The sequence below is a fragment of the Sparus aurata genome, chromosome 7 (genome assembly GCF_900880675.1).
Source record: "Sparus aurata chromosome 7, fSpaAur1.1, whole genome shotgun sequence".
Taxonomy (NCBI): domain Eukaryota; kingdom Metazoa; phylum Chordata; class Actinopteri; order Spariformes; family Sparidae; genus Sparus; species Sparus aurata.
The window spans coordinates 11,375,321-11,495,550 of record NC_044193.1 but is presented as its reverse complement, the minus strand read 5'-3'; the positions used below and the strand labels follow the sequence as shown (position 1 = coordinate 11,495,550).

Sequence of the window (120,230 nt, the reverse complement as noted above, 5' to 3'; positions counted from 1 at the left end):
ATCACAAACAATTTTTTGAGCCTGTCCTGCAGATGTAAGTACAACTAATCTGCCGAATCCAGTTTATACCTGTAGGTTATCAGTATACTGTGTTTGGGCTTTAAACATTGCATTTGCATTGTTTTATCCTATTTGTTACTTTGGACGGCTACGATTCAACCACATGTGTTACCATTGTAATTGTGCAACAAGTAAAAGTAAAGAGATTAGCTAGTTAATTCTTGGAAGGTTATTCTGCTGCCTTTTTAAAGGCACTCTTAGTCCTGAGCTGTCTTTTGCCCTATACCAAGAGTTGACCCTTAGATATTTAGCCCCTATTCACTCACACATTGTTAACCCAGGGTTGACCTGCACTTTCACTAGAATGTCTACTTTGTTTATTTCAGCCCCAGTTTGAGTAGATTTTCAAGGGTTAACCCTTATCCAGAGCAGGCCACTAAACCTTTGGCTAAAATAGGAGTTAGCCTTCTTTCCTTAGCCCAGGGCCTAATAAGGTCCCTGGGCTAAGGACAGTTTGAAAAACCCCTTGATGTGTTTGGTTTGCAAACACTTTATCCTCATGCATTTGCTCTTTTGTGAATTTTGTCCCCTTCTATTTATGTGTGCAACCACCCTTTGTTTAAAAAAAAAAAAAGGGTGTTGGTTAAAACTGGGAATGGAGATATGGAGATTGATCCTCCTGTGAGAGAAAGTGTCGGGTTTCCTGTCCTCGCGGCACATTTAGCCGCCCTGAAGCACATCCAGGACACGAGGGCAGCCCGCTGCGTGTCACACCAGCGGCTCGACCAAACTGGTTTTGCGCCCTGAAGGTAAAATGGAGAAGGTGCGTCGGGATCCATGTTGTGCGCCATGCTGCAAATAAACCGCCAACCATGACGCATATATAGATCAATACAGCGGTGATCACATACACTCACAGGGCAGATGAGTGTGAAGGAGACGGTGATGTGGGCGCTTTTTTTGTGTGCGCGCGCGTGCCGCTCCGATCCGCGGAGGAGCTCGTGCGCACCAGTGTCTCGCGAAGCTCCACCTCGGTGTCTAAAATGGCAGCGGGGGTTGCTGCTGCGGCGGTGCAGATGCGGCTCCTCCGGCTCCTTCCGGCTGAGCTGCGGCTCGGAGACCCTCCTACTCCTCATATGTCGTCATCGGGTCTCGCCCAGTCAAATCATACGCGAGAAAACATCTGAGGAAGAGAAGAAAAAAAAAAAACCCCACACAAGCCGATCACCAGGCAAAGCGCGGCCGGAGCGAGCCGGCTTCAGGCTTCGTGCGGGCTCCATTTGCTTTCTCTTCTTTCTTTCTTTTTCTTTTTCTGTTACCGTAAATAAGATGAGGGGACTCCTGTCGTTTTACCGGGGCCTGCACACCCTGAGTAACCGTCAAGCCAGACGAAAAGCTGGGACTGTCGGTTCTCGGTGCGGGTTTTGCGGAACTCATTCTAATAGCAAGGTACGGTCCGAGCTGTTGCTGCTGCTGCGCCCTGCCTGGGCTCAGGCGGATACACTGTCGACAGAGGCGATACTTTGTAGTGAACTGTGTCCGGAGTGTTAACAAATAATGTGTCGGATCGACGTTGCAGACAGTGTTGCATGCAACTTTCTCAGATGTGGAGGAGGAAACTGCAGCAGCAGCAGGGGGGGAGCTGGCATCAGGGAGAACAGCAGCAGATTTAGCTTATACTGTGTTTAACCCCTCGTGAGATAAACAATAGCTGAGACAGTATGTTCCCGGTTTGCTCTCTGGGCCCCAGCAACAGAAGAAAAACAAGCAGCCTAAAGGAGCTTATGTACATGTGTGGGTAGATGTTGTGATAACAGGATGTGAATGCAGCCAAACACCCCCAATGTACTGCTGCTGCTGTGTCACCATGGCTTCTCTATGGCAGCCCTGTGTGTTGTAGACATAATAAAGGGCCCATGTGATGATGTCATGATGTAGAGTCAGCCCCTGTCAATGTGTGGAAGCAATATGAACAGACACAAGACAATCAGAAAGTACATTTAAGTCACTCAGTATTCTGATTGTCCCTCTCTATGTGAAGCCGATCTGTCATTAAAGCCCCTGTAGGTGTTCAGCGAATCCCCATTTCACCCCAGTTCTGATCATTCTTTGCAAAGCCTCCCTTTTCTTCTTGTTGTGCTGTTTGTTTTTTTCTCCACATTGTCTGATGATATCTTGCCTTCAGTTTGGCTGACAAACCTGCACTTGTCCCACAGCCGCAGCCACGCTTCGGGCTGCTGTTCGACATCGATGGCGTGCTCGTCCGTGGCAGGATGCCAATCCCCGCCGCAAAAAAGTCATTTGAGAAGCTGGTCGACTCTCAGGGACAGTTTTTGGTGCCGGTTGTTTTTGTCACAAACGCAGGGAATTGCCTCCGGCAGACGAAGGCAGACCAGCTGTCTCACATCCTGGGAGTGCCTGTGAGTTATCAGAGAAATTGTTAAAGAGGCTTTGTGAATGTGTCATTTTGGATGGGGTCCCTTCTCACTTGTGCTATTAACATGTCCTGAACACTTGATCTGTTTCCAGATTACACAGGATCAGGTCATCATGTCCCACAGTCCCCTGAGGATGCTTAAGAAGTTTCATGACAAGTGTGTGCTGGTGTCCGGACAGGGACCGGTCCTGGAAATTGCAAAAAAGTATCCTTGAGGCTTTGCCTTGTTATGTTGTCTGTTTGTGACCCATTTAAACATACATGCTGCTCTTCATTTGTCCTTAACACGCTGTCTCTAGTGTGGGCTTCAAAAACGTTGTCAGTATTGACATGCTGAGGGAATCGTTCCCGTTGCTGGACATGGTGGATCACAACCGGAGACCCAAACTGCCGGTGAGATTCTGAAATCTGGTGCAGAAATGTGTGTTTGTTTTTCAGTTTGATGCAACAGCACGTGTTTAGTGTCTCTTCTTTTATTTCAGTCCAATCCTATTGGCAACCTTCCCAAGGTAGAAGGTAAGAGCACTCTCCTCTGGTTACACATCAAAGGTTCCTCAGTTGTGCGTTGAGTTGTTGATATCTACAAGATTTTGTGTCAATCTTTGACCTCCACATACAGCTGTGGTTCTGTTCGGGGAACCGATTCGATGGGAGACCAACCTGCAGCTGATAGTGGACGTTTTGCTGACCAACGGTAACCTCGGCAGTGTTCACAACACCCAAAACAATCCTCACCTCCCCCTGCTGGCCTGCAACATGGACCTCATGTGGATGGCCGAGGCACATTCTCCACGGTAACCTTTGAAAATCAGCACCGTCACAGAAGATTTAAAAGAGGGATTTCATTTATTTACATCAGCGGCTAAAGCACAGTGTCCTTTTGTCTTCCACTGTTTGTCTCAGGTTTGGCCACGGGACATTTCTCGTGTGCCTCGAGAACATCTTCAAGAAGATAACCGGCAAAGACCTGAAGTACGACGCTCTCATGGGGAAACCCAGCGAGCTGACCTACCACTTTGCAGAGTACCTCATCAGAAGCCAGGCCATGCAGAGGCAGTGGAAACTTCCCATCACTTCCCTTTATGCGATAGGGTAAGACACCACGGCTGTTGTCGGGCAACTTTCTCACCTTTTAGTCTTCCAAGCGGTGTTAATGTTTCCACCGCTGCTGGAAAGACGACTAGATTGTTTGCGTTACTTCTCAGAGTCGCAAAGAAAAACAACACGGGACAAAACATGTTTTTTCGATCATGAAGTCTATGATAGGGACGTGAACGCAGACAGAAATGTCGCCAGGCTGCCAACCTGACTGGATCACTTTTTCCCTCCTATTCTCATGTGCGACAGAACTGCATAGTGAAAGCGAGGTTTGTGGGAAACCAATCCAAATGCAGATGGTTTAATTATTCTACAGCCATTACATTGTGCAATCAGCATTCTCTTCATAATGATACGTTAAAGTAAAAAAACCTGTCTGTTGCCAGTTTAATATAAAATGAAAATGAAAGGAGGCGGAGAGCAGGAGCTGTAAATTTAACCGAGTAATAGGCGAGTTAACCTCACTTGTTTTTTCCAGTTTATGGAAAGTGTTTTTGCTCACATTTAAATTAAGGTTTGCAGTGAGTGTCCAGTTGAGTGCCTGAGGTGTTGCTCAGTAATCTGGTGACAAGCATCATATGAAAGTACAGAACTCCTCCGTGTCAGTTTCCCACAAGCATGTCGGTGAACATGTCACACGTTCCCTCCACAGCTTGCATGTTTCACTTCAGTTTTTTTCATCACGAGTGTTGCTGCTGTCGTGCTAGTGCGGCTGCGTTTGTGTGTCAGCACTGTGTGATCGCTTCCGTTGCTCCTTGAACACAGCAGAAAATGAACACGTTCGTGCACATACAGGTACTAGTTTTGTGCGTACGCTGAGCAATCTCTTCCCCCCCTCTGCACTCTCAGAGACAACCTTATGACGGACATCTACGGCGCCAACCTGTACAACCGCTACCTGGAGGAGAGGGTGGCCAGGAAGAACCCCAAAGCCATTGCTAAGATGGTGGCCGCCACAGGGTCCTCCACCGCCGTACCCCAGGAGGAGGAGATGGACAATTTGCTGGAGAGCGAGCTGGCGCTGCCCTCTGCCACCTCCTGCAAGTCTGTCCTGGTCTGCACCGGGGTGTACAACCCCAACGCAGCGGTGCCGTCTGACGCAAACGACTGCATCAAAGAGACCGTGTTCCACGGGCACCGGGACTTCAGATTCGACCCCGCGCTGGTGGAGCCGGGCTTCATTGTGCACGACGTGGCCGATGCCGTCGACCTCATCTTCGAGCAGGAGAAGTTTGTGCCTCAGTAGAGTTTTGAGCCAACAGGTTTTGTGCGGGTCCTTGCAGAGGTAGGGAGTGGAAGCACTAAACTGTGTATACCGCTTAATGCATAAACCTGTAGGAGCCTAACACTGTGGACATCGTTTAACCACCTGACAGGGCATTAACGACACATGGGTCATGTTTTAAACTTTCAAAACATTCAGACAAACTTTAGAGAAGATGAATCATGTAACCGTTACTGTCAACCGCTCTTTTTTTATATTGTTTTTTTTGTGATAGTCTTCAATTACCTGTTTTTCACTAAGGAGAAGTGTCAGAACGGCCTTATTTGACCCTATTACTCAGTATCTTTTTAGACAATAGTAATGTTTTAGATAATTACAAATCCTGAAATCATCCTATATTTATTACAGATATTGAAGAAGTGTTTTTAAGAAGCATCAGATAACGTTTTGACCTTTTATTCTCGAGGTGACTTTTATTATTGCATTTGTAGTCATTTGTTTACCCGTTTATCCTGGAAAATCTATGCATGAATATAAGAGTAATACTTGTACTGTCAAAAAAAAAGAAAGAAAAAGAAACAGTAACTGTTCGATGTGCAATATTGTCCTCTAATAGTCTGTCCGTCTGCATTTTGTCTAGTGGTGAGAGCCTCGACCAGTATTTGCACAGATCAGAAACTTTCATCTCTGTTAAATGTTACAATACCTTCCTGCCATAACCTGTTTATTAAGATGTAGAAAACTCATTTTTATGCTTTTAAGATTTTAACTGCGGAGGTGAAAAGCTAAACGAGACATTTATTTAGATACTAAGTACAACGCCAATCCAGTGCTTTTACGGCACTACGTTTGATCATTTGTAGTAATGTACTCCTTGTAAATACTGTGACTGAAGGAAATATAAGAGTCGCACATTTGGAAAGTTTTGTCTTTTTTCCATCAAAAATGAGCCACAGCGTTGGATAATTAAAGGTGCATTATGTTGTTTTGGGGAAAACATTTATCAGAGGAGAGGAGTTTTCTTTTTTTATGCCCTAAAAGAACTGAATAAACAAACTGACCTAATTTCGTACTGTTTTACTTTGTTCATATGTGGCGGACCCTGCCACCTTTCTAGCTTCAAACAGTGTTCAGGGGCCCCTTATTTTCTTCTGAGAACAGCCCGTTTGTTCAATTAAGGGAAAAAAATAAATATTTCTGAGGTTGTATTAGTACCTCATTATATTATAAATACTCAAAATCTGAATTTCTTCTCCTAAATGACACATTGCCCCTTTCAGCATCTGTGACAGACAGCAGAGTGCAGATTTGTCTTTGTGTTATTACCGCCTCATCAGCTGCAAGACATATATGTCACACGTGTAGACTGATGAGTATCTAGGCATTTTCAATTGGATCAATTTCAATGCCATAAGAAGCCAAAATAATTCTCAAAACTCAAATGTCCTAATGTAAGTGTATGAGCACATTATTAAAATGTTATTTCTTGCTACATTATAGCTCGTTATGGCATGCCGTGGACAGCAAACCGCACTTTTCAATTAGATTTTCCTTCATCATTTAATCTGGTGCATTCCACGCCTGAATGAGGAACAATTTCCTGAATATAATGAGGTATACAATAAAAAGGTATAAATGAGGTATAAATGAGGTATAATAATGAGGTATAAAAAGAAAAAGATTAAAAAAAAACAAAACAAAAAAAAACAGTTACCCAAAAAAAGCCTGAAAGAGACGTGGAGAGTGAAAAACAACTTTATTGGAAGAAAAAAAACACAAAGAAATCTGTTGAGCTGCCTTTCACTGACCTCAACTCTGTTTGTCACTTGTAGTATATTTGCTATTCCTCTGTAGTAGAGAAAGACGTCGCCCAGGTAGGTTTATCTTTATATCGTGCTTCTTGTGCAGCACATCCAGTACCTGCGGCAGTAACTCCATGTTTAAGAGTGGCTTTTCTAATTCCTCTGGACAAGTGAGAGAGTCAGAGACCTCTGACAGCCCGGTGTGCAGCCTTCTCCTGCGTTTGGGCCTCTGTAAGCGCAGAGAGCCAGCCTCCACACCTGATTGTATCTTGTCTATATACAAGGTGATGGTGGATGTTTTGGCCAGTCTCAAACTCCACAGAAGCAGAACAATGATGCAGCAGAGCAACACTCCTACCGTGGTGTTATAAATCCCATTGGTGCAGCCTGTGAGGGCACAGGAAGAAAAGAAGTCGTCACTCAGTTCAGTGATGGCTCTCAGAGCCACGGAGCCCGGGCTGGCACAGGTGGGCTCCCTGGAGACGATGGCCCGGTTCTTTAGCAACCAGTTCCTCAGGTATTGGATCTTGCAGTCACAGTGGAAGGGATTCCCGTACAGGGAGACCTTTTTCAGGGCAGTGAGTGGGTCAAACAGGCCCGGGGTCACGGAGGTGAGCCGGTTGTCCTGCACATGGAGCTCCACGGTGTCTGAGGGCAGATGAGTCAGCTCCATGAGGCTTACAGAGCTGCAGTTCACTTTAAGGCCAGCAGGCAGGAGGGCTGAGCACAGGCAGGGCTGACCAGGAGAGAGTGCGCTCGATGTGGCCACGAAAAGCAGAGCAGCCAAGCTTATACAGGAGAGCATCCTGCGGGTAGAAGTAAAAGATTATTCCCTCTTTACGCTGTTTATTTGCAGCTTACGTAATCGTAGGAACAGAGAGGATGTTTTATAAGATGCCTTCAGTGCTGCATTGTAAATCAAGACATAGTCCACAAAGCTGTGTATCAGGACGTTTAACACTAATAAAGGTCCCCTGAAAAGGAAAATGCTGTTGATATCTACTCACCCTCATGCCTACGGAAATTTGGAAATAATTTCTGGCGTTTCACTGCAAAAACTACAATGCAGTATTCTCCTAAACCATTTAAGTTGATGGGGACAGAACAAAACAAGAGGGCAGAAAACATAAAATGAATTCATACAGCTTGGCCCTCGTAATGAAGCTCTCCAGAAGCCCAAAGATCCCACTAAAAAGATGTTATTTACGACCTTTTCAAAAGTGTGTAACAGTGCTGTGTGTGACATGGAGCTTCAATTTCCTTGAGGGAACCTCCCAAAAGGATTAATAAAGTTGTCTAAGTCCGAGTCTAAAACCAAAATCTTCACTGTAGCCTATTCCAAGTTGTTTCCAAGTCCCCATCTACTTCAATTGTTTAGTAGAATGCTGCGTCACTGTTTTGCTGCGAAGTACAGATAATGACTGAACTTTCATTTTTGGGTGAACTTGTCCTTGAAGTTTTTATGCCAAAAGAAATACATGTGACGCAGATATTAGATGTCCCTGTGCATGCTTTAGCTGGAATAAATAAAAAAAGATATTCAGATTGAGCTAACTGACAGAGTGGATGTCAAACTGCTCTCTTTTTTAAAGAAAAACGACTACAAACCTTTTGAAGTCATCCAACTTGGGAGTCACTTCTTGTGTTGCCGGTCATCCTTGACATGTCATTATTTATCCACTGTGCAAATCCAATGTTGCATTCGAGCATTGAGAGCATTTCAAAAGATCCACTGAGCCCACAGTGTCCTAGTTTTATAACTGACGTGTTGAATAATCACACACCCAAAACAGAGCGACGTCAGTGAGAGGAGCGCACCAATGACACTGCATGCTTTTGGTGCATTTCACATGAAGGGAATCCATCTGCTTAAAGGAGATAAGAGTTAATCTATTAGGAAGAGCGAAGGGGGGCTATCTGAAGCTCTCCCACACAGTGTTCATTACTGACATCCACTGTGGCGCTGGGAGCACGGGGGGCACTTTAGTGCAAAGATAGAGCTGGGGGCAAGAGCAGCTTTATGAAAATTTGGAATTTATCTGTGATATATTCTCAAAGGCAAATTCTGAATGAGCTGGAGGCTCAAAGAGAAAACCCTGAGCTGCAAAGATGGTTGGACATAACCAGTGATCCAAGAAAATCTACAAAGAATTTACAAGATTTTTAAGCTGAGAGGTGAGAGTGCCAACAATCATTTGCACTCAAGAATCCCTATGAGGACAGCTGTGTAGCAGCTACACTTTTCACCCATAGGTGGTGTCACAGCACAGATTTCTCTTTTTATTTCATAGCACTTTGATGCATGCCCTCTAGTGGAAATTCTGCTGCACTAGTGGCAAGTCATGTAGGAGCCTGGAAGGGGAAGATACGAGAGCCTAGAGATAAGGCACTAATGTGAAATGCATCATATAAAAAAAAAAAAAAAAAACATGGAAAAGAAAAGGGTTTTGTTTGATTCACACTGACGGACATCATGTTGCGCAGGAGAGCAGAAACAACACATGCGTACCATAAGTCATATATTTGTTTATTTTGCGTTCTCAACATTGTCACAGTTGAAGTTTTACAATAACTGGGGTCTTACTGACTCACTACTCACTGTACAAACAGAATGCACATATAAATGAGGCCATTCTTGTCTTTTTCCTTTTTTAAAATGTGTCTCGCGCCAGACTGAACAGCTTGCAGCTGGATGTGTGTGTGTGCATGTGTGTGTTTGTGTGCATGTGTGTGTGTCTGTATGGTAGGGGAGGTGCATGTATGAAAAGAGAGCTGGGTGTAAATGGCAGCGGACTTTCTAACAGTCTGTTTTTGATTTTCTACAGCAAATGTCAGTTCAAGACAGCCGGAGGCAGAGACAATCGATATGTTCATAAATCACCCCTCTGATCCATCTACGAGGCGGCGATGTATATACATCCTGATCTTGACTGCAGATATCAGAATAGAGTACTGATCATATACACATTATGTACAGTTCTTTTAACCCCCGTCTTGGTCCCTTTTACAGCTTCAAAATGACAAAGTCTCCTTTCCAAGCAGTTCATCAGCTCGCACATCAAAATCCCGTATTTACACGATGAAAGCCCTCAGCAACAGAAGTGCAATGTTCTTTATGTTTCGTAATTTACAACAATGGCTTTGTTAATGAAATGCATGCTGAGCTGCGACAACTACCAGCCAAACATGGAAACAACAAGAACACATCAACATCAGGGAAAAATCCCCCAATTGATCAAAAAAAAAAATAAAGAAAACCAAAACGAGAAGTCAAAATTTATAGGCTGATTTTTTTTCTCCCCCTCCCCCCCATCAGCTCACAGTGAATAGGACACATGATGATCCATGCAGTGCATCGTTGGGGTACCTTCTCACAAAGAATGACTGAAGACATTAGAAGCACTACAACACACACACCAGAACAAAAACAGATTCTTCGGTTTTTACATCATCCCAAAGATTCCAGAATTATAGCAAAGATAAATCCATGGAAAGACACATTCAGTTGATCATTGACGTCCCAAATGTGATATGTCTGTCGTCCAAACGTCCTTTTTGTTCATTCACATGAGGAGAGATGTGTGAGCGTAAGCCTGACTTATGGCGATGGGTTGTTTTTTTTTTTGTTTTTTTTTTATTTTATCTGTGAATGTTAAAATACATTTACAACCTGAATATTGGGACAAACAGTTTACTGTCACTAATTTACACACTAGAATAGACTCTTATTTGTAGAACGTAGAAAGTTATTCTTTACATATACCCAGTTCCTTTGTTCAGTTTGCATTTTGTTGAATATATTTGCATTTCCTGAAAAAAATGAAAGTGTTCTTCCATATGTGCTTATCCAGCAAAATATTTCTGTTCAGCCCAAAGAGAAGCATATTCCTTTTATTAAAATATATACACACATTCCTCTTTCCACTGTGAACTGTGTAAGTAAGTATTTATATATTCTTAAATGGAAAAAAAACAAAAAAACAAGAGTTATTTTTTCACCTGAATCTCATCCTGGACAAAAAAAAAGGAAAAGAAAACAGACTCTCACTCTCAGTACAAGTCTGCATTTTTCTGAACATGATTGCACTTAAACTTGCTATGGTAACACTGATTCGTTATACAATGTGCAGAGGATAGCCTCACATTAATAACATTACATGCAAAAAATCACTCACTAGACATTCCACTGAACTCCGGAGTCTGTACCTCTCATAAGACCACGAGGACAGCCACACATTAAATTTACAGAGAAAAAAACGACTCTGACAGGGGTTGAAAACAAAAAAAAAGAATATAAATAAATAATGATGCAACATGGAGGGGGAAAAAAAAGGAGGGAAAAAAGCACAAATTTGAGGGACACCTTGCTCTTGATGTACAAAATCAGTACAACGATATTGCACATATAATAGAAAAAAGATGAAAAAAATACTTTAAGATCTGATTTTTTCATTAACTCGCCGAACCTCTTCGGCGACTTAAACAAAAAAAAAAAAACGTACTAAACAAGGCAAAAGAAGAAGATTTTTAAAATTGTATATGTTTTTAATTTGAGGAGTCGCGACGTGCAGCTGTCACATACGCTAAAGGCAACAGACTTGACATGTTCAACGCCTTCTGAGGGGTCCGTTTAATGTCCTTTTTTACTCTTAATCCACATTACTTTTTTTTTTTTTTTTTTTTACAGTTTAAAGCAGCCACAGTATGAGTAGTAAACTGAGTTTAAAACAACCGACCAGCAAGGTTTAACGTTCCAGAGTGTTGACAGGAAAAGTCTGCTTTGAGGCTTCAGCCGCGACACACAGCACAGCGTTTTGAGGCCCATATGCAACAGCTGCCATCCATCCTCCTGATCCATCCGAAAAAGGCAAAAATAGATTATAGGCCGGACTGAATGGGAATTCACTCCTTTCAGATCTACATCCTGTTACCACAGAGTCAGAATAATACTGATAGAATTCATTTTTGCTGATAATAATAATTGTAAGTATAATCTTACAGATTACTTTACGCACAATATACTGTACATGAAGTCTTGACTAAATAGATTATGCATTAATAATTGGCACATTTATTTATGAGAGCTAGGAGACAACACATATAGCTGTCATCTACAGTAAATACAGCACTAGAACTACAATGACTGAGACGGTCGCCTCAGTTGTTTAACCTCTCCCTTGATTCGAGTTAGTGTGAAATGATTATATCTTCACTACGTATGAGCTTCTACGGGAGGCGACGACAAAATTGCATTCATATGATGGTAAGGGTCTGCAAAACCAAAGAGTTGTAAGTTGAATTCCGGAGGGGGGGGGGGGTGTGCGCGAGAAAACGACGGCAATCGCTGCGACGGAGAAAAACAGTCAGCCGTGTTCTCGTCTCGGGCCGTCGTCCCTCCTGATTATGTGAAGGTAAGACAGGTTTATTGAGGGAATGGAGGAGTAGGGAGCGGCTCGATGAGAAAAGAAACACATTTTCTCTGCAGCCGTCGCGGCCAAATGGTGTGTGTGTGTGTGTGGAAAACATAGAGCATCTTCCTGTACAGAACCCCCCCCCCCCCCCCCACGAAACCCTGACGGGGCCAGGCCCATGATCAGGCAAACTAGTAAAAGGCCCCTGGTGGAAGATTTGTGTCCGATTTCCATCCTGCATATTAGTTGGACCTGGAGGTGAAAAAGGTGGCTGCGTGTGTTTCCATCACAGCAGCAGTAAAACACAGTGGACAGGCCATAGAGCTATGCTGTCAGTCCCTTTGGTGTAAGCAATTGTCCCTCCTTCATCAAGTCCCCTCCTTGCTTCTCCTCTCTGCGATAGGAGCATCACACTACGGTGCTGATGCCACTGTGTTTGGGTTTGGGTCCGCCAGGTACCGAACCCGCTTGCTGACTGTGGTGGTGGGGGGCATGCTGGGAGTGTGAGGCGTGATGGGAATGCTGGCTGTAATGGCTGTGCTGCGAGTGGCCGTGTTGGTGTGCGTGCGAGGAGTAGGCCGGGTGCTGGTGGTACTGCGTGTGGGGAGGGGGGTGGTAGTGGTGGTGGTGGTGGTAAGGCGGCGGGTTCTGTGGGACTTGGCAGTAGTGGGAGTGGTGGCCGTGGTGCTGGGCCTGCGCTGGGTGTGCTACCTGTGCTGTGTGGTGCAGGTTGGTCGGGTGGGGCTTGTGGGATATGAGTGTGGGCTGACCGGGCGGAGGGAAAGGAGGGTGGCCCTGGGATGACGGTTTGCCTCGCTTGCTGCCAAAGAGCGACCCAAGGATGGAGGTCGATGCTGAGTTAGGGATTGAGGGATGGCCGCGTGGTGCGCCCTCACGTGGCGTGGTGGCTCTCCGACGCGTGTGCGGACTGCTAATGATGGACCCCTGCAGGCGGGAAAAAGAGGCGACAGCACGTCTGTGAGACACTGTGCACAACAGCTACCAAACTGCAGCTACAAGGCACCAGCAGGATGAACTCACAGTTTTCTTATTTCAGATAAACAAGTAGCAAAATGTTATAGGGCATGCAAATGAGAAACTAAAAATGTTTTCATGGTGGGCAGCAGCGACGCTAGGAATATTTCATCTTCAAGATGAAGGGAGCCTCTGTTCAAAGGAGCTAACTGGCTTGAAACCGTAAATCTGCAACAAGAGTAATTATATAAAAACACCATTAAGAGCATCAATAATGACATTAACAGGGGAAGAAAAAAAGACAACATTTCATCTTCATTGCAGTCAGTGTGCCAAACCCTCTAAAGAGTCACACATGCAACTTGTTATAATCAATGGAGGCATAGTTTCCACATGCAGAGGATGTGACAGGCAAACTCGTCATCCACACATTCAACTACAAGTCAGAAGGCAGGAGGAACTAAGCTCTTTTGTGCAGACTCCACAACAGGCCTGGACACTTTCCCCCTCTTTTTTTTTCCTGGGGTCCGACACTGCTCACTACATCCAGGTACGAATTCTCCTAATAAAGCGTTTTTTTTTCCCTTTGGCACATGCTTTCATCTAAGACTGGAGAGAGACCGTGTGACGTCTTTGACAGCAGAATGAAATTTTCAGGGTCCCAGACTTCAACCCAACACATGGACTCATGGACACATGGAATGAGGGAAAAGATGAATGAATGAAATCCACATCTTTAGAAGTCCTTGTGAAGCCCACCGGCAGACCTCTGACTGTGAAGGCTACGTTCCTCCCTGAACCTTACAACATTAAAGAGAAGTTGTGGATAAGGGTGGGGGAAAAGAAAAAGACCCGGACAGAAGGAGGGGCTGCAGGAGATGTACAGTTTTCCTAGTGTCTCACAGAGCTACGACCCTGCCACAGAGAGGAAGAACCAAATGAAAAACCGCTTGGATGTGGTTGAATGAAAAGACAGAGACAGGCGACAAGTGGGAGGGGGGGGATCAGAGGAGGGGATTAGTAGAGTCATGCTTGTTTGAAGGTAAAAGTGTGTATTGGTCATATAACATGACCAAAAAAAAAACAGGAGATCTCTGGCTTCCACAAAGGGGCAGGATCAGAGGCAGGCAACCCATGCATGCACACTAACTGAGGCAAGCAGGTTATAAGGCATCCCAGGAAGGAAAAATAAATGATCCAAACAAATGGACTGAGTCTATGAAGCAAAGGAGGTGTAAGACCAAAAAATAAATGGTGTGTTTTCACAGTGCACATCATCACATAGAGAGTAGCTTGGATACCAGCTGCTTCCAACTTACTTCCATATTGCTGTCTAGTGATCCTGCACTGCTGCGACGCCCCCGCTTGCCTGCCCGAGACATGCAATACCACAGATTAGAGATCGACAGCACTCCTGGATAGACTACAGACGTTTAGGCCGCCCGCCAGTCCCGCAGGGGGGCAGTGCAGTGCATTGTGACTGTGAGTAAGGTCCAAATATAGGGCGGGGAAAGGGAGAGCGCGTTCAGGTCTGGGAGGGTGGTGGGTGATAGGTGGGTGTGTGGCTAACTGTAGTGAAGTCTGTTACTCTTGAAAAAACTGAGGCTGCAGTGGAATTACAGTGATTTTAAGTTTTTTTTTTCAAACGCACTTGTTCAAAATGTCCAAAGGGAAGTTTTTACCAAAAGATTGCGAGCTATGTCTTTAAAAAAAGGGCCGATGCCGGAGAAAATTTGTCCAATTTTTGGTTTGTTTTTAGTTGTTTAATGCGTGACAACTCCTTCTTAATGTTGTCACAAGATGTAGATTTGCAAAAAAAATTTAAAAAAAAGGGTCAAGGTTGGTGAAAAAAAGCCGGTCTCAGTGACAGTCACAAAGGAGGAGGACACATCAAAAGCAATACAGTGGTCGTTGCACATGGGATGTACAGGCATATACAGGTCTGAGGGCGAACAGAGCACTCTTGCCGTTGTTAGGCACACTCAGCCAATGATACATGACCAATAATCACACATATACAGGAGAATACCTGATGTGTATGGAAAGAACACAGTAAATACACATGGAATGGAGTATGGCAGGAAAGGAAAAAGAAAACACTTAACAAAAATGACCCCACTAACATGCCACATCCTGCAATCGGAGGAACACGGGAGACAGGAGGGACGTCTACAGACTTCTTCGCTGGCTGACCTATCGTTTCCCCACTGAGGAAGTGATCACAGGAGCAGAGCGTATCGGATTACCAACACTGAGGCAGACCCCCTGACTGGATTTCATTTCGTTATCAAGTTAATCACCCGATAACTTCACATAGCTGTTATCTGTAATGAATGAGATGTACTCCTGCTTCAGAGACGGAGCGGCCGTGTTAAACACTGATATTCATGGATGTGAGATGACTGTTAACACCAAGTCTGAGGCTAAAAAAAAAATCTTGGATCTTTTTGTCACTGGCGCACATCAGCACCGATTTTGTTTGGTTCACAAATACACGTGAGAGGAAATGGCACATGACGTTTGAAGAAAACTTAACGTGAAATGTCTCTGGATAAAAAACAAACTTAAGAGTGCTAAAAAAAAAAAAAAAAAAAAAAAGTGACGATAAAAAACATGAATGGAAATGTTTGAGAAAGAATCCGGATGATCGGGGGTGAGAACTGCCTGTCAATTTCATTCATCACTGAGAAGACAAATCTGGATAAAAACTGCATTTCTGAAACAATTTCTTCTCAAATAAGGTCCGTATTCAGTCTTTGGATCGGAAAAAAAGGTCTTGCTAAAACAAAGTATGCAGGGTACAGGAGAAGTTAAGCATTGAAGGACACATCGTCCAGACCAACGATCCAGTCACGGGTGAGTTACAAAGTGGATTTAACTTCTAAAATCAAAACAGTGCGGTGCAGTGAAACAACATTTTGCTATTTTTATCCCCTTCATATCGTCACAGGCAGGTGCGTGACACCTGGCTGGTAAAAAGCAGGGGCTGTACCTGCTTCGGAGAGGTCTCGCAGGGAGCTGCTGAGGGCGCTCCTCTTCAGGCCCTCTCCCATGGCGTAGGTGTCGTCCAGACTGGCGCGGTTCATGCTTCCATTCCCGGCCTCCTTCTTCAGGCCGGAGCTCTGCGACATGCTGGGCCTCACCACCCCCTTCTGCTTCTCCAGCTCAGCTGTGGAGAGGAGAGCCAAGGAAAGACTGAGGTAAGTGGCGGTGGTTTTAACATCGCGCCCGGGCCAGGGAACTTCTCTGTAATGCCCTCGGCCACCTTTTTTTACACTGTCTGAAACTCGTTATTGATCTTCATAATTTCCAACATCCTGCTCTCGTATGTCTTAACGGAATTGCCTTTTAAATGTCCAGAAAATAAATGCGCTAGCCATCCTGTGAACTCCTGTAAAAACTCTCCCTCGTTAAGTGCCACAGCTGAGTAATGAGGACCATGCCCTGTTTCTACTTTACACAGCCTGAGGTAGACTAGAGGAGAGGGAGAGGGGGATGGGAGACGGAAAAAAAGAGGGCAGCTCACACTCTATTCTGTATTTCTCCATTTCCTGGACCTCGGCGATGGACTCTCGTAGGTCGTCTGTGAACTTCTTGCGGTCCTGGGGGTTGGGCGCGTTGAAGTTGATGAGGACTTTGATGTCCGCACCTGGTATCGCTGATGTAAGCCTGATTCCATTTGGGTAATCTGGGGCAAAGGCAAACAGAGGAGGGAGAGGACATTTACACAAGGGCCATTGATCAAAACCGAAGTTAAAACACATTGGGGCAAATCCGTCTGAAGTCCGGGGTTTAAACAATGTCACAGCCCATTGGTTTGACTCCCCGCTCCTGCTGGATGTGTTCCTGCGCTAAATCAAACCCCGTGATGTAAACACTGTCAGCTAACACGCCACGGAGACAAAGACCGAGCGAGGAGAAAAAGCCACTTACACTGGTTTTCAAACAGCATGACTTGCATCCCGTACAGAGAGAAAGACTGTCTGAAGCTGTACGTCACCGAGTTCTTCTTTTTCTGGAAGATCTTGGTTACCTGAAATCATGAAAACAATGATGTTTTAGGAGAGGAGAGGAGAGGAGAGGAGAGGAGAGGAGAGGAGAGGAGAGGAGAGGAGAGGAGAGGAGAAGGGCTTTTACCACTAGGAGGTCATTGAACAGGAAGATCTCCCGCTGATGAAGGCCGAGCTTCTGCAGCTTGTTGGGATCTGGCACTTCAAACAGGCGGCAGTAGCACACCAGCCGGCGATGGGGCAGCGACAGCACCTACAAGGTGAAAAGAAAAGAGCACAGACGCTTTTCACACTTCAGAGGTCATTGTTGCCTCTGTGTTAGAGGTAAAAACTTTGAGCAGAATTTTTTGCATTCTTAGCAGCATTCAAAGTGACACATGAAGAGATGTTGCAACGTATTGGATACTTCTGTTTATGGCTGCCACTAAAGATTTAATCCTTGGTTGGTTAGAAAATAGGGACTAATGTCAGTTAAAATGATCTGAGGTTAATGTCTTAGTGTTCAAAATAAGTATTTACCACAGCAGATGTACTGTGAAATTGGCATTAATGAATTACAAAACATTTTAGTGCTACTAGTGCAAAGTCAGTGCCTCGCTCCTCCCATAAAAATGATCAGAACTCATTATCTCCTTAAAATTGGGGGCTCTGCAGTGTAATCTGTGACCGAGAGGCATCTGCATGGCACCCACCCAGCAGTGATGTACACCCTGCTGAGCACAGACTCTGTAAACACTCTGCAGCTCAGCGCCACCCAAGAATTTATGTGTGTCGATTCTGTCTGGCCCTCGGGGTTAAGCAATGACTGCTCATCGCTCGGTGGCAGATGCGACGCTTTAGGGGGCAAAAGTTCCCGATGCCTCCTGCCTCTGAAACTACCTGTGTGAATTGCTGTAACTGTGATGTTCTCAGACGGGAAGCTGTGCTCATGCATGAAATTATGAATGAAACATGTTTTATGGATACTTACACATCCAAGGCCGTGGTGGAGAGATCCGATCTAAAAAAGACAAAGAAGTTATATGTTAAATGCAGTTTTTTTTTTGTTTTTTTTTTTAAATCTCTCTTGCTTATGAAAAACTAACATAAGGATCTTCCCGTGCAGGCTGTGCGCCTACAGCCTATTTAAATTGCCATGAAGACATACAGGGTGGTGGTCTGTATATGCTGCCGGACTCGAGGGAGTCTGTAATGATGTTGGAATGAAAACAGATCCTCCCTTTAGAAGGCCACTCCGTGCACCACCAGTGGACCCCATCGTTACGGAGAGGGATTCCTGCGTGGTTTTCACACTGGAGCATTTTTTACCGCGATTCCCCCAGAGCTTTTAATTCTGTGACGAGGGATCATTTTTCAATACGCTAAATTGTTACTGGCAGAGGAACCCGTCCATCCCACAGGAAACCGACTGAAACAAAGTCCTCCATGCACGACAAGCCTCTTTCCCGAGGCTGCATAGGGTAATCTAACTTGTAACCTTCACATCATGAAAGAGACATCATCGCATGCAGAATAATGCAGAAATGCTGTCCCGGCCTGCTCCTGAGGGGCTGGAGCACATGCACAACTAAATGAGATAATAGCTCTTGGTCAGTATTCATGCACAGAAATTAACTGACTTAATGATTAGTGAAACAATCAAACTCATGCTAGCGGTTAATTAACTTTGCTTTAAAACACTTCCCCTCTAAAACTAAGAAAGAGCTATAATGTGCTAAGGCAGCAGAAGGTGCCCATTTTTCATCGGACTGCGGCATTAGGTGACACCTCTCAAGGGCTCCGGGTTTGTTAAAACCAGCAGCGTGAAGGTCTAAGCCCCGGCATGTGTCCACTCTCACACAACAGCACCCAAAGGTACACTTAGCTTTTTTCGGAATCTCTTCATGACTCAAACTTGTCAGTAAATCAAGAGGAAGGTTTTTTTTTTATTTAAGAGAAAAGGAATCAAGCAAAAGATGCTTCAGAGATTAATGTCACACCTTGAAAACCGTAATAACTTTTAGTGAACTTTGTGGAGTAGATACTCACCGGTTTCTTTCCCACAATGAGCTTCTCGACCTTCTGCACCTGTGAGACGTGGTCTTCGTTGGTCTTCAGCTCTCGCTTGCGGATCCTCTCGTAGATGCCGACCAGAGTCTCCCGGGGGATGTCCTCCCCGTCATCCACACCTGGCACACGGGGGAGAACTGAGTTAGGGCCGTCCACAACGAGTTCATCATAACAATAGCAACGTAAGCCCCCGTACTGATGAACAACAACCTTCTGTCACGCACATTAATTACCCTGAGCGCCTCTTTCTCTCTAAAAATAAGAGTTTTCATACAAGTGCATGTTGGCCAGTTTATGCGTTGATATGATGCATCTGTGATAAGCCAATATCAGCCAACCAATATATCGTTCGGGCTTTACTTTTTATATAACAGCACTAGAGGGATTCTTCAAGAAGGGACACTAGTGGGCTAACGAGAGCCACTGATCAGGCTGCTGGGAGTGGGAACGGGCTGTGCAGGTCAACCATTCTGTATGTAGCTAGTATACAACTAGTGTAAAGAAGCATAGAGGTAGCATGAATGGATTGTGGATGTGCATTGTCAGCATGTCTGCATGCCTATATACATCATATGCAGTGTGTGGGATTTTTATTGACAAGACTATTGACACATTTTGCACACCAAGCAGGATTTATATTGAGCGACGGTGCACGGTGATGTGTATATGTGTGTCTACAGGGATGCTGATCAATGTGCATTGTCCCTGGAAATAAAAATAAAACAATAACACTAAAAAAATAAATAAAAATTGACCAAAGATATTGTTCACCGCTGTCGCTGTTGTCCTCCCAGCGTTGTGGGCTAAAAAGGTGCAATATGTCAGAATTGGCCACCTGTCAAATTCAAACTCAAGACAAAAAGGAGGATATCCCCAGGGTAACCACTAACTGCTTCTCACTAGGGCTAACGTTATCTCGTTAGCTCAGTGAGCCGTGAATCTAGTGGTCCTACTAGGAGCGCCAGGGGAGTGTTGGTGATTTACACCGCCAGCACAGGAAGTTTGGACGGGGACAGGCCAGGGCGAGCTGGTTACCATGCTAGCTCTGTAATGCAACACAGACTTAAGAAGGTAAAAACTTATTTTCTTCACATTCTCTTGATAATTTCAATGCTGTCAACTTAAATTCTTATATACTGCATCTTTAAGTTAGGACAATATATGAATAGCTATTGTTATCATTGTGGTTGTTTGGTGTGGACAGCTCTTTATTTTATGATATAGAGTAAAAGTCAATGGTTCTATTAAAATCTACCTGTCAGAATATCAGTATTTGAAAAAACAGGGGTTAATTAAAGAAATCAAGAATAGTCATCACTCATCTACAAGTGGTCTGATACAAGAACATAATACACACTGTTCATTATGTCCTCAGGCGTGTCATTCATTTGCATCATGTGCATTTTCTACCTCTCAAGTTCTTGATGAAGTCCTCCAGCTTCATCTTCCTCTCGGGCTTGACGTTGGGGCTGTACATGTCGGTGTTGAGGAGGATGATGGCGAACGCCAGGATGAAGATGGTGTCGGGGTTTCTGAACTGCCGCACCACCGTGGGGTTGCAGATGCAGTAGCGCTGGCTGTGGACGTGAGACAAGAGAGAAGGCACAGTGTGACCCATCTCGAAAACCTCGGATTACAAAACGCGCACAAACTCATGAATCATGCCTATTGTGAAGGAACATTTTCAACACTTCCAGGAGAAAACAGAAGTGAGGCGAGCACACAGCTGTGAGGAAACTCAGCAGCAATGACTTTTCAAAAATAAGAGTTTACATAAAATGTTTCCAGTGTCATGAGCACAAAGCATTATTATACACGCATGCAACAGACATATTGTGATTTTATGATTGTATAAGTATGAACACACACACCGTTTTCCCTCCAGTCTCTCTTCAAACACATGCATTCATTGTGATCATCGCTGGCTGAGGATTGCTTCTTTCCTCTGTCTTCCCTCTGCAGTCATTGGCCTGCTTTTTCCATGTATGTTTTAATGCTCTGTGTCTGCGTGGGATCTAACCTGAAGGCCTCGATGAGCCGCTCCACCTTCTGGGCCTCGCCCTGAACACGGATGTGGTTCTGAAATTTCCTGAGAGCCTCGTCCAGCTCCATGCCCTGGAAGTCCATTTCGTCCACCACACAGCTGGAACATAAGGGGACAGATGGAGGGGGAAAATGAAACACAAACAACACCAATCGGCAAATTTCTTAGAGGGCTGAGTTGGCCTAGATTTTATCACGGAGGATACCTCAGTATTTAAAAAAGATTTCTGGCCACATTGTTGCCATGAGTCGATCTTATCACGGAGGACCATGTTTGAGGGAGTTTTTGTGCCATGTCTGTTACTCTTTCTCCTTTCCTTTTATTACATTATGTATAACAATGGCCCCGGTGTTTTGATGTATTCTGTCTTTTATTATTGTTGTGCATGCAGACAGGGATTCTGGACACATTTGAAACTTGAAAACAAGTAATATCATTTCATATGAGCATATTCCATGTTGTTATTTTAAGTATGTTTTTGGCATTTGTAAGGCTTTATTGATAGTACAGCTGAAGACTAGACAGGAAACAGGATGAGAGAGAGGGGCAGTGACACTGTACATGGGACACCCTCTCTACCAACTGAGCTAAACGACACCCCATATTCCATGTTTTTAATGTAACAAGCAAGTGTACAATGTTTGTCTGTGAGTTGTAATGGAGTACAAGTATAATTGGGTATAATATGGAAGTACAGCACTTCAGTAAATGCACATTTCAGCATGAGGTTTAGGGAGGACAAAGGGGAAAGTGATCATACTCACTCCAAGACATCTCTGTTGAACTGTTTCTGTCGATTGCCTAGAAACTCTCCGATCATCTGCCGGCTCAGGCCCTTCCTCTGCAGCAGGAAGTGAGCCACACCGACCGGTGTGTCGGGGATGAATCCCCTCTCAGTCAGGTACTGGATGCCCTTCTCTGGCTTCCTGATGAATCCGACATTACCATGCAGGTCAATTAAAGAAGCAGTGAAAAAAAATCTTATAAGGTTTAATCTTGAATTCTGAGAATGTGAAAGAGAAAACTCTTTGAGGTAAATTAAGAGCAGTGACGTTTTCCCTAATGATCCATCAGCTCCTGATTATCCCTGTATTAAACTCTAGGTAAACATCTGGGCATAATCCAAACAGACTGAAAGAATAAAATATGTGATCAGGGATCCGGGGGGTTGATTTTAACTGTGTCAAAATGTGACCACAGCTCTAACACAGACACAGCTGCCACAGATCTTGCTTATGTAGTTGTGTCTTGTACAATTGAGGAAAAGACGTTTCTCTGACACCTACTGAACAAATGGGGCATCAATTCAGCTTGTCAAAGAATCACAGAGGAATATTGTCACACCCAAAATACTTTTGAATTTGATATTAATGCAACTGCTTACAGTTTAAAGGGCAACACACAGTAAGATAATGAGTTTCCAAGAGGCTTCTAAGGCCCTTGACCGCTGTAAACACGGGTCAAGTGCCCTGCTCCTTCAGAGCTGAGTACCTACTTGTTGAAGAGATTCAGGCCGATGCGGTAGTGTCTCTTGCGGATCACATCGTTGCTGAAGATGGGCGAGTCCCAGCTGTTGCGAGTCTCCTTGTGGTAAGTCTGCTTGCTGAGCGTCTGCTCTCGTAGGCTGTCTCTCGAGGAGGACTCGGAGCTGCAGTTGATGGTGTCGTTGGAGTTGGATGTGCTATTGATGCTGTCGTTGTCGCCATCGGAGAAGTCCGATTCGGACTTGCTCTGTCTGTTGGCGGAGCCGTTGATGGCTAAGTGGCTTTCCAGCTGGCGGTGGCGGTGGCGCAGGGGTGCATCGTCGTCACGGGAGGAAGCTCGCGGCGGGGGTCCGTGGGAAATGTGTTTGGGGCTCGCCTGGGACGACGTTACGATGTGGCCGTGCGGTTCGTACACAGGCGGCCGTTTGACAGAGCTGCGGTCCGACCGGTCGCTGAGCTCTGCTGAGCTGTCACTAGGAGGTTCTATGGTCAACAAAGGTAGATGGTCCATTCTAAGACGCTGCTCTTGGCACTCCAGAGAAGGAGTGCTGCGGCAGCTCGTGTCTGTGTCACGACCCTCATCTTTGGGGTCAATGGGCCAGTACTCCTGGGAGGAGTTGACTGACCGCAACCGCAAGTCTGACTCTGTGCTGGAGGGCTGGTCCCCTGACCTCGACAGAGCAATAGAAGGGGACATGTCCTCCTCGTCAATGAACAGAGTCACATCACTATAGGATGCCATTGTTTCATCGTGCAAGCGTCCAGCTGCCCTGCGGTGGGACTTCACCTGATAGGGCACCTCCCTCTCCACCTTAGAGCAGCCCATAGCCTCCGGGTCAGGACCCTCATCCCCCTGAAGGCTGCGACAGTTCAGTGCATCATCTATCGACTCGGCCAGAGACTTGACCTGCCTGGAGAAGGCGTCCTCCAGCTCTGTGATGGCATCCGACAGGTCACCCTGCTGGGCCTGGTGAGATGCCATGTTGGCCTGCTGGTGGACCTCGATATCTCCACATTCAGACTGCACCATGGACAGCGGGCTGCCGTCCTCTGTCATGGACACCTGCCTCCCCTCAAAGTAGGAGCTGTGCACCTTCTCAGGGCCCTCAAACGAGAGCTGCATCCTCATGTTGGAGAGAACGATGCGTCTGGACATGCGGTTCTCAGACATAGAGCTCCTGAGACGTTCAAAGTTTTTGTTCATCTGATACTGGCGGAAGGCTGTCTGGATGGTGCGCGCTGCATGCCGAGTTATGAATCGTCCACCATATTTACGCTCCAGCATCTCCACCTGGAGAGAAGACGAAGAAAATTAATTGTGAAACTGTGCCACCCAGGGAATATTTAATTGGATTTCTTAACTAGTTTATACATTCTTCCTCCTGGATGTCACGGATAATTCACTTCTTCAAGTTATCAGTGGCCCTGTGGCAATCTAACAACACTTTTTTCCTCCTCTATTTGTTGCAAGAATAATCTCACACAGCTGGGTTTCCCATAACTAAAGAGAAATTGCATGTGATAATTCTCCTGAGGCAATACTGTAAGAAAGTTTGACCAACTCCAAGGCAACTTTAAAAAATACCTGTTTGTCCTGGAGGTCAGCCGAGAGCTCATAGCTCTCCGAGAGCGAGCGGGACCGCTTGATGGCCTCCTCCTCGGCCTGCTTACGAAGGATGGACTGCGAGTGCTGGAGCTTGGGCCGACGGGGTCTTTGAGGCCCAGGCTGGACCCCGTGGCTGTAAAGCGGGCTGTCAAATCGGTCAGGGCTGATAGCCGAGCCGTGAGTCACCGGGCCTTGGCCATAGATGGCTCCACCATCCAGGGAAGGGCCACTCTCACCGGGCCGTCCATCCCCTTCCACACTGCAAAAAGAAAAGCAAAGGGATGAGATTTAGAGTCTTCAGCTTCAAAGATGATAAGAAAAAATATATACAGCTTAAAATCACAAGTTGCTTTAAGTGGCTTCACAATCTGCACAGCATGTGGCAACCTCTGTCACTCCAAATGCGTTAATAAAAATGATGTTTTTTCAGTCGGAATGTGATTGAAGTATTATCAGACTAATCGCTGCAGTCTTTCTGATCCATCTTACGAAATGTCAGAGCACAAAGTAGCTTAACTTAAGGGACTTAAAGCTTTTACAAAAAGGAGTCGCAATCAGTAGTCTAGTAGTATCGGCTAAGGAACACACAGAAAAAGGTGACATCAGAGAAGCGAAATGTGTCTGAGTGTGAGTGAGTGCAGCCATTTTTTGGAATGTGCTGATTCCACAGCTTTATGCAACATAGCCCCCGTTTCATTCAACTTAAAGACGCCTAATACAAGCACTTATCTCTGTAATGTAACAGAATAGTGTACAGTATGACTAAATTTGCCGTGCATCATTCAGAAAATACAAATGCCACATAAACACTCCTCAAATATCAAACCCATCCAGACATCCGTTGTCCTTGTGGCGTTACCTCTTAAACAAATAAATGGAAGAAAAAAGAAACAAGAGGTTACTCACTCACTCTTACATTCTGCCTCGCTACAAGAGGGCTTATTGCGAAAAGACCGTCTATTTTCTATGAAGAGCCAACTCTTCCTCCATATCTTGTCCACCATTCTGTCAGCCAAGCCAAGTCCAGAGTACACAGGCTCCTCCAGGAAACCAAAGTTTATGCCACCTTAAGGGCCAATCAGTGACCGCAGGGAGTTACACCATGTTTGCCGGAGTGACGACACGCCGTTCCAGTGCGCGTTACAAAGTCCAGTTTAGAGTTGAATGACAGCAAACACAAGTTCAGCAGCGGCCCCTTTAGAAACGGCGGAGGTATGGGTGTCCGCGGCGCCCACCCGCTCAATAACTTAAGCACTACACCAACTAACACTTCTCCTCCTCCACGGTACACTGCGTTCACCCTCCGCTGGCAGCCTAATGTGTTTGAACTGTGACTCGACACACCCATACAGTGTACACAATCCACTTCCTTCATTAGACAGCAGGCAACGACCAATGGAGAGTGAAAAAAGTGGAACTGAAAATGGTCAAAAGTTTAAAAACAGCAGAAGTATTTTGTTCACCTGCTTTGTGACCTTTTACTCTACACTGAATGTAAACGTGCTGATTTGTGACGGCACTCATTCACGGTCCGCTGTTAGTCTGTGATTATTCAAAGCCTCGTCGTAAATTTCAAGCATATTGCACCACTAAGTCTCCTATAATGCACACACTGCAGTGCAACATAAAGTAAGAATAAATCCGGGGCTTACTGTAAGTGATCACAACTGAGTCACTTTGCATCTCTGCAGGGTTTCAAACACCTCAGTTTTGGAGAATAACATATTTTCCAAAACAGGCACTTCTGCTTTTTTAACAAACACCAAGTGCGAGATCTTAAAAAATGCTGTCCTGCTGCGGCTGACAAACTACCACCAATTATTCTAAGGCAGCATCCAAAAAAAAATAAAAACGAACTTGGTCTCGGAGTTTGGATGCAACTGGAAATATCATTATGTCGTGAAGGAGCACAGGTGTTCGCGGCAAAATGTATTCTTTTTCGCTCTTCTTTTTCAAGTCAGAGCGGAGATGACCCGTTCAGTGTCAGCCGGGGCCACCGTGACATGGGAGAACTTCACGGTAAGTAAATGCCGATTGGCTCCCTTGTGGCAATAGGTACACACCATGTTCACACAGCCACGGAGAACAGGCCGACATTAAAAACCCTGCACAATGAAGTGGAAGTAAGACTTCCTTTCATAACAACCACTGGGATGAATCTCCCCAACCATCTGTCGTGGCTCACGGTGACGCTCTCCTCCCTGAAGTTAAAAGTCACATCTTGCGTGCTGTCACACCACCAGAATACAGCCGGTGGTGATTTTCAGTTTCAAGATTTTCTTCATTAAAAGGTTTGATTACTGACCTGGATGTTCAAGGAAATGAAGGAAGAAATATCAGATTGTATGTCATTTTTTCCATTTGGACAGCATCATGGTTGTCTGTCGTTTGCTTTAAATGGTAAATAGGTTTTGTGTGTTTGTTCTGTCAGTCGATCCACCACTTTCACATCTCAGAAAAACTACACGCATTTCTAACAACATGACTGTAGGAATATGAGCTGAGTCTACATTAAATAACCGAAAACACAAACTACAAGCTGCTTTCAGGATCTACTACAGTGCTCCTCCGGGTTTCGCTCTTTCACCTCTTTACCCCCAAAAACATACAAGCCTCAAAGTCGTAACTACAACTCCACAGTCCTGGCTTTGCCTTCCCCCCCTACGGGACCTGCAGCCAAGCATCTTTCCCTCCCATTTTGTTCTTCACTGCTTCACATTTTAACCAACCAGACATCCTGACTGTGAGTGACTGCGGGTGTGTAAGAAAAAGAGAGCGGGAATAAGTGCTGCAGTACTTTTTTTTTTTTTGCTCTGAGGTCATTGAACACTGCACAGGGTGAGGTCAGCTGCTCATAATGGCGGGAAAAAAAAGGCAGCAGAAAAGGATGAGAGAGCAGCGTTTTAAGAGCTGATGCTTTCTATGCTGTAATGGATGTTGAAGGGGGAAAAAGGAGAGAGCAGGGGGAAGTTGCATGATGCAGAAATGACTCCACATGTTTGAGGCACCGGAACCGGTCATGTCGACATGTTGTAGTCGAAACGTACGAGGTTTTCGCAACCGACAATGAAAGGTGTAGCATGAAGCGACGACGGCTGCCCCAGGATCACATCCTGTTAGTGGCCGTCAGCTCCTTGAAATATGATCGCACGAGGACTGCTGTCGCTCAGTCTGGCTCTTTATTCACCAGGAGCCCCTGTTTGCTCTGATGTAGGCATGGATAAGCATTTCAGCTCAGCTGGCAGTGATTTTCAGCCATGGGATCGAGGGGTTTTGGGGGGTGGGTTTGAGGGGGTGGGGGGGTCAACCATCTCCCTTTTTCTCCCCTCCTTTCCTCTCAACACATCCTGAACAAACAGGCCCAGACCCCTACCCAGGCCTCAACCCATTCCATCAGTCGGACCTAAGGGAGAAACATTCCTCCATCCCGGAAAAGAGGAGTCACATCTACAGGAGTTCTGGGAATAGAAGAAAGCTAATGAAGTGCAGGCTGACGGTGCGGAGGGAAGGGAGAGCTGCAGTGTGGAACTAACGTGACTGCCAAACCAAGTCACAGAGAAGACAGAGAAGACGACAAACTGCGCTACGCACCGGCATGTTTTTCCAATCAAATTCTAATTCGTGTTTAAGATGTGCGGCTTTTTTTGTTCTTTTTTTCTCTTCGGCCGTCTTCAAAGCTCTGCAAAAAAAATATAATTGACTTTCCCCATTCAACTGTAAATGTGAAAGCCAGTGAAATGAAGGACTACGCTTACAGAAAAGTCTTTCCACATGCACTGACACAGCGATTTGATTACTCCTTACCCACCTGTTTACACTTGCCTTTGTGCAACTTTCATACAATTTATTTCTACTTCGTGTTGTTTTTACCCGCCTTAAGTAAACTTCACACTTGTCACCTTATTTTCATTGTGAAGTTCTACTCTTGAAAGGTAATTTATAGATAAACTCAATCTATTTTCAGAAACACTGGTGTAAAACCCAGTTTTAACCATATAAATATAGAGAAAAGTGGTTAAGGGACCCCGTGAATATATAAAGTATTGTTACCAGATGAACACATTGTACCCTCTTGTATCAGCAATATTCAAATACAATACCAACATGGTTGCTAAGGAAGTCTGATCTGCTCGCTGAGAGGTTTATTTTTGTTCACTGTGGTGCACAAAAGGCAGATGGTGATGGAAATCTGACTCCTTGCCAAACTTCACAAGGGGGTCTAAGATAAGATATGTGTAATAACTAGGGCTGCACGATATGGACAATTATGGCGATTATTTTGAGAGACAATGTGAAAGAGCTGTGATTCATGACAAGTGTGAATGATTATTTTGGCATCACAATTGTCATTTTTACTGATAAAAAAACATTAAAACCATGATAATATAACATTTGTTGGTGTATGTACCAAATGATCATGTTTTCCTTAAGTCTGGAGAACACGATTGGTAAATTGGGCATCAACGCCTATGTGAAAGTCAACATTGCTCTTAAGGACCACCCATCATTATAAAATAGAGCAGGCTAATGTTTCATATTGAGTAATCAACACACTGAAGGTCAAGTTTACTGCAATTCACCGCAAATCCAGTGAAGGCTTTCAGTCAGAAGCGCAGCCTCTGATTGGTCGACAGATGCAGCCAAGGCATCATGGGACTGCCAGTGGAAAGCTAACAATCATACTAACAACACTAACTGTTATTTTTACAGACGACAGTCAGCGTTGGACTTGTCATTATGGATTCAGAAAGACGCTGCGATTCAAGGCTGGATTACAAAGCTGCTGAGAGGGACACGATCTCACTGAAGGCCTCCTTAGCACAACTTTATGGGCAAAAGGTAGCTAGCCTGTCAAGACATATTTAGTACGTCACATATGAGATATTTTGATGTCATGTAAGACCAATCTTGACAATCAATTTTTTACCAAAATCCTTTTAGTAATGCTTTAATATTATTAATTTACTGTGGAAAGTGATACATTGCTCAACCCCCCACATGATTGGGGACTCATGATGGATGGGTGAACTGGTTCATTTTTGGGACATCGGTGAACTGAGCTGAAAAAAATTTCTTGCGTTTCCCACTTTGCCATATTGCAAGTTTGGTAATATTTTGATCAACTCTGCATTGCTGAGTAATAGTAATAGGACTAATGCAACACATGTAGATGCATTATCAGATTTCCTGCCTCACACAGACAGGTGTGTCGCGTAATCGTAGCCGGTGAGCTGACCCTTTCGATCAAATTAAAACAGCGCTTCCTCTATCACAGTTCTGGCCCCACATGCGCTGACGACATGTGCTCCAGAACAAACAACAAAAGCAGATTTACTTCTCTCCTCAGAGAGCTCATAAACACAGATGCACGCAGCAGCACTCGAAAACGCAGATGTGAGGAAATGGATTTCTCAGGTGAAAGGTCAGGAGACCACACGGTAACACGTTAATGAAGTCGAGCGTTAAAAGGTGAACCTGCCGGTAAACACTCAGGTGTATCCGTCATTTCAGCTCCAGTAACCATGCTAATGGGTGATTTTGAAACGGCTATAAAAAGAGGGAGCGGGTCGGGGGATTTATAGTATGACACAGCTGCAAAACCTGAGAGCTGCACCGGCCAGCAGACTGACAGTATCACTCTGGAGAGTCTGCAGCAGACGGCGTACAGCCGACTGGAGCCTCATAAGACTCATGGTTGGACTACTGTAAGCTGTGCACTTCAGTTTGCCAGCTGTCTATGAATCAGAGACTGTCATCGGGCATCTAATCCAATCAGAAACCAGCAGTCTTGAACGGTATCTTCATGGTTTGCAGAACGGCTCCCGTCCACCAAACATTCGGCCTGATTGAACTTTTGAGTCGAGCTGCTTTGAGAGCTCCAATCACAACCTCATCTAGGACAATTAGCAGTCATTGCACTTTGATGGATAAATGAAAGACACCAGATTTCGGGCGCTGTAAAGCCAGTTGATAATTAATTAGTGTGATTTTTTACAGCCTTCGTCACACTGTGCTTCGGAGCTTCAGATTAGCTCACGATGAATTGTAATAAAGGCTTAATTAGCACACTGCAGATGAAGAAAATTAAAAAACTACACTCCACCGAAAGCGTTTGATCGGTTTGATGTGTTTTTTTTTGTTACTTGTGAAAGTTATGAGAAATCAATATTCCCCTGTTAAGTGCCAGGCCTCATTCTGTCTGAGTCAAATCATCATCACCTCCCCCTCCTGTCAAGACTCATACAACAACAACAACAACAACAACGAGCGAGCCACTGTCATTATCTCATTGTGATGAATAATTAAATTATTCAAACACTACACTCAGCACCTGCCCTTGAAGATCCAGCTATGAAAAAGCACACAGTCACGGCCGGCGAGCGGGAGGGCCAGGACACACCACAGGAATGCCCTTCAGCCGAGCAGGAGTGCAAGGGGGGGGGGAGTACAGCCCGACTCACAGATGGATTCTGTACAGTGAGACTAAACACTCCATGATACAGTGACTCACAGAGGGGACGTGATCTGTTTTCCATTTTGAGGGAGTCAAAATTGAAATGGCAGACCTCCGCTTTTTTCAAAATTCATGATCTTCGTGACTGAGCTCAAAGCTTCGCCTCGCTCCCGTCATCTCCCAGCGTGCATCACCGCGGAGGGGCACGAAAAGAAGAGTTCAGCATGTGATCCGAGCCCTTATCTCGAGCACACAACACCCGTCTCTCTCTGCTGTTTATCAAACAAAGCCTTATGAGCTTTAGCAGCCCGGTGTAACCTCATCCAATGACAGACAGACACACACACACACACACACACACACACACACATATACACACACGCCAAGACAAACACACATCTCACACTCTCCCGTGACTCTTACCAGCCATTCAGCTCCAGCTCCAGCAGCGACTGTGTCTTCTCTGAATTGCACTGCAAACACCACATGCTGGCCGGCACTCACAAGACGATGTACTCCAAACACAAGCCGTCCCAAACACCGGTCCCCATTACTGCCTCCAACAGACAAGTCTCAAAACTGCCATCTTCCATGGCTCTCAGCTCTCTACTACGTCCATAAGGTCCCATTTCCCAGCACCCTGTGGATGGTACATATCAGTCCTAAGTGGCAGTATGTAATCTCTGACAGACAAATGGAGCTCTTTCCTTTTTCTCTTTCTCCCTCTCTGTCCGCCGTGCGCCGGGCTGGTGGGAGTATAAGGGGGGGGGGGGCGGAGGCTGGGAGACAGGGGAGTGTGGGTTTTCTGCCAGACCCGGAGCAGTATGGAAGAGGGCGGGGTGCAAGGAAGGGGGTGTGTGTGTGTGTTTGTGTGTGAGAGTGTTGGCTCTGTAGCTGGGTAGAAAGCGAAAGAAGGGGATGAAGCACCTCCTGCGCAACTCTAACTGTGCAAGAGAAGGGACGCACAAATAACGCCGGCAGCAGGCGGGGGGAACGTGACGTGTGGAAGACGAATCCCGATTTATTTATTTTTTAAAGCCGTGTTATCAGAGAGTGTCGAGGAGGTGGGGGGGAGCTCCAGACGGCGAGGGGCTGGGAACGAGAGATAAAGCAAAGGTGTTAAAATCACAGAGAGGAGGGAGGGGGAGAGAGTGACAGCTTGATCCAGTTAGGTGCATAAAGGTAGAGCAGATAAGCAGCAAGAGGGGATGTGAATGGAACAGGTATGAAACAGGTAAAAAGGTTAATGTATGAGGAGACGGAGGTATGAAAATAGAAGGTGGTGTCGGTGGGGATGGGGGTTTGGGAGTTTGATGTCAGAGGTAGATTTTTTATTTTTTTTTACACAAAAGAAGAAAGGACCTGGATGGTAGGGATAGCAAATACACAAGAGCACCTCTATTAATAGAGCCTTTCAGGGTTGAGAAGTGACTGTTAAGATGTGCACTAAGAAAAGAAACAGAGGATTCTGTGTCTGTCTGCGGCAGGAGATCACAGCGGAGCAGACGATCGTCCACCTCTAGCCCTTTTCTATTTTCAACCTCCTTTCAACTCGGTTTTGTTTTCTTGGGAGAATGCCGCACTGCTTAAACACCGGTCGCAAACTCACCAGACTTATAAAACAGACTTAGTATCGGTTTTCATCTTAAGTACGACTTGCGTAGAAAAATGGAGTTATTTATAAACAAAACCTATGGTGACCGGATTCGGTCTCCTCTCCCGTCGCCGTGATCTCATCCCTCAAAAAGTCTGATCTCTTTTTTGGGCCCGTGGCTGATCCTGATTGAACCTTCATCTGTGCTGCCGTTATGTGAGGGGAAATTGTAATGTGCCGTCACATTAAGTTGATGTGAGATCCATCTTAAAAAACTGCTCGAGCAAGGTATTTATGCTCACCTTGTGAATCCAACCATCGCAAATAACCTGAAGATAAAGTTCAGCCACAAATTGCAGTAGAAGCATTGCTAGAACCGAGAGGGCCACAGCTTCACGCTCATGGCAGACCTCTAACGGATGGCTCCTCGTCTCGGGGGCTCCACAGCGTTGTTGAGACAGGCCAGAGACTAATCACCCCTCTGAGAGAAGGGGGTTGGGCTAAACTGCCCCCAAGTCAAAGGTATTTTCTGTATAATGACAACAGGCACAGGAAACAGAGGAGAATGGCTCCCACATGGAGCCAGTTTACAGGGACACCAATCATCCACGCACGCACACACACACACACACACACACACACACGTCTCTGATGGGAGATGTAGATGTCCTCTAATTACAGGCCCTGAACCCCTGAAATGATCACCTTCTCTGGGCCGTTTTCATCAGAGGCTTCAAACAGAAAGACACAGAGCGCGAGACAAAGCAAAACTAAAAGGGAAAAAAAAAGAAAAAGAAAGCGCACATCTTAGCATGTGTTGGAAATCCCAGCAGGGGATACTTGCAAACCTGTGACTCAGGCAGAATAATTATGTGCAGACAGTGACTGGCCAACTGATCCATTTCCGTTTAGAGACCTTGGCCCTGGACTCTGGTGACTACAGCTGCTAATGCCTCGCCGAGCTGCCGATGCTCGACTCAACTTACAGATCTCACCTATCAAGCAATCTCACCCCGCTCTTACCGGAATCTGTTTTATTCCCGAGCGGCACAAAACAAAAACAAAACGAATATAAAAGCCGGCATCCTCGTTTTTAATCATTTCCTAACACGTGACCATCCGAGAGGCGCAGGAGGAGAAATGCGCTCACGATCCTGGATATTAGCCCATGGCAGGCTCTGTTTTGCCGGGGGACCACAGGGAGCGTCTAAACGGAGCTTATTTGTTTGGGAATGAGATAAGGAGCAATATCATGGTCTCATTTTGCAGGCAGGCACATGCCACATATTATCCCCCGAGCGTGACATGATTGTTTCGGCGCGATGCTCAAGGGCAGCATCGGTTTTAGCATCAACAAGGGCTCCGCTGAGATTACACAATTAGATCACTTCCAGGTAAAGCTGAGCTGTAAAAAGTTTGCACAAACTTCTGGACACTCGTGTGTGATCCTGTCGTCTCTGTCTGCCGGCCTCCTCGTCTCTCTCTCTCTCTCTCTTCCTCCTCTAGGGTTACGACCCAGTCTAGCCGTCCCGTCTGGTCTGAAGGCCCACTCCATCTCCTGAGTCCTGGCTGTGCAGCGCTCTGCTCCAAGATGATGTCATTGAGAATTCCAAGCGGAGGCCCACTTTCTGCTCATAAAATGCCATTTCTTCAACTCAATACATATGGTCTCTCTGCATTTCAGCTCCTACTCTATCACCCCCCCCCCCACCCTGTCGCCTTCTGTTTCCCAGACCTCCCTACTTTTCCTCTTCCTTCTTGTTTTAGCATAAGGAAAGATAGACACATTACACATGGGACGAGGCCAAAGAGGCATCCACAGGTCAGCCGCACACAATCGCCTTTATCGGGTACATTCCCACAGTTATAGCACCTTAATATTATCAGAGGAACGAAAAAGAAATGTGTATCTTCTGATTGCAAAGAGAATGATAAAAAAAAGAGAGCAGAGGAAGAAGGAACAAAGGAAACGGCGAGGGGGGGGAAACAGCTTCCTGGAAACTTGGTCACAAGATTTTTGGAGCTACATGCTCTGTCTACATGACATCATGCACCGTTTCTCATTATCTGCTTTCGCTGGATGCCGAGCGACTGAGACCTGCTCGAAGAAACGGAAAATAAAAGGAAAACTCAGCCTGGTGCTTGGTCTGGAAACAATTAGAACAGGCTGATGTCATAGTTTGATACAACAGCGCACTAAATGAGATGTAGTGTCCCGGGTTAGCAGTGGGAACACTGAGGACTTTGTATAGAAGGAGGGGGAAAAAAATTGAAGACAAAAAAAGAAACACATTTTTCCTGTAAATTCTGAGGAACAAAGAATTTCTGTGCATAAGAATGATCTGGCAGCAGATGTATAAATAGAGCTGAAATGAGAGTAATTAAAGGATATGCTGCCTCTGCTCATCACATCCTGGCTGCAAAGCTGAAGCAGATGTGTTGCTTTTGGGATCCTATGGGAACGATCAAAGATCATCAGTGGCAAGTGATGTCTGAGAGGCTTTTTCTCCTGTTCATACATCACTTTAATTCCAATACAAATAAAAACAATCTGTTTTGTCCAGACACATGAGAACTGAGGGCTGAGCAGCGGGGGAGAAAACGTCTGAGATGAGTCTGTCGCATCAAAACATTATTTTGAAGAAACTAAATGTTGTTTTTTATCCCTTCCCCACGACTAGGACCGGGAATGAATCTCTTTTTTTAGAGAACTGCAGAACCAAATGGCATGAGTTAGCATTGAATGCTCGATCAGGTCTGAGAGGTTGTTAACCTTTTGATTGAAAGAAACATTTTGCCGTTTTGTCCGGTCCAGATTTGGATTTAAAAGATTGATCCTGGTTTGATGTCTGTACTTAAGACGAGGCTCCAGCCAGGAGATTGTTGGCTCAGGTTAGCATAAAAAGTGGACAGCAAGCCGAGAAGTCACTTTCCAAAACAGTCAGACAAAAACAGATCCAAATGATTTTATGTCTTAGTCAGATTTGGTAAATTGTATCATCTCCTGGCTGCAGCTTTGCTTTACAGATGAGATGGTTTAACAGAGGGACTGTAATGAGACCAGGCAGTTTCAGACTTCACTTCACTTTATTTAGGGAACATAGTGGCTGCTCCAGGCGAGAGAAAAGGCTTGTTGGTGAAAAAATGTTTGAACATGAGAAACACATTTAAACTCCTAATATCAAATATTAGTTTAGCATCTGAGTTGAAATTGTGTTTGCATCGGTAAGAGAACGTTTCAACTAACTTTATTCCATTATACTTCAATCTGTTATTTTACGTTAAATCGCTCGATCATTTAGCTTATGAAATGTCTGAAACTGTGAAAAATTGCTCATCACAGTTTCCCAGAGCCCACAGTGACGTCTGCAAATTGCTTCTATTGTTCAACCAACAGCCTAAATTCAAAAGACTCTTCATTTACTGTCACGAAAGACAAAGAGCATCTGCAAAGCCCTCATATCTGAGGAGCTGCACTGCAATCGCTCAATATTCTACAAAGTGTATTTGTCAGCTCAAGTCACCAGGCAGTCATGTAGAAAGTAGCATTTCAGTAATCAAAATAGTTGGCAGTTCGTTTTCTTTAGTTCAGCTGGTAAATTAATCCAGTTATTGTCCAACAACTAGTACCAAAGTGTTCGCTGGGTAGCCTTCGGACGGCAGGAAGGATCCAGGTTTGCTCCTTCGGTCTTCTCTGGGTGGAGCTGTTCCTTGTTCTCTCGGTGTTTGCGTAGGCTTTCTCTGGTTTCCTCTCACATTCCAAAGACATATGCCAGTCAGGTGGGGTGGAGACTCGAAATTGCCCTAAAATATGAATGCGGGCATATGGTGAGTTTGTCCTGGGCACTTGTCTGCCATCCTCGAAAAAACGAGTGGGCAGAGAAAATGCAGGAACGAAATGACACCCTTACGATGGAAACCGAACGAACCTTTACTTTACAGCTCAACCGCATGTTTATGCACTCCCTTTTTCTGTGCGCATGCAGCTCTGTAGAAAATATATATATATATTTCATGGAGCCATCGCAAACACGGGGCTCCGAATTGCAGTGCAGTCTGCTGATTGCATGCACATGCTATCACGCTCTCTATAAAAGGGCAGATACTGCAGAGGTCACATATTGTTGAGTGGGCCCCTGTTTGTCCATTTATGATATTTTCCTTTCAGTTCACTCCATTACCACATGCTATAATTCTCTGAAGCTCCTCACCGAGGCCCCTCCTCCAGCACTGAATACACTACAGCACAATTCTCCCCTGCTAAAAATAGACCCATGTGAGGTGACACACTCTGGTAAACACACTGCGAGGCGAACAATGCAGCGAAAGAACAAGAGGAGGACTACAACGTTAGAGCAAGAGAATGCACCGAATGCCCCGCTGATTACATCTTATTATCGGCTCCTTTGTGGCGGTCCGATGTGTGCAGCGTTCGTCAATGACACTGTGAAATTTTGAGGTCAGCTGGAAAAGCAGTGCAAGACTTAAGACTGGTGTCTCCGGCGGTTAGCGCTCGGAGCAGGACTGACTTTGAAAGTGACACACAGTGGGTATAAATACACGCGGCGGTCATGATGGACACGGGAGCGTGGCACCAGACAGACCGACAAAACAGGCCCGGGACAGAGGCCCACGACATGCCAAGACTTATTCCACAGTGGGCTCTCAGAGTGGCAGTGCCCCCCACTGGTTAGAAGCAATACTACAAGCTCCACTGAAGATGTACACAGGGTTGGGGGGGAGGAGGTGGAAGGCATGTGGCAGTGATGTCATTCAGGACGACTGAGGTCAGACATGTTTGTCATGGTTGCAAATTGGAAGGGAGGCTGCCTGGGTTATTCAGAGGCACCGGGATGTAAAAAGACCAGATTTTTCTGGTTGGGGGGACCATGTGATGGAGGGGGGGAGTGAGGAATGAGGGGCAATAATCTATTTACAGCGGTGGCAGACTCACACCTGTCTCAAGTCTCGCAGAGAAAGTCCTGTGGTTCATGTGCCGTGGAGAGACGGTGATCATCAGTGTGTCAAACATCAGTTTTCTATAGTAAAGAATGGATGTTTACCGTGTATCTTTTATTCAACAGATTTCCTGTTAATGCAAATATCTTACAATTACCTATTTTCTTGAATGACTTAGTAATCCAAAGGTGCTGCAAAACATTCAGATGTCTCAATCCTCCACCGCTTTAAAGCCCCGCGGCCTCCATAAAGCATCTGCCTTCCTGCCTAATAGCACCACGAGGGGCCAATCAATCACCAAACGGTCTCTCGTTTGGTCTCAACATCAGCCAAACGCTTTTAAAATCGGGTCTATCCGCCGTCCTGATTGCAGAAGTGATTTCCAGGAGCCATCCATCAGCGTGATCCTGGAGAATATTGAAAAAAAAAGGATCTATCCCTTGATATAAACCAGACATGTTTCCAAAATAATTATCTATGTGTGTGTGTGTGCGTGTGTGTACGCGCTTGGCAACGCAATCAATCTGAAGCCGTGAGCTAAACGACATCACTGAACTGGAGTAAATTGACTGGAAGCCTCACAATGATAATAATTGCTGTTTCAATCAGTCGCCATTCTCTGCCGCCTGCACCAGTGATCCGATAAACAGCTGATGATCTCAAAACACGTTGCGTTGCTCAATCATTCAAATCACTCACAAGATTTCATTAGCAGTCGAGCATGCAGTGGTGTTATGGTGCTGGAGAGCCGATTGTGGTATAAATAAGTTTTTCCTTGCAGACAAACAGACGCGTGGGAGGATTCGAACCGACGCTTGCTCTTAAATTAGTGATCCGGCGTCAACTCTGGATGCATATTTGACTGCGCGATAGGAGCACACCCCGCTACATGATACGCTGACACACACGAGGGATCAGCGGTGAGGAGAAACAGATAAAGGGAGGAAACGCACATCAAAACCACTACATTCCTACAACTCTGCCGTGGTTGCATTCCAGCACTACTCACCTCTCCACACACAGCTGTCTAATCACTTTAACAGAGTTCGCCTCGCTTTGCTTTTCTTTCAGTCCAGCCAGGACTCCAGTTACTCGCTGCTCCGCTCTGCCACCCTTCCCTGGCAAAGCCGACCGTGCCTCTGTGGCATCCGAAAGCCCACGGCAGGAACACTACGGCTATTGAGCCCCGAGGAGCGCCTCCCGGCTCTGCCGTCTACGCTGGCACAGGCCGTTGTTTGTGTTGGCACTGCGTATAAAGGCAGCCTTTCTCGTGTCTGCTCCATCACGCCTTTTCCAGTCTTTGATTGGGGAAAACACAGTCTCTGAACAACAGGGGCTGCCCTTTAGCCGTGAGATGTGTCAATATGTCAGACTCGGTGGTTTTTTCTCTTGGGGACAACAAGCTTCATGAGGAGTTTTCCTTTCAGATTCCGCTCCACATGGAAGTAAAAGTACAAAACGTATTTCATTTTAATGGCCCCTCATTAGGCTGACAGTGACAGAATAATTCAGGAAGCATAAATGTTATTTTAGAAGCAAGTTCCCCCGAAACAAGAAGACCGAATACAGATGTGGGTAAAGTGAAGGCAGCTAATGAGTATCATGATCTGCTGCGCAAATACTGTTAAGTCGCCCCAAAGATGAAATATTCACATCATGTATTCTAATACGGATGTGCCGCGGTGGAGCCCCCCCTGCTGTAAAGAGAAACCTCGTCTTGGAGCTCAGTTCTGCCGCGAGCCGAGACATTTAATCAACTTAAACATAGCAAACATATCAGACTACACAGGTTAACCCTGTGAAAACTGACCTTCAGTGGGTGGCCCTGAACCGGCCGCAAGGAGGTCGTTGTGTACAAGAGCGTTCCCTCTTTTTGAAGCAGAAAGTTAAAGGCCCTGTCTTTTGCTAATGACGCTGTTACATTACATCACATGTCCTGACAAAACGTGGAGAGAATGAACGTGAGGTGATGCCAGAAGAGTAAAGAAGCACGTTTAATTCTTTACGACACAGCTCAAATCGTACAGATTTTTAGAGATGTGAAGCATTTTAATGAAAACACCTTTGCTGATAAAAATGATCATATCCCAAACCTAAAAAATATACTTGTTTTAAATCGATACGTCTTGTGTGTGAATCTAAGTCGAATTTGATGATAGTTTCGTATTTCTTGAAAAATGTATGACTACTTATTACTTATATATACACTTATCTTTGTATTTAGGTACATATTTAAGGGATGTGGAGCATTTGAAGATACACCGAGGAAAGACATCACAGGAAGCAAAAATACCAACGCAGGCCCTGCACGTACACTCACCTGCACTATTTATGCTCTCATACTGTATATGGCTGCCCTATAGTGTATTAATATTTATACTACTGTCCATACTGTATATATCTGCTCTAAAGGGCATCCATATCTAACTTGTAACTGCTGCACACACTGTGTATGCAGTGTATCGTAGGGTCATCATACACCTGACTGTTACTTAGACGGTGGGGAGTAACTATTTGTTTTTAATAGACTTAAGTAGATTTTTCTGCTATCTGTATTTTACTCGAGTACTTCTTTTTCTGACAACTTATTACTTTTACGCCCTACATCTGAACACGCATATCTGTACATCCATACTCCATTGTTCCAAACAGGCTCATTACTTTTGCTTTAATTGTTTTATTTCCGAGACTTTACCAACCTCTAATGTCAGCATTTGACATCCTGACTCAACAATCGACTATCTTCTCTGACAGCTCAGACACATCCCACTGATTCCAGCTTTAAGTTTATTAGCCTGTGAATTATATTAATATGACGTGAGGTTCGGTGAACAATGCACAGGGATGGCTGGTAGAAAAAAGCCCTTGAGAAATAGAGGAAATATGAATGAGGGAAACGTTTTACTTTTATACTCCAAATTCATTTCAGAGCATGTACTTTCTTTATTTTACTTGAGAAAAGAAGCTGAATAAGTACTTCTAGTGTGTGTACAGTTGCCACCTCTGCTGTTATTGTTATATATCTCTATACGTATGTGCACTATCCTGAAGTAGCACATCTTGTTAGATGCTAAACTACATTTCTATGTCTCAATTCTTCTGTGCAATGACAATAAAGTAGAATCTAGCCTAATGTAGTGTTCCATACTTTACAGCACTGACAGGCAAATCTTAACAGATTCTACTTTATCATCATCATGTCAAAACTTTTTTATGAACCTTTGGCCCCTCGTAGCAGGAGGTTTGAGGAATTATGAAAGAGTGAAAATGCTGCGTCAGGATCCCATTTGTCAAAAGGAAACCCTGATGTCCCCCCCCCCCCTCAAAAAAAACAAAACAAATCTTCACATCCGAGCATAAAACAGCCTCCACTCCAGTCCAGGTCATCAACAGACCGAACAAAGGATCAGCTTACAGGTGATAAGAACTCCACCCAGCCGCAATGAAAACTTAATCAGGGGTGCTAAAATATTAATTGAAAGCCACAGCTGAAAACACCCCAACAATGGGAGTCGAATTAAAACTGAAATAATTGATGATTCTCTCTCTCGCTTATGTCTCCGTCAGACGTGCACGTCGAGGTACCAGGAGGGTTGAAAATGATCCAAAACAAGAAGAAAAAAGGAAGAAAAAAATTGTACTAACTGGTCAATTCTTTATGTTTTTCAAAGTAACGCAGACAACCGGGAAGCAATCAATCACAGAACAAAAGCAGTGAGATAAAGGAGCCATCCTCAATCCACGTTCCTTTTTTGCTCGGGGAATGCGAGAGGAAGCCGAGGAAACCTTTTGTGCTGAGGGGCGGATTTATGTTGACATATTCCAGTGGAACAAGATATCCTGAGTGTGCAAGTTCCATTCACACCACATTTCCACAAGATCTGCCGGGCGCAAGTCAGCAGATCTTACATTTCAACATATGCCCCCCCCCCCCAATTCAGGCAGGACGTGATTCCTAGCTTTACAGATAGACGGAGACGTTCTGAGAATAACAAGCAGACTCAAATTCATGATAACAGCCCCTTCAGGAGGGGTTGCACAGCGGCGTGTTTATTGTTTCATTTCTCTCAATGCCTCCCATGACCTCCACTTGAGACACTGCCAAGGCATTAGCAAGAAGGAGGCTGCGCAGGGGCTTGAGGATTAATTCACCGTCTCTATGACAAACTACCTGACAGCGGCTAACGTCGTTTGGCTTTCCCATTTAATTCACACACAACGGAAGCTTATTGGACGGGTTCTAGCTCGCATTGGAAGTCAATAATGACGACAGGCCTACAGGGGCGAGCTAGAGAAGAGCCGGCCGCCCTTGTCGTACATCAACATTAACACAAAGCTTGCAACACACCGGCGCAGATTAGAGGAGTCTCGTAATAAAAAAAAAAAGAAAGAAAAAAAAAAGACAAATTCTTGTCATTACAGAGGAATGGATTTCAGAGATAGGGCACATTTGTCTGCAGCCTTGGCGGTATCCTTGGAGGGTTTGATGTACGCTCCATAAAACCTACTGTTTTATTGCCTAATAGCGCAGCGCAGGTCTCCGAAGGCCGCAAGACACATCGATCTGCTGACACTCAATTACTTATTAGAGACCCCTGTGGTGGCTCTATAAGCCCGCAGTATAACAAACCAGTCCTCCATGCAGTTGACCCGCCTCGTCGCGTTTGTAATCATGTAAAGATACATCAGTTTCTACAAAGGGTGATTAAAAGGGTTAAATCCTTTTTCTCTAAAGCATGACTAATGCTTGGTTTTTCCATGAGACACACTTCCAGAATAAACAGGCTCAGACAAGGATGTGGAAACATCAGCGGCGAGGAGAGGATGTTTCTCTGCCTCCCATTTTCTGTGATCCGACAAACTCCTGGCGGGCGCAGCAGCCGGGAGACCGATGCGTTTTTTAATTTGACTGTTTGGAGTTTGAGGCCTAATTCTGTCATCGTAATCAACTGAACCTCCTCGCAGCCTCAGGTGCCCGTCAGAAGCAGGAGGCTGTATCAGCGGAGAGCGATTCTCACGCCCACACTGTAATCTCCGCCCGACGCAAAAATCAACACGGGCCATGTGAGAATGTTTGTCTCTGTTGGTGGAGTCGATTTCCCTGAAGTCGCTCCTACAGTACGGTTACAGTTTGGATTCTGGGAGTGCACTTGGTGGTCTTGGATTTTTGCGGGAAAAGGATTTTTTTTTTTGTCTACATTGTTTTACCTCTGGTCCACCTCAGATTATGAGCGGTGGACATTCCCACATCTGCAGTGTTGGGTTTACATCAGGGAGGCCTATATGCACCCATACAGGTGCATTTCAAATATCTGATTCGCTGGTTTTTACATTGTTGCCCAGTGTTCCCAGTGAGGACAATCTAATGAAGATCTATTGAATCTCTCCTCACTGTCTCTAAATCAACAACGAGGTAGTTCATGAGACATTCAGGTACTAATTCAGCTGAATACAACATGTAATATATCTCACATGTCTTTTAGAGTTTAGTTCTCAGTTATCAAACCTGTATGAAGTGATGTTTTCAGGGACTTGGGGGCAGAATTGATATGGTCTTTACGTCTAGCAGGTAAGAGCAGCATTTAGTTAATTTGGAGTAATGTTTCCGACCATCAGGTGAATGCAAGTCCAACATTCACACACTGTTTGTCTGCCTGCCGTTTGGTGCTGGTGAGGTTTTTGGTGATTTTCATTGAAAAGAGCTGCCTGCTGCAGCTGGAAACGGTGCTGATGAGAGCAGCGAGTGTGATATAAGACGGTAGAAGCCATAAAAGCATGAGCTGAGAGAGGATGAAAAGCTGAGAGGGACTGCATTCGGGAGATAATTATCTGTGAGATAATTATGTGTGGGTTCATCTCTTGGAGCAGCCCCTTTCACATTTTCATTAGCTCCATTGTTAATACAGAAACACAGCAGCTTTCAGTCAACTATTACTTTGTTGTTTACAGAATCTAAAACTATTAAGTGAGTAGGGCTGCAGGATATGGCCCAAAAACAATGATTGAATTACTGATCACCAATTTGTTCATCTAGATAATATATTATTGAATCGCTACCTGTATTTTTGGAGATTGAAGTCTTCTTCTTCACTTAATTGAACGCCGACTCTCTAATGTTGTTGTTTCTTCAGCTCAGCGTTCATGTTTAATCTATGGTTCGGGCCATAAAAGTATGATTTTAACCACAGCAAGATGATTGGCAGGGGCTATCGCTGTGTTAGGACGTGTCAGTGTGCCTGCAGATCGTCTCCGCTGGATGCAGCTGAACCTAGTCATGGTTTAAGACGGTGAGACAGATCTAAATATTGTTGTAGTGCTTGTATTGCCATATATGTTTTCCAAAATATGAAAACTTTTCTTTCTTTTACAGGACAAAATGCAAAAGAAAGTGGTTATGAGGGCAACACTAATCCAGTATTGATAGAGCTCTGCTTGTTTAAGGCCGGTCGTAGCTGGCTCCCGCCCAACTTTTTTAACATCCAGCCGGAGCAACCAGCCCAATCTGACTACAAGTTAACGACCTCCAAACCTCCCTGCAAAAGCAGATCCCGTTAATGTTTGCAATAGAGTCTATCGGAGGAACACAGTTCGGTTCGACAACATCGGCCTTCCAGTAATTTCCCATCCTGGCTGTTCAACAAGTCCACTGTGTAAATAAGGTCGATTGCCTCACTTAAACCTTTAACCAGTAGATTGCGCAGCATGCTACAAAGATTTTGCAGCGACAGCTGGGAGGGACGGTTTCCGAGGGAGGGACACCATGAGTCAGCAGCGATAACAGGATGAGATACTTTCCCCTTTTATAATCAGTTCGTGTTTTTTGGAATTGAGCACTAAGAACTCAGGCGTCATCACCGCATTGAGCAGCGCAGGAGGACCAGTGTGAGTGAGAGCGGTCCACTTTACTGTCAGCTGGGCCTTCTGTTCAAGCCACAACATCTGTTCGGCACAAGGCTGGGATGCTTTCCGGGAGATGCTCGCTCTTCAGTGTCGCATTTAAGCAGCTTTGAGGCCTTATTTCAACAGGACAGAATAATGAGCAGCAGAAAAAGCCAGTTCACACTTTTTGCGATTGCTTTGCATTTAATGATGAAACACCAAGGAATCCTGTGTAATAAAAAGGCAATTGAGATTCATGGTTGCTGCCCTGTGCCTTAATGATCCCAGGGGGGAGTTCTGTCTTGCATTTGCCGTGCCGCAAAATGTAACCGCACCGGGACGACAAGATAACAACACATGTGACTAGATGGAGTGTAAACAGGGGGCAGAGGAGGAGGAGATGGGGGATGACAGAAATGGACTGAGGGGAGGACAGGGATGAAGGGTCGAGGTTGCACGTGACACACAGAGCCGCTCTGTATTCTCACCATTCTCACCGACCACACTCATGTACAGCATGATTGATGAGGGAGAAGCTGTCTCACGCTCCGTGCATCTAATAGGCTTTAATGATGTCCGAGCCAAGCCATCCGTCCTGTCAGCAGGTCTAATGAGAGCAGGTCCGAGCGGACTGCGCACACACAACCTCATCGTGGACAATCGGGGAATCGTCAGAGGTCCTGCTATAGGTTTCACTAAAAAGATGTCAACAGGATGCTTGACATGAGCGGGACAATCGGCAGGAATGTGATGTGAGTCAGGAAGATGGCAGGATAAGGAGTGGGGCGGGGGGTGGGCTCGAGGCACATAAATCAGAGAGAAGCTGATGGCTAAAGGGCCAAAAAGACGATGCATGTTGATGAAGACTTTCAGGAAGAGACACGAATGAACAGAACCCTCCCTCCCTCCCTCCCTCCCTCCTGGCACCGTGCATCAGCGTGAGTGTGACATCAGACTACAGAGCAGCGGTGGCAGTGGCGGCGGCTCCCCCGGTGCACAACAGCTCTATGTTACACACTTTTTACACAAACACACTCACACGTTTACTATCCTTTTCATTGCATTCATCTCTCGCACGGGGCTGAAACTAATCATTTGATTATTTTTTTCAGATTAACTGAGCAATTGTTAAGTCTTTATTGGAAAAAACACAGGAATTGTAATTTCTCCAGATAACTTTAATAGATTCATTTGGGAAGAATCAATCATTCTATAATGCTGGAGGGGATTTTGTAGGGGAGTGCATTTTTTTTATTATAAAACAACCAAAACAGGCCCTGGTTTGTTAGGTAAAATTGATCAATAATTATAGTGGCTCGCTGTGCAAAAAGAACCTGCATGTTATCCATAAGAAATGAAAAACACACGTGTATCACAGAACCCTTAAATTGGACTGAATTATGTTACATCTGACAAATGTTTTCTTGTAGACGAGCCTTGGAAAATAAGAAACTTGTGTCTGAGTTAATTTGCCCCACTTGAAATTTGCACATCCTGCGCCGTGACAATTATTCATGCAATGTTGATGCTGAAAGAAATTATACTGTGCAGCCCGAGTCCATAATATGTCAGAAAATAGTGCAAATGTCAAGATTACCCGCTTGTTAAATCCCACCAGCTGTCTTAAAAAAAATAAACACACAGGTATAAACAGAGAGAGCAGAGAAAAGGAGAAAATCCTCATAATCAAGACGCTGACGACGGAGGATGATTGGCAGTTTTTCTTGATTAATGACATAAACTGCTGGTAATTAATTCCCTGCGCCACCTCACACCTGCGGCGTCTGACAACGTCTGCAGCTGCCGTCTTCCTGTATGAACCTGAGCTTCCCAGCCAGAGACATCACGCACACACACCTTCAGACCGGAGCCCACCTACCTCCACACATCTGTCTCCCGAGTCGGCCCTCTACAATAAGAAACAGGATCCGGGGTTTTGATGACAAATTGCTTTTTTTTTTTTTTACAGAAAACGCAAGGCGACCGTGGTTACTGGAACGCCGGAGAGTCGAGAGACTGGGGAACTTCCATCTGACTGATTTACCCTCCACTAATCAGCACATTCCACCCAAAACGTCAATGAAAAGAGGAGGCTCTCTCCTCACACGGAGCACCCTCCCCCCTGCCTCGCTTATCAGCCCTCACTCAGCTGTGTCTCGCTCTTTCTTTGAATCTCTCTCCTTCTTTCATTAGTCTATCTTTCCACCATCAGCTGTCCTCTGGTTCTCGCCCTCCCCTCTCCTCTCCTGACGTGCCTCTACACCCCTCTCTCTCTCTCCGTGGTCATTTATTCAGCTGCCGTGTTGATGTCTGTGGTTCAGCGGGGACATGTGCAGAGTCTGTGTGTTGCAGCTCTGCAAGGTCACCGATTGTTGTTTTTTTTCTCTCTCCCCCCCCCCCCCCCCCCCTCTCCAGGACACATGGTGGTGCCGAAGGGGAAATCTGAGCTCTCAACCAGAACACATCCTCAGACAGCCCGAGCACCATCCGAAATGGAGTTAGATAACAGGTCATCTAGCAAACCCTTAGTGTTTGAAGAGGAATTGGGAAAATAATACGCATTTACAAAGTTGAAGATAAAGAGTTAGAGTTAGACTTTGGATAAGATCATTTTTCTCTTGATGTTAAAGGTGCAATATGCAGTTTTACGGAAGACATTTCAATCAGAAGAGAAAGATCTTCATCGACTGATTTCTTTTATGCCTAAACAAACCAAATAAACATATTCTTTGTTTTAATGACTGAATAAACTGAATAAACAAACTGACCTTAAAGGACAACACACATCCATACCGGTTTACTTTGTTTATATGTGGCGGACCCTGCCACCTTTTCTAGCTTCTTACACTGTTCTGTTTGTTTGTTCAGCTATAAAAAAATACATATTTCAGAGTTTGTATTATTACCTTATAAATACTGTAAATATAAGGATTCTGAATTGAAATTTCTTCTCCAAAACTGCGTATTACCCCTTAAAGATTGTCAAAAGTATCGATACTTGTGTTGCTTTGTGTTAACTGATTCTTTTTGTACCAGCACGGTTTAAAATCCTGGTGTCGTGACGGCCTCTCTCTCTAAAATACTTTAATGTAGTCTGCAAGAATATTTCATGCCAGAAATCACAGATATGCGAGTCTACTGAAAAATTACTCTTCATACTTTTGCTGCACGGTCAAATCATTATTATATCAGAACTGTTAAGTAAACCTTGGCAGTGAATCTCTGAAGCGTCTATCTGGGAAAACAGCCAGAGAAACAGGCTCCAAGGCTGCAGCAGCCTCTGCGGGACTCCAGACAAGGCAAGAGCCCCCATCTGCCTCAATTTGTCTTCTCTCCGCTCACGGACGGCTCAGAGTCGAATTAAGCGCTGCTCGTTTATTTGACTTAAAATATCTCCCATTGTTTAATTACTTAGCTCTCTGCCCTTGACTTCCCCCGCAGCAGAATGCCCGGATCAACTGGAATCTGACGGACAACTTTGTCTGTTACTTCATGAAAAATGCAGTCCAACTGTCCAGATTAACATAAGTCCGATATCAAGTGGTCACAAGAGGTTTTTTTCAGACCTGGAGGCCGATCTCTGTCCTAGACTGTCTCGACCAACAGATGGAGCCAGCGTACAGCCAACGGTGCACAGAGGCTGATGTAAGGTTTAGGGATATATGATCAAAAGACTCCTACTCGTCTTCATCAAGAGAGGGGAGAAGGAAACAAGTTTGACGTAAAAGTAGAGCAGCGGTGGGAGTGTAACTGTTTTAGGAGAGAAAAAAAAAAGGAGAAAATGTGCATGGAGACAGGAGCGAGAGCCAGCCCTACATACAGGGAGGGAGAGGAAGTTTAGCCCGTAGTTCCCGAGGGAGCTCATTTGAAGCTGCAGGCGGACATGTTCTGGTCTGCGCGAGGAGACAGGCTCCATCCCTCAGATTTGTTTGTCAGAAATGATGCTTCAATTCCAGCCTTGACTGGCCCCGCATTTTTTTAATAAAGGAACCGTGTCCTGTGTGAGTAAAAAAGCCCTGACACCTGACAGTAAGTTGAAATAAGAACGATATGATAATGATGGCACTGATGATTCTGAATAATTCAACTCCTGTGCACGCCTGATTTACTGTCTGTGTCAGATTAATTGCAAAAAAAAAAATCAAAAATCAATACAGACTGGAATGAATGAGCCTTGGTGAATGATGTCACAGGGCAAAATACTAAATTGTCATGTGACTCTGAGAAGCTGAGTGATGCACGCCTTAGATGGGTCTCCGCGGACATGGAGCATCATAGATTGAAAGCAGGATTTTATCAAAATTGCATGCACGTGCACAGATCTCTGAGGCCAGTTGTCAAGGCAACGGCTAAGGCTGACAGAATTTTTTTTTTTTAAAAAGGACTGTCTTTAGCATTACTAGATGTCACTGTCTGTGTACATGCAAAAGCACAGACCGGCATTTACACAAGGCTCTGAGCGATTAGTCGAAGCAGGATACACATTTAACTTTAATGTCTGTTTACCAGCTACAGTCCCAGCCTCCCTGACAGCATGGTTATTTCACTCTCATGCAGGGACGTGTGCTAATTTCAACAGTCGTGAGCCCAGGTGACGCATGCAAAATAATTCAGCCCATGATCAAATATTAGCATAAGAGAAAAAATGTTTAAATCAGCTTTTAAAAAGTCTTAAATAATAAAGCCACAGACGATGTATTTCCTGTGCTAGAAATGATTCATGCACTTATCATATTAGCATTGAAAAATCTTGGACAATGATGCTCTAATGTTTCATCTCCTGCCCTAAGCAATATTTTATCCATTTATTAGCACATTCATCGCAGGCCAAGACAGAGCTAAAAGCCCCCAAAGGGACCACTCTGTTTTATAGAGTAGATGTGCTGTAGTGCCATTATCAACCCCCCTCCCTGCCGTCCCCCGACCCTACCCCACCTCGCTCATTTCTGACATGAATCACAACACGCTCTGGATAATGAGGGTCTGCTTTGTCACAGCAGCAATCATGGAGGCCCAGCTTGTTCACAGCTGTACCTGCAGCGGTTCAGGTAAATGACTGTACGCACTCAAATTCTCATTCACAGAAAAGCGCTGAGCGAGATCAGCGATTGCGATCTGAAGACGACGCATGCCAGCCTCCTGATTCTTCAGCAGAGCACTCCATTGTGATTCCACAATAATGAGCTCTTCTGTTTCAGTCTGCAGCATGTGCACACGTATCTACGTGGATCAATCAGCATCACGCATAAGACTGACACTGCATATATGCATCTGTGCATGTTCTCGCAGCTTAAAGACCACAAGGTGCAGACTGTGTGTAGAAGAGCTGCAGTGCAGCAGCATGAGCTCATCACTCTTCTCTTCTCTCCTCCCCGCCTTCAGTGCCCCCCTTCCACCATCCCAACCCCCCCTCACGCTCGCCATTACATAAGTTAATGCAGCACACACCCTCATTATTCTCCAGGCTGCCGCTGCGAAGACAAGCAAAGGAATATGTCATCAAAAGTAGAATAACAGCGATAACGCCACAGAAAGAGACGGTGGCTGTGCCTCCCTCTGAGCTTCGACAGTCCCCCACTGATCTCAGAGAGCAGAGTGTTGCACAGGCAACACATTTTGGCCCTTCTTTAATCATATATCGGGTGTACCAAAAGGAAGACATTACCATTTTCTTCCCAACCTATGCATTTTCCTCATCAGACACCTCGGTAAACACCCCGGACATGAGAAGCGCTCTCTCCGGAGGGTGGCATTCTTGAGCATTAGAGTAAACAAACTGGCTTCCTCAGATGATTAGCATTTCAAAAGCTGCACGGCTCACCGCGAGCGCTGTAGATACTGCAGCAGAGGCAGTTCTCCCAAATATATTCCCCCCCTAATGTTGCAACCCCGCTGCAGCAGAGAACAGCAGTAGATGAAGAGACCTGGAGTTTATTCTCAAGCATTTCCCCTAATGGCAACTTATTTGTTAGTGTAACAGTCAGATGTCCTTTCAGCAAATAAGGTAGCCAAGCCAGCTAAACTAAAGGTAATAAAAAGAGGAGGAAAAAAACGATCCTCCCACACAATGCTGATGTCCCTCTGGGAGAGACACAAGTGTAAATTATTCAGTGGTGTGGACACTGCCTGCAACACAGATCAGAAAATGCCTGTGCATAACTAGCCCTTTAGAAGTTCGAGCAAACCGAATCAACAAACACATATCTGGCTCTTTTTCTGGTCTTTGGGCGCTGGTTAAAAACAACCCATCCTTAATGATGAACCCCGCTGTGCAAGCCGGCCCATGGCTACAGCCTGATGATATGGACTGTTGCAGTGTAAACCCGCTTTCCACTGGATAAGCATTCATGACCAGCACAAACAAAAACAAACAGGTGAGCAGAAATAAGCTGAATCAACTGTGAACACCTACATCTGGGCTCAGTTTTGTGCGACCTTGGTATGAAGATGAACACTATCATTACGAAAAGGAAAACACTGAGAATTAAATCTATTCAACGCTGAATCCGCGAGGCAAGAAAAAAGAAAACAGTTGGCTTTTTCTGTTCTGGCTAACTGCATATTAAAACGGCCATAACAGCCCCTTCACGTCTCTATCGTCCTGACATTTCTGACCAGAAATACAGCTTCCATCCTAGACACGTCTAAGCTTTTCCACCCCTGAGAGTATTATTTTTTTCTCCCACCACAGTGGAACTTGCAAGCTCGCTTTGGCCGGTCGCTACTTTTCCATTACAAGAAGTTCCTCTCACATCCCCCCCCCCCCCAACAGAAAAAAAGACCTCACTTTGACACAAAGCCAGCGTACCAAAGCAGGGGACCAACGAAAGGGTCAGTGCCTGCTCTCATTTATATCTACTAGCGCGAAAGTTGAGTCACCTACTCTCCGGATCCAGGTCAGGCCAACACCAATTTGTGGTAATGTCCCCAGAGACAAGTCCTGTTGGAGCCATTTACCTATTATGAAGCAGTTCAGCTCTGTCAGGAGGTGTTTAACATCCCGGTTCCATTCAGATGAGACTCTGCAGAGCTTCGTCCTCCTCTACTCCGTGGCACGGATACCCCACTGTGGGACGAGGAGGCGCGAGTGACAGGCTCCAGATCCACGCACATTAAATAAGTAATGCTCTCGTCGTACTCTCTGACACAGAACCAGAGCGAGATCAGATGCACCCCGGTGTCTACGGTGTCAAAGCTGCGGGATGAATCGCCTCGTTACTTTAACGTCTGGGATATTTAGCAGGTTAGCGTTAGCATTCAGGATGTTCATAGAGCGTTTGTGTGTTTGTTTTCTTTTCTTCCCCCATGTTCCGTCAAGCAAAATGGGAAAGGAGTGGGACAAAAGAAAAAAAAGGATGGACGACAAAGTAAGGAGAGAATTTAAAGACTGGACGAGGAAGGAGGAGCTGCTGTCTGTCCCAATCTGGCAACGGGCCAATCAGAGTGTAAAATCCACAAAAATTATCATAAAAAATAACCCAATTTTATATGTATTTATTCAGAAAATGATGTTTTTTGCTCTATTAGTATAACAAAGTAAACAATGAAGTCAAAATATATACAATGAAACTAGAACAGCACTACCTCCGCCAAGGCCCCAACAGTCCCCTTTGATTCAATCAAGCCTAATCCATTATCACATTAAACATATTCAAATCCGGATTTTTACATGGATTTCCATCAATGTGCTCACTCATCCATACCAGCCATTTAAATATGCCAGATCCCTGAACCATGCATCGTTCCCTGAGAAATTAACAAAAATGCTGTTAAACGCTGCATCTATCTTGCAATGTCAAAGAAAGTGAGAAAGAAAACTCCTGGATCTGTCCCTTTATCCAGATCCACTACTAAAGTTAAGGGGGTCTGTTCTGGGCTGAGACACATCCTCCATCGAAGTTTGTGGAAATCCGTTCTGTAGTTTTTGTGTAATCGTGTTGACAAACCAACCAACCGACCAGCTGACCCAGGCAAAACATAACCTCCTTGGAAGAGGTAATGACAGAAGTTGCGAGTGATTCTCAATTTAGTTTCGATAACCTGAAATGACATTTGATTTAGACTTTTATGTTGAACTCACAGTGTAGCTCTCTTATTCTCAATTATATCAATCCGATGAGAGGAGGGAGTATGACGACGGAGTAAGCCATTTTCACCAGCCTCGTTACACAAACACTCAGCTGGGTGTGTGTATCAGCGGGTGTTTTTGTCTGATTGGTGACAATGTGAGTGTGATGAAAATGGTGCTGGGCTGTTTTCTGATATTTGTGTGAGAATAATTCATTTTTCTTTGTGTCTGTATAAACCAAAGTATTACTATGTGCTACATCTATATCCTATATCCCTATATATGAGGTACATGTAGGTGTGTGAATGAACGTGTGCCATCTAACTCACACCTTTTAATGCACTCCTGTCGTGTGAAAGGTGCTATTTAAATAGACTGGACTTGTTTGTTTGTTTTCGTCTTTCTGCATTTTTTTTTTCTCTTTCCTCTTTCCTGAAATAAGCTGTTATATTTTTGTGTAGATGTACTGGGATGTAACCCTTTGAACTTTTAAAAAAGGGGAAAACTACCGGTATATGTCGTATGTATTTGCTGGCAATTTGAGCGAGCGACTGATACGGTGACCTTCTTGTATATTTGCTTAGCCAGCCAGAAAAAAAGAGAAATAAAAATAAACTGAGCAAATTACAAACAGGCAAAGACAGTCTGCCACAGGAACAACAGCAAAATTTAATTTCAGCGCAGAGAAATAGGAAACGGGCGATAATGAAAGGCCTGTGTGTTTGGAGAAGTCACCATTGTGTGAATAACAGAAGTACCTCTGAGTTTCCCTACAGGCTGCATGACTACAACCACAGGGCGACTGTGACAGAAAGGTACAATGGAAGACACTTAAACACATGAGTCCATCCCTGTGGACTTTGAATAATAAGATTCATGAGGAAAATCTTTTTATGTTATACAGAATAATGGTAATCTCTGTGTTCATTCAGAGAGAGATTTGAATCCTGTATGTCAGAGGACAGTCCTGCTTTATGGTCGGACAAAGTTAAGTGATAATAAGGCTTAAAAAGAGATGATAAAAGAATGGCCAGATTATTCCTAAGTCTCTTTTTTTTATCAAAGACATGTCCTTGATAAAGTAGACTGCCTTAAAAGACCTTGAAAATGTCTTTTCTGTTCCCTCTCTTTGCCTTTTCCCAGCTGTGTGCCAGTGATAATATATTTCCGTGGTTCTGGAAAAGGGAAACCACCGAGCTCGAGCATATAGACAGGAATGTTATTTGATCAGTCAGACGTCAGAAATATCTGCACAGGCTGCTGCGGTCGGTCGGAAAAAGACAACCGCCACTTTACACGCTGCGGGGCCTCTGCCATCCACGCCGGTCAATGCAAGATGGTCTCCTACCTTATAGTTCGGCTGGTAATGCAGTACTTCCACATCGTGTCCCATACGGCAGTGACATCAGCGGAGGTATGAGACATGCCCGAAAAAAATGCACATGGCACCGGGAGGAAGTTAAAACAAAGTTTAAAAAAAAAAGAAAAGAAAAACACAACTGCAGTAACTCCCCCTAAAAGAGCCACAAAGAGTACAGTCTGTGCTCACTCCCTCCTCGACCACAAATTACACCCCACATCCTTCACTTTCCATAGAGAACCCGCAGAGAAATTCATTCTTTTTCGCTGCTAAAGTTACTTTGTCTGTGCCTCGTTTTTTTCGAAAAAGTTCCTTCTCCCAGCCCTGGTTTATGTTGGGCTCAGAGTTGCCGCTCTAGCAGAGGCTGCCTGATGACCAAGTAAGGTAAAGGCCCAGTACACAGAGTATAGCAGAGGAAAATCATCCCTCTTCTGAACAAAAGCTCTCCACCCACAACGAAGCACACACCAGTCCTCTTTTTCTCCTCTCTAGCAGACACCCCCCTTCCTTTTTTTGTTCCTTTTTTTTGAGCCGTTTCCAAATGTGATCTTTAACTCATCTGGTGCTCCCCAACGGTGATGGGCAGGGCCTGCGTTGTGTGTGTCTGATGTGCGCTTGTGTTTCTGTGGAAGTTACTCCAGGGAGGAAGAGAGAGAGAGGGAGAGGGAATCAGAGTGATAGATGGGGAGATAGAAAGAGTATGGGAGAGCTCTCGGTCCCTGTGTGTATGGTAATACTTGGGCCCGTGTCCAACAATCACACTGCTCTCAATGGGAAGGCCGCGCAGGAGGGAGGGTGAGCCCCAGTTCAGCAGCTGGGAGAGGCTGTTCTGAGTTACTACACTGACCTCGCTTTAACAACACGGTCTCAGTCCTGGGATACAATCCGACTATGTTACAGCAGAGGCCAAGCAAATGTAATGAAGTTACGCCCAGTGACCAGGATATTCCAGTAACCCTGCAGGATCAGACACATAATGAGTTATTCACTGTGTGCGGAGAAAAAAAACAAATAAAAATAGAATCGACAATCGTTCTAAATAATTCCAAAGCTCCGTGAGTCACAGGCTGAGATCAGCCATTAGCAGCAGTTTGCGAAGGATTTGGTTAATTATTTACAACTAAGTCGACCACACCGCTTTTGAAGTCTGATTTAAAATGCTGCACACGAGACCACAAATTAAAAAACGAGACGAGATGACTATAATATCGTTCGGTATTGAAGTAGCACCTCCAGCTGGGCGGGGGGGGGGGGGGGTCCCGAAGCCCACGTTCAAAGACGGGTTGCCAACTAAATCGGCGATGCATTATTAATGAATCACGGGCATACTGTAATCTCACCTTCAGAATACTAATGCTGATGACAGACTGTGAGTTTATATACGTGTGAAGGCATTAGCATGTAGAGATGTGACAGAAGGCGGGTAGCCCCTGGATTTCACAGGTACTGGATCGGTGTTTCCACGCCGGAGCTCGCCTCTGATTCAGACATCAAACATCTGCACGGCGGGGCGTGTGCGATGGAAACCGCTGTTGCATACACAGCCGGTTGGATCTCGCTGGTGTAGCAGGAGGAAACCTAGACGAAAAAAAATTACTGTAGGTCTGTCCGTGCGACTGCTAAATTATCCTTTGAAGCTGAAATTGCTGCCTGAAACGCGCGAGATCACAGAGCGTGAGGCTGATTGGGCTAAAAGTGAAGAGCACCTTGACTGCCATGGAACATCTATCCATTTCTGTATTTTTTTTCCCTTTGCATCTTCAACAAGATCTTCAAAAATATGCATCTCAGTTTGAAGGAGCAGTATGGAATGTGGAGCATCAGATATATGTGTCATGAAGGCAGCGAAAGGTTTATTTTGGAGGTCTCTACACAGCAGCGGGGGGATGGGTTGCATAATTTACACTGAGTGCGAGAGAAGAGTTTGCACCTTTTTAATATACCTGGGAGCTGTGAAAAAAAAGAGAATACATGCGGCAAAACCTAATCTAATATGTTACATATAAAGAAAAAGGTACATCATGCAAGCTATCAAACAACTCGCATCCTTGGATCCACTGCCGTGATTTTTAGCTCGAGGTGTCACCAAAAGACTTTAAATCTAATCTGGTGACATGACCGACATGTTGTGGTGAAAGAAGAAGGAAATCCCAAATCACATTATAGATTCATCCAAAAAAAAAATTGATTTCTTCGTCAACCTTGATGCGAGCTGCAAATCTAGACTTGGTAATCAGGCGTGGATGATGCAGTAGGTGAAAGGCGAATGAGGAGAGGTCCCAGTGGGATAGGAATGAATGAATTCAGTCAGAGCCGGCTCGTCATGTTCTCTTCAGCGGTGCCAGCTTCTGAACAGACAACCGACACAAACAAGATCAGCCCGAGTGCCAAGTTACTTAACCAAGTGCTCCTACAAAATAACAGCCGTAACCTGGTTCGCTCAGAGAAATCGATAATGGTTCAGCCAGCTCACACGCCCCTGAGTAATGCCTCGCTCAGTCGACGTGCGGAGCTGAGCACCACAACAGTTTCTCTATCAATCAGCCATGCCAGAGTCTGTTTTAAAACATATTGATTGGCTTAATGTTGAGAGCACTTCAACACAAGCAGCAACATCAACAAGCGCACGGCACTCACTAACGGAAAATTACGGAGTTGTCCAAAAAAGTGAAGCACAAGAAGTACGGGAGATGATCTCACACAGTCATGACTACAGGATTCAGCCATTTTTAAACATACCTCTTGTAAAAGTTGTTGTGAGGGTGCAGACACAGCACATGCCAGTAATCCAGGCAGAACGCTTTGAACTTCCACATCCTCAGCTCGGACAATCAACAGGGCAGAACAGCAGTGGGATCCGACAACATTAAAAGGCACCACGAGCGCAGGACCCTGCTCATTTCTTCAGCCAGAGAATCCCTGGCACGGACGTCAGATCTGTCCTCCTCTGGAGCTCCAGCCTCGCGCTGCCACTGGATGACCGCCTGAGTGGCTTTAACCCGCCCAGAACAACCGCATCACTCCTGGACCTGTCTCAGTCATCACCAGCCCCAAAAAGCCAGGCCTTCTAGGAACCCGCTATGGGGTTGATTTTGGATCCAGTGTTACTGTTTGGGATCCACCTTCCCAAAATAAGCTCTAGTTTGGCTGCTTTGATTCTGTTTTAGCTCCTATCCAGGTCAGTCAATCTGTCCTCTGTGCCGGTCCCCTAACACAGTGCGTCAGCCCAGGATCCTCTGAGACATGATGGCTACAGCCGGAGCTCTGCACCGCTCCAGCAGGCACAGGTAGCGGAATGTGAAGGAGCGTGGATACGGGGAGGAAACCTCCAAAACTCGCTCATCCCTGTTAGAACAGGCACAGGCTCACTGAGGATCATCAACGGCCTCCTCTTCTGTCTCCTCCTCCTCCGCTGCTAGAACAAACTTTCTAATGAGGCTGGATCTCTGCTCTCACTCTCAGCGTGACTCTCTCTTCTCAGCCATCCTTCTCCTGCTTTTCTCTCGTTCCTTCCGATGGAATCCTGAACCTTCTCTCCTTCTATCTCTGTCCCCCCTTCTCCGGATCCTCTCCCTCTTGCTCTCTCTGTCTCCCTCTGCCTCTTACAGCTGCTGCCATCCACACAGGACCTCCCAGAAATGTGCCGATTCTGGTTGCTGGGCAACACTACCGTACTACTGAAGCTTCAAATGGAAGCCTCGGAGAGCAGCGTGCGATTGGTCGGTTTTTCAGCGGGGAGGGGCTGCTGCAATGTTGTATGACCACATGAGTTTATACACATGCTTTGTTTAAATAAATATGAGAAGAAGGGGTCTCTCCTCTTGTCTTGTGTCTAGTGAGGGAAAGGAAATGTTGCACTATTCGACTCATCAAGGTCATGGAAGCATTACAGAAGATACAATTGCACTTAGACTGCTTGAGCAAATGCGCCGTTATGGTCAATTGAGTGACTCACGGACCGAATTCTGAGTTTGGGAGAAGTATGACGCAACGGTGGAAGTGAATTTCCAGTGTTTTAAAGCTGGATCACAGACGTCTGAGTCTGAAGGAGCAGCATGTTTAAACCTGCTGCAGTGCCTATGGGAGAGCTGTCAGACTCGGACACGTTCAGTGTTGCTCTCTTTCTCTCGCCAGAAGGGGGTTTTGCATTTGAAACACAAGCACAGTGCTGTTCTTTCTCTGCCTGAGGTGCAGTGCCACGCTGCAGTGCCACCCAGTCCCAGCAGTCATGGGAAAGGGGTGTGGGAGGGCCTCTCATCAATATTCAGCCACTGTCAGCGTCCACACATACAAAAACACACACACATGCACACACACACAAACACTGGCAATACCGCATATTTACACAAACAATCCGAGTGGCATATGCAAACACAAACGCGCAAATAAACAAACACGCATTAATGTGTGCGCATATTTACACATTTTTCTAATTGGTATAGTTAGATCAGTTTTTCGTCTGTCAAGTGATCTCCGCATGACTCTTTTCACACGCCTCCTGGCACAATATGGGCTTCCTCTGCTTTCCCAAGCAGACATATAGAAAGGGCCAGGGCAGCACAAAGGCGATACTGAGAGCATGTGAACAGAAGGGATACCAAGGAATGAATTAATCCACGCACCATTCATCAGCCTTTTGTCACAACCCAGGGCTCCTGTTTAACACACATCGCACAGAAAATGACCGAACACTGACACGGCCTGTTATCTGTTGCACTCTTCTACCTACATAACAAGTGAGTTTATCTTCCCTGTTTGAATTTCTGCACTCCCTCAGCTTCAGTTGTTTTGTTTTGCAGATTATCAGATGATATTCAGCGACAGGGAGAAGAACTCAGGCTTCCGGTGCTGAAGGGTAGCCGACTGCACTTAAAAAGTATTTTTGTCACTCTTTCCGAAAAAGCTGATGTTCACCAAGATGATTTACTCATGTGTGGGTCACACCAGATGGAGAACCCTTTTAGTTCCCCGTTTCTAGTTCATGTGAAGTTTGCCTTCAGTGGGAAGTGTGGGTGGAAACCCCACTGTTCTGTGCGAGAGCCTGTCAAAGCAAAGAAGAGCAATTATTGCCGCACTAACTGGCAGAAAACACAGATGGTTCTAATTCACGGAGACACGACCGGCTATTATTTGTTTTTGTAGGTTGAAGAGTTGAGGAAGTGTCTAAACAAGCACAACAGGATATGATTTAATAACAAGATGGATAGAATGCTCAACATGGCATGCATTGGCATGTCCATGTGTGTGTGTGCGTGTGCAGTGCCTGCTAAATTAACATTCTTTCCACTTATCACAATGCATGCCTTCACCTAAATCGTGCTAGATGTGAGTTAACATGTGCAGGCTGCCAGCGTGCAGTGTGTTTCAGCGTTTGACAGGGGCGCGGCGCATCCAGTGACACAATATTCACTGGCTTTTTTGAATAGGTAAGAGCAGAAAGTGACAGAAAATATGGGAGGAAGGAGGGTAAACATGCACCAAAGCTGCCTGACTGATTTAAATCGGGACCTTAAAGCTACGTGGTTCCATGGAAAGTGCCCCAGACGGCTGGGCCATCAGACCACACCCATTCACCATTAAAGAATAAGTTCACCAAATTTCCAAAATTATCTACTCACCCACATGCGGATGGAAAGTCGGGGGAAGCTTCGACAGTCGACAGAACTTTTTGGGAGCAGAACAGCTTTGCAGCATTCTGAATAACTGATGTAAAAGGTGGCTTGTTTTAAATGCTTAAACAACAACTAGATAACTAAAGAAAATCTCCCTGAGAACCCAAATTGATTCGAAAAGGCAATGTTAGCCTTGATGCGCAATCGAGCATGCAAACCCTTTCAGATTAGCAGCTACAGTGAAGCTTCAAGAAGGTGTTAATGATGTCTTTTAAAATCACTTTTTTCCCCCATCTACTTCAGTTGTTTAAAGTGTGTGTTTTGCTGTGAAGCTCCAGAAATGATTTTGTGGACTACAGAAACTTTCCTTCTTCACGGGGAGGAGTTGATAAGGACTACAAATTCATTTTTGTCTCAACTCGTGCTTTCATTTTTGATGCTTTTTCCACCTCCGTGATGTCCTAAACCTTTAACGTCGAGGCATTTCTGCAGAGGTCGTACTCAAGGTCAATTATGACATTGGTTGCATAATTCGAGCAAAAGCATGTGTCTGTAAATCAATATTTGTGTAAGAAGTATGCAGAGGATATTAAAATATGACAGACATTTGGTGAGGATATGAAAATATGACAGATATTTGGTTAGGATATGAAAGTATGACAGACAGTTCCTTCCTTCCTTCATGACTGTAATGCCCATTGCACTGCAGGTGGATCAATAAAAATCTCCTCTGTCTAAGAGATCAAAAGACCATAAAAGACAGACAATTATATCTGCTCAGCCATCAATCTGAGTAATATGATCTGATGTGAAAAGCCTCGTGACAAACTCTGATTGTCTTCACGTGACTGCTGCAGGTGCATCATACTGTAGGACACTAACGCAGGCCGATATTGAGTCTTTCAGTGCAGGGACCCAACCTCTCCCTGCGACTGACCCAGTCAAATACTGGTAAGCTGTCCTAAAGATTTCACCATGATCCACGCCGAGCAGGAGATGCGCAGTCAATAAGCACTTCAAAAGAAAAGAGCCTGCCGCAGAAAATCCCTCCAGTCGAGTGTGTGTGAGAAGTAGTGAAACAGGGAGCTGAAGGAAGAGTAGAGGACATGGGATCCTCAGCAGTTTGGAGAAACAATGCATGGATAAGAACCTGGGGCAAGGAGGTGAAAGATATAAATGTGTGAGAGGACGACAGCTGTGGGTGGACGTTAAAATCGACTTTTTTTTTTGCGGGCTGGCTGTCCTGCCCACAAAAGAGCCACGCTGGGCAACAGCCTTCACCCTAACCCTGATCATCTGTCTGTCCTACAGGCCTCCCTTCCAAACCGTGACACCATGTGGCATAAATTAAAAAGGCGTGTTGTGCTAAAAATGCACGATAAAAAATCAAATCACCACAAATGGGATATAAAGTGTACAGGAGAGCCTGAGCTCAGACTGGTCCCTCACACTTACATGTGTTAGAAAAGTTCACCCCCTGGTGGCCGACTGGAGTAACTGGCACGATTTCAAAGCTTGAGTGTCAGCGAGCTGATGGGATCGGGGAAATGAGGAGTCTGACAGGCATGCTGATTCACCCGGAGCACATCCACACAATACATCATGGAAATGAATTTATTTCTCAATCAGTGCTGCATCAGAGAGGCATTCAATAACCGGCATACCTCAGATCTCTAGTGGCCGACTTGAACATCACTACACAAAAACAACATCCATTTAACACAGCTAATGATGGCTGCATGGAAAATGCAGCTTCAGGATGTTTTAGGACAGTGGTTTACTGTGTAAAACAGCATATGGGCGTCACTGATGTGTCACACAGTTTTTGCTTCCTCGTCTATTTTGGATAAAAACATCATTCCTGCAGTCAGCAGGGAGATACCATTACTGACAAAAAAGGGAGGCACAGAAGCATGCTAGTTCATCCTACAGGGCAGATAATATCGTCTCATATCATTTTACAGGGCTGCTCAGGGGAAGTAATCTTACATGAAAGTTACAGAACAGTTTGCACGAGCACTTGCACCACACGGATCGTACAGTACAGCTGTTTAGCCCGCAGCCTGAAAGCAGCCGTGAGGGGAAGATAGGTGGAGAGGGAAAAAAAAAAGGGACAGAAGGAGAAGGAGGGTGCGAAGACAAAACTGGGAAGAGAGAGAAAGAGAAAGACACACAGAGGATGAGGAGGGGAGAGATCCATAATAACAGCAGACTCACTCCTCCAGCTTTGGCTTTGGATTAAAGCAGAAAGCTCAGGCACAGACACACAGAGAAGTGAAGAAAAAGAGAACAAAAAAAAAAAGGGAGGAAAAATCCTCTGTGGCTGGTTGGAGGTGGATCCCACAGCCTTCAGACTCTGCCAGCTATCTTTAAGGCCTTTTGTAACCTGAGGCCGGGCAGCAGAACTGACGCAGAGCGCCGTTGTCCCTGTCGATACACCAGCAGAGCAGGCATGTCCAACACAGCCAGCTTAATGTGACAGTCGTTCAACACTCAAGTCTCCTATAGAACAGAAAAAGGTGGTTGCATCACTGTTTATAATTCTATATATGATATGTCGAATGATGCGTAAAGGGCTTATAACTGAGCCAATGTGACGGCTTCACTGTGAGTCACCATAACAAATCCCTGATAGGATTTGTATGAAGTAAGCAACGCACGCACAGAAATCCCAGAGTCATGAAAGTGACAAACACGTATATAAAGAGAATATTGTATAAGCATGAGTCAGCTGGTATGCATTCTGTAGGAGTGGCTTACAGCATTTTCCAATTATGAAACGGTAAACAGAGCACCATGGAAAAAGAACCAATATGCGAGATAACATGCTCAGTGATATCTTGGTATGGTTGTTATTATATAACATTGTTGCTGATAAACATATCCTCCTATCTGTTTTTATTTTTGCCCGAGGAACAAAATGTTCTGGAGGTTCACCCTTTTCTCTCCTCTGTGCTGTTGCTTCTGACGTTGCTATTGGCAAAGGCAGGGGCTTATTATGGGCTGTTTCAAACCGCGGATGCATCAGGACTGGCTGCTCCCCGGAGGAAACTTTAACTCACTGAGATGTGCCCCTGAGAGCCCGGCGGCTCCCACTGGTTTGATAATCCTTACACATGGCTGACACGGCTCCAGATGCAAAGTCAGCCACCGAAAACTCGGTGCCAGCCTGCAGATGTCCAGTTTTAGTGTGCAAATGACAGCCCTCTGAGCTGACCGAGCTCAGCTGGAGCCAAGTTTGTGCTATTCTGGCAGAAGCCAGAAGGCTGCTGTGGCGTCGGGTACAGTGTGGTACAGTACGGTACAGTAGGCTGCTTGTCTTGACGGGCCGATCTAGTGTTTGAGCTCTCTTTACACCTGCACCGTCGAAACACCACAATGAGGTGATTCTTGACACTCAGATGATATATTCTCGGTTCTATTCTGGTCTGTTCTGTCAGATTGTTCTTGACTGAGCAGGAGTGATATCGTAAGGTGTGAATGTCGAAACCATTAAGAAGAGATCAAGCAGCTGATCAATACATGGGCTTCTACAGTCCTCGGTGTAATCGCCGGGGTAATAATGTTGGTGCATTAATGGCTACGATCTTGTCCACTTTACAGAATGACTGTAATCACTTATGGCAGTTGAATGTTACTATAGCTATCAGTCAAGGGGAAAATCAAAGGGTTATTATGGAGGCAGGCCTGTACGTACATACATACAGCACGTAGCCCTGCTTTAACAAGTGATTCACTCCCAGCTCTGGCACCGTTCACTGATGCCATATGAACTGACAGCATGCTCTGTGCCAGCCCATGTGCTGGTTATGCCAGTGTATTGTATGTAGTTCTTGTCTCATGCAGTAGCTGTATGCATCCTGCAGCTGATGTCCCCGGTGGAGGCATATTCAGAGCTCTGCTGGCGGTTCCCTTTGTCTGCAGACCAAACACACTGTTCTGTCAAAGGCTCTGGCTCAAAGTGAAGGAATATGCTGTTCAGTGCCTTACAGCTCTGGTGACGCACTCTATTTTTCATCAGCGCTGGCGTCACTTGAACAGGGGCATCGCATTCAGAAACCTCTCAGCCAATCATGGGAAATGGGCATTCCTGCTGTAGTGGCTTTACAGCACGAGTGCCCTCTGAGAATGAATGGCATTATCTCAATGGAGGTTAAAGCCCATTGATGTTTATTGGCCACCTTGACGGTGCAAATGTAATATACTCAGTCTGTGGCGTAGAGAAAAGCCATAATGAAACCCAGAAAACTGAAACTCCCGGATGCGCAATGTCACGGACAATAAAATTCCAATGCATATCCTTCATTATCTGGAATTACCAAAATGAGCACATTCTTTGGAAAGCCATTATTGCCTTTTCATGCACCGGTCAGATTTACAACTACTAAAGAACAAAGTGAGACAGCAATCCCGGTGGAAAGTATCCTCAGATCCATGTCACAGTGCCCCAGACAGAACCATAAACAGCTGTTAACAGGTGTATCTGATCTCGCCGTGTGGTGAATCAAGTCTGACCAATCGCATTGTTTTCTTTGTGACTCTTGTTTGTGCTGTTCCTGGCTGATCGCTTCAACTTACAAAACAGCGTCAAAAACCACATCTGGAGCAAACCGTTAATGTGCGGCTAGTGATGGGTTAAATGCAGAGGACAAATTTCAGGTGTGTTTGCATGTTGCATGTAAAAATAACTGACAAAATAAAGATTCTTCTTATGGCTGAGTGGGACGTGTACAGGACTGTCACACAGGAGACAAAAACAAAACATTTTATTATCCTGTTCACTTATAAATTTCAGTTGATTTGTATTTGTCTGTCGCCGTTTGTGTAGGTTTAAGGAACTAAATAGGTTTTAGGAAATGGAAATACTTTAAGAATTAAGTATTTCAAGAATATTAACTAGGTTAATTTAAGGAGAACATGGTTTGGGTTAAAAAAGATTAACATCAAAATTAAGAGCAACATTAATTATGTGACATGATCTGACCTGTTCTGATCTGATAATGCGGACTTAGCAATATCATTACGGTTTGATTCTTTGTCCTATTTCACAAAATACAACATGTGCAGTGTGAAACATACGTATGACGAGTTACCAAGATTCCCTTCAAAATGTCTCCACACACAGAAGCACAACAGACCCGCTTTGATTATTTATTGTACATGCTTCGCTTTTTCGGTCTCAAAAACACCGAGTACGAAGAGAAAGCATTTTCGGGGCATGCTTGTTTGTTCCACCATGCTAAACTGAACCAAATACGCCTCTCGATGTACTTTGAAGTAATCTAAGGCAACCTCTGCATCCCTCCAGGCCACAGCAGTGGAGTGTAGTATCCTTAAAGGCCGTGAAAGCCTTTGGCTAAGCTCAGGATATCCTCGTCTTGGCCTCCCAGTGTCGTAGGCACAGCATTAGAATTCCAGAGGGACCGGGGCCTGCCAGCGATGATGAAATGACATTTACAACAGGACAGGCTCGTCCCGCTCCAGCTCCTCATTAAAGGGGTATTGGCCGGACACTGTGTGGGCCTCGGCCTGTTTGACCAGACCAACCAACACATTAGTGTCAATGTTTCGCACATCTCCGCTGTCCCTAAAAACTGCAAATGTTTAACAACATCATCAAATTGCACCACAGTTTAACCTTCCTGAGCTCTGCCCCTCCGCCCGGTCATGTGACTTTCTGTGGTTTCTTTTGGGCTAAAGCTTGAAGGAGAGAGATCAACGGCTACAGTGTCTCATAACAGTAGCCAGAAGGAGATGTTCCACTGCCCGTTATGAAACAAAAACAGAATGAAGCATGTAATAAAATTATAATTATTGGTATGCAAAAGGAACTTGAGAATCCGAGGAATGCATTCATGGCTTAATGTGTGCTGCACACATGGAAACAAGACAGAGATTTAAGCCAGTGAAAGGCGGGGGCAGATTGCCTGTGAAGGACTCGGTGGAGACCCATGAAGGTCTCATATTCATTAAGATGACTGATCCCCATGTATGGTACTAGATCATGACATGACAGGGTAATTCAGCTCAGCGGTATGCACCAGCTGGTAAGTACATGTGTGAAAAATTCAAGTGTTCACGCACACGGGGCTGTAAAGGAACGAGGGGCTGCAAAGTGATGCAGACAACGCGCACTACAGCGAGGGAAGCAAACTTAAATGTGCCTCTGCGGAGAAACATGGCAGCAGAATGCTTATTCAGCTAAATACTGAAGGAGTTGAGTACTAGGCTGTGTGCGGGAAAATTCACGTACAGCACTATAACAAATACACAAACCCCAGCATGAATATTGTCCACCTCTCTATCTGGGCAGGACTGACACACGATTTACAGAAGTAGAGGTGCAAGATTTCCACGCACAGAAGGATTTATCACCATCCCAAAAATAACGGCTCAGCCCAGCCGCATTTTAAACACACACACACACACACACACACACACACACACACTCTCCAGCAATGCCACACACACGTACACATTGTACAGATCACACACGAGGACACACTCACACCCACAAATATATGGCAGGAGCTGTGAGGAACTCTTGTGCCCTGTACGAGCTGTCACAGCATCCTCCAGAAAATGAGTCATTTCTCCCAGCCGCCTGAGGCTCCCTAAACCGTCACTCACATGACTCTGTTGTGATTTTAGTCATAATGGCAGGCTCACAGATGCAGCACAACACATGTTTCACCACATGTTACTGATCCATCTATGTGACAATTTTTTTTTTAAAGCATCCAATTCACACAAACATGTTCCGCCTCGCCGCCCCTCCCATGGAGAGAGTCGTTGTTTACTAAGAGCACAGGAAGGGAACATGAGAGGGGGTCCGGATGCCATAAGTGACTCAGCAGAGACACTACAGAGGTAGACACGGTGTTTTACACCACCACCCACTTGACTGCTGTCTCCATGAATGGGAGCTACACCAGCGCCGCCCAGCCTTGTCTACCTATCTGAGGGCATTCATGCTGAACATTCTACTCACATGTCGTAGAGCCTGTAACCCATGGCGGAGCCCGGTCTGCTCCCGGGGTCCCGCGTTCGCCTGGGGTCCGTGCTGCTCACCACGGCGCGCCACACGCTTGGCTTGTCCATCCTGTATGCTGGTCAATGGGACTCGACGGTGGGATGGCGTGCGCACACGGGCTCACTCACATTCACTCTCCTTTCTCCTCTCCCTCCCAGTCACAAACACAAGGCTGCCTGATAGCAGTGTGTGTGATGTAACAAGGAGCATCCAAGAGGCAGGCGGCTGGTGGGGGGGCTGGTGATGGCGACGGAGGAGGAGGAGGGGATGAGGTGGGGGGGAGGTGGTGGTTCATAGAGTCAAGAAGCTGAAGGAACTGTCTGTTAAGCTTGATGTCTGATGAGAAGCTTGAAAGGTGGATGACTGATAATTCTTCACAGGTGCCAGCGTCTGGGAGGCTGCCACTCCTGAATGAAAAAGCTAAAAAGGACACAACCTGCAGGAGAGCCACTGGGAGGTTTACTGCCTCTCATAAACACAGAGAAGCATCTGCGTACGCCTCTCTCCACCCTCTGATCTGCTCTGAGTAGTACAGTCCTCAGCAGGGCCACAGGATTGGCTCCTTGGTCTCCATAGAAACAGGAGGATGTGTCAGAGGTAGGGCTCATTATCATGCCTTCTCTCCCCTCCCTCCCATTTTGTTTTTCACTCCCTCCCTCCTCTCCTTCTCTCTATTTTCCCATTACTCTTCTTCTCACATACTCGCACCCCTTCCCCTCCCTCTCCATCTCTTTCCCTTCTGGAATCAATGCACTTTTTTTTTTCCCTTCTCCGGAGTATCTTTAAAAACAGATGAGGCTTTCTAATGACTCTAGTGAGGAATGGTGCAAACAGGTAAAGGTATTGTGAAGCCCCCGGGTTGATGATGTTTGCAGAACAAAAAGACAGATGAGATAATTAAAGGAAGGAATAAAAAAAAATGATATGCAGGAAAACCAGGAGTTGTGTTTCTAGACTTTATAGTGTCAGAAACACGAAGTTGGTGAAGAAGAAACTGTGTGGCTTGCACAGAGATTGCATCATGAACAAGCGATGCTAAAACCATGAAGGGAGTGTGAAATATTAAGCGGAACTAAGGCAACATTACTGAAGAGTCCATCTTGATTCCGCTGGTGAATGGAAGTTTTGACCACAAAATGGGTCGAAATGAGCACCAACTCTAGTTGAAAACACATGTCCAGATTAGATGGTACTGTTGTCGACACCTTCGCCAGGTAACAGCATCCAAAGCATGATGGTAGGCAGGGCAGTGGGGTGTCTATGGAGACGAGCTCTCATCAGGACTTTATAAAGCCACACACACACACGCACACGCACACACACACACACACACACACACACACACACACACACACACACACACACACACACACACACACAGTGGAGAAATAGAAACCCTGTACTGATGGCTCACAGTCTCTAGGGGAGGATGCCTTTCATCCCGGACAGACTCGATGGCACACAAAGGGCTGTCGATGTATCGAGTGTTAACGCCGAGGTAACTAGCTCTGTCAGACCTTTGTCTTTTTGTTAATTAACTTGTGTAGTGGCTAATTGTAGATGTGCATCATCTCGCTGCAATTACACCGACCGTGTAGGTTCTAATTATCAAGCTCGAGTGTTGATCCCTCCAGCAGTGACATAAGCCCGTCTTCACTGAGCCGTCTGTGTGTGCACACACTTGTCTGTGTGTTTGTGTTCACCTGCTGAGCGCAGAGTGGAAACCCTGTAAACATTTCTGACCAACTCCTCATGTCCACATACCCACAGCAGGATTGTTCAATCGCGCAGATTGCCATCAAGTTTAATGTCTGCAAATGCTCCCTTTCCCTTTCCATTTTGGGCACTCAACGAGTTTTGCCTTCATGCCGCCCTCAGGCCATCATATCTGCTTTACACACAATATGCCTCTCAATGTGGAGGCCGCCAATACACCTACTGAGCCAGATCATGGTGGAAGGAAAGACCCTCATTTTAATAATCACAGTACCTTCTTTTAGGTTGAGGTTTTTAGCCCTTTCACACAATGATCTATGGTTAAAGGGTAACTCCAGCAACTTTACACATTAAAGCGTCTTTACGGGTCTTGATGAGTACTACTGCATAGGATAGAAAATTAATTTGAAGGCATGTTGTGGCTCTAGTGAAAGCTGCATGTAATCTGATACATTGCCTCCAATGATTTCACTCAGTATTTATGCTGTGCTGTGGGTAACAAGGAGAAGACACGTAGAATAAAAAAAGGCGACTATTTGTCTCTAAAGTCTCCAACAGTGTTTAAGGACTGCAAAAGTAGACCAGTGGATTGCTTAAAAAAAAAAAACCTAGCGCCTACATTACCCACAATGCAACATAGCCAATGATTAACATACAAAAATTATAGATGCAGCTTCATCTGGAACCACGAAAGATTCCACACCACTGCTTTCACCTACGCAGCTGTCATCCCAAGACCTGTAAACACAGTTTAATGAGTAAAAATGGTGGAGTTACCCTTTAAATCACTGACATTTTCTATCAACATTATCCACTGCTGGGTGTACGTCGGGTGTCAGCCTTTAACAAGCAGGTCTTTAGAACTGTTCCCTCCTCATTCCTCAGCAGGACCACTGTATAGAGCACAGAGACACTTCATTAGCGAGGTGTTCCAGTAAAACTCAGTTGTGTGTGTGTGTGTGTGTGTGTGTGTGTGTGTGTGTGTGTGTGTGCATGCGTGTGTGTGAGCACACGTGGTGAAAGGTTGTGGGGGGTGGGGGAGGGGCTCCGGCAGGGGAAACGGTGAGCTCCATTCTCATCCACACCGAGTGTATCTACACACCCCGAGCTGAGTGTTAGTAGTCGGGGCACACACGCACAGACGGAGGGCCTGAGCGGCGAGCAGGATGCTCTTTCAAATTGACAAATAACCTTAAATTCATGGTTTCAGTGTCACCCTTTACAGCACAAAAGCGCAGGCTTTAATGCCCCCCTGCACATGCACACACACATTCAGAACAAAAACACAAACACACACACACACACACACACTCTCACACACACACACACACACACACACTCTCACACATACACACACACACACACACACACGCACACACACATACACACACACACACACACACACACACACACACACACACACACAGGAGACCATGTCAGAGGCTAAAGTTAGTGTTGAAATTGAATTTTCTGCTCCGGCGTGGCCCTGCACACATCAAGACATTATGCTACGTGGCCTTTAAGATGTAAATACGCTGCATATGTTTGCCTTCTTGTGCCAACCCCTCTGCTCTCCGCTGTCACCATATGGCCCCTTTTAATCCAGCTGGCCTCGGTGCACGATGTTGAGCTGCTGGACTATAGCAGTCGTGTTGAGCGCAGTACTGTTTGCTCAAGGCTTTCTCCAGCATGGCAGCGCACAAAGCACAGACACACTTGTTACATGCGCACATGACGAGCACACTGCAGAAGCTTTCGCTGTCACAGGAAAGGCATACTGATGAGTTCCATCCTAATTGCCTCGTGTCTGTCCTCCAAGAGAACAAGCCAACTGGAGATCTAAGCGTACAGTCACTAAACGTATGGAAACCAGTCTGATGGTATATGTTTTACTGTAACTGGATCCACATTAGCTTTCACAAAGACATCACTAGTCTTCCCGCAGTCCGCATAAAAGACAACAACGATAGAAACAGAGAATTTAAACAACACACGGTATTGGTAAAACAACGAAGGCAGAACAAGACAAATAAAATGATCAGAAAATGAATGTAATGACTCTTGAAATGAAAAAGAAAGACAACAGAAAAGAAAACCAAAACAGCAATACCAAACTATCATCTACGCGACACGATCCGCTTCCGTTTTCTGCGACTTTGAGGAGGAAACATAACTTTGTCTGTCAGCGAGGAGAATATTTCAGGCAGAAGAAGCTCTACAAAGAACAGCTCTCACTGTACGGTTTGTTTCGTGGACATGGCAACCATTGATAACCGGCGCTCCCTTGACGCGCATCATACGTCTGACAAAAACCAGTGAGTGCCACTTTTTCACAAAAGGACAAAAGGATTTGCCAGCTGCATGAGTGACAGAAGACCATATCTTGACACACTGTTAGCCACGAAAAGTGTTTGTGCATCTGACACAGATTAGGATGGAATGTGAGGATCTTTGAAATGTTTTCTCTACAGCAGGGTCAGTCACAAAAGATGGAACGCGTTCGGAACGTTTCCTTGAAATTGCAAGGCCCTTTTCTCATCATGGGAACAATGTGATCAGTCTAATCACACCAATCAAACCAAGACGGTACATTATCTAATCAAACACCCAGTGGAGTGACATTAGCATTCCTATTTCCAAATACAATACATGCAGTTTTCGCAGTGTTGCACTAATGGTCCACAAATGTTAGTAAAGTAAAGAATAAGAAGGGCATATTTGGCATATTCTATGAAGATTGGCACTCGTTTACTCTGGTGTCTTTTCATGCATTTTATAGACTAAACAACAAATCAGTAAAATAAGGAATCTGCAGGCTAATCAATAATGAAAGTGATCTATGCGGTATATAATCCTGTAAAAAAAAGGAGACAAACAAATCTCAAGAGTTTCTGCGCTGGAATTGAAAATCACAGACTTTCCTGACATCGCTTGTTTCTGGCGGAATTGGCTGTCAGTCTCTGCTGAGTCGCCTCGGCTGATATAGAGACAGATAGCAGAGATATAAAAGTGCCGGAGATCACACGAAAAAGCACATTCTGTACACTTAAACTTCTTCTCCGCACTTTAGTCCCGTCAAATTGCGTTCTGTTTGTCCTCTTCTCATGGGGATTCGCTTCCTTGGATCTTATCAAGCTTTAACAAGAGAAAACAGTATGTTCTTTGTGCAGTGTTTTTGTATTTCCTCTTTACGTAGGAACAACAGCGCTGGTGGGACAGTCTGTGTCTAATAGTAGAAAGCATTATTCAGCCCTCAGCTGAGCTCCTCTGCAGGGGTCCCGTCTCCTCTTTTGAGACGCCAGCCCAGACAGGTGGGAGAGAAGAGATCCTTCATCACAGCACTGAGAGCTGCAGACCACAAGATGGCAGTGCATCACCTCCGCATCAGCCTGATGTCATCAACGCCATTACTGATGTTTAGACAACACGTCCCTTGGGTGAGTGGGAAAAACACATGTTGTATGCTTAATTCAGCAACTTTGATGAAACATAATGCGATGTCAAATAACTATTTTCAGGGAGGAGAAAGACGCCACTGCACGAAGTAGTAATCATACTGCTAAGGTGCTTTACCACAACACGTTTCAGCTGAGAGAAAAACACCAGAGCCTGTGTCAGCCACAGTTATTTCAGCCTTGTTATGCTCAGTTTTCAGGAAGCTGCTCTGATTAAAACTATAACGGAAAACACTTTTCTAACCACTCCAATTAGCATCAACAGCTGGAAAAACTGAACTCGACCCGGCCTCTCTACCCCTCTGCCAGAGACGAGGGGTGAGAGGTTTAGTATCCCTCCCGATTTGTTTTTCCTCCATGTAACAACACAGCGCAGCCTCTCTGTAGCTCGCTGGCAGAGGGCACAGCGCTGTGCACAGGCTCCTTCTGTCACTGACTTGGCCTCGAGCCTGAGGACATCAGAGGCAGAAGACAGACGAGGTTCTCATCGCAGGCCAAACAAATAAAGAGCTGTCTCTCTGCCCGGGACGGTGAAGCCGAGACAGAGTCGTCCTTGACCCCTCGGACCTGCGTTGAGGCTCTCCGCTTGCCGTCGCAGAAGTTACGACTTCGCGATAAGCAGTGACGACGATGTGAAGCTGTAGCAGCACCACTGACACTCATCTGATGAAGAAGTACGCGGACTCTATACAGTAAAAGTACCAACAATATAAAATGAAAATACTCCATTACCAGTAAAAGTCATTTAAACCTTACTTATACACAGAAGCAAAATCTAAGTATCAAACGTACTCATTAGGAAGAAACATCCCCTCCATTGTCTGATATACATTTTAGCTGGTTGTTAATTATTCTATGTACACTTCAGTGATTCCGAACATAAGGTCAGGACCCCTGCAAAAGGTCAAGATGAAGTGTTGATTAAAAGGGGTTGAAAAGAAAAAAAGACCAAGTTCTGCTACACAAATCAGTATTCATTTTGTGGACTTTTCTCTAACCTTTGTTGTTTTTGTTATTCTTCTCAGTCTAATTCAGCTACTCAAAGCCATTCACACATCCACTCAAGCACAGAAGGAACATCCATTAGAAGCAATTTGAGGTTCAGTATTTTGCCCAAGGACAGTTAAGCCCAAAGCCTAAGTCAGGGAGTCGAACCACAGCTCATTTTTCGTTTATTCCCCCAACTGAAAGCTGATTTTGGTGAGTGGTCGCCAGCCGAAAAGAAAACATGCACAATCATCTCATCTGCGGGGTGAAACCAACAACTGCAGCTGTCAAATAAGTCGACAGAAGTCAAATGTACAGCAATCATTGTGACATGTTGGTGGCAACAAAAATCTTTAATTTTTATTGGTTGTTTGGGTGTTTTATAAGTAGACATTGTGACATCCCCAGCATTGATTTTGGCCATTTTAAGCTTTCTTTCCTCACCCTAACCAAGTTGCGTTTGTGCCTAAACCTAACCAGACCATCAGCACAGCACTGTCACGAGACTGAAATGAAAATTGGACCTAAAGAAACATTACATTGGAAAGTAAGGACATTTAAAGTTTCAACATATTTGTAGTTTACTGAGACATGCATTGTCAACATGTATTCTGCCGACTAGGTTGATATTTTTTCCAGGAGTCTTATATCCACTTCTAAAACAACAGTTTGTCATTGTATTTGTTGTCTATCATCACCGTCTCAGTGAGAGAGATCATTCTAGCCAGCAGCAAATAGCAGCTGATAATATTGGCCAGCAGATATATGTCAGGCTCCGGTATTTTCCAATATACGGCATGTGAGCCTTCAGTCAGCCTTCAAAAGGAGGTGATTTAGTATTTATTATGCCCTCTATATGCAATATTGCACGTACAAAGGCACAGTGATGAGCTACTCCAGGGCTCCTTGATCAGGTTTTTCTGCTTTTGCATGTCTCATTTGTGCTTATTATCGCACGACCCATTCTATTCTCACAATCTCGGTCTAATCCCTCTGTCGTCTGCACTTTCTGCTCCTCACCCGCAGGACACACACACACACACACACACACACACACACAAAGAGATCATACAGTCAGCAACAGTGGCATCTTGTTAATATCTCATTACACCTGTGCCGACAAGATCCCTCTCTTTTTTTTTTGAGCGAAGCGGAGCTGGAGAGGCAGCTGAGAACAGGCGATCACGCTCTCCAGTCTTATTTCCTGGGGAATGGTGTGCTACTCCTTGCCTCCGTCACCTCATCCCCGCGAGCCCTCCCTCCACACGATTGCGAGCAGCGATACAGAACTGTGGAATTGCAAATGCCTCCAATCAGACTGGCGGATAGATCTGAAACACTCAGCGGCCCTGTGCATGATATTACAGAGGCACGGAGCTGATGAACGGATAAGCTATGCGCGAGAGTTGTGGCGTATCACTAATCTCTCACTATATCTACTTTACCAGTGGAAGTGACAGTGTGTAATAGAGAGAGAGCAAAGCATTGGTTCAGAGAGAGAGAGAGAGAAAAAAAAAAAAAGGACTCTCCAGCATGTTTACACTGGGGCTCGAGGCACATCGGCTGCGCTTGAATCTTCTATAACAACTTTCAAAATCACACTGTCACACACGATTTTTCCCTCGCCACGGACACCTGGGTGTCTTTTCATTACCGCTGAAGAGCTGCATCTACCTCAGGCATGTTGCACATTACACAAACTCCAGCCCTACAGCGATGGAGCTCCAAAAAAAAAACAAAAAAAAAAAAACACACGCATTTTGTTATAATTAAGCTGCTCCTTCATGCGTACAGAGTGCAGACTACGGGAGTTTTTTTTTTTGTTTTTTTTTACCCCCATCTGATGAAAGAAAATACTAGTGATTAATATTAAACAAGTGCGCTGCGTCTTTCGCTGTCACCATAGCGTTGAAAATGTCATGACCAATTACTGAGACGGCCTGCTGGAGAACACGTGATTCAAAAGGTTTAAGGTTGAAGCTACAGAGTGAAGGTAATCTTGTGCTTCCACACTGATTCAGATCAAACTGACGACAGAATTCTGTAAAGAGAGCCACAGGTCGGGTAACGTCTTCACAAACCGAAGTCCTTGAACAAGTGTGCAGTGTATTCTTCTGTTCAGTCTACTGTACAATACGGTAATGTTAATTTTCCTGGAACCTTTTAAAATTCTTTTGTTCCCCCAAAAAATTAATCCAAATCTCAAACATATTCAGTGGATAAATACATAAAACAGCCAAGTAAGAAAGTGAAAGGTTGGTGTTTTCATCCTGATCATTTACTGTATTGACTATAAAAAAATGGTTGCAATTAATAGTTTGTCATTCAACAAACTGATAAAACCGATGAATTGTTCAACCAGCACTACTTGAGTGTATTACAATTGTATCCATTTAGAAGAAAAAACATTGTGAACTACGAAGACATTCAGTAAAGTGCAGAGGCCAAATAGTCTCCTCCTGAACTCACTCGTACATCATTTTTACACCGAAATTAATGCATCTACTCAGGTTTTTCTAAAAACAGGTACTGATAATTGGCCATTGACCCGTTCGTCATCACAGACGCACAGGAAAGCCTGTATATTAGAAGGCAAAAGTCTTGATAATATTTCGAATTACAAGAGCTGATAACAGAAGGTTCTTAGGAGTAAGACATCTTGCTTCTCTCTGATCTCTGATGGGTGTTGCATACCAACAATACAGCCACAAACAATGGTAACTTTTTTTAATATCTTCAACTTCAGTCTCCCTTTGAAACTCAGCGTCGAATGAGCGATGTTCAAGGGCCGCGCAGCGACAGAGACGAATGGAAAGATATAAACAAGCCAACAGCCTTTAACTTCGAGGAAATAACGTGTTTACCTGGGCGTTGTGTTCACATCACAGCCGAGCTGAGCCTGAGGCAACAAATACCCACGACTGCTGCTGAATCAACCAGGAGTACATCCCGACTGTACACATGAGCACTGCACGCAAAAGTCGGATGTTATACGTGGGTTTTTTGGCCAGTGTGAAAGGGGTGATAGATACCAGCTACCAAAATACTTTTCATCAAGGTCCACACAACAAAAATATGGAAAACGCCCAATTTCGCAATGTTTAAGAAAGTGAGGATGCATTCCTTTTATCTGGATCCACGCCAAAAGTTAACATGGTCTGTTCTGGGCTAAGACTCATCCTCCACCCAAGTTTTGTGGAAATTCGTTCTGTTGTTTTTGGGTCATCCTGCCTGACAAACCAACAAACACATGGACACGGGTGAAAACAAGACTTCCTTGGTGGAACTAATCATTCCAAAGATATCGATTTAAAGTCAGTCAGTTCAACTGTCTGGGAAAAAAACGGAACGAAGCTGCATGTTTTCAAACTGTAAACAGATATTTTGCAGTGAACCATGACTGAATATCAGATGGTGCAGCATCAATTTAGAGCTATCCGATCTTTAAATAGCACAGGGCCTAGAATTTCATATGAAACGCAGCCAACGCTGTCACAGATGAATGCTGGCCAGCCTTTATTGTATTGTGTCACAATCCCTCAAAACTGTTTATGTGTGGCGTGGCCTCTGAAAAAACAATGAAGGCACACACACACACACACAAAACAGCAACGCATGCAAACACACACATTGGGAACATTTCTCTCTCTCTGGGCCAAAAAAGGCTCAACCGAGTGAAGTGAAAGGCACACGGCACAAAGAGCCTCACATTCTCCTCTGTTGCCGAGACTCAAAGCAACTTATCATAAGCCACATGGCCGTTCTGCAGTCCAGAATCAAAACTGTGTGTTTTCCAGTGATCGCGCCTCGCAGCGCAGCACGGAGCCTGTAATTAACTCTTAGAGAATGTGATGACGAAACAGGAGCTGGGAAACTTCAAAGACAGCCCAGAGCTTTCTCCCCAGAGTTCAAACAACGCGATGGAAGTGGGCCTTCTGTTTCATACGTCTATTAAATCATTGTGCAGTTGTGATTTCCCATCTGGCGAAATCAAAACTTTACAATACTCACAGCAGTAAATAAAAAGGGCCAATAAAGAGAGAATTCATACAACTGGCTGGATTTTATGGGAGGCGGAAGGCACTTTCATTACAGCCTCTTTTTCTTTCTTTTTTTTTTAAATCGACACTAACTCCTCTGCTCCTTCATTTACAGAGGACTGTTTGCTGCCACGTACAATAAATGTTTACTGTGTCGTTAAGCCCTTTTTTCCAAATGACCTCAGATATTGTCAAGGCTTTATAGAGGAGGGGAACACAGCCAGCGGAATACACACACACAAAAAAAAAGATTCAGCACAGGGTTCATGAACCAATATGGAAATGCTTTTCCATTTTCTACAGCATGTGTCACCATATTCACCCCTGCGGCTACGTCGCAGCCTCATGAGCTGCCCTCCTGCCTCCAACCGTCGCTGAATGGCACGCTGGCTGTTTCCAGCAGGCAGGCTGGGGGTCTGTGATCCCGCCAAGGCAGGCGGGCAGGCCATTCTCAGGGAATCAATAGGCTCTGCAGTGGTATTATTAGAGGGCCTGGAGATAATCACAGGTTCTGCTCTGAAATAGTCATTCATGATAATGAATATCATTAAGCATCTGAATTATTTAGACTTGAAATGGAGCTCCTGGTTCGGCTCTGCCCTAACGGTCGGATGTCGAATCAGAGCCCCGAACACAAATAAACGGAGCAGGGCGATATTAGAAGCTTTATGGCCTTTTGGTACTACCCCGGGGGCTTTAAGAGAGGGTTATAAATGACTTGCAGGAAGATTTACACTTACCCATGACTGCCCAGCCTTAACTTCATCTCCTGTAAAGCTCCTGCTTGTATCTATTAATCAAGTTAGATGTGTTTTCCTAATTGAGAAGAAAGAAAAGAGAGCGGTGCAGAAAGATAAACAGAGCCAGAGAGGGGGAAGAATACTGAGAGGCAGATGTTTTTTTTGATTGAGTGGGAGAGAGAAGGAATCAAAAGAGAGGCGTGAAGTAAGGAAAAAGGAATAGGAGAGCATCTTGGGTATTTAAAAAGCTTTCATTCAGCCTTGAGCCTGGCTCGATGGGTGCAGAGAGGTCTTAACTCTGGACAGGACTGAACTAGAAGGCAGCTGCAGGCAGTGAATACAGCAGCCACTGCACAGGCAAAAACCCCATTCAGATAAAAACACGCTTTTTTTCTTCACGTGGCTTCTTCATAGCACTGAGGAGCTGCCACAAATAGAGGAAGTTGTTTTCCCTGTATTGATGAGGCCATCTATATTCCTACATCAGATCTGGTCATATACTTTATATGACACTGCTGCTTTTCTAACACTTCCTTTCAAGTTGCAGCCACATGCCTTCAGATAAATTCAGATTATTTTCCACTCAGCAGACCGTATAGAGCAATTATCCTGTCTCACAATAAGCTGCAGTCCCGCATCCCCATTGGCCGGGCCCGACTGCTCCACTTTCACTTTCTCAACCTGACACGAGCGCACTTCCTGCTCTCACCTCTCGCTGCCGCAGAGCACTCTAAAATCAGCAGTCGTGGCAAGACTAAGCGAGCGGGAGAAAATGGAACAGTCAAAAGACAAAAGGAGCGGGGATATTCCCACAGTGTTTTTTTACTTTTGTAACGGACCCCCCACACGGAGGTAATGGAGGAGGACATGGGGAAGTAAGTGAGACTGGAAGAAAAGGAGGGATTCAAAAGGAAAAAAGAACAAATGAGGGAGAACTTGACAGCACTCATGGGTAATTGTAATGTTGACATTGTGTCCAGCAGGTTTGGCACAGAGCCTGAAAAGAAGACAGTTGGGCTGCTCTAAAGCTCACCACACCAGTCACAGCAAACACAACTGAAGCTATCTGCAACCTGGATTCATGAATTTCATCCTGTTTTCGTCCCCTTTCTTTTCGTGTGGCATGACAGATATTACACTCGTATCGGCAGCTGAGCCACTTTTGTACCCAACGGCAACTATTAAAAGAATCCATTTCATAAAGTCCAATCGCTTATAGTACTTCTACTTCTTTCATTCAATTAATTCACTTTTAACTTCTAGCTCTTTTACGCTTTAGTTGCTAGGATTTCTCCCCCTATATGAGCACCGAGATAGGACTAGACAGACACTGAGCACCCTGAGGAACATGGCCCATTAATGTGATGCGGGCTGTTCTGATAGAGGGCAGGTAATCTACCGCTTCCGTTCAGGTTCAGATATTCTAATACACTGGACGCATCAGCGCACATGCTACATCCTGGTCATTTTTACCGGGTGGAGATAACTGTGTGAAGTCACGGGTGAAAACCTTGGAGTCACATTAACGGAAACAATTCTCTCTCCAAGGTGCTGAATCCAGCTAGCCAATGGAATTTGGTCCAGACTTTCATTTTCATCTGAACCAAGGGTAAAATTAAACTGAGGCAAATTCAGATACGTAATTTGGTCAGTTAATGAAACTAGAGGGAATCATTACTGAATAAATCACTCAATCAGCAGCAAATTAATCAGCGACAATTTTGCTATTTCATCTTGATATACCCATTCTTTAAAAGTTGTCAAATCAAGCCACATTTTTTTTGTTTTAATTCATTCTTACTTTTTTTTATAACTTTTTAATCGAGCAGCTAGAGTGGCACTCATTAGAGCACAAAGCTCTACCAAGGCCAAACAGTCCCCTCAAATTCAATCAATCAATCAAAACTCAACGGCCCTGTACCACACTAAAGCTAAACCGCCCAAAAATACTTTACTACAATTCAAACTCACCAGATCTGTTACAGCCAACCACTAGGACAACAAAACAATGCATGTGAAGTCACGATCTCCATCGTGTTGCTGATATAATCCGTTACTCGTTTTTTTTGTGTAATCCTGCTGACAAACCAACCAACCACCAAACGGACACATGTGAAAACATGACCTCCTTGGCAGAGGTGGAAAAATACGGTTTCTTGCTTTTATGTGCATTTCAAATTAAAGGCCTATTGTGTAGGATCTAGTGCCATTTAGTGGTGACTACCACAAATAAACACCCCTCTCCTCACGCTCCTCTTTGAAGCATGTAAGACGATCTATTGCGGCTGCTGAAACATTTTGAACACATGAAAAGCCCCTCTGCAGAAACCAGTGTTTGGTTTGTCTGTCCTGGGCTACTGTAGAAAATGGCGGCTTCGTGCACGAGAGGCTACTCCATCCACAGTTCATTCTGAGGTAGCAGCTTTAAATATCTTTGTGTTTTGGACTATTGGTAATAAAAAAACAACAACTTAAAACTCATTTAAAGAGAGGCATCACATCCAGCGGCTGCAACTCGTGATGGACAGTCTTCACTATTCCTTGATGTTTCCTTTTCCATATAACTGTTAATTGAAGAAAAAACAATAGACAGATTAACTTATAATGAAAATAATCATTAATTGCAGCCCTTAATGAAGCTTATCTTTCTTGCGCAATCACTGAAAGCTGTTAATTAAGTGCTTCTTAAAAAGGGACACTGTAAACTAATCAGCGCACTGGAGTCGTCTGCTTTAACAAAGCCTAATGGACCAAAAAACTTGGCAAAAAAAAGAAACTTTCCTCCTTATTTTCGCCCTCTTCTGCAATAATTATGCGTTTTCGACAGAACCATGACCAGAAAAACCAGCATCGGTGTGTTCTGTCCTCTTTATTACGCAAAATAAACTCTGCAAAGACACAAATATACGTTTCCCTTTGTGCTCCAAGCATTAGGATGCTCTGGCTATTACACTCTGGAGGCACTGAAGTGAACACAATCAATTTGAGTTCAGTTTGTGGGCTCATTGTTGTAGTTCTGGCTAATTTACTCTACGCTCCTTCTGCGGCTCATCTTAGCAGACTTCGAGGCAGAATTACCATAAACAGTATCGTCGTACATCTGCATCATTATTTAACCAAATTGACTCAGTATGCACGTTCAGGCACAGGGGGATAAGCTATCACATCTGTGCCTGTGTGGCTCTTTGGCTAATCAAATGTTGCTTCTGCATGTAATTGCTTTGTTCCCAGGGCAGGAGGCAGAGAAAAGAGAGGTAGATGGCAAGAAAGAACAGGTAGAGTAGAGTGTAATATGAAAGGAATGCAAACACAGACAGAGAGGTAAAAATAAAGTATCCAGTAAGAGCAGTGATTCAAGTGAATCCCTGGGGTCGGCTGCGGTGATTACAATCAAACAGCCGCTCTTCTTGCACTGAACGGCTGTCCCTTGAGATCGCCCCCGACGCCGAGATTAAGCATGTTGAGCGAGGCTGCCCTCTGCGAGCAGCTCTGCCTCGACACCAAAGTTGCCCCATTAATTCCCATTACCTTCTTAAAAACTTTCCAAAGTTGGCAGGAATTAGTGAAACTTTTAGACGACGACAGCATCTAACGGATGTCTGAAAAGAACAGAGGCTGAAATCAGCTGAGCAGAGCAAGTCCTTTTTTTTTTCTCTTTCGCGAGAGAACTTTCTGCCGACTAATGCCACAACTACAAACACTTTCTATAATTCAAAGTTTCCTCTAAAATTTTCCCAATATGCTCGCTCAAAAAACAACTAAAACGAGCGGAGTGATTCAGCAGACTGCGGGGCATGGCACAGCAGCTCACAAATGGCACAACAATTAATATTTCACTTCCTCGCTTGCTTCTAATGCCACACAAACAGACGCCAGAAAAAACAGCCACAAAAAGATTAATCGCCGCGTGAGAGCCTCGCACGGCCCCACTGCTTGCTTCAGTGGAGAGTGATTACACAACATTTCTGTCACATTGTATTTTCATGTGAAAATGTTGTTGTCTAGTGCCTCTCTGGTTTTACTGCACATAAAACACAGAACAGCATCATCCTGGGTACAAATCCGGTGTAGGACCTTAATCACTTCGCGTAAAAGGTACGTCCTCTGTCTCACCAAAGGATCGAATGCGATTACGGCAGCAGTGACCAAGGTCTTTATGATAAACGTCTGCTTACCGTTTGATTTATGCCACGACTTTTCAGTTCCGTCATTTATGAGTGAGAGTGTGTGATTCTGACCCTGAACAAGAGGGTTGAGGGCATGCATTTAGAACACAAAACAACATTCATTTTCATCCACACACAATAAAACTACCGAAAAAAAAACAGAACAGTCTGGCTGCACCAATTCTCATTCTGGTATAGGGGGAAAATAGCTCTTGCTGGCTTGTATTTCTTTTAACCAATCACAATCATCCCAAGATGCCCAAGATGCAACAATAGGGCATCTGCAAAACTGTGTTAGTGATGACATGTTTTGCATATTGTGAGGCAAGCCCACTGGTCGCCTAACATAGGAGAGCAATGGCAGGCTTATACTCACCAACAAAATACTCTCCAATATCCAAGACGCGTCCTTTCTAGCGGAGGGTTTGTGGGGAATTGATAAAGTGTGATACTTACAGTGCTCTTGGGAACTAGCTTAAGTAACCAAGTATCATAACTGAGGCACCAGCAGGCACTCTCAAGGCTTAAGAAGCGCTGGGCTAAGCGGGCTCGTGATATTGCAATCGCAAATCTCTCTGAGGTTTCTGCACGACCTTGCAATTTTTTCCAAACGATGCGTCGTTATGATAATGGGTCAAATTTGCAGAAAGGTTGTGACGATTGGACAAAACATTTGAAGTCGTAATTGGCAATTGCAACTTCATGGAGGCCTTACCAGTCGCTCTAAGAAAGAGGATTAGCTTTGTGTTACCATGGAAAACGCCGGTTCAGGTGAAGTGACATGATCTTCCTAGCAGTCGCGCTCATAGTTTACACCCACTGTACCACGGGAGCAAGTAGTAAGGTGGATACTTGTTTTAATATGTTGATTATTACCTCTGGGAAACAGCATTAAAACAACCACCTGAAATTAACCTGCAAAGTCAAATGAAGATATCTGGTGGGAGCACGTCGCCTGTGACACCGCACGGTCATCATTTGCTAATGAGAGGCTGATTGTTGTGATTCTGCAGGAGACGGGTGAGCCTAAACAGAAGCAAACAATGCTGCCGGGCTGAAGGGGGGGAAAAAAACAATCAACCTCCAATCACAGCCCTCCTCTTGTTTACAGTCATGATCCATTTAACCTATTAGCTTTCGGCTGCGCTTGAAAAATACTTACAGAGCAACAGTCACAAGGGGACAATCGGAGAGAGAGAGAGAGAGAGAGAGAGAGAGAGAGAGAGAGCACAAATAGAACAGCAAAAAAAGCACATCCTCATTTCTGCCGCGTTATCAAGGTCTAAAAACAACCCACAGATATTCCTACTCATCAGAAACTCCTTTTAAAAATAGAACGAAAAAAATAAAATGTTCCCACTATGCATTGGGATTTATTTTTGGGCTGCGCACGAGCCAAAAGTGGGCTATGGATTAGGCGCACGTTGCTTTTTGATGATGAGGCACACAGCACTGCTGTAGGAGGCATCTTTGAAACTCTCTCCAGCCGTTTGAAGCCCCCCCCCAAGTCTGTCCCACCGATGCGACTGACTGCTCTCATCTCTTTTGTCTTTTTGAGGCTCTCTCAAGCTCCCCAGCTCAGCACAGGCTAATGGGTGAGCAGCAATGACGGCTCACATAAGCAGGGATCATATTTCATTAAGGGCTAAAACCTAATGATCTCTTTCTATAGTGCATCTGGCCACTGGAGTTCATTATACGATCAGGAAAACAACAGTGCAGTGCCGAAGCTGCTGTGTCATAAAAAGGGCTGATGAATGGAGAGCAGCTGCGAAGACTCCAACATCAGAAGGCAGCAAAGTTTGCAGACGTCAAGCTGTCGCCACTGATGCATCTGCCACACAGAGGCTTATTACCGGGGCAGCCGTGATGACTTTTAGATTAACAAGGCAAGAGTAAGACAAGAAAAGGGACTGCTGGGAAATTGGTCCAGCACTCGTGGGAGAAACATTAAGCACACCATCATAAAAACACAACATCTTACTGTACCCAAAGGACGCCGACTTCCATTTGCGGCACGGGACGACTCTCCTGCGGCCTTCAGAAACTAGAATCCCAGGATTCTCTATGACTTCCACAGGTAGGGAGGCATGTCTCCTGCAGAAGAAGAAACCGAATTAGGACAAAACACACTTCTCAGACTGTAGACACAGAAGGGCAGATGTAAAACAAAACCTTTAAATGTCATGTGACTGCTCTGAATTATAATCATCTGCTTTTCCCTCAGAGGGTGTCTCACTGGGAATACGTGACTCTGTGTATTTTCACAGATTATTTCAGGACTTCTGATGCACCTGCACACAAAGACAACCGGGTTCTATTAAATTCTGCATTTTAACTTCTTTCCAGGAAGAACTGCATCAATTACACAACACAACACACAATATTACATATGTCATATCAACAGTTACAGCATTATTGCATTTCCTGTAGATCAAACCACAGGATGATTCGGACAAGCTTGGTGCATTTAAGGTATGTGAAATCCTATACTGTAGATAAGAAGAAGTATCACCTCTACTTTGGTTAAATAAATGGTGCACTCTGTAGTTCTGGAAAACAAATGGAAACTCAGAAATGTTATATTTACATTACTAATGAGGTCATAATAGAAAAAACGTTTATATAAATAAAATGAAACAGTATGAAATTGTGCTGTCCTTTAAGGTCAGTTTATTCAGTCTTTAAAATAAATCAATGGAGATTTTAACTGGTTGCCTTGCTATAACTAGCGGCCTGGCTACAGCTAGCAGCCTGAGTATAACCAAGTAGTCTGGATATAACTAGTAGTCTGGCTATAGCTAGCAGCCTGGCTATAACTAGCAGCCTGGCTTTAACTAGCAGCCTGGCTATAACTGGTTGCCTTGCAACAACTAGCAGCCTGGCTATAACTGGTTGCCTTGCTACAACTAGCAGCCTGACTGTAACTAGCAGCCTGGCTACAACTAGCAGCCTGGCTGTAACTAGCAGCCTGGCTACAACTAGCAGCCTGGCTGTAACTAGCAGCCTGACTGTAACTAGCAGCCTGACTGTAACTAGCAGCCTGACTGTTACTAGCAGCCTGGCTACAATTTACATTTTAGCTATAACTAGCAGCCTGAGTATAACTAAGTAGTCTGGATATAACTAGCAGCCTGGCTATGACTGGCAGCCTGGCTCCAAAGGAAATAACTGAAAGAACCTCGACCTGAAAATCCCGATCTCAGTGTTATGAGTAAGGCAGAGTAAAATACTGGGTTGTATGAATAAGTCGGCAGGTTCTGGATCTCGTGGAAAGAATGCTGCAGTTGAGCTGTCTCAACTTCCACTAGTAAGGGGAAACACGCATCAACAGGGGAACAGACTCTGACACAACATCTGCGCTCTCCATCCAGTCACTGCTTGTCCCGTCGCTCATGTTTTACCAAATAGCATAGTGAAGGCGAGGTCTATGGAGCCAATCTATACACAGATGGTGTCATTTAAAAAAAAAAAAAAATTGTCGTCTGTTGCCAGTTTAAGTCTAAACAAAATCCCTTCGTTACCTTTGAAGAACTATCAGAATAGTACGGTACACTTCAATTCGTCAATTTGTTTTTGAGTTCCCAAAAATACTTGTTTGTCTATTTTTGACTCTGAGCAGCGGCAGCCACAAAGACAGACATGGAAAAGAAACACGCCGTTTGAGAATAAGCGTATGAAATGTTGAAACATGCTGCAATTTAGAGAGAAAACGACTGATCAAAGACGATAAAAGATTAACGACGGGTAGGTTTCTTTGTAGTATCAGTGCGACTTCACTGTATGTGCTACGACTGCTGCAGTTCAGGCAGTGTTGTCCTCTGCTGATCGCTGCCCAGACACTTCTCATCTTTTCCACTGGATACCATATCCACAGAGACATTTCTCTCTTATCTTTTATTTGTTAAGGTTTTCACCGAGCTGTGCCACCTTTGGGCTGGTTGTCTCAGACAGGCCAGGCATATTCCTCAGGCTGTCAACCTGCAGTCAAACAGCACTGCCCCCCCCAATCTCCCTCAGGGGATAAGGTTCCTTTTTTTTTTTCATCAAAATCAAAATGCCACAGCTGGCAGCCTATCTAGCAGATAGTCTGCTGCCAATTTGATTTACACAAACTCTGCATGTACATACAGTTTGTTGAATAATTGCTCATTTTTCCAGTCAAGGAAAACCATATTCCGAATAACATTATGAAGTATTAAACTCGTGCATTTACAAGCATTCGTGGCAGAAAAAAATACAAGCATCCTTCATTCCTTAACAAAGCTCATACTTGGGCTCTGTGTGAAAAATGAGGCCCCGAGTATATCAATGGCTAATTGTGTCGTGGCTGCTGCCATTTGCTGCTGTTTCGATATAATGAATTATTAATCCCCAAAATGCTAATGTCTCTGCTCTGGCTGAGTTGAGAGCTGTGAACCTTGAATAAGTGCGAATATTCTTCCTGTCTTCCATTAGTTACTCTGATGATGTTTCAGAGTCCAACAGCCAGACCTTGTTTTAGATCTGTCACAGTAATAAATGATGCACAAACAGTTCATAAAAAGAAAAGTGGCAGCTCTTTCCCACCGTGGAGAGATGCTCTGCCACTTAAGAACGATGTCCTCCATTGTCTTTCTTTCGCCATACATGCTGCGCTCTGTTTAACTCGTGGTGTTTTCAGAACAGCGATTGCGACCTGGAATCCTGCTTGCTCAGTGGAAAGGGACTCGCACAAGGACAAACGCGGCAGGCTCGTTTGTCCTGCACATCCGAGCTGAGCATCGCTCTCCATAGCAACAAGGAGACGGCGAAGGAGACGGGAAAAGACGATAGGTTTGTGTGATCCCTGCGGAGAGCACCGGCTGAGGGTGAGAGAGAGCACTAGACCGGCCCTGAACCACAGCGCTGTCACCTCTCATCCCCGCGGACAAATATCAGTTCAAACTGCCCTGACACGTACTGTCACTGCATCGGAGGAGCGGCCCGCTCTTTTTAGGTTAGATTTCTGTGTGAATTAGGCACAGTCCAGTCCACTCATTGTTCTGCTTTAGAGACATGTCCTGCCTGAAGACAGAAAAACTGCAGCTCTGTGGCTATTTCAGCAAATGGCTCATCTGTTAGAGGCAAAAGAGGTAGCAGGGGAGTGCAGTCTCTGAAAACTGTTAGTTAATTCCTCTGGTGATGTCATTCTGCTTTGTAAATTAGCCCCACAGTTTTACACTTAATGCAACAACAAGTTGGCCCGAATGAGTACATGAATAGATTGAAAGCACTTGGCTTACTGGTGTTATTATGAGACACACTTTGAGAGAGGTTTTTGACCTCCACAACAACAGCCCCAGCAAAAGCTTATTCTCCTCATTGTCATCTCTGCAATAACGGGGACGGCTTTATTATCCATGCCTCTCTGTTTCCCCAACTCTCTGTGGAGAATTATAGGGAAATAAAAGCTGCAGACCCCACAGCGGCTTCCCAGAATACCTCCAGTCACTCACTATGCTGCAGCTCTCCGACAGGCTACTCTGGCATTTGTATGCATTGAACATATTCAGTAAAGACAGACGTCTCGCAGTCACAGATACTCCGAGGGCTGAGCGAGATGGCCCGTAAATAATGTCGCCATGCTGCATATTTTGCATTCAACACTGACAACATGACAATTGGTACTTTGATGAAATAACCATCAGTGATGTGGATATAATGACTAAGTGGGTAAAAGCAAGTGTTAGCACAAGAGGAACAGTCTGGAATCTCTTAACTACAATGCGCCCTCGGCCCGGGCGATGACATTTTAGCAATGTGATTCATCGATGGCAATGAGAAAAACAGTTTGATGCAATTTGATGGAGAGCCAACGGAGAGGTACTCAACTGCAACACCGTGCAACAAAACATCCCCATAACTTAAAAATGATGACCTGTGTGCGCCTCGATAAAGTGGCTATATTCAAAAAGAGATCCAAGGGCTACACCCAAAACAATACGAAATTTCAATTAGCCTCTCTGCTCTCTGACACCCCGAACGAAACACCTGCCGTACGTCATAATAAGCCGCTGACAGTGCAAAGGTAAACAGGTATGAATAACCAGAGCACAAATGGACTTTCAACATTAGACTACAGCGCAGCTTTTATCTGGCACTCTCACCGCAATCGCTGTGATAAAGTGCCAGACCACCCCTCTGCTGTAGGCTGTTGCCTTAGGCTGGGTTTATGAATGAGTGTCTTACAGGAGTGCCCAAGGGAGCCAGGAGAACATCTCATCATCGGACGTTCACTGAAGAACAATCCAATAAAAGCGGGTCACCGAGGCTGTTGAGCGATCGCCTGCCTCTCTCACCCAGGTTCTAATCACATCTGAATGAAGCCATCCATTCTGATTACAGAACAGCGGACCAATTAAACACTGCCATGTTGTTATTCCTCTCTCATTAGCCACGGAGTTTGTATGAGAATAACCTCCCCCCCCCCCCCCCCCCCACCCAGTCACCGACAGGGCCAATCTCTCACTCTCCACACACGAGCACAAACACACACTCAAACTTCTATCAAATCAGTGCACAGCAATCCTCCGGGAGCGCGTCTTATTTATTTATAGCGCCTGCGCCAAGTTCAGTGGCTTCTCCATTATTAATGATAATGAAACCTACCCGGCAATGTAACGCACAACATTTTTAAACAGCCGGGCTCACTCGTGTCACAGCGTAGCATATTAACAGGGCGAGAGATGTAAGCGATTGTAAATCTGCCATGTGTTGTCAGCAGAGTGCTGTGTTGGCAGCGGTAGTTTGATTTTGAGCAGCGTTGAGTCCCGATACGAAAAAAAAAGGGAACACGGTGCCAAGATAAAAAAAAAAACCTGTGACTGCTCGAGAAATTCCCAGCAATGGTTACAGCGGTTTGAGACTTGATGTTGCCTCACTTTAAAGACATGCCACAGAATAATTACACCAAGATACTTATACTATATCCATTGGGAGAGCATTACAGACAGCAACACACAGTTCCACTAAATGTCTATATGGAGCAGTGGAGACGAGCTCTGGCGTATGGAAGCCAAGAAGGGACACAAATCATTTCAAGTTCATATACATACTGATAAAGATAAACTTATAGCTTTGAAATATTGGAACTTGAAAACCCTCTATCTTCATTCATTAGGTTTGAATTACCCTCTTCTAAGTTTAACAAAGCCATGTTACATTTTGGAGAGTTTAGCTTTAAAGAGCGCGACTCTTGTAGGGCCAAACCGCATAATTACAAGATCACGTGATGCACCTGGGCCCAGAAAAGACTTTTTCCCAGATGCTAGCATTGTGAAAGAGGTGACTGTGACTGGAGCCATTCGGTCCAATAAAATTTGGAAAGTCTATATTATTGTATCCCCATCCATGTTAGTAGGGCACCAAGCAGGAAATTAGATGGCTCAGTCAGCGGATATCTCTAGCGCACTGAACTACGGGCCGAACAACATGGAGGATCCATGTCTTTTTATACCCAGGAAGTCGAGCATTTATGTCTTCAAAACGCCACTGAGCAGCGTTCATAGAATGAACAGGGCTCCACCTCTGACACTGTGTCCATATGTAATAGAACATCCTGGGTTCAGCTATGATTATCATTTTCTATAACAAAACTTTTTCTTTCTCAGATCATATGAATGAAATGAACTTGACAAGCAGAAGTCTGATTGGCTCCTTTCAGTCTTGACCTTGTATTATTATTATTATTCTTATCATCATCATCATCATCATTATTATTATTATTATTATTATTATTATTATTATTATTACTACTACTATTATTCTTATTCTTATTCTTATTCTTATTCTTATTCTTATTATCATTGATTGTTGGTAGCACGGTCTGATTTTTGATCATATTACCGTCTGTTCTGTTATATGAGATAACAGACTGTTTCAGATAACAGACAATTTATAATTTGGCATAATCAAATTACATTTTCAACAAAAGCATAACAAAATGTTAGTAGTATTATTGTAGAAGTTCAAAAACACCGGTGCTTATAGTCAGAGTTAAGATTTTAAGTGGTAACTTCAGTGCATTTATGCAGATCTAATCCCCAGACCTCTCACATTCATCACTCTTATTGTGAACGTGTCAATAGAATACCTGGTCAATCTTAATTGAAATCTCCTGATTGAAATGAAGCTCAGCCTGCAGCCAGGAAGGCAAACATATAAACTGTCCACGGAGTGAAAGTGTAAGAAAGGTTGTTTACCTGAGCTTCAAAGTGCATTGCTGCACATCACCGTGTGCTTACAAAGTTCTCCCTTCAACCTCTCTTTGCCTCAATAATTGGAATAGCAGCAGCATTCATTCATGTATGTGTGACAAGATGCACTTATCTCTTCATTAACGTTTTGTTTTTGTTTTTCTATGCGGCTCAGCCTGTTTTCAATGCTGTGAACGAACGCAGCTTTGTAGTGGAACCACTTTGCGGATCTGCATTGAGACGTTAACAACATCTCCCACTTACTGTAGCATCTGGTCCCGTGGTTGTGGGTGTGCTGTAATATTCTGGCAAATTGAAAACTGAGTAGGCAGAGTTTTATTTAACACTTTTTTATGAAGTGCTTTGAAATTTGGTTCACTCATTCACTTGTAAAGTCTTTCATCATTCCTTTCTTTTTCTGTCCAATTACATATAATTTAATAAAACTGTTTTTCGGCATAAACCCTTGCGCATCTTGTCCAAATTTACATGTGCAATTTTGCTTACCACTGTATCACCGACTGCACCTGGCATAGTGGGTGACGAGCCGCTCTCGATGCTTGTCATTGATTTTCAGGATCACTGCCATCGTATCTATTGCTTAAAGCTGAGCAGATGTCAGAAATCACTTTAATTCAGACATGTCATGGCATTTCGCTGCCAGGGAGTCACAAGACACAAAAAATGTGCCCGTAAGAGACGACCACGCACGGGAGGACTGAACCTCGGCTCGTACATTAGGACAATAACGACGTTGGCACGGCGGCTTCATATTAACGAGGAGAAGATTCCGGGGAACTGTGGCCAAATTCACAACCGAGCACGCCACGCAGGGCGCCGCTGCCATTTGGGAGGTTTCCAGCCACATCAAAGCATCAATTTGGTGAGATGGGATTGTTTGCCTCTGAAGCTCGTCCTCCATTTCTCCTGCTATGCTTTTAGATTTAAGCAGCAGCAGCACTGGTTCAGACAGCGCCATATGGAGAAAGTTAATCTGATGATAACTAGAGGGCCTTCTTCTGATGTCAATACATACACATTATAAGATGTGTGATGGAAAACTTTTGTTGACTCGTTCTCGTTGAGTGTTCATGGCACTGGAAGTATGGAGATTATGTCAGATAATGATAAAAAAAAAAAATACTAGCTATCAATTCATAAAATCTAGTGTTTGAATAATGACAACAAACAATTTAAATCAATAGAGTTGCAACGATTAGTTGATTAATGGTCCAGTTGAAAGAAAATTAGCCTCCAGCTGTTTGATATCCAATTCATTGTTTGTTTCAAGCCATAATATCAAACATTTGCCAGTTCCAGCTTCTTAAATGTAAGGGTTCGCTGCTTTTCTTTGACACTCATGACAGCAAATGAAGAGTTGTTGGGTTTTTGGACAATTGGTTGGACAAAAGAAGCAATCTGAAGATGTCACTTTGGATTTGGATGAGTGTTTTTCCCAATTCCAACTGCTGATTACCCACTGGTGTAAAAGCAGCACTCGCACACATCTTCAGGACAAAGTCGACAACTTTTAATTTCACTAACTGGTTCGGGCCAGACAAATATCCGCACCGGGAGAAGCAGAGTAAGACCGAACGCCTCGATGTGTGTGCATGGAGGGCTAAATTCTCCAAACGGGGAAACAACAGCTAATGACTTACAGTATTGAACACTGGCTTGTTTATTATTTCAGAAAATCCCTCTTTTGTCCACAAGCAATTTAACTGGAGGCAAAGTTTTGTAACTGAAAAACAACTTTCTGAATCTTAAAATAACATCCATTCCAGCATACAGATGTTTTGAGGGAGATTAATATTTGGCGAACCCACCTAGAACAGTAAAACTAGAAGCATTAAACATTGATGAGACTTTTTTGGGGGTTTTTTTCAACCGTTTTTAAACATAAAAATTTGATGCAACCCATTTTCTACTTGGATTTTTTCCCCCCTCCTTTTGTACAGTGCTGTTGGTAGGAAAGTGACTGAGAAACTTCACATCCCCAGCTCTTCCGTGCACTCACACACACACACACACACACACACACACCCACACACACACACACACACACACACATTTTCTGGAATGGTGCTGAGACAAAGACTGGCACACGTCTCCAGGCTGTGGCCCTCCGGATTTAGCTTCGAGTTTGTGATAGGACAGTCAGAGCACAAGAGAAGGCGGACCGGGCAGCGCAGACAGCCGAGCACCTAAGGGAAGAACCGACTTGACCTGGAAAATTTTGTCTAAAACACAGGCTCCGTTACACTCCGTTCAACTCGTCTAGACACGGCCGGCAGCCTTAACACGCAGCGCTACAGAGGCAGATGAAGGGGGCTGTTTGGATCCCACAGCGAGGCATTCCTAAAGAGAGAGAGGCTGCAGATAAGAAGCGTGTTTTCCAGTGAGACACTACATCCGAGCCATATTTCTTCGCCATGTTCACAGCAATGATCGATTCACATTACAGTTCTAAATCAGTCCACATCTCCACTCCATCAGCAGGGACCCATACAGAGTCTCCAGCCACTAAAGTTCACACAGCGAACGAGCTAACGGCTGAGGAATGTGACCTTGGACTGCACTTGACATAAAATCTCATCATTTCCTCCGCTCCACTGTAATATCCACAAAACACCACTAACAGAAACCTTATCGGGCCGACCTCGGTCCTTCAGACAGAGGGATGGCACCGTGATGTGACATTCAGCTTTACACACCGATATCAAAAACACTTACGCAGCACGCTGTCTTCGCTTAAGCGTTTTATCAGAGCGAGGTGATCTTTCCCACCAAAAAGGCCACAGGATTTAGAAATGTTTTATAGAAAGATAATGCACAAAATGCAGGCAGGTGAAGACAGAGTACACTGCTGGAGTTATTGAACATACCTGACCATTCTGGAGGAGTCAAAGTCAGACCTGAAAAACAAGAAAAACACCGGTTCACTGACACTGTTGAGCAGGTAGAAACAAGAAGCTGCAGTATGTCTAATGCAGCTAAAGACATGAGCGGTAACAAAACGCCTCACCGACCACCATCGCTTGATTCAGCATTTACATTGCAGCTGCCAAGTTTAGCTATTTGGCACCGAGGGGCAACACTTAGATCAATCTAATGTCCTGAGAAATGCTCACACTTCAACTCCAGCGACGACAACTTACTGCCGATGTGACATTCACAACATTAAAGATGAAAACTCAACTGGGTGTTTTAAAAACGTCTCCTTAGTAGGGATTGCTCTTGTAGGATGCAAAAGTCTTTTTTTTGTGTTGTGGTGTTGATTAAACACTGTGGTCTCTTTGGTCTCAAATATTATGACAGGAGAAATGTCACAGTAGGAAAATCCCATGTGCAAATGACAAAATGTATCATCAGTCTCAGTTTCTGTATGCTGCTGTAGAGTTGCAGATTGAGAGGAGCTACTGTCCAGCAGCCCATGGTCATTCATTTTCACCCTCGGTTGGATCGACCGGTGCAAGAGAAGACCAAAGTTACACGTTTGTACACAATAAGAAACAAACATCCGGGGAGAATTCAACTACGACTCCCAAGGTACATTTTGGCAGGAAAGACAGAAGCCTAAAAATTCTGTTATATACCCTGTGAGTGGCGGGTCGAAGCTAAAGATGAGAAAACAAATTTGCATCAACTCAACTTTTATATTTACATATTCCGGGTTAAGTTTGGATGAATGCATGATGGATTTATCAGAAGAGTTAAGAAGTTTAGTTAATTGAAATGTCAACCATAAAATAAACATATAGGGTCGTTATTGTTTACAGTCGAGCAAAACTGAGAATATCAGCGAAAAAAAAATGGAATTTAAACGGAGGAAAAATATTACTGGAACCTGCGGGCAGCTCCCACTCTGTCATGACTTACAGTGATAATGCTGGGAGTCACAGTTGTGCTTCTCTCACTCCCGAGTAGCCTTAATCTTGTCATCAAGTTAAAGTTAATAAAATATGTAACCTCCATCAGGACTTTCAAAATAAAGCCTGCTGAAACCATTTCACATATTAGGACTTCTGGTTGGGTTTAGGCACCAAAACTACTTGTTCGCTACGTCGCGTTAACTTACTTACTTAATATAACAATTCAATCTTGAATCTTGGTCACATTTAGGACACAAACTAAGGTCTCCTTTTTATGGCCCGTCCAACCATCCTACAGCTCTTTGTCGCTCTATACCCCTGCACTGGAAGCAGACTTTCAGACGTGAAAGATTAGCAGCACAGGGCCACTGACCAGGCTGCTGTATGTGGTCTGTTGGGGGAGAGAATGGGCTGGCGTTTTCTCCACAGTGACAAGTCGAAACTGTGGAGGGAAAAAAAGGCCCATTTCATTGCACAGATGTAATAAAGCGCTGATTTAATAGCGCTTGGTTTGACGCTCGGGCACGTATTTTTTAGATCAAACTTCAGGTACGTGGTAAACACATTACTTCACTTTGGCCCCAGTTATGGTATCATGCGTTTGCTGTCGTACACTGTGTTCTACATTTCGGTCATGAAATTTCATTAGCAATACCCTGCAGTAAATGGCTCTCCAACAGCAAGACAAGCTCTCCTCGCGTCACAGAAAATAAAATGTAGTCTGTTCTGCGAACCACAGCACTAAAGGGCAATAAAGCGACTGCATGCCTGTATGAGGGGCAGATTTACGAGCCCCTGTGTTGCCTCTTTTCACTCTTCGCATGGAGAAAACAATGAGCTATTCATGGCGGAACGACAGTTAAGTGACTGACTGTACCGTGAGGTGCTGTAGCTGCAGAGGTGTCTTCTGAGAGGGGCTGCACTGCTCAGAATATGACAGAAAACGATCGCCTCTGCTCTGATTGACAAGTGATTTTTTTTCCACCCTTCTCATCACTCTTCTGATACTTTAATTTCCTTTCTGCTTGTCGTGCCATGTTCGCTTTCCTCTTTTATTACTTAAACATTTGCCTCTGATTTCCTGGTATGTGATCAAAGGACGTTAATGACTCCATAAAGCACTGGACAAACTTATTACCACTGGTGTTTTCATTACAGCAGAGCCCATTACGATTGTGTGAGCGAGGCGGAGGTGAGGACTAGAGCTCGGTCAATAGAACGCAGCTGTAGGATGAGATTCATTGGCACACACGCCGCAGCCCGGATTCAATGGCAATTACCAAAGCTATCGATTGTTGTATATACAATGCATCACGGGAAAAAATGATCAGATCAGGACCATATTTCACAAATCTTCTCCGCTGAATGATACGTCTGTCTTTAAAGCTCCTCGCACTCTGAACAAACACCCTCAGAGAAAACCAGAGTGAGGAAGAAGTGGTCAGAACCCTGGACAGCTCCTTTCGTCCTGCAGAAAGGCCACCACGAACTACTCCTCCTCCTCCCCTGACTGCTACTACAACTACTACATCTCTTTTTCATGAAATTTGTAATGCCCGCAGTCCTGCAATTCGCATGAGTTGCCTTTTTGAGTGAAACGGAATCAATAGCCAGTCCGAACAACTCAAATGTGCTGATTGGATCCGAGGCAAAACGCAGTTACCACAAAGCGCACTAGCTCTTTCAGAATGAGACGGGCTCATTGATGAAGTATTAATTAATTTCGCTTGCGGCCTGGAGAAAGCTCATTTGTCGAGCCGTTAAATGAGCGAATTCCACACTTTTACGACCTTATCCAAGGAGAATTTATCATCTGCTCGATGACGACGGGGGTTGGATTGAAAGGGAGTTAGAGTCTGGGAAGTTTAAAAGTGTTGAAGAAACACTGGCTCAGAGGTTCATCCAGGTGCATTCCCAAAGACGTTTTAAATTATGCATGAAATGCCAAATCCCATCGGAGGTATCACTGCACAGGAAGGCCTCCACACAAGCTGCGAGATTGGTTTCTCCCACGGTGGCCCAAAGAGATGCCAATTCTCCAGCGGCACATTTAAGACTTCCAACCAGCTGCTTCCTAACCATAAATCTTACACTGCTGTCTTCTCCGCCGCCCCGTCCAGGTCCAGTGTCCTCCACCTGAACTTTACCTCGGGGCACATAAGTGCGCATGTATGGCATACATTTGTGCCCTTTCTATCCCCGTGGCTCAGAGTCTGTTGCAATGAGGACAGCCTGTTTCCTGTTGTGAGGGAGGAAACGGACAGAGGGCACAGCCAGCGCGAAAACAAGAAAAAAGAAAATGCTGACTCAGGCATTTATCAATCTGCCTTTCTGCAAGAGTAAGTGCAACCGGACACGCCTGTGGAAATGCACCGGTCTGCTCGCTTAATCATCGCTGCCCGCCTGGCTTCAAATGAGCCGAGGCGTCATATCGAGAAGGCCACACAGATTCTAAACCACGCTGCCCCCTCGCATCCCTGTTTTCAACATGTTTGCTGCCTTTTTTTTTTTTTTTTTAAATAATCATTTCTGTACTTTCATGCATCATAAAGGCTTGGGACACTTTTCCCTTAAGCTGTTTTACTTTCCTCGCCTCTTACAGGAAAGACCTGCTCCAATGTAATTATAAAACCATTATTTGTTTTTCGCTGTAAAATATTGAGAAGGGCTAAGCCTTGAAGAAATGGCTTCTAGCACTTCATCACATTATCGCCTTTAATATGGCAGCAAAAAAAAAAAGCAGAGTGCTAGAGCAATAAAGGAAATGGCTGTTTTCCTCTCCTGAGCTCAGAAGAAAATCTGAGGTAATTACAGTTTGTCCCAGCTGTGTGACTGATGCCGTGATCTCCAAGTAGAAAGGTTTTAAAAATGTCTTTACTTTAATCTTATTTTTTTAATCATATTTTCTCCCTATATATATATATATATATATATATATATATATATATATATATATAATATATATATATCTATATAAATATATATATATATATATATATATATATATAATATATATATATATAGATATAATATATATATATATATATATATATATATATTATATATATTATATATATATAATATATATATATACTATATATATATATATATAATATATATATATATATTTCTATATATATATATATATAATATAATATTAGTATATAATATATATATATATATATATATATATATATATATAGCCTTAAATTTGATGCTACTTGAAGACGCTAACAGCAGGAAGTCCTTAACTGAACTGCTTAGTCCGGAGCTATTTAAGTTACCCAAACAGTTCCTGGGTTCACTGAGTGTGCTGCGTCATGTGGCGGCAAGCGTGACAGGCGCGAAATGCTTAAAGCTTTTAAGCGAACGAACGCCTTCAGGCTGTGATGAAAAAGAATAAATCACATCTGGAGTTACACTGAATTTACACAACTTTCTACCAAAAAAACACAATATCTCTGGCCCTGGCCTCCATTCATTACAATGTCACTGAGTGATCAATGGCTCGAACCGGCAGTCAGCTACAACAGCTCATTCACGCTGACAGGTTCCTCAGAGGCACACAGTGAAGCTTGACGGTCTCATACAGTATTTCACATTTATTGTCAGTATTTTATAAGACCCGTTTTTCTCTAAAAAGGAGCACTGCGGTCAAGATGAAGCATGCAGCGTTTCAACACTTGATGCAGATTCTTACTCTTGCTTGTCTGATGAGGTCCACGCACGTGTGCCTTTATGTCCGACTCCCTTGCTTTTGAGCTTTTTTTCTCAGTCCAGTGCATAAACGAAGGGCATTCATCATGCATTAGGGCTCTTCTGTGTATTACTGCGGCCTAAATGATCTGTATTAATCAGAGACTAATTACAAGCAGAAATCTGTCTGGCTAAGCAGATCTAATGAGTCAGTCCAGTCCTCTGTAGTGGTTTGCTTCTCATGGTGCCGTCAAATTATGGATCTCTCAGGAGTAACTGGTGTGTGACCCCCGCTGCAAGTAGGGAGGGTAGCAGTACACGATACACAATACACGATTGTACATTCTGTTGAAAACGGCTCAAAACAGGCCACCTGCTGCCTGCACCCGCTTTCATTTCTCATCATCTACTCATGTCACATTGCTCCGATAGTCAATATATTATTTAGACAAAATGCCAAGGAGCGTGAAATGTGCCGGCAGAGGAACTGGACCTTCGAGGTGATTGATATCATGGCACTGTCATTCATCAGTATTCTTTAGAGAACTACCGACACTATTTTTTTCCTTTCCAATGCCTTGAAACTAATCTGATACCCTACCACCATGAACGCACCCGGTTATATTGCGGCTCATTTCGAAGTTGATTTTCAAGCTATTAAAAATCTCGTATATGGCATTTCCTACAGATAATGCAAACTGTGAACACTTTGTTTCCTCCAGCAGCACTACACCAATGCCCACCACACCTCAAAGCTCTGCAGCTGCTACCTGATGACCAAAGTGGACCAAGGAGTTCTGACTGTAATGGACTCATCTGTGACGTCAAATCACGACGGGATAACATGAGTTTTCGGGTTTTTGCACAAACTTGTGGAGACCAGTCCAGGTCAGGTGCACGCTGTCATTAAAGCAAAAGAGGGACATGGCAACCACTCAGATATTCTGACAGAGATTCAATTCCTCATTCAGACAGACATCTCATCTGTCTAGGCTGTGTTTAAGTTATACTGTACGTGCCAAGTTGAAATATGAAATACACAGACCAGGGCTGTAATCTCCCAACATCATTCTGATGTTTCCAGCCAAATATCCTGGTGGGAATCCTTTAATAAACTCTCCTCAGACCTGGCATTTCAAATGTGGATAGAATCCGAAATTCTGCCTCATATCAGTCGGATCTGACTGATAGATCTCAGACCCTTGACGCACTTGTTCATGCAGAAAATGTAGTCGCCCTTTCCCCCCCAACCTTGACTCCACTAAGCACTTGACGTAAAACAGAGAGCTGGATACAAGAAAATCTCTCTTTCACTCTGGCTGCATTCCTGAACATATTGCTAGGATTTAGATCAGCCTTTGGAAGCTCCGGGGCGACACAGAACACAAACAGCGGTGCAAAACCAGCAGCCGGAATGGAAACACACAGATTACAGCCCCATCACCGATGAGTGAAGGCAATGGGAACGGTTGAACCTGCACGGTAGCTGGACACAAACCACGCAAACACATGAATCAGCAGCAGTGATGTTGTGCTGTTTTAGTATTTTTAGCCCAAACACTGAATGTCAAAAGGGTCCAGCCAGCTGTGAGAAAGTCCATGTTTGACATCGACCCGCGATGACAAAGAAGATGTGTGAGCAGTAGCTTCCTCTCTGTGTTTAGCTGTTGACTCAGCCTCCACCTCGTCAGCGATCCATACACATTCTCACACACACACACACACACACACACACACACACACACACACACACACACACACACACACACACACACACACACACACACACACACACACAAACACACACTCACCACACTCCCACTTGGCAGAAAACTAGTGGCAGCCTTTCAAACTGCTCTCCACAGGTACTACGCTACAAATTGCCTTCGATTCAGCTGCTGCATCAGCTGGTTTTGACAGCTGCAAGATGAATAATTGGTTCAACTGTGAAGAAATAAAGAATGAACAGGCGGCCGTGCAGTACGCTGGCCTCGCTGCTTTGGTGTTGATCACACTTTGTTAAAGAGGGAGTGGAGTGATGTGAAGACTTGGCTAGCTTCAAGTAAAAAGGCTTTTAAGCAAACATACATTTACAGTAAACATTTACAAGATGCTTAACTAAATCTTTCTAATAAACTGACTGAAAAAGAAAAATTGAGAACTACAAACAGAGAAACTTCATTTTTCCCGATGACTTAATTTCCTCAACTAATTTAAGTAACAACACCGCTTTCTATAAACAGTCTGTACTGATCTTTTATTAGCCAAGTAGCATTAGTTCAACATTTTTAAAGACATGATTGTGAAATGTCTTGCCCAAAATTAAATGAGAAGATCAACACCACCCTCGCGTTAGCATGCTTAAAGGGGAACTTCGGTCGATTTAAACATGCAGCTTCATTGCTCAAGCTACCCTTGACTTGCCAGTACCAAAGACGCGAACAAATTTGGTCCAGCCATTACAGAGCTCCGTGAACGGAGACGTAGCATTGAACGCTAACAGCATGGGGTCAGAACTTTACACTGTGTTTTAAGCGTCTTAACATGCTCCACATCTCACACCAAAAGTTATGCAACATCAGCAGACACCTTAGCACACAGCACTGTAGCGTGTATGACTCAAAATGAATAAAAAAGTAGTTAAAATAGTGTGTTTGTGCAAGGAGCTACTTACCTGTTTGTTGACATCCGTGTGTTCCGGTAGCTAGACCAAACTAGCATATCCATCGAGTGTGCACTTAACAGGCTTAACAGGCTATTGTAAGGCTCATGGCTCATGACAGGCTGTAACATGGACATGTACATTATGAACATAAACACGAAAATGCTGGATTACGTTTCCGTCTCCGCCAGTGAGGGAGTAAGTGCACGCTCGACGGATCAGCTAGTTTAGTCTAGCTACCGGAAGACGCCGATGTCAACAAACAGGTAAGTAGCTCCTTGCACAAACACATTGTTAAATACTTTTTTATTCAGTTTGAGTCATACACGCTACAGTGCTGTGTGCTAAGGTGTCTGCTGATGTTGCATAACTTTTGGTGTGAGATGTGGAGCATGTTAAGACGCTTAAAACACAGTCTAAAGTTCTGACCCCATGCTGTTAGCGTTCAATGCTACGTCTCTGTTCACGGAGCTCTGTAATGGCTGGACCAAATTTGTTCGCGTCTTCGGTACTGGCAAGTCAAGGGTAGCTTGAGCAATGAAGCTGCATGTTTAAATCGACCGAAGTTCTCCTTTAATATGAAGATACCGGCAGCAAACAGCTAGCCGAACTTAGCGTAAAGGTATGTGTCACTAAATTCTCCCTAATATCATAGACTATGCCTGACTAGTGGAGTTTTCTCGTTAAAAGTTTCCGACTTGTCAGTTTTATTCACTGAAACATAGTTTGTGTTGAACATGTTGGTGCTTTGCTGGATGGATAGGACAATCTTTCTATCTATTCTTCTGTAAATTGACCACAAATTATTAGCTGAACTAGGACTGGTCGATATAGCATTTATTTATTTCTAGGCTCTATCAGTATACACAATATACATCTATATATTTTAACATCTTCTCAAAAGCACTTCAACAAATGCCAGGACTGGGCGACAAAATTAAATATCACAATATTTCTGAACAAATACATCGATATCGAATCAAAGTCGATAAAGTATGAGAAGAATTAGAACAGTCTGGTAGGCTGAAGGAAACACACATCAATTTACTCTAATGCTGCCTTACATCCAGGAAAAGACAACATGTCTTGTCATTTGATCAGTTGGGAACTTACCTGCAAATCGGTGCCTTAAACTAAAAATGGACAACCATTAAGCAAGCCGTTAAATGAGGTAATGCATCAAGTCAGAAGTTGGGAGATGTTTTTCATAAGCTTACACACAGTTGGACCAGTAAACTCGCCCCCTGCTGGCTGTTGGGAAAATTGCAGGTTTATGTCACTTCCACACTGGCTTCATTTTTCCAGAGGCCAGATGCTCTGTCCACAATTTCTGAAGTATATGTTACCAGCACACCTTAGTTTCACAAGAATGTGGTTGTTCATCCCTTCACTTCCTATTCACAGACCACACAGTCAGAATACGACTTAAGCACACGGCGGTGCCTCCACTCCATCTTGATTTCATTCTAGCTAAGAAATAGGAATCTTGAGCGTGACCACAATCTAAAGCGTGACGATTCTTTTAATAGATCCCTGAAATGAAACCATGTTGTCCTGCACACTCCTGCAATCTAATTTGAAAAAAAAAAATAGTATTATGAAATGTCAGAGGGATCATAGCAGGGCTTTTTTCTCGCTCTCTTCAAAAGTTCAATCAACCCGAGACGGAGCTGCAGAGGTGGGTTTGTTGATTTAAATGTAACATGGTTTGCTTGAGCTGTACCATCCTTGGAGTGGCCTTTAGCAGTAACGGCATCAGATAGAAGCAACAGTGCTCATTAAAGACATCATTATTCTTTCTTGTGAGACTCCAGCTACATCAAAAGGATACAATGCCACCTTAATAGGTCTGACTGAGGGAATCAGAAGTCAACAATGCCTGGCTCCCTTCCAGCAAGACTGCGGTCACGCTGAGACGCGAGGAGGGCCAGTCCATTACAGATGAAGGCAGCCTGCGTTTGATTTTGAGTGCAAGTTGCAAATAGTCTTCGGCCATTGCTAGAGATTTATAAGGGGGTCTGAATGCAAATCATCCCTGCGCAGACATTAATCTGCAGGGGTATTTCATTAGAGGGGGCTTTGCAGGAGAGATGGAGTTCATGTGCTCGTAAATTTGGTTTGGCACACTGATTGTTCAGCAGATCGCCGGGTAAGTGAGTGGACGCCGGCAGCCACAGGAAGGAGCTTTCTTCATCATGCTAGGATTTCCTGCCGATGGGGGCTCAAAACACACGCTAAAGCTGTTAGGCTTGCTCCGGGTGAACTGTTTATTAACTTGCCAATCACCGCTGTGCTGCCCTCTGGGTGCAGGTACAGCTCGGTGAGGTGCAGGACGGCTCGCTGGTACCTGAAGCCCTAAACGTGGCGACTTGCTGAGGGAGCTATGAGTCTTGTTTTCATGCTTTTCTGTCCGTCATTGTCGTGTTTAAAGTGCAGTGTTGGTTTTCCCTGTCATGCACAGTGCTGTGCTGTGAAAAAAAATGTCCCCCTTGGGAGAATTAGGTGTAACTAACTATTTAGCAGTCCACAGGCTCCATCCTGGGGACGTAGTAAGGGCAGCTGAGGTTAGCACATTACAGAAGAGAAGCCAAGACACAGTCACTATAACCAAGACGGATGCCAATATAAAACCACCAGGGACTCAAGAGAGAGACTCCAGTGCAGGCCTCAATCGACAACCTTAAAGAACCGTTATCAAATGCTTAAATATCTATTGATTAACTCCTCTGACCATTAAGTCCTCTGGCTTGATTCCAAACTGCCCAGAGACGTGCTGTGTGACCGTCAAGATAGTGTTGTAAAGGATTGAAAAAAATATACAGAAAAATGGGCACCAAAAAAAACATTGTCTCTGTGTCTCTGTCTCCAGCGTCACTCCAACCCCCCGATGTCTTGCTTCTGCAGTATGAAACTTCAGTGAGAGGGGAGGATCACAGCGTTACATACATGTTAACTTCAGGATTAAAATGTTCAACACATCAAGTTGTTATGCTGCTGCTTGTTATGACGCGATGAGTTTTGTTTGTAGTCAGCACCTACATTACGTCTGACAGACTGTTACAGACCTGGGATTTCTCTTGGCGACGGCGGTGTTGCACTGAGAAACTGTGGAGGGCGCCAAATCGCACAAAATGCCAACATCTGCATAAAACAACTAATTAATTTTCTTGAGATTTATGTTTATTAATATCTGCTAATCAGGTCTGACATGTTGATTTACATTATATTTAATTGCCACCCAAGTATCTCTTTATGATCAGATTATTGATTAGATTCTTAACTGTTAAATGGGGTTGCAACCATCAATTACTGCGTTCATCGATTAATCCGTTTGGTTCAAAAGTCAGTTTCAATTCTGTGGAGCCCTGACACGATGTTCTTAAATTTCTTGTCATGTCAGATTGTAAAGCCTACTAGGCCGATGTAATTTGTGATTTGGTGGTGAGGGTGCAGTTTACAACCTCCCCTCACCTTCCCCTAACAAGCATATAGCAGAACCTACGGTGGCTGCTTAAAACACAAGAGGCCCTCTTTTGAGAGGCCATTTCATCATTTCTGGGTTACTGTAGACACATGACGGACTCGGTGGAAGAGGAACGGCTCCATCTTGGATATAAAAAGCTCATTCGAAAACTCAACTTTTCTTAGTTTAAGGTGTTTATACACCAACGCAAGCATAATTATGAATGTTACATTTCATTCAGGTTTCTGATAGCGTGTTACAAGCCCACCTGGCCAAAGATGACCCCTGCCAGACTTCAGCATCAGCCATTATGGGAAAATCGATTTTGCTGAAACGTGGGTTGATAATGTGATGATCCAACAATAAAGGATGAAGTGAACTGTGAGGGAGTGCAAGACTCGCAATTCATCTTCAAAGGTTTGCAGGCATGTTCTTTTCAATCGACATCCAATTCTCAATTGGTGATCTAAGATGTTGACAGTATTGAACTACAGTCACAGTTAGGGCTGGGCGATTAATCGAATTTTGATCGCGATTTCGATTTTGGCTTCTCACGATCATGAAAACACTGTAATCGAAGAAAAACGATTAACGTGCCGCTGCGCGTCGTGTATGCAAATTACTGCGCTGTAAAAGCACAGTGAACACACCTGTGTCGCCTGCAGCTGAAGCAGTGAGTGTGTGGATCAATTGTGGAACGAGAGATTGAGAACATGGCAGAAAAGCAGCCTGAGCCTTTAGTTGAAAAGAAAGGTAGGACAACTTCGGACATTTGGAGACATTTTGGCTTCAAATCGTCAGGGTAACACAACAAATTTATTTAACCATAAAGTGGTCTATGACAAAGTATTGAAGGAGCAAAAGACCCAAAAAAGTGCAAGAGCGTCAACTTCAGCTTCAGCCACCGCAACACAGTCCTCCATTGACGACACTCTTTACAATGCCGCTCCACATCCCACCGGCTCCCGGCGACAGCGAGAGATAACGGAGGCTGTGACATTCATGCTAGCTGAGGACATGTGCCCTATCAGTACAGTTAGCAACCCAGGCTTCAAGACACTGGTCAAGATTTTGGACAAGCGGTACGTGTTGCCATCACGCAAACATACAAATATTATTATCATTTACTTTTTTACTTGTTACTAATCTATCTGGTTGTTTTTCTAAAAGTTATTTTCAAAGTTGAGTTTTGGTGGCTCAATAAATCCTTTTTTTGAAATCAGTGAATAATCGTGTTTATTAATCGTGATTTCAATATCAATCAAAATAATCGTGATTATTATTTTTAGCATAATCGCCCAGCCCTAGTCACAGTGGGGCAGCTCAGGTGGAAAGTAGACGTGATGGCTGGGAGGCCCACCTGCGACATCTGTCGGTTGAGGCCTCTATCAGAAAGACATCTGGTCGCTGACCCACGTCAGGGCGCCGCTTTCTCTTTTTTTTTTTTTAAGTATTTTTTTGGCCTTTTGGCTTTATTGATAGAACAGCTGAAGACTTGGACAGGCAACAGGATGAGAGAGAGGGGTAGCGAGACGCAGCAAAGGGACCCGAGCTGGGAGTCGAAGCCAGGTCCGCTGCAGCGAGGACAAAGCCTCTGTATATGGGATGCGCCGCTCAACCAACTGAGCTAAACGGTGCCCACGGTGCCGCTTCCCAACACCATCACATCGGCCCAATCAAAAGATAGTGACCACCGGGTTGAACAACTTTTCTGGGGGAGACCCTGATTCCATATACAATTAGGTCACCCTGAATCCTACACACTGGACCTTTAACCCAACAACTAAAATCTAATTAAAAGGTCCAACACAGCAGTAAAACAGTAATGATTATCACTGAAATACATTATCAGACTGTTAACAACTAAACACATGTTTTTTTTCTAACTTTCACCTTTCATTAAAAACTGTTATTTACATAACTCTGCTTGTTAACTTTAGGTTGTGAGCATTAAAGCAGTGAAAGTTAAGCAGCAGCTGAATATGTGTAAAGAATATAAATCAATCTATACAATATGAAATACGAAACACATTGCCTGTGGATTTTCTCTATATGTCTTTTTTGTTTCTCACAAGCCCTTTCAGATGGTAACCAGGTCACATCCTGGCCCAGATCCAGCACAGAATCAACAACTCAACTGCTTTGCTGCTCATTTATCAGCATTGAGCTCCATTAGAGCATTTACAGAGAGAGTTGGAGTTAGCAATGATTTGTCATGTAATTCATCAATATTTGATCACTCAAGATTACTTATGCTTCTCCACTGGCTGCGATTCATGCTGAATTTAAATGATTGCCTGAGAAAAAAAAAAAAAAAAAAGTCCACCTCCACCAACACTGCCGCCTCAGCCATCACACTGAAGTCTGACACCAGTGGTTACCTGAGATACAACACTCATCTGAATACAATTTTCCGTGGCAATGCCTGCATTGTTTCCGCAAACTATTAATATCCAGCTGTCTTGTGTGGTGTAATAGGTAGCAAATTACCAAAGGGTTATGGGTTTAAAGATCTACAGTCGGTTTCAACATTCAAGAACATTTAAAAACAAGGCTATGCAGAGAATGACACATCAGCTCTCTGTCATCCCAAATACTGTTTACACTCGGCTGGCTATCCAGGCCTGGGACGATGTTTGAATGCTAAATATGGGCTGGCAGATGCATCCACCAGCGCTGAGATAAGAAATGAAAGCACTCGCGGACACTATTCCCCTCCGCGCACAGGTCAGATGACAGTTTCAGATCCTGGTGGATCCACTACGACTGAACGAGCAGGAGCCTCTGCTTCATAATGCAAATACAAACATCCTCTCTTTCACTTTCATTCAGAGTAACTGGATTACTTTGTTTATCTTTACTGATTATAATCTGCAACCAGAATAAACAGGCGTGTGTGGTTGAACCTCTGCTAAAACACTTAAGTCGGTCAGAGTTAAAAGGTTCAATTTGTGCCAACCCTTGACGAGTTATGAATGAGACTCAACAATAAACTACAGTACAAATTGGGCCCTTAAAATGAACTTCTGTGCTACACTGGAAGCCGGTCATTAGTTTATGTTACTGGTCTGTATTTCCATTAGCTACTGTTGTTCTCTGTAAGTGAAGCAGAGAGAGGCACTGAGACGAGGCAATTGAGAACGTGCATAAAGTCACATCCTTCTGGCTGTCACAGAAATCTGACCCGCGTCCTTCACAAAGACAGATTTAATAACTTAAACAAATCATCCACAGGCTCGTATAGGCGAGAGAGAGCGAGACGTCGGGTTACAATCCGCTCGCACACATCCATTAAAAAAAGTGATTAATACATGTAAATTGCAACAAATTGTTACACAGGGCCCCTTTAGCTGCTCATGAAAAGTCTTTTATGACTTATGTGCGCTATAAAAACTTGCTATCTTGTATTACCTGTCATTTAATTCCTAAGTGAACACAAGGGATACAAGAATCTATAGAGTGCTGTTAAAAACAAACACCGTTAGGAGAGAAAAACTGCATATGGTCAGCATGTATACGGTTGAGACTAAAGGGCTGACAAGGCAAGGCTCATAGGAGCCATGAAAAGAAGAAACCTGATACGTGTGTGACGGCTAATCCTTGCCCAAGTGCCACACCAGCCGTCTCTATACAAAGACTTTCAATCTGAACTCAAGAAAAGTGTGAATAAAAACTTAGACTTCTTGGCACTGAGAGCAACTCCTCCGCAGCTGATTCTGCTCAACCAGCTCATCGAGGTTACAATCACCTATGTGGATGATTTTGTGGATCCACATCAGGGTCAGTGCACACCAAGATGATTTCCAGTACCACCGCAGAGAACCTAACCGACAGCGTTACCCAGGAGCCTGCTCGACAAAACTCCCAGAGAAATCTGTTGACTTGGCACCACAGGTTCCACTATCAGTGGTGCATCAGATTTCCTGCTCTCTGCATTTTGTTCCTAAAACAGAGTGGAGAGGAAAAACTGTGCACACATCATACCAGGAAAAAGCCTTCCATTTACGGCCAACCGAAGATAGCAGCTAACATTCTCATGAATCATTCAGCAGCAGCAAATTCTGTATCTGTTACTTGTTTTGGAGGCAGAATATGGCTGTTAAACATGGTGTAAGTTTTCTTTTTTTACCCCCCCTCCAGTCACTTAATGATGATATCTAGAGCCAAAAGAGAACTGCAAGCACAGCTCACAACTATTTGCATATAGCATGAACAAACAACACACTGTCCTCAAGAGGACTGTAATCCAAATAAAGCGTATACTGCAGCCGACAAACACGGGAACTGAGCACAAAAGAGGGATGTAAGCTTCAGACTGACACAAAAGTCTGACTGCTATTAACATCCCTTCTGAGGGTAAAATGCAACGCCAATGGAAACCTGCACACACTGAACAAGAGTATACATGTGATGGGTTTAGACTGGTTAAAACATTCAAGCAAAAGACTACAAATGCAGCAAAATAATGTAAAGCAGGGTTACTCAAGGCTGCATAACATGCAAAGGAAAAATATACATAATACAGCCTCACTGCATCCTCAAACCATCACCCCCTGCTATGTTTATTTTTCCTCCTAATAAAGGTTTAACACGCAGCGTGAGCTCAGCAGTTAGCTCTCGCCACAGCAACATGATCCAGAGTTCAACCCTGACTGGATCCTTCCAGTGTGGAGCTTCACGCTGTATATGCTCTCAAATACTCCCACAGGGTTCAGCGAAGTATATACCCGTCCCTATAATCAGCACCAGGATTGGAAAATGCCCAAATGCGTCTCCAGTTCTGTTTGGATTCCTGAGGTGGTGATCACAATCGTGGAAAAAAAAAAACCTGATATGGGGATTTGTTTCCAAGTTAAACTACCAAGGAAGTACAAGGAAAAAAGCTCTGCCTTCCTGAGAAACTTGGTGTGGTAAAAGGGGCACTTGTCAATGATGAAACCTCATATTCCAAGAGCAAAGCCATGGTTTAAGGGCAATAGTTTGACATTTTCTTGTTGAAAGTTAGTTAATTGTTGAAAAGATCGACACCATACTCGATGGCGGTTAGCTTAGCATAAGTATTTAGGTATAAAGACACATTTTTAGATTCTTTTGTACAGATGAAACTGATGGTTGGGAGATTTTTTGTCACCTCGAAAGAGCCTGGCTTTTCCAGTTTCGAGTCTTTATGCTAAGCTAAGCTAACTGTCTTCCAGCTGTAGCATCATATTTAGCATAGAGCCACGAGTGGTATCCATCTTGTCATTCTACTTGAGACAAGAAAGCAGATAAGTACATTTACCAAAATGTTGACCTATTCCTTTTAAAAAGGTGCAATATGAAAGAAGTCACTTCCTGTCAAAACATTTTTTAAATGGGGGCAGCATATTTCTAGAGTAACCACCAACTACTGCTACCTGTAGCTGCCACCTCGTTAGCTCAGTTAACTGAGTGTTTGTTGAGCGACCAGTCTGTTGCATAGGAGCTTTGGACCGGGACAAGTCGGGAGTAGCTGGTTAGCATGCTAACTTCAGTAGGCTATACATCTTTGCAAAACAATACAAAGATGTCATAACTGTTATTTTTTCATATTCTGTTGATAATTTTAATTTTGAACTAAATTTCTTACATGTGGCACCTTCAAGCTGACGGCTGCAGGGACTTCACTATGCTTTGTGGATATCTCTGTTGATGTAGCTGCTTGCAGTAGGTGCAAGTCACTTCCTGATCACTAAGCTAAAATGACAACCACCATGGAAAGAGAGGATGAGAACAGACTTGGCAGCACAAAGAGAGCCGTGACCACATTCTTGGCCTGATGTGAGAAAAAAAAAACTCCCGTTTGTCCTGTCACTAGGAGCCGGATGTGCCCTGTCTCCATTAATGTGAATGATATTCTTATGAAGGACATCCAGAAAGAGCCAAGGTCTGAAGTGTGTCTGTTTAAACAACATTAGCATTCTCTATTTGCAGATGATGTTGATATAAAGATATGTGATCTCAATGTGGTTTGCATTGGAGTGTTTTTTTCGTGTGTTTTCTTGTTATGTATTCGAAGCGAGCAGCAACAGTGAGTCCATGGCGGCACTCGGGTGAGGAGAGAGGAGGTGGACATGTTAGGGAGTACCTTCTTAGAAATTTAGACAATAGGGTAACACATTTTCCTTTTCTCCAGTAGACCAATAAATCAGCCAGTAAACCAGAAAATTATTATGGGGGTATCATGGGGCAGGACCGCTGTATTGTGATGCCCCGGGCGTAAAAGAAATACTCAGGAAACTCATACTAGAACTGTGGAAACACTGTCGTTCCAAACAAAGGTATGTAAATGTTATCACCGTCTAAAGTTTCTGTTCTTAGAAACCCGGGAAGACCTTGTACTGTACTTGAGCTAGGGCTGGACGATCGTTCCACAATAATGATAACAATCCATTTTTATTTATAGGCAACTTTCAGAGCACTCGGGGACACCTTATAAGACAACATTAAAAAGAAACCCTAGCGTATCAAATATCAATAAAATCATACAAGGCAATGGTATACAATACAAGCTAAAGGTACAAACTCAAGAGGGAAAAACTAAATGTATGGGTAATCACTATAGTCAGAATCCGACCGAGTACGCCAGTTTGAAAAGGTTTAGAGGTAAGATTTGAAAGTCGAGAGCGAGTCAATATTGTGAATGTCTTGTAGGAGAGAGTTCTAGAGGCTGAAAGCTTTAGACTCTGCGGTAGTCGGGCAGGCAGATGGTGTGTTGAGTTGGATGCAGAGGAGGATCTGAGGGGGTGTCGATGTGAAATTTTCAGAAAAGATACAGAGCAGGTGGGTTATAAAAAAGGGCTTTAAAGGTGCGAAGCAGAGTCTTAAAATCAGCAGGATATTTAAACAGGGAGCTGGTGAAGCTACTGAAGAACCAGACTGATTTTTTTTTTATGTCTGGACACATTAAAGTAGACATATTATGCTCATTCTCAGGTTCATACTTTTACTTTTGGTTACTAATAGATAAGGCTGACATGCTTTAGTGCTCAAAAAACACGTCAGTTATCTCATTCTGACCAGTCTGCTCTGACAGGTCAGCTCACACACGCCTGAACCAGCACCACTAACGATAACAGAGCAGCTGTGCTACATTAATTCTTATGTGCAAGACTACCTGCTTGGCATAAATCATTCAAATGTGTGACATGGTGATGTAGTGTGATGTCATAAAGTCACAGAATTGAAGGCGGGACTACTGACGAGGCAGTAAAGGAGCCTCTGTTGGTGCAGACTTTCAAGACTTTACACACAAAGGAACCTACTAAACAGGAAAGGAGAAAAATGAAAATGCATAATATAGGTCCCCTTTAAATCATTAGGCATTTGTATATTTCATAGTCCGGACCAGAGAGGTGAATACGACCACCTCACCAATCGAGAGACAGACACTGCCATATCAAGAGCAAGGTCGCTAGCACGGCTAAAAATAACAAACGTCCGCCACAAGTCATCGGAGCACAAGATGATGTAAATGCTTTTAACCTTCCAGCAGCTGCTCAGACCTCCCTTTGGAAGCACGCAGTCAAAGACAGATTAGGAGACGACCCCGAGCCTGGGAATTCCTGGGAATCCCTCAGGAAAAACGCGTAAAGCTTGGAAAAGATCTGAGTTGCTCTGGTTGGCTGCTGCTACTGTGTCCCTGACCTTGGCAAGATGTAGAAAAATGGAGTACAGTCCAAGTACACACTATTTAAATCCCATTTCCTCTGTTCTGAAATGACCTTTGCAGATCTACGAATCCGTCTTGCTTAAGAACACTGCATTCTTCAAATTGCTCTGCCACATTTAAATGACATTTTAAATCCTGTATCCTCCATAAACCACACTTTACATTATTAACAGCTGTCATATTTCATCAGGTTCACTGGGGTAATCACAGGCTCCTCGCTAACTTCTCCGTCACTCTTCCAGATCTGGGCTGAAATGGTGTTCAGACACTGTGATCGTGCAGAATGAGAGACCGATTTTCTAGGGAAATCAGACAGAATACTCCAGAAGTGCCCGACAGCGATTTATATCGTGGGGGCACTCTAAAGTTCAGGGTTACACTCTGTCCTAATCTCATGAGTCTGGTTTTATCAGCCGGCAAAGACATACAGTCCATGAGTCATCAGTATTGATTTGCCGCCACCGGACTTCATGACACTTGCACAGCCCTGGCCGCAAAGGTCAAGCATGATCACATGATCCTGCGGACTGTCACAGGCTGAGTTAATGTCTGCATACTGAGGCAGTTTGGAGCTACAGCCATCCGAGTGTGAACTTGCGTAGGGTGCAGGGAGGGTAATCCCTGCGGCGTGTCTGACTATCTACGCATTAACCAGCACTCTCGATATGAAGCTCCACGGCAGCTGCCCTACCTGCTCCGTCCTGCCCGGGGCTTAACCCATCGCCCGCAGATAGGGGCTGGCCCTGTAACATAATTGAATAATGAATCCATCCGTAGTCCGTGCCTTCTTCACAGGGGCTACTGGAGCTACGGCATTCCATATAACATGGATTAATGTGCCTGTCCATGCACAGGAAATCCTTTAAGACCTTAAGACCACTGAGGGCTATAGCATAGGAATAATTTAGAGTTCAGTTGGCTGAAGTTACAGAACCTGACAAGTACAGACAAATACAAAAAACAGCGATGCCAAAGCAGAATAATCACAGAATTTAAAATATGGATCGACCGATTAAATGGCCGGTAGCGATTATCTGTCACCAAGTCGATCAATACATTTGCAGAGAAAATTAAAATCTTGGTGTCAAAATTCAGAATAAACATTAATGGACTGTAACTAAGTACAATTTACTCAAGTAGTGCACTTGTGCAAGATTTGAAGGTACTTTATGAGTATTTTACTATACTTTTAAACTCTAACTCACCTACATTTATTTTGATAACTTCAGTTACTAGATACTTTGCATATTCAAATTATCCAGTTTCCACAGATTGTTGACTACAGACAGAGAGGGGATGCTGCAGGAGTAATTTTTTTTATTATTTTATCGCCGATCTGACACATAAAACACTGTTATCTAAATCAAAAAAACTTAGTGTCCAAGCATGATTTAGAAAATATTATTCATGCCTTTATCTCCTGCAGGCTGATCTACTGTGATCCACTTCTAACTGGCCTCCCAACAAGACCATCATATAGCTTTAACTCTTCCAACATGCTGCTGCCCAAATGTTAACACTCGGAAGTGAGAATGAAAGTGAGAACGCAATTCTCAGATTCTTGCACTGGCCTCCAGTTCAACACAGAATGATTTCACAGTCCTACATATTGTCTATCAGTCTCTTAATGGTCTAGGCCCAAAATATATCATATACATTCATGTTGATGCTCTACAAGCCGGGCAGGTCTCTCATATCTGCAGGGACAGGTCAGCCAGTGGTGTCCAGAGTTTAATCCCAGCATGGTGAAACAGCTTCAAGCATTAACATTGGAACTAAAATTTGCCTGAACTGTAGCCATTTTCTTTAAAGGTGCACTATGTAGGTTTGGGAATGATATTTTAATCAGAGGAGAAAGATCTTCATGTACTGATTATTTCTAAGCATTAACAAGCTCATTAAACATGTTTTCATGACTGAATAAACAGAATAAACAAATTGACCTTAAAGACAACACATTTTCATATTGTTGTACTTTGTTTACATTTGGCGGACCCTGCCCCCCTTTTAGCCTCTAACAGTGATCCAGGGACTTTATTTTCCTCTGAGAACTGCTTGTTTATTCAGTTATGATAAAACATATTTCTGAATTTGTATTATTACAACATTAATATTGTAAATGTTAAGAGTATTTCTTCTCCAAAACTGCAAACTGCCCCTTTAAACTAAACTACTGAAACTGTACTTTTTTTTCTCCTGCTTCCAAATAACAAATAATCTTATGGTGCTTTAATCTTTACTTTTTCTGATTTTAAAATTTGCCTGAGATTTCATTACATTTGAATATTTATGTTTATTTGTTATCATTTTGCCTGTAAGAGGAAAAACATCTGTGTATGATAAGCTGCAATATAAATAAACTTGCCTTGCTTTGGTACTGACAGTCGGCTCAGGCCATAATCAGTCTATATATGATTAAAAACTAATCTTTTGCCCATGCACACATGTAAAGGGCCATTAACAGAACTGAATCAGCGTGTGATTTACATCATATCACAATCTGAACTTGATCTGCTCATCATTTCGACTGGACAAACAGATGAATACAACCACGAAGGCTAAAGTCAAAAAAGGTAACAGCTGGACTGGAGATCAGTCTGAGAGGGGAACTGCTGCTGCTCTGCCCACAATCAGCTCACAATGGACAGATATTCTCTCTTGCATGGGTCCAGACATGGTCAGGAAAAGCTCTGAGCTGTCCACCAAAACCCATTTCTATAATTGTGCCGCGCGTAATCCTCGGACCCATTTTTCCATCAGCAAACCTCAGTAACAGGGAGGCAGGCATCTCGTCTAGTTGCAGCTGCGGATCACTGTGTGGCACTGTTGGACACGAACTACTTCTGGTCTGAATGATTTAGCAAGAATTACTTTAATCAACTACAGTGTGTCACTTTTAAATACTTGTGAAGAAAATCGTCTCAACAGAGATTATTCGATTTTAATTTAAAACAACAACAACATGACACCATGTCAGATCTTACTTTTCCTGTGTGATGTGCTCCTTTATGGCTCCCAGAGTGACCAGGCTGTTGCTGCCCTGCAGCAGCCTGCAGGTTGCCAGGTGCCGCTGGTACTGATCCTTCAGACAGGCGTTCTCCGTGCACAAGTCGGACACTTGCTGCTCCAGCTCCCCTATCCGTCCCCGCTGCCTCTCCAGCAACTCCTGCTGGGTCTCGATGATCTTGTTAAGCTCCTTCAAATATTCCACAGCCCTGGTAGGGTTCTCGGTTGGGCTTTCCATGTCGCTCCGAGTACCTCTGGTTTTTGTGCGCCGCGGTTCCCTGTTGTCTCGGGGAGACGCTTCTGTGTAGTCCAGGCTGGCTTCAAGCGCAACAATTCTTCAGTGGGTCGCGCCTTTTACGCCTCGCCATTGTTTTAAGCCGGGTGTAGGGGGTGACAATTCAGGATGTGAAACACTCCCGATACGCGCGTCAGAAGTCCCACGGCGCAAACAAAACTCAGAAGCCTCTAATCACGCATCAAGCTGCGGGTGTCAGCAGGCATCCAGGCTGCCAATCAAACAAATGTGGCACAGCGCGCCGCGCGGATCGGACCTGACTCCCCGTGCGGTCGGGCTCTTCCCCCTGTTAGCAGCGCGGTGTGACAGTTCCTCTACCTTTCGCTCCTCCATGCCGTCCCCGTGACTTTTCGTAAACAGACGCTGGCTGTCAAGTAGGCGGGGTTTTCAAGTTTTATGAATCCGCAGGTCGCATCGAGCGCAATCACGGCTGTGCAGCTGCTGGAGGGGAGGATGGGAGGTGAATCCAGAGTTTGTCCGCACGTTTGTTTTTTTACCCTATCCTCTCCTCTGTCAGCTCAGCGTGTCTACATTCATGGTTTGTGTTATGCACGAGCACGAGCACGAGCATGCATCCTCACACTGCACACACAACATCACACATAATAATGACAACTTTGCTGCATTGTAGTCCTCCTCCTCCTCTGTGTGTGTGTGTGTGTGTGATGCTGTAGCACAGTCTGGTAAATGCACAGTGCTGCTGCTTCTTGCCTGCAGAGTTGTTTACTATGCTTTCTGTGTATTTCACCAGCAGGCTGTACCCCCTCCGGTGAAATGATCGTGATAGATAGAAGCAGCTTTTGTTAGTGTTGGAATCATCAGAAATGACTCTCTTCCCCCCCCCCCCCCCCCCCCCCCCCCCCCCCCACACACACACACACACACACACACACACACTCACACTCTTCAGCACACTCTATGTGTGGCAGGAGGCTGCAGATTTGCACAAGCGGGGTCCCGTGGGTGTCTGAGAGCAAACTGCAGCACTGCCCCTGCGATATAAAAAGGCTTAAGTCTAATGGGTGACCATCTTCGCTCCCATCTGCCTCGCCTTGACGCCTCGAGGCTGCATGATGCTGCCATAAAACTGAAAGGGTAGCTCTGGTAGCTTGACACATTTAAGGTGCAATACAGAAGAACGGGCCACCTGTTGAAGTCATACTCAAAGCAAATAAGGAGCAGCATGTCACCAGAGTAACCGCTAACCGCCCACTTAGCTATAGTTAGCTCAGTTAGCCATGCAGTTAGTGATCTGGACCAGGGCCCCAGGAAGAGCGCCGGGCCTTGAATCCAACTTTCGTAGAGGCCAAACTGTGTAATTCCAACACCACGAGATGCACTGTGATCTAAAAAGAATACGTTTTTAGCGGCATGACTGCGAAATGAATCATTTGAGTTAAGCAATTCAGTCCAATAAAACTGGGACAGTGTAGGGCGCCAAACCATAAGTTAGCCGGCTCGGTTGGCCTAAGTCTCTAGTGTGAGCTCTCTATGGGTCCCACAATGCTAAGGATCCATGTGTGTAATTTTATACCTGGGAAGTCGAGCTTTGTTGGCTTCATGCACCACTGAGCTCCTTTCCTTGGAATGAACGGTGTTCCACCTAGGGTTGCCACCCTGGATTTGTGGAAAAAAAGGACACTCAACTAGCTGAAGACTAATATTGCCGTTCGTTGTCCTGCTACTAGCCTGGATAAAGTCTAAGGTATTTGTATCAAGACTGTTAATGTTCAAAAAATTTACTTGATATATATAAACAAACAAATCTCAATATTGGTACTGGCCTCAAAAGTCCAGTTCTGGTCAGGCTATAATCATACGGAATTTAAACAACATTTCCAAAATTGTTTGTTTAAATCAGCAGCTTATTCTCAACAATCCCTGTTTCTCGTTTGTGTCCTCCAGCTGCACAAAACAGAAAGTGGGCCTTGGAGGACCATAAAGTCAAAGACCCATCCATGGAGGAGGCTGTTGGAAAGACCCCCACCCAACAAATGGTTCAGTCCATCCCCACCTGACCACAACAGCTCCAAGGGGAAATGTTTTTTGACCAGAAAAGTCCACAAAACCTTTTTGCCAAGCTCTTTGGACTGGGAGGATTTGCCTTTCTCTGAAAGTCTTACTGAGTTTTTGTGTGAGGAAAACAAAAGATGTAGACATTGTTTGTGAAACAAAGCCACATCTAAACATGCAAAATCATAAAGAAACAGCAAAAAACAACCTGGAAATCAGATCACAAGACAAGAACTTACAAATGACCTCAACTCCTGTTTGTCAAACTAACAGACAACTTTTTGCTGCAACTGTCATTTTCTCTTCCCCTGACTGCTCTCCACTTGATCAGCTGTAACATAAGTTTGTTAGTGATTGGGTACTGCTGCTACATCCAAGGACCAAATTGAAATATCAAATTGACAGACTTTCATTTATTTTTTGTATCATTAGGGCCGAGCACTATCTGTGCGAGGACCCTATTGTTTCTGTAAGTTCAAATTGTTCATAGAGTAAAACCACAAGCCACGCACACACTTTTTCCTTTGCTGTGATTACATTAAAAACATGAACATTATTATTTAAAGTTCAGAGAGCATATTTAGGCTCGGACTGAATTAGCTGAAAACAAACAGGTGAAGTGAGAGTGGAAAAAAAGCATTCAGATAAAAATCTGACCATTACTGGTGCAGCTGAGGAGCCTGTAAACTATCCTTACTAAAAGGCCTTTTGGATTTATTTCAGGTCCCGTTTTCTATTTTCTATTAATAAGTACTTGGTTTAAAACAAGGTTGAAATGTAAAAACCTTCAGTCAAATAAAGCCTCATTCAGAGATCCATTCAGAGACATAGAAAGTAATCAAAACTAAAACATTAAGACATTAAAACAGCATCTGAAAGACAGAACAGAAAAAAGCTAATGTAATAAGCTACAGATAAAAAAATTAAATTAAATTAATGTACTTATTTGAAATACACAGTGAACAGTTATGAATTAGATGAGTAGACAGTTTTACTTCAATTACATTACTGACTATAGTCAGTAATGTAATTGAAGTATTTCAAATAAGTACATTAATGATTTTAAAGTGCAGGTAACAATGAGGCTGCATAATGATCATATAAACTACTGGAGCTGCTCAAAATGACCTTTTATCTGTCTGTGTGGTGATATCACAGGCAGAACTTCAGGTATATTTCATATCAGCTGCTGGTAAAACGTTATAAACCTCTCACAGCTGCTGTTAGCTTCATTCATGTGATTAGAGATGGAGAGAGGCTAACTTACTCAGACATTAAACAACACATGGTTTCTAAATCAGTCATTCCCAGAATAGATAATGAAAGTAATGGAAGCCCTGCTCTCCATTACAGAAAGAAAATGTATACATCAAATAATATTTGATGTATACATAGTTAAAGCTTTGAAAATGCCACTGAGAGGAGACATTGGACTCCATCAAAAGATTCAACACGTTCTATAAAAGTCTATAAAAAACACAATAGAGTGTAATTCAAAAAAAGGTTTTATTATGTAAATAACCAGCAAAGACAACAGCGCTCACTGTCTGAGCAGGTGAAACCAGAGTCAACAAACAACTGCAGGACCTGAAGGAGTTTCATCAGAAGACGGACACTCAGTTTTCCTGCTTCAGGTCCTGTGGCGGCTCGTCTTATTCGTTTTAGCTGCTCGTCCGTCACCAGCAGGAAGAGAAAGAGGAGCAGTGGTAGTTTGATGTCTCTTTGTAGAGGTTTTGTGTTTGTTTGTTTGTTTGTTTTTAGAGGTTTTGTGTTGTTTCATGTTTGTTTGTATGTTTTTAGAGGCTTTGTGTTTGTTTTTAGGGGTTTTTGTTTGTTTTTAGGGGTTTTGTGTGTTTGTTTTTAGAGGTTTTTGTTTGTTTAAGGGGGTTTTGAGTGTTGGTTTTTTTAGAGGTATCTGTGTCTGTGCAGGTTTTTATTGTTTTTGGAGGTTTTGTTTGTGTGTGGAGGTTTTGTTTTGGTGGTAGTTGTTTGTCCTCCACAAAGAGACCTGGGTCTATTTTTGATGAGTTTTGAGTCTCCTTGTGGAGGTTTGAGTCCCTAACTCAGTTGTATTTTACCTGAAATCACTTTTCATAATTTATTTACATGGAGTTTTAATTTAATTTGGAAGTAAATTTGAACATTTAAAGGATTTGTTTTACTGAGAAGAAATATAAACAAGTCTGGTTACAGTGCCTAAATGCATTTATTTGATGTAATTCATGAAGTATTTAATATGTGTATACACTGAGAGCCACATCATTAGAACCAGTGACAGGTGAAATAAATAACATGGATCATTTTGTTCCAATGCCATGTTTGGCTGTGAAACCATGAATCCTAGCATTCATGTGGATGACTCTTTGACAAACACCAGTCACCCAAACACAGCTGCAGATTCCCCAGATCTCAATCCAACTGAGCTTCCACTGGATGCAGTCAGAGCCAAGAACGATCCACGGGGGCCCCAACGTGGATGGGAGTTGGTTCTGGCGCATCCAATAGATGCTCAACTGGATTGGGATCTGGAGAATGAGGAGGCCAGTTTGACACCTTGGGTTTTTTGCCATGAGGGGCTGTAGTTGGTCTGAATGGTGTTTGGGTGGGTGGTGTTTGTCAAAGAGGATCCACAGAAATGACAGAACTAAAAGTTTCCCAGCAGAACATTTGATTGTAACAAGATGATCAATGCTCACTTCACTTGTCAGTTGTTTTAATATTGTAGCTGAACAGTGGAGATATACATGTTAAATAAAATATGATTATATCATTTATATTATATATAAATGAGATCAAATAAATGCAGGCGTTCTAAACAGACGGACTGTTTATATTTCCTCTCAGTAAACAAAAACATTTAAAATACTAATAAATTTAAAGAGCCGTGTCCTAACAGAGACACTATAGTGGCTTCTACCAACCCAAACTGTCGGTATTCAACGACCTGTGAATGAAACTCGACTACCCTCTAGAATCATTTACTGATTTTAGAGTATTAATGAACAGCAACTGACACATCTCACACTTTCTGACTTTAATTTTTGCACCTCTATTGCACTGACCTTGTTGGACCAGGTGTCTCACCTCTCCGGGTCTGATCACCATACAGGTCAGAGCTGTTCCACCTGAAGCTGAAGACAAGTCCCACTGTTCACCTGGAGAGAGGAGGAAGTACTTTAATATAACATGATGACTACATGCATGTGTGTGTGTGTGTGTGTTTGCGTATATATATTCTGATTATAGCAGTAAAAAAGAAGATGAAATCAGATTACAGACACATCTGGCAAAAAGGGGATTTCTTACAGGATTATAATTTCATAATAAAGAATGGTATAGCAGTCTGTAACCATGTGCATGACATCACTTCAGGAGTCTCACATCACTCTGCACTATAAAATCTGCTATAATCTGATTTAATGAATGTGTTTTTTAAAGGTAAACCAAAAGTTAACCAAATGTATCAAATCCTGAGAACATTTAGTGCTTTATAGATGTGTAATATGATTTTAAAGTCTATCTTTTGACACACAGGGAGTCAATGCAGTGATTCATATAACACATTAGACCAGAACTGAGACAAACACACTAAATCCATTCTGTGCAGTCTACAATGAGGCTGCATATTGTATGTATACACTACTTTAGCTGCTCAAAATGAAATTCTAGATGCTGACATACTAACATACTGAGACATTATTACACACAACACTTGGAGCCTGTTAGCTAACTGTGCTGTCCTCAGATATTCAGCTGTAACGATGCTAGTATTAACAAGCTAACATTACACAGCAGAATAATGCCTTCATGCTAACACTCTCCAACAGACACACATATTAGCTAACATGCAAACCTGTCTGTAAATACACGATGATTAAATGACTCAGACGTCTTTATAAGCTCGTTATAGTGTCAGTACCCGTTAATAAAGGCAGCTGAGCCACTGCTAACGTGTTTCCCAAACCTGCAGTGCATATGCAACAACTTTAAAGTCAGCTAGGTATAGCATAACATAACCACTCACTTACACTGACCAGTATAATATTAGCTAAACAGCTTTCATGCCTTTCTAAATAATAAATACATTTTAAAAAGACTTCATGCCGACTT

General features: G+C 44.1%; 3 protein-coding genes across 11 annotated transcripts; 1 reads left to right on the top strand and 2 right to left on the bottom strand.

Annotated features, from left to right (window-relative positions):
• Positions 1-1,043: 1,043 nt before the first annotated feature.
• LOC115584497 (haloacid dehalogenase-like hydrolase domain-containing 5) lies at positions 1,044-5,825 on the top strand. Its single transcript, XM_030421949.1, has 8 exons — positions 1,044-1,449; positions 2,217-2,420; positions 2,530-2,642; positions 2,737-2,830; positions 2,920-2,953; positions 3,057-3,231; positions 3,341-3,529; positions 4,385-5,825. Exons 1-8 carry the CDS (start codon positions 1,330-1,332, stop codon positions 4,779-4,781), a joined length of 1,326 nt encoding a protein of 441 aa, XP_030277809.1. The 5' UTR covers positions 1,044-1,329; the 3' UTR covers positions 4,782-5,825.
• A 672-nt stretch (positions 5,826-6,497) lies between these two features.
• On the bottom strand, positions 6,498-8,392 carry gp9 (glycoprotein IX platelet). Its single transcript, XM_030422019.1, has 2 exons — positions 8,171-8,392; positions 6,498-7,368 (listed from the first exon to the last, which is right to left on the bottom strand). Exon 2 carries the CDS (start codon positions 7,365-7,367, stop codon positions 6,570-6,572), a length of 798 nt encoding a protein of 265 aa, XP_030277879.1. The 5' UTR covers position 7,368; positions 8,171-8,392; the 3' UTR covers positions 6,498-6,569.
• Positions 8,393-9,068: 676 nt separating this feature from the next.
• Positions 9,069-114,749, bottom strand: LOC115584676 (IQ motif and SEC7 domain-containing protein 1-like). 9 transcript variants are annotated; one of them, XM_030422254.1, is made up of 16 exons: positions 113,791-114,749; positions 92,309-92,338; positions 83,194-83,301; positions 24,121-24,400; positions 22,547-23,826; positions 21,816-21,977; positions 21,028-21,150; positions 20,418-20,584; positions 18,987-19,126; positions 17,929-17,958; positions 17,086-17,211; positions 16,882-16,981; positions 16,475-16,636; positions 15,941-16,117; positions 14,268-14,317; positions 9,069-12,918 (listed from the first exon to the last, which is right to left on the bottom strand). In XM_030422254.1, the coding sequence occupies exons 1-16, from the start codon at positions 114,048-114,050 to the stop codon at positions 12,382-12,384; spliced, it is 3,732 nt and encodes a 1,243-aa protein (XP_030278114.1). In that variant the 5' UTR covers positions 114,051-114,749; the 3' UTR covers positions 9,069-12,381. The 9 variants fall into 9 exon arrangements, with proteins under 9 accessions (XP_030278114.1, XP_030278115.1, XP_030278116.1 ...); XM_030422255.1 differs by lacking the exon at positions 92,309-92,338; XM_030422261.1 differs by lacking the exon at positions 14,268-14,317 and having other exon boundaries at positions 12,754-12,918; positions 113,791-114,748.
• Between the last annotated feature and the right edge of the window lie 5,481 nt (positions 114,750-120,230).

Excerpts from the sequence above, each read along its gene's own strand:
- LOC115584497 (XM_030421949.1), top strand. The coding sequence starts at position 1,330 with ATGAGGGGACTCCTGTCGTTTTACCGGGGCCTGCACACCCTGAGTAAC. Across the intron at positions 2,643-2,736 it reads GTCCTGGAAATTGCAAAAAA|TGTGGGCTTCAAAAACGTTG; the intron begins GTATCCTTGAGG and ends CGCTGTCTCTAG. Across the intron at positions 2,831-2,919 it reads ACCGGAGACCCAAACTGCCG|TCCAATCCTATTGGCAACCT; the intron begins GTGAGATTCTGA and ends CTTTTATTTCAG.
- LOC115584676 (XM_030422254.1), bottom strand. The coding sequence starts at position 114,050 with ATGGAAAGCCCAACCGAGAACCCTACCAGGGCTGTGGAATATTTGAAG. Across the intron at positions 83,302-92,308 it reads GACTCCTCCAGAATGGTCAG|GAGACATGCCTCCCTACCTG; the intron begins GTATGTTCAATA and ends CTTCTTCTGCAG. Across the intron at positions 14,318-15,940 it reads GCGAGACCTCTCCGAAGCAG|GCAAGCGGGGGCGTCGCAGC; the intron begins GTACAGCCCCTG and ends TGTCTCGGGCAG.
- gp9 (XM_030422019.1), bottom strand. The coding sequence starts at position 7,367 with ATGCTCTCCTGTATAAGCTTGGCTGCTCTGCTTTTCGTGGCCACATCG.